Source organism: Canis lupus, chromosome 35, assembly GCF_011100685.1.
Source record: "Canis lupus familiaris isolate Mischka breed German Shepherd chromosome 35, alternate assembly UU_Cfam_GSD_1.0, whole genome shotgun sequence".
NCBI classification, from domain to species: domain Eukaryota; kingdom Metazoa; phylum Chordata; class Mammalia; order Carnivora; family Canidae; genus Canis; species Canis lupus.
In genome coordinates, this window is record NC_049256.1 from 8,748,774 (window position 1) to 8,892,952 (window position 144,179).

General features: G+C 43.1%; 2 protein-coding genes, 1 non-coding gene and 1 pseudogene across 4 annotated transcripts; all 4 read left to right on the forward strand.

Moving 5' to 3' along the window:
- Nucleotides 1–24,811: 24,811 nt before the first annotated feature.
- On the forward strand, nucleotides 24,812–70,239 carry DSP (desmoplakin). Of its 2 annotated transcripts, none has more exons than XM_038584125.1 (24): nucleotides 24,812–25,008; nucleotides 37,185–37,287; nucleotides 39,271–39,419; nucleotides 40,139–40,313; nucleotides 44,367–44,495; nucleotides 45,453–45,503; nucleotides 46,831–46,992; nucleotides 47,932–48,036; nucleotides 49,088–49,183; nucleotides 49,500–49,625; nucleotides 49,954–50,106; nucleotides 51,905–52,059; nucleotides 54,486–54,612; nucleotides 55,662–55,863; nucleotides 56,102–56,325; nucleotides 57,029–57,195; nucleotides 57,667–57,805; nucleotides 58,308–58,501; nucleotides 59,735–59,897; nucleotides 60,330–60,413; nucleotides 61,565–61,672; nucleotides 62,157–62,255; nucleotides 62,998–63,495; nucleotides 66,300–69,551. In XM_038584125.1, the coding sequence occupies exons 1-24, from the start codon at nucleotides 24,827–24,829 to the stop codon at nucleotides 69,549–69,551; spliced, it is 6,843 nt and encodes a 2,280-aa protein (XP_038440053.1). In that variant the 5' UTR covers nucleotides 24,812–24,826. The 2 variants fall into 2 exon arrangements, with proteins under 2 accessions (XP_038440053.1, XP_038440052.1); XM_038584124.1 differs by having other exon boundaries at nucleotides 24,827–25,008; nucleotides 62,998–65,292; nucleotides 66,300–70,239.
- On the forward strand, nucleotides 60,466–60,741 carry LOC119867761 (annotated as a pseudogene).
- A 4,377-nt stretch (nucleotides 70,240–74,616) lies between the features above and the next one.
- SNRNP48 (small nuclear ribonucleoprotein U11/U12 subunit 48) lies at nucleotides 74,617–92,468 on the forward strand. Its single transcript, XM_038584126.1, has 9 exons — nucleotides 74,617–74,821; nucleotides 77,073–77,186; nucleotides 77,627–77,687; nucleotides 78,502–78,576; nucleotides 83,870–84,058; nucleotides 84,499–84,620; nucleotides 87,898–87,986; nucleotides 88,371–88,535; nucleotides 91,122–92,468. The coding sequence occupies exons 1-9, from the start codon at nucleotides 74,663–74,665 to the stop codon at nucleotides 91,168–91,170; spliced, it is 1,023 nt and encodes a 340-aa protein (XP_038440054.1). The 5' UTR covers nucleotides 74,617–74,662; the 3' UTR covers nucleotides 91,171–92,468.
- A 753-nt stretch (nucleotides 92,469–93,221) lies between these two features.
- On the forward strand, nucleotides 93,222–93,329 carry LOC119867760. The gene has a single exon (XR_005384470.1). It is a non-coding gene; the product is annotated as a U6 spliceosomal RNA (small nuclear RNA).
- Nucleotides 93,330–144,179: the final 50,850 nt, after the last annotated feature.

Genomic DNA, 144,179 nt, shown 5'->3' on the forward strand with positions numbered 1-144,179 from the left:
CTTAAAACGGGTCTCAGGTCTTTTAAATTCTTAAAAAAGACAGGAGTCGGGCAGGTAGCTCCCACCAGTGATTCCAGCCTGTTCCTAGGATGGGAGCCAATGCCACAGAGCAGTGACTGATTTCTTTGTTCTTATGAAAAAGTAATACATGCACTTGATAAAAATTTAGAAAACACAGAACAGTGTAAAGGAGAAAATAAGTCACCATAGTCCCCCTTTCCAAAGAGAAGGTAAATATTTTCATAAATTTCTTCTTCTAGCCATGTTTCTTACAAATGTGGGGTTATGCAACATAGACAGCTTTGCTGTCCTAAATGTTCACTTAACATTCCTGCTAAATCACGTTCAAAGTGAAAATCATTTGTCTTTCTTAGAGTACTCAAATCCATTCAGGAAAAACGGATCTTCTTATTGGTATAAATTCACACTGATGGGTCTTATCTCCCATTAAAACAGGTCTGAGGAGGTGCCTAGGTGGCTCAGTTGGTTAAGCATCTGCTTTAGGCTCAGATCACGATCTCAGGATCCTGAGATCCAGCCCCACATCGGGCTCCCTGCTCAGCGGGGAGTCTGCTTCTCCCTCCCCCTCTGCCCCTCCACCCTTGCCTTGTGCTCTCTCTCGCTCTCCAAAAATAAAAAAAAAAAAATCTTAAAAAAAAAAATGGGTCTGGGTGCTCACCTAGGCACAGCATTTGATAACAGAATTAGCCTGCTCTCCTGAGGCTTGTGCCTAGATGGTTTTTAGACTTGGTGAAAAGTAGTTCTGTCTGTTGTAGGAACTAGTTAAGGTAGGTGGAATTTGCTTACTCCCATCTCCAAATATCCTTGGAAATAAGGATATCCCAAGCTTAGGATGGCAACCCCTTCTGTGCATTTGTAAGATATTAATATTTGCCTGACTGCATAGCCCATCCTACGGATATTTTCATACTACGTGCTCATTATTTCTTAAGCTTCCCCTTTCCTTCTTGCCTGTTCATTAACACCGATCCTCATTAGGCAATCCTATCATCAAGCATTTATTGAACATCGATAGTGCTGGAATTTTAAGAATGGCAATGATCAGGGCCCTAAAATCCTCTCTGGGAGATGAATGGCTGGGGAGCCCACCAGCAATGGTTCTTGTCTCTGGCTAGGTGTTAGATTCCCTGGGGAAGCTGTTGTGCTGAAGCTGCACCCCAGCCCAGGTGCATCAGCATCCCTGAAGGTGGGACGCAGGCAAATAGTTTTCAGAGCTCTGGCAAATGATTCCAGTGTGTACCTGGGGATGAGAACTGGTGCCACAGAGCAGTGATTTTCATCTAATTTGCTACACTTTGGAATCACCTGGGGAGAGTTTTTTAAAATTAAAATGCCCACCCCAGAGCAAATGAGTCGGAATGTCTGGAAAAGGCATCTGGCAGCTGTATTTTTTCAAAGCTTTTTCAGATAGCCTGGTACCCAACGAGTGCTAAGAATCATTACTATAAGCAATCTAGCGAGTGGGGAAAAAAATCTAGATTTGAACCCATTTCTGGCTGTTTGATTTTGCAAGCCATGCATGGCTATAGGACCATGAGTTACCCCCAGGAGGCCATGTGGGATTATGGAAACGGCACAGGGCTGTGAAGTCATGAAGGACGCTTAAGGCATGCTTCAAGTCTTGGTTTGCTATAGAACATTTGCTCTGTGATGTCAGACAAGTCACACAACCTCTCAGGGTCAGGAACCCCTCTTCACCTGCTTATGATGGCTACCAGCCTAGTTTTTTCAGACTTTCTTCCTTAATTGATGTTTTACTGGCTTTTATGTGGTGATCAGTACATAAACATGACGATCAACTTGTTTATAGTTCTTAGTGCAAGTGCTGATACTAAAAAAAAAAAAAACTAGGGGCACCTGGCAGGCTCAGTCAGTAGAACATGTGACTCTTGGTCTTGGGGTTGTGAGTTCAAGCCATGTTGGGTGTAGAGATGACTTAAAAAATAAAATCTTTTAAAATGTATACAAAAAGCTACATTATTGTAGTTTCTATCCAAACAGTTACTCTATTGACTTTCCAGCTTAGAATCTGGGGACAAATTGTTCTTAAAAAGAGGTTCTTAGGGACATCTGAGTGGCTCAGTGGTTGAACATCTGCCCTTAGCTCAGGTCGTGATCCTGGGGTCCTGGAATCTAGTCCCACCTTGAGCTCCCCACAGGGAGCCTGCTTCTCCCTCTGCCTCTCTCTCTCTGTGTCTCTGTGTCTCTGTGTCTCATCAATCAATCAATCAATCAATCAATCTTTGAAAAAAAAAAAAAAAGAGGCTCTTAAAGGACTTAGCATAAGTGAAATGAGTCCGAAAAAGACAAATACTGTGTGATCTCACCTACACGTGGAATCTAAAAAGCACACTCATAGAAACAGAGATAGGTTGGCAGTTGCCCAGGGGCTTTGGGTGCAGGAAATGGATATAAGTTAAAGGATATAAATTTCCAGTTATAAGATGAATACGTTCTGGGGCTCTGACATACAGCATGATGGCCACAGACCGTAATACTGGATTATAGATGGTTTGTTTGTTTGTTTGTTTGTTTGTTTGGAGGAGCTTATAGATGTGAAAGTTGCTAAGAGAGCAGAGCAGATCTCAGACATTCTCACCACTCACACACACATACACACACAAGGGTAATTACATGGGGTGATGGGGATGTTAACTAACCCTATCGTGGTAATCATTCCACAATATATATATGTGTGTATCAAATCACCATGCTGTGCGTCTTAAATTCACGCATTGTTGTACATCAATTATAGATCGGTAAATCTGGGGAAAAATAGAGGCGCTCAAATATTATTGTCTTAAAGCGTTGATAATCTGTTAGGTCTCACATGCCACAAGTTCGTGACTTCATATCACACACATCACGGGCTCAGACACTTCTGATCTTTCACAGCACGTTGACAAACTTATCAGGAAAAGCTGAGCTACCCAATAACAACGATGTCACAGAGAGCATCCAATTTTGTCAGGAGAAGCCAAGGTCAGGGAGCAGTTTTATAAATAACTCTACTAAAAGACAACAGGGGAGTAAAGTTAAGTCATATCAGATGTTTACAACAAGTTAAATGCATGATTATGACTTCAAATTACCATTTGATTCCAAGATCTATAAAGAACTTATTCAACTCAACAGCAAAGAAACAAACAATCCAACCATGAAATGGGCAAAAGACATGAAGAGAAATCTCACAGAGGAAGACACAGACGTGGCCAACAGCACAGGAGGAAATGCTCCACATCACTGGCCATCAGGGAAATACAAATCAAAACCACAATGAGATCCCACCTCACACCAGTGAGAATGGGGAAAATTAACAAGGCAGGAAACCACAAATGTTGGAGAGGATGTGGAGGAAGGGGAACCCTCCTGCACTGTTGGTGGGAATGTGAACTGGGGCAGCCACTCTGGAAAACTGTGTGGAGGTTCCTCAAAGAGACCTGCCCTACGACCCAGCAATTGCACTGCTGGGGATTTACCCCAAAGATACAGATGCAATGAAATGCCCGGACACCTGCACCCCGACGTTTCTAGCAGCAATGGCCACAATAGCCAAACTGTGGAAGGAGCCTTGGTGTCCATCGAAAGATGAATGGATAAAGAAGATGTGGTGTATGTATACACTGGAATATTCCTCAGCCATTAGAAACGACAAATACCCACCATTTGCTTCCACGTGGATGGACCTGGAGGGTATTAAGCTGAGTGAAGTAAGTCAATCGGAGAAGGACAAACATTATATGGTCTCATGCATTTGGGGAATATAAAAAATAGTGAAAGGGAATAAAGGGGAAAGGAGAGAAAATAAGTGGGAAATATCAGAAAGGGAGACAGAATGTGAAAGACTCCTAACTCTGGGAAACGATCTAGGGGTGGTGGAAGGGCAGGAGGGCGGGGGGTGGGGGTGAATGGGTGACGGGCACTGAGGGGGGCACTTGACGGGTTGAGCACTGGGTGTTATTCTGTATGTTGACAAATTGAACACCAATAAAAAATAAATTTATTAAAAAAATTACCATTTGATTAGGTTTCTTCTTACGGGATTAAAACCAGCCAACACACTCCTCCTCCCTAGCCTATGATCAAAGCCTCCTTTAATTTGGTATTTTATTAATTTCTGGTTGTCCTCAAAAAGCAACAACAGGCCTGTGACCTCACTTCTTTTTTTTTTTTTTTAAAAAGCATTTATACTTATAAAAATTGTTTTTAAGGCATAGAGTTTCCTACTCCTTAAATGTGCATTTCTAGTACTATTAAGATCTTTCATTTATGAAGTGGTTTCATTTATAGACTACAATGCCTCCGGATTGTACGAGAAGCATGGTATGATGCAATTGATACCAACAAGTTAGGGATGTTCATCAGATTTGGCTTCTTTCTCTCCTGCTTCATCACAGGCTGACTTGTCCTAATGTTAGCTTTATTTGTTTTTGCCTGATGATTTTTTTTTTAATTTTTTTTTTTTACAACAATCAGTGTTTGCCTGAGAAGGTTCGGATGATGTCTGGCCTCTGGGTCCTGGAACTCCCCCTTTACTGCCTCTTGAGCTGCACTGCCTTTTTCTCCAGGCATCTGGAGGGTACCTTGGGGAGCACCTGTGTGTTTGCCAGGAGGGCACAGCCTTTGAGGGGCTGGGCCGGCTGCACATCGCCACCCTTGTCACCTCCGAGCTGCTAGAGCCCCTGTTTCCAAACTTTGTAAAAAAACATCACAACTCCTTTGTATTTGTGAAAACTTGTGCAGAGTTGTCATGTCATAGGGACAGAGAGGGGATGGGCCGTGTTGAAGCAGGTGTGTGTTTTCATGGAACGCTGGTAGACTTCCCTTGAGAGTCCCACCATCCTGTACTGCTGCAAGGGTTTTACCTTTCAGTATGAAAATAATAAAAATCCTCTAGAGTTTCTTTCTTTCTTTCTTTCTTTCTTTCTTTCTTTCTTTCTTTCTTTCTTTCTTTCTTTCTTTCTTTCTTTCTTTCTTTCTTTCTTTCTTTCTTAGATTTTACTTATTTTCTCATGAGGGACACACAGAGAGAGACAGAGACCCAGGCAGAGGGAGAAGCAGGCTCCCTGTGGGGAGCCAGATGCGGGGCTTGATTCCAGGACCCCAGGATCAAACCCTAAGCCAAGGCAGACGCTCAACCACTGAGCCACCCAGGCATCCTTAGAGTTTCTTTTTTTCCCCTAAAGAGGAATTACTTGTCTCTTCTGCCAATTAAAAAACATTTTTTTTAATTTACTTCTGCCAATTCTGGAGATTAGAGAAAGTGAGGTAAGGCATGCACTGACAGGGAAGGCTTTAGGAGCTAACAGCTATCCTAGGGCTGCAGCCCCCTGCCGTGGAGGAAGGCCCTGGATGGAACAGCTCCAGTAAAAGGGCCCCAGTCAGTCTGAAGGTCTATTCGGTCCAAGTGTGGTACCTGGAAGTCCCTGTGTTGGGTCTGCCTTATTCATCCATGAAGTGTGGGGAGGAGAGCAAGAGGAGTGTTTCCCTTAGAGTGAGAATGTGGCTGCCATGCAGCTGTAGTCACGCCTCGTCATCCCTGATGATCAATCAACTATGAGACCAACAGAAACTATCCGCTGAGCCAACCCCATTAGGTGATCCAAGTCCCTGATTAATGACCACTAATCTGTATTCATTGTTTACCAGCAGCTTGAAAAGGCCTTTAATAATACCAGGGAAGGAAACAATTAGCAAAGTACTGGGCCAGCTGACCCTATGACCTCCAGAGGCCTAGACTTTTCTCCTACCCTGTGGATTTGGGCCCTAGAGCCAGGGTGGCTCCATAATTCCTTCAATGACATGGGACCAGCATCTCATCTCCTTGGGAAGCTCAAAACACTTGATTTGGGAGCAAGCACTTTTTCCTCTTAATTATTAGTATCTATCCTTCAGGCACCTTCTTTAAAGAAAAATATAGGTAGCTATGAAATTGTTTAGTCTTTTATGTAGACTTGATTACCAATGAAATGTCTTGAAATTGGAGTTTTAAGTGGCTTTTCTGTTGAAGTGTAGTATACATACATAAGTATATATAGATCATAAAAGTTGCATTTGGGTGAATTTTCACCCCTACATACACACCAAGTCTCCCAATTGGGAAATAGAAGCCTCCTAACACCCGACAAAACCCCTTCTTTGGCACCCCCTCCCCCCAAGTCACTCCCCAAGGTAACCACTGCCCTAATTCTAACACCATACACTGGTATTTCTGCCTTTGAACTTTTCCATTTTAACTGTTTAAATCTGCTCCCATGGAAACAAACAAGAGGTGGTAGAAAGGGAGGTGGGCGGGGGGTGGGGGTGACTGGGTGACGGGCACTGAGGGGGGCACTTTATGGGATGAGCACTGGGTGTTGTTCTGTATGTTGGCAAATTGAACACCAATAAAAAATAAATTAATTAAAAAAATAATTCTGTCCCATGGACAGAGGCCTTCCCTGGTAATATTCTTACCTCAGCAATCTCGATTCTAAAGAATGCTAGCTATTTCGCCTTTTCCTTTGTGTCTTATACATTGGACCAGCTTGATATAAAGCCATAGAACTCAAAGGCTTAAAAGTCTTTCCCATAGACAGAGGAAGTCCTTTTTGTTTAATCATTTAGCCACTGAGGAGGAAAGATGCATATGTGTACACCTTCCTATTTTTTTCCTGCCTCAATTTCTTCTTTTCTCTTTTTATGTTCTCCGTAGACAGCCTTCTCTACCTGTGCTATCCTTGCATACAAACCTTCCTCAACACACCCTGCTCTCCGGAATTAATCACCACTGTGCACACTGCCTTGAATTGATTCTACTGTTTATCACACAATAGTCACATCAAACCTCAGAGAATTCCCTTTTTAATTCTGTTTTTTTTTTTTTTAAGATTTTATTTTTAAGTAATCTCTATGCCCAAAGTGGAACTCGAACCCACAAACCCTGAGATGGAGCGTGGTGTGCTCCACCGAGTGAGCCAGCCAAGCGTCCCTTCTGCTTTTGATGTAAAAGCAGGCAAAGGCAACACAAGCTAAAATAAAAAATGGGATTACACCAAATGCAAATGCTTCTGTACAATAAGGGAAACCAACAAGACAACCGACTACATGGGAGAAGGTATTTGCATATCTTACATCCAAGAGGAGTTAACATCCAAAATATATAAAGAACTTATGCAACATAACAGCAAAAAACCCCAGAAATTCAGTTTTTAAAAATGAGCAGAGGACTTGAATGCACATTTTTCCAAATAAGACATACAGATGGATAACAAGCATGAAAAGATGTTCACCATCACTAATAATCAGGGAAGTGCAAATCAACACCATACTGAGATATCACTTCATACCTGTCAGATTGGCTATAATCAAAAAGACAAAAAAAAAAAAAAGAATGTTAGTGAGGATATGGAGAAAGGGGAACCCTCGTATGCTGTTGGTAGAAATGCAAACTGTACAGCCATTGTGGAACAGTATGGAGATTTTTTTTTTTAATCCAGCAATTCCACTTCTGGGTATTTATGCAAAGAAAACACCAATTTGAAGAGATATATGCACCCCTATATTCACTGCAGCATTATTTACAATAGCCAACATATGGAAGCAATCCAAGGGTCCATTGATCGATAAATGAATGAGGACGATATATACACAATGGAGTATTACTCAGCCATAAAAAGGATGAAATCTTGCCATTTGCAATGACATGGATGGAAGTAGAGGCAACTATGCTAAGTGAAATAAATCATACAGAAGGACAAATACTGTATGATGTCACTTACAGATGAAATCTAAAAAAAAAAAAAAAAAAAAGAACCAAATGAACAACAGAAACAGATTCATAGATACAGGAAGCTGTTGGCTACCAGAGAGGGGAGGGGGGGGCGGTGAGAAGTTGGGCAAAATAGGTGAAGGGCATTAAGAGGTACAAACTTCCAAAAAATTAAAAAAAAAAAAAAAAAAATTTAGGGATCCCTGGGTGGCGCAGCGGTTTGGCGCCTGCCTTTGGCCCAGGGCGCGATCCTGGAGACCCGGGATCGAATCCCACGTCAGGCTCCCGGTGCATGGAGCCTGCTTCTCCCTCTGCCTGTGTCTCTGCCTCTCTCTCTCTCACTGTGTGCCTATCATAAATAAATAAAAAATTAAAAAAAAAAAAAAAAAAAAAAAAGAGGTACAAACTTCCAGTTATAAAATAAGTCATGGAGAGGAAAAGTACAGCATAGGAAATAGAGTCAATAATATTTCCATAACTTTGTATGGTGACAGATGGTGACTAAACTTATCATGGAGAACATGTCATATGTGTACAAATATCAAACACTATGATGTACACCTGAACTAATAGGATATTGTATGTCAATTATACTTCAATAAAAAAAAACTATCTTCCATGTTTTACAAAAACCCATTATGTCATCATCAATTAAGTTTTCCAATTAAAAGGACAACCTATGATTAGTCTAAATCCCTATTATTAAAACTAGTCAATGAATTTAATATTCCATGGTGTCATTTTAATATTAATTAGTCATATTTTCATACAAGAGAAAGAAACATACGTTAAAAATTATTTAAAGATTTCATTTTTATTATTTTATTTTTTTGAGGTTTTATTTATTTATTCATGAGAGACACAGAGAGAGAGGCAGAGACATAAGCAGAGGGAGAAGCAGGCTCTCTGTGGGGAGCCAGATGTATGACTCAATCCCAGGACCCTGGATCATGCCCTGAGCCGAAGGCAGACGCTCAACCACTGAGTCACCCAGGTGCCCCCAAAGATTTTATTTATAAGTAATCTCTACCCCCAAAGGTGGAACTTTAACTCATAACCCCAAAATCAGGAGTTGCATGCTCCACCAACCACGCCAGCCAGGTGCCCCTAAAGATTAAAAAAAACAAAAACAAAAACCTGTAAGAAATCTATACCTGGAAGGGGAAAATGAGTAGAAAACCAACTTCTAGAATGTACAGCTTTTCAGCTTATCAACCTGAGTGGGAGGCTTTGCTTTCCTTGAATGAGGGTGTGATGTCTGTGTTTATACATCTGTTTGCTGAAACCATGGACATCCCAATCATTAGCTCATTCATTAATTCATTTCCTGAGCCCTGTTATGTGCCAGGCATTGTGTGAAGGCTGGACTTTCCAAGGAGAAGTTCTACTCTTCCTATGAGTAGACTTGGAAGCCCAAATAGGATATTTATAGGTCTGACCTTTAGAGTACAAGAAACAAGTGGTGTCCTAAAATAGAGTATTATTGCTTTCAATTATGGCATGCACATAATGAGAACTCTAAATGCATTTTGGGATGAAGATAATAGTTGAGTGCGTATTTCTTTATAAAAAATAAGGATAAGGGGATCCCTGGGTGGCGCAGCGGTTTAGCGCCTGCCTATGGCCCAGGGCACGATCCTGGAGACCCAAGATCGAATCCCACGCCGGGCTCCCGGTGCATGAAGCCTGCTTCTCCCTCTGCCTGTGTCTCTGCCTCTCTCTCTCTCTCTCTCTGTGTGACTATCATAAATAAATAAAAATAAAATAAAAAAATAAAAAATAAGGATAAGCTCTGGGTTGGTTAGGTTTAAATAAATCTAGATCATTATTACTTTTAAAATTAAAACTGATCTCTTTACCAATCAAGTTAACAAGAATGTGGTCACCTGGGTGGTTCAGTCAGTTAAGCCTCTGCCTTCAGCTTAGGTTATGATCCCAGGGTCCTGGGATAGAGTCCTATGTTGGGCTCCCATCTCAGTGGGGAGTCTGCTTCTCCTTCTGCCCCTGTTCGTGCCCCCTCTCTCTTTCTCTCTCACGTTCTCTTTCTCTCTCTCAAATAAATAAATAAAATGTTTTTAAAAAAAGTAACAACAATGTATTGCAGCCCTGTTTGAATTGGTCAGTTTCTTTATGGGAGTAATTGCTTACTGGATTTTAGACCACCTCCTCTCCTTTCAGCATTTCTACGATGTAAGAGTCATAGCCAACACTTGCGTGTTGCTTATGTTTTAAAGTCTCATGTCAGGAGGATCTTTAGGCCTCTTTAAGGAAGCATTAAGTAGCTGGATGAAAATAAGTATTTAATATCCTTTTCCTGTTATACAGTAAGTCCTATATTTGATGCTTCCAATGATTTCTTACAGATACATCCAGAATCACTCTCTAACCAGATAATATAGCCTTGCCTTTAAATAAAATCCAAAGATTTAAGATAAAAGTTTCAACAGAAGACATGAGGTGGGAGGGTGATTCTCTTTTCTTCTTCCCATGGCAAGTATTCTGTTATCAGTTCACATCTGGCACATTTTCAGCTTTAACTGAACCCATATCTGTTAGCCCAGATTTTTCTGAGCTCTGCACTATGGAGAGGTAAGAGCCGGTTAAAATGAATTTGCTGAATTGTATATAAATTCAACCCATTGAATCCACTACTGTTAATCCCATTAACACCTCTACTAATCGTATTGCATAATCAGCCAGCTGAGACCCAACCCCCTTTTTGTATTCTTGTTGAATACAGAAGACAGATAAATGTCAGAGTTCTGCCCTAAGTTAAGATTTCTCCCCATAAAAGAATTCTGGACTCTGAAGGGAAGAATGCTCCTTTACAAGGTGACATCATCCTGTCCACTCTTGGCCCAGGGTCAGCAAACTCATGGATCAGTGGTTTCTAGTCTATGGGATGTAGATGCCTGAAAGGATGAGAAGTGTTTGTCAAACACATGTATTATTTTTCAAAAGTATGGAGGTGTGAAATTGCTATGAATGAAGTATGCATAAGTATAAAAGCATTGGTAAATTCATAGAAGTTTTTTTGTCATTATTTACTCCATCAGTTGCTGTCAGAAGCATAATTTTGCTTATGTGCAGGTTTGCAATTTTTAAAAAAAGATTTTACTTATTTATTCATTGAGAGATACAGAGAGAGGCAGGGACATAGACAGAGAGAGAAGCAGGCTCCCTGCACAGAGTCTGATGTGGAACTCGATCCCTGGACCCTGGGATAATGCCTTGAGCCAAAGGCAGAGACACTCAACCACTGAGCCACCCAGGTGCCCCAGGTTTGCAATTTTTAACAATAAAATGGTCCTCATAATTTATAAGTTTGGGGGTCATTGTTTGGAAGTGTTAGTGATTTACCCTTAATTCCTGGATGAGCTCCTTTCAGCTCCATAAAATATTGAAACGTTAACATTACAAAACTATTGCAAATGGAACAAATATATTCCTACTCTGTAGAAGTCACAATATTTTTTTACCGCATCCTTTCCTAATTCCGTCTCTTGACATTTGTAGTTCTAATTGGAGAAAGATAGTATAAGTATGCAAAAAATTAAATAACAAGCTAAGAAAATGCAAAAAAAAAAACCTCATGTAGTATGTGATCAATTGTCAAGTGCTTTGAGCTCAGAGGAAAGGGTGAGAGGAAGGAATGGGGAAAGAGAGAGAGTGTGGGTAGTGTGGTGAGAGAGAGTGTGTCAGTTGGGAGACTGGACATTAGGACAGGTTTTTATAGACTCACATTCCTGGCTCTGCTAATTACTTGTGAATGACCACGGATAGACAACCTGACCCCGTTGAGCCTCCATTTTATCATCAATAAAATCAGAATTTAATACCTCACTCACAGTATTATTGTAAAGATGACTATTACAAAGTGCTTTCCATGTTTTGTGCTATACCTGGTCTACAGTATGTGCAAAATGAATGGTAGTTATTATTTGTTTTATTAGATTGTCAATCCTGCCACCATTGGAAGGATGACTTACTTATTTTTGTTTCCCCACCTAACACAAGCACAATGCCTGACTCATAATAAGTAACCCCTCCAAAAAAAAAAAAAAAATCCCCAGTGTTGCTAAATGAAGGGATGAAAGGAGAGGTAGATGGTGAGGAGAATTTTTAAAATGAAGTATAAGCTTTGGTGACCTGGCAGGGTCTCATGATGAAGTAAGACATGAAGTGAATTTAGAAGAATGTGTGGAAAAGGTAGGAGGGCATTACAATTGGTGATGGGTATGAACAAAGGTACAGAGGTGAGAAAACACAATATATGTAGAGGGGAGATTGGGATACAGTTGTAGAGGGCTTGGAATGCCAGGCTGGAGACTGTGTATCTTATCTGCTGAGAGTGGGGAGTCAGTGAAGACTTTGAGGAGGAGAATGACATGATGAGAACTTTCCAGAAGGTTAGTTTGGTGATGGCTTGTGGTATGGAGTAGGAGAAAGGAATAGGGCAATCCACTCTAAATGGGACATGGTCAAGTCCCTGACCATTGAGAGACAAAGGACAGATTAATGAAAGGGCAGTAGTTGCTGTGTCTTCTCTATTTTTATGAATTCTTAATGTGGCCATTTAAACCATTTACCAACATGTATACTGACCCTTGAAATATACAAGATGACATTTTTGAAAATCATTGCAGGTGAAAGTTTAGCTGGAGAGGAGACAAGCTTAAATTGGAGGGTTAGATTGATGAGAGGTATGGAGCATGTAGCATTAATTGAGTCAAGAAGTAGAGGTGATTTAAGGACCAGGCTGGGTTTTATTTTCTTAGAGTCTTTAGAAGATAAACAGTAGTTAGGGTTAGGAAATGGATTGATCTATGGAATGTGTAACTGATCTGAGAAGGCTAAATTGCCAACTGGTGAGACTCTCTTGCATGGAGAAAGGTGAATTAGATTAGATAGAGTGGGAGCCAGGTGGGAATTGGAGGGACAGGGCTGACCTGCTAAGAGGAGGTGGAGAGCAGGAGCTGGATGGCTCCCCTGGTGATGGAGAGTGCAGGTGAAGCCAGGTGAGGTGAGAGCCAGGCTGGGCTACGCCTCCTTCTCCTGTCAGTAGGGTAGCCTCATCGACCTCTCTTTGCCACTCCATTTTCACTTGACCAGGAGCAGGCAGGTGGAGCCTGGGAAGCAGAGTCAGAGCAGGCTGGTTGGTCTTGTTACATTTTCAGGAAAGAGGTATGTCTCTGTGGAGGAAATTATTTTCCCCAGATAAAGAAACCATCTTTGGAAAGAAATACAGAGAAAGAAAGAAGAAAAAGAAGGAAGGAAGAAAGGGAGGGAGGGAGGGAGAAAGAAAGAAAGAAGGAAAGAAGAAAGGAAAGAAAGAAAGAAAGAAAGAAAGAAAGAAAGAAAGAAAGAAAGAAAGAAAGAAAGAAAGAAAGAAAGAAAGAAAGAAAGAAAGAAGAAAGAAAAAATAATGAAAGGAAAAAAGTAAAGGGCCCTCTTCTTTCCTACTCTTAGGGAGAATTCACTCATTTATTTATCATATCTATTAAATTTTTAAAAATTCACTTTCCTCTTTTTCCAATATCTGCCATGTTTACTGACCACTGACTTTGTTCTCTAAGTCTCTCTCATTACTGACCATAATGTACTCTTTATCTCCTGCCCTGGGGACCAAACAAGAAGGGTGTTGAACTCCCTAAATTTTATTATCTAAAAATTATAGAATGTCCTGATTAGTGGAAGTTTCATAAAATTCATAAAGAATCAGAGTGGCTTTGGACCTCTCAAAAGCAATTCTGCAAACAGAAGCGAGCAATGCTTCCAACAACCTGAAGGAAAATGATTTCCAATCTAGAGTTCTATACCTAGCCAAATTATCAGACAGGTATGTGGTGGGCTAAGGACACTTTCAGTCACATAAGTTCTCCAAAGATGAATCTCCCATGCACTTTTTTTCAGTAAAGTTGGTGAAAGTGAGTGCTATCAAAATGAGGGAATTAAAAAAAAAAAAAGAGGGAATAAATCAGGAGAGTGAAAGACATGCGATCCAGAAAACAGAAGGTACACCCAACACACAGGAGGCAAAGGCAGCCTTAGGATGACAGGGAAGGGAGCTTCCAGGTCAACTGTGCAGAAGCAGATCTGAAGAACTGTCAGCTCAGATTGAAGCAAGTCAGAAGGCTCCAGGAAGGATTTTTTTTTTTTTAATAACAAGGCTAGTTAACATCCAACACCATACATAGTTAAAATTTTTTTTTTCTTGTGATGGGAACTTTTAAGATCGACTCTCTTAGCAACTTCTTTTTAAAAAAGATTTTATTTATTTATTCATGAGAGACACAGAGAGAGGCAAAGACACAGGCAGAGGGAGAAGCAGGCTCCCTGCAGGGAGCCAGATGCGGGACTGGATCCTAGGACCCTGGGACAGCAGACGCACAACCACCCAGCCACCCAGGTGCCCCTCTCTTAGTAACTTTTATAATTACAACACAGTATTGTTAACTACACTCACTATGCTCTACCTTGACTCCCCATGACTTATTTATTTTGCAACTGGAAGTTTGTGTCTGTTGACCTCTGTCTTCCATTTCACCCACTTCCCATCCTCCAACCAGGAAGGATGTTTTTAAGCAGAGGAAATTAATAGAATACCTGTTGTGAATGTTTGTGTTGAGAAAATATTTACTCAACTAGAAGAGAGTTTGGGAATAAATTAATGATAGCAGATAACTAAGCAAAAGCAAAAAAAAAAGAAGAAGAAGAAGGACAGTTATTAATTCTGGAAGGAGGGAGAAGTTGCAAAGGAAAGAAAAAGTTTATAATAATTTTGGTACTTAAAAAAGCAACATAGTAGCATTATTTGTAATAGCCAAAAGATGGAAGCAACCTAAATGTCCACCAACAGATGAATGGGTAAACAAAATGTGTTCTATATATACAGTGTAATATTATCCAGCCTTTAAAAAACAGGGAATTGGGCAGCCCGGGTGGCTCAGCGGTTTAGCACCGCCTTCAGGGCGTGACCCTGGGGACCTGGGATCAAGTCCCACATCGGGCTCCCTGCATGGAGCCTGCTTCTCCCTCTGCCTGTGTCTCTGCCTCTCTCTCTCTCTCTCTCTGTGTCTCTCATGAATAAATAAATACAATCTTTTAAAAAATGTTAAAAAAATAAAAATAAAAATAAAATAAAAATAAAAAACAGGGAATTCGGACACAGGCTACAACATGGATGAACCTTGAAGACAGTATGGTAAGTGAAATAAGCCAGACACAAAATAACAAAAATTGTGTAATTCAGTTACAGAAGGAACCTAGATTGGTCAAATTAATAGAGACAGAAAATGGAACAGGAGTTCCCAGGGGCTGGATTAGGCAAGGGGAGGAAGGCATTAGTGTCCAATGGGGACAGGGTTTCTATTTGAGATGACAAAAAAGTTCTGCAGATGGATGGTGGTGACAGTTGCACACATTGTGAATGTACTTAATCCCACTGAATTGTACATAATGATTAAAAGGGTAAATTTTATGCCATATATATATATGCCATATATATATATATATAACAACTTTTAAAAATAAAGAAAACCCCTGAGGCACAAATAAATAGAATGAGAATTATTATTCTCATATTGATGAATACCAAATTTTTAAGACTCAGGTATTGGGAAATTTAACTTCCCTTGTAAACCCAGATATGAAAGCTACCTTTTTTTCTATGAAATTGCATACCTTTATTTTATGGATCTATTATTAGAAATGTATATGCTAACAAGTCTTCTATGTACCCATCTTTCATTAATAACCTTTACCCCTTAAGATCCCATTATATGCCTTTTCTAACACATTGTTTTTTAAGAATAAATTAAATTAATTCATTTATTTGAGAGAGGGGGGAGGGGCTGAGGGAGAGGGAGAAGGATAGAATCTCAGGCAGACTTCTCACTAAGCATGGAGACCTGCGCGGGGCTGAGATCATGACCTGAGTAGAAATCAAGAGTCAGATGCTTAATGGACTGAGCCACCCAAGCACCCCTCTAATACATACTTTTTAATATAAACAATCTGACCACACTATATATATGGCTTAAAAGTTGCCTTTTTTTTTAAGTGAGTCACTTTTTAAAATTTTATGTATGTATGTATTTATGAGCCAGCAAAGGGCCCCCATTTTTTTAACTTTACAATACATTTGTCTTCTTTCTACATCCATGATTATATAAATGGACTACACCTATTTTCTTAACATTTTTTTTAAAGATTTTACTTATTTATTCATGAGAGACACACAGAGAGAGGCAGAGACATAGGCAGAAGCAGAAGCAGGCTCCATGCAGGGAACCCGATGCGGGACTTGATCCCCAGACTCCAGGATCATACCCCGGGCCGAAGGCAGGCGTCCAACTGCTGAGCCACCCAGATGTCCCCTTAACATTTATTTTTAATGATAACAATGGGATCGAGATGTATTCCATGATACTATAGTTCCCTCTTACAAAGACAAATCCTGCTGTAGTTCAAAGGAGGTTCAAAAAACCTTCCTTTTGGAAAAATAAAATAAAATAATTAAAACCCCTCCTTTTGTATATTACATTTTTTTCCTCAGGGCTATAATACCAATAGGAATATTGATGTTTGTTTTCAGAATGCAGTAATTATCATTTTAAATCATGAGGTTATGTTTTCCTTATTCACTAAAGCAAAATAAAAGGTCATTTAGAGATGACAGGTGACATTTCTCCTCAGTAGCATGGTGGGAAAGGACTCCAGATGCTTTGCTTGATTCCACCTGAAGCCAAATTGCTAAGCAGTTAAAAACTTCAGGGAGCCGCCAGACAGGTTTAACGAGAATGATGTGTACCTCTCCACACCCACCTTTGCAAGACAGAACTGCTCCACAGGTTTGTTGAAACTGCTGTGGAACCGTGCTACAACTCTTGCCTAAATTTGAAACGTTTTTGTCCAATGTCAGCATGGTTTAAATGTTTCAGGTTAAAATCCTGCAAATCATTAAAAATGCACAAATCAAATCCAGTTAGGTTTGTTGCAATGGGCATTAATTTATGGCCGAAGAAACCGTCCTGTAGGCTATCCTCCTGATTTGTGTGATTTTTTTTTTCTTTTAATCCAAATCTCGTTGAAGGGAAGTTTTCTCATTTGGAGTTGTATGTTCAGTTCACTAAATCCTGGGATGCTGATTAAAGAAACCAGAAGGAGCCCAGTCTCTTAGGGCTTCCCAAAAAGGAATGTCCACGGATTACTAAAGATTTCAGGAGAAAACCCTCTGGTGTCTGATGTCTGCAACCCTTACACTGAGGGCTACAGAAGGATTGCTAGAAGACCCTGCAAGGGCTTGCTGGTCCTCGACAGGGCAGGATTATTTTCCTAAACGTGTTTGGTAGTTGTGACTGCCTTCCATGCGATGATGGCTCACTCCTTCAGTTCGGCCTCTCCCTATCTGCAGTGGATGCTATTTGCTATTGATTGGAAAATTCTAGAACGGGATGGATCACTCCTATAGAAAGCTCTAGGATCTGTACCTTGACACTTTAAAAGAGCCTTTGAAAAACAAACAACAAAATGGTATGCACCTTTTAAAGCCATGCTGACAAGACATCTTAAATGAGGCTGGGAAACGCTCTTGGTATAATGCTAAATTAAGAAGCTGATACAAATGTGTATATAGAGTTTGACATCGGGTAAAAAAAATTCATTGAAAAAAACACTGGAAGGAAATCTACCCAAAATGCATAGTGTGATTGTCTCACCTGGATGGTGTAGTTATAGATGAAATTTTCTTAGCTTCTCTGCATCATCCCACCTTTTCTGAGTTTTTTTTTTTTTTAACAGCCAACAAACCTACTTTTACAAGTTTAGATTCATCCTTTTAAGCAAACCCTTTTCTTCGTTTGCTAGCAAACTCTCATGTCGTTCTTAAATTAAAAAAATTTTTTTTATCGAAGTTCGATTTGCCAACATATAACACCCAGTGCTCATCCCATCAAGTGCCCTCCTCAGGTCTAATCTAGGTTTTGCTCCCCCACAGGCTGGGACCCTGATAAGGAATGCAATGTCTCGCTGCCTCTGTTGTTTCTGAGGCAATGGAGGAGTTTGAATGGTTTCTTTCCTGGGATCTGCAATTTTACCAAGACTCCACAAAATGAAACCATTGCAATCCTAAATTAGGAGAGTCTGTTGAAGCTGAGAATTTTCCCCTCCAGGCCCTGCTCTATTTGGATGCTCAGTTTTTGTGTTTTTGTTAATACTAGCAGTTGGTTTATGTTTCGTGTTCTGTCTCCTGTGTTAGATGCTTCAGATGTCAAGATAATGAAAGACAGGAACTTATTCTTTAGACTCCCCTGTGTGGACATTTCTCTCTGCAGCAGGGAAACAATGTAAGTGCAATAAATCCTTCAGATGATAAAACGATAATGGTTTCAGGAACTTGCAATTTTACCTATGAATATCAGTAATTTTGAAAGATGGTCACTTCAGAGACTAGGTGACATGTCCTCTGCATTACACTCTACCCAAAGGTAGATGTCTTACTTTATGGAAGTAAGGTATGGCTTCACTTCTGTCCTGATTTTATGTTGTTTGTATATGAATTTCTAATTTCACTTTTTCTAAATGATGGAAGCTGTATTAAAAAAAATAGCCAAAATAAAACAAAAATGTGCACTGTGATTTGATGACACCAGGAAAAACATTTGCCTCACCTGTAAAGATAGGATTAAAAATAATGCTTTTTTGTGGGGCTATTGCAGTGCAGGCTAATGATTTAATAGTTAACTACATTTCCAGACATCCTATGTGTCTGGTGTAGAACAATAACAATTAATAGCATAGTTCCTTGTTTGTTTGTTTTTTCCAGTTCCTTGGTTTTAAATTGATACCAAATCACTGCTCAGAAATGTATTCATTCATGTCTGATTGTACAGGAATTTTGACATCGTGGAAAGGGCATGAGGCCAAAAACAGAGTTCTAATATTTTAGATAATGAGTGACTCAGGAAAGTTTCTTAACCCCTCTGCGACTCACTGTTTTTTTTTTTTAAATTAAATATGAGTTTGGGGGGCACCTGAGTGGCTCAGTCAGTTGAGTGTCTGACTTTGGCTGAGGTCATGATCTCAGGGTCCTGGATCCAGCCTTCTGTCAGGTTCCATGCTCCATGGGGAGTCTGCTTCTCTCTTTCCTGCTTTCTTTCCTTTCCAGCTAGCACTCGGGAGCTCTCTCTCTCTCTCTCTCTCTCTCTCTCTCAAATAAATGAATGGAAAATCTTTAAAAAAAAATAAAATTTGGGGTTTGGTTTATATGGCACTTTAGTTGGTGAAATCTTTCTGGGGCTGCAGCATCTCTGATGCAGATGCTGTGGGTAGACACTGGGCTCCCACCAAGCTACAACCAGCCTGGCACTATCATGATCTGTTCTGGCTGTTGACTGTTCTCAGAGTTTCATTTACAAAAAAGAGTTCCAAGGCTCTAAAAGTTTTGAAAACAACTCGTATAAAAATCCTTTAAGGCAGCTTTTGTTTCTGAAATTCTCTGTAGAACATAAAATTCAAATTTTATGTTTGAATTCCTTCAGAAAAGGCTAAGTACCTATTCATAATTCTCAATCTCTCTCTTTTTAAATATTTTATTTATTTATTCATGGGAGACACACAGAGAGAGGCAGAGACACAGGCAGAGGGAGAAGCAGGCTCCATGCAGGGAACCTGATGCGGGACTCAATCCCGGGACCCCAGGATCACGACCTGAGTGGAAGGCAGACTCGCAACCACTGAGCCACCCAGGTTCCCCATAATTTCCTCACGTTATAATTAGCACATTATATATCCATGTGGCATTTGGTGATAATTGGGTTTACTGGCAATAATCTGCATCTTGACTTTATATTTATGGAAATTTGAGTAAGTGTTCCAGTCCCAACATGACAGATCGACAGTTCCTCACAATCATGATAAGCTTAAAAATTACTTTGAGACTATATTAAAAAGGCTAACTTAACTGGCACCTGCATTATATTCATTGACTCTGTGGCCTACCCACTAAAAATTAATGTGAGTTACTGTTTAGCTTGGCGGGTTAGAAGTCATTTGGTTAAGGGTGTGGGTGGCCCCTATGTGGTCCAAAGCTCCGCTCACCATCATCCATACCCTTAACTTCCAGCCCCTCAGCCTCACAGCTTGAGGTTTTTTTTTTTTTAATAATAAATTTATTTTTTATTGGTGTTCAATTTGCCAACATACAGAATAACACCCAGTGCTCATCCCGTCAAATGCCCACCTCAGTGCCCATCACCCACCCATTCACCCCCACCCCCCGCCCTCCTCCCCTACCACCGCCTCTAATTCATTTCCCAGAGTTAGGAGTCTTTATGTTCTGTCTCCCTTTCTGATATTTCCTACCCATTTCTTCTCCCTTCCCTTCTATTCCCTTTCACTATTATTTATATTCCCCAAATGAATGAGACCATATAATGTTTGTCCTTCTCCTGAGTGAAACAGCTTGAGCTCTTAATGAAAAACAGGATCAGGCAAGAGCATGGGTTAATCCCCAATAGATATGCTATTCAATTAGAGGCAGTCAAGGAAACATACTCTTTTAAAAAAAATTTTAAAGATTTTATTTAGTTATTCATGGGAGACACAGGCAGAGGGAGAAGCAGGCGGGGATCCTGATGTGGGACTGGATCCCAGGACCCCGAGATCAGGCCCGGAGCCTAAGGCAGACACCCTCCACCACTGAGCCACCCAGGTGCCCCAAAGAAACATACTCTTAAAACATAAGGGATAGCACCATTTATTAGATATTACCTGTGCAGAAAACCAAAACAAGGAGCAACAACAACAACAAAATCCTCTCACTACAGTGATAGAAAACCTATTTGAGAAGTTTCTCTCAGCTTTTTAATTTTTTAAAAGGTAGTCTTCTTCCCCTGGTAAAAACAAAAAACCACTACAAACAGAAGAATTCTCCTGTTCCTGAAGGACCTTTGAACCAAGGATAATAAAGATAGTTCTGAGCTAATGTATGTGTTTTGCCAACATTTTCCTATTTCTGGAATGAAATTTATGTGGTGTATCAAATTGCTTTTTTTTCAATGGGCAGTTTCAACTCTAAGAATGAGAGATCAGTCTTATTTGGGGGATACTGAGGACCTAGATTTAATTATTTCTGGTGGTTTCTAATTTATTCATAAGAAAGAAAGGACAAAGATATGTATAATTACCCCCCAATTAAGTCATCTGCTATTTCAATAGGCATTTTCTCTACCTCACATCATAGTTCCAATCTTAGCTTTGGTACTTTGGATTTGTTCAAATACTGCTCCCCTGGCAGGCAGGAAGGCTATTTTAACTCACCAGCTGTAAATCTTTTCTGTGGCCAAGGGATATCATTTCACCAACAAAGAGAGATGAGGGAGTTCCCATGGGATTTTGAGCAAGAAAATGATCCCTCCTAATCTCATTGAAATCAAGGTGCTCTGTTTAGTTTTAAAAATAATACTCAGGATATGACGGATGCCTCTTACTAACCACAAGGTTATCTCCAAGGTCAGCCAGAGAGAAAGTTACATGTCAGTGATCTGTCTCTAACAGTACAAGGGGACGTATCTACAAGTGGCAGGAAGAAAAACAGCTGACCTTGGTCAGGTGAGCTGGTGAGGACTTTGCCAGATTTTGGATTGGGCACTTTCTCAACTTGGTTGTAAGAAATAAGCTGAACCCTTCTGCTGTACCCCACTATTCTATAAAGATACCTTTGTAATAATGTATCGAATGTGCAGGAATTATTTGTTTTCCTATCACAGGCTTGACATCTTACAGAAAGGGAGCCCTGCCTTATTCATCTTCATATGATCAGTGCTGGGCCTATTGTGAAGCGCATAGTAGATGTTTAATAACAACTGCTTTTTAAGTGAATGAATGTTAAATGTCTGCAAGAAGGAGTTTTATTGATTCATGGGAGATTAAAGACAAAAACGCTAAAGGCTAATGTTTCCATCTAGCAAAGAGCTTTTGGTTTACTGGGTGACACCTCAGCTTTATGTAATGTTTCCGTTTTCAAGAATATTCACATATTATAATGTTGGCAGGGTAAGTAGTAGTATTTCCCTTCTGTACATGAAGAAATTGAGCTCTTGCCCAAGTAAACTGTAGCATAAGATCAGAACTCTGGTCCTTTGATTCTCAACCTTCACTGTGGGGCCTTCCATGAGAGGAGCCAGTTTAGACAACTAATGTGTATATGTCTGGATTCCATCTATCATGTCAATCTTTTATGTCATCCTTTTATCTCCCTTTATCCTTAAAGAAAGATAAATGGAAGCCATTGTCTTCCCAAACCTGGCATATTTCATTAGCTGGGAGCCATTTGCCTTCCTGGGAATACCTAAAGGAGTTCAGGAAGCTCTAGGACAGGCTACCAAGTAATGGTAGCCAGAGGTGTATAGTTGGTAGGTTGTACTTTCCACCTCTTTACTTGTTTTGTAAACAGATTGAACAGCTCTGTGAGTCTGGGTGGTGGCTGGGTCTATGTGTAGCCAGGCTCCGGACTACCCAATGTGAATTAGGTAGATATGTCTTGTTCTTTTTTTTTTTTTTTTTTTTAACTTATTTGAGAGAGAGAGCACAAGCAGGCGGAGTGGTAGGCAGGGCAAGAGGGAGAAGCAGGCTTCCCAATGAGCAGGGACCCCAATGTAGGGCTTGATCCCGGGACTCTGGGATCATGACCCGAGCCGAAGGCAGATGCTTAACCGACTGGGCCATCCAGGTGCCCCAATATGTCTTTTTTTTTTTTTTCTTTTAAAAGGAAGATTTAATCACAGAAGTAGAATTACTTAAGTCTTTTTTTTTTTTTTAAGATTTTATTTACTTATTCATGAGAGACACAGAGAAGCAGAGACACAGGCAGAGGCAGAAGCAGGCTCCACGTAGGGAGCCTGACATGGGACTCGATCTCGGGTCTCCAGGATCACGCCCTGGGCTGCAGGCGGCGCTAAACCACTGAGCCACCCAGGCTGCCCTATGTCTTGTTTTTAAGGAGAATTCTCTTGTGCAATTGCATGACCTTCTTGTTACACGTTACACATTATAGAATGAGGGAGTCCCTGAATTTTTTTAATTGAAGGTTTACTATATTTTTCAGGGCAGTGACTATGCCTCACTCATCTTTGTATTTTCCAAAGTCTAACATCGGTCCTCCCATATAGTAGGTTATAATTATTTGCTGGACAAATGAGATGCATAGAGGCAACAAAACACCCTAAATTAAATTATGTGCATTATGCACTGACACCTCAAATGGTTATTTGGACCATTTGTGCTGATACTGACTATCAGCCATTGATTCAATTTTCAGAAGAAACACCATTCTTGTCTGTACATCAGAGTTTGCATGATCATTTGAATTTCATCACTTTCGCATTTATTGAAAAGGAGTGGAAATTGAGACAGTCATGGGAATTACTGAGTGTGCTAACAGCAGCAAACTTTTATCTCATTGTATTTAATCTGGTCAACTCTGTGGGCAATAGGGAAGAAAAAGAAGAGCACGTTTTTGTGGAAGATTTACACCTAAAAAGTGAGGTGTGATTAAGGGTGCTAAAACACGCTAACCTTTAGAAAACTCCCCCACTCCCTTTAGGACATGCAAATGTAGTTCCATTTTTATTCTTTTTCAGTTTACAAACATTTCAGAATATGTTGTAAAGAAGGTAGGTTCACGGGCATTGTTTGGGAAGGTGACAAATATTTATTATGGAGATTTTTAAGTGGTGTTTACTAAAGTGTAATTGAACAGTTTTCCAAATTTTATTTTATTTATTTTATTTTATTTTTTATTTTTATTTTTTAGTTTTCCAAATTTTAAAAGCAGTTTTTGTGTGTGTGTGTGTGTGTGTATGGATAGGTCTGACTGGGACTGGGTCTGTACCTCAACCCTGGTCACAAAGACTACAGTGTGGTTCACACCTAACTGGGAGGGGCCCCAGAGCAAGTCGCTGGAATGTTCTGGCTCAGAGTTACTCATCTGTACCAAGCAGACGATCTCTGTCCAGGGTTCTCGCTGCTGCTCTCAGACTGAAGTCCCAGGAAGGCCACTGACTTGTGGGAAAAGCTGACTTTTCAAAGGGATGGGTCTAGGGAGAAGGCGCTCAGGCGCCTGAGACAAACATTCCTAAGGCTCTTTTACAAAACCTGAAAACCGGGTCCGGAGGTGGATGTTTTCGCAATTTCTTGTTCAAAATGACCATCAGCAGTCAAAATAAAATAAATCACCATGTATATTCCCCCTTTTTACTGCATGGGAAAAAAAAATGGGTCATGTTTTCCTCTTCACCTTCACTCCAAAGAAATTAATCATTCACGGTGAAGACCTTCTCCAGCAAGTGGTGGTTCGTTTCACACGTCGGAAATCGAATTTCGGAGACAATTTTTCTGCATCACGGGAATAAAGGAAAATTCAAAAAAAAAAAAAAAAAGTTTCCCAAACAAACAAAAACAAACACACCTCACCAGCTAAGCACGCTCTTGTCAGTTCTGTTTCTGTGCAAAGCTGGGGCTGGCACTGTTTTCCAGGGATTGGCAAAAAGTAAATGTTTCATAAGTAACCGTCCCGTCGAAGGGGCCTGGGTGCGCGGCTGCTTTCCGCCCCGGGGCCCGCGGGAATCCTGAAAAGCCGGGGCCGCGCGTCCCGCCCCCGCCCCCGCCCCCCCCACCCCGAGCTCCCGCCCCCGCCCGGCCCCCGGCCTCGGGGCGCAGGGCGGAGCCGCGCGCGGGCGCAGGTGGGGAGGGGCGGCCCGGGCGCGTCGGCGACACCCGCGCGGGGCGGGGAGGCCGCACCCCGCCCCGGGAAGAAACCCGCCAGGTGTGGCCGGGCGCCGGGTGCCAGCGGGGAGCAGACGCGCGCCGCCACCGACCCGCACCGCCGCCGGCTCCCGCGCGCCCTCGCCGCCCTCGGAGCCCCAGCTCCGCTCCTGCTGCGCCCCGCGCGCCCCGTCCCGGCGGGGCCTCTCCCTGCGCGCCCGGCGCCGTCTCCGAGCCCGCCCCGCCTCGCCTATGCCGCGGCGCTGAGCCGCCCTCCGAGCGCGCGCCGACATGAGCTGCAACGGCGGCTCCCACCCGCGGATCAACACGCTGGGCCGCATGACCCGCGCCGAGTCCGGCCCCGACCTGCGCTACGAGGCGACCTGCGGCGGCGGCGGCGGCGGCGGCGGCACCAGCAGGATGTACTACTCCCGGCGCTGCACCGTCACCGACCAGACCTCGGACGGCTACTGGTGGGTACCGGCCGCGGCCGGGGGCGCCCGAGCCCGCCACGTCGGAGGGAGCGCTCCGTGCCTGCAGCCGGGAGGGGCCGGCTGCCCGGGTCGCCGCCTCCCGCTGGGCACCCCGCCCCCGCGCGCCCGGCCCGCCTGGCACCCCTTTGTCCCCGCCGCAGGTGCGAGGGCGAGGGCGGGGGCGGGGCCCTGCCTGCAGCCGGGTAGGGGTCGGCCGGCGAGGGGCGCACGGGGCCGGCTGCCCGCGGGGTCGCCGCCTCCGGCTCTGCACCCCCCGCGCGCCCGGGCCCCCGGGCATCCCGGCCGCAGGTGCGAGGTCGGGGGAACTGCACGCAGAGGCGCGACAGCCAAGGAGCGCGGGCTCCGGCCTGTCCTGCAGCCCGGCTCGGCCTCGGGGCGCCTCCGCCGCTGGGGGCTTAGCCCGAGACCTCCCGGCCCCAGAGGGCCCCGCCTCGGCCTCCCCGCGACCCCCGGGGCTGCTCGCGCTCCGCCGGGACGCGCGGGTCCCCAAGGTCTCGCTGCACCGCGGCTCCCGGGCGCCCCGGGGCCCAGCGCCTGCGCCCTTTGTTCCCTCCTTTAGAAACAGCCCAGAAGGAAGGACCTCGGTGTCTTGGTGGCCGAGGGCGGGCGCGGGACGCGGGGGCCTGTCCGGGTCCAGGTGCCCCGTGGGGGGGGAGGGGGCCGGGATGCGCGCAGGGTCTGCGCCTCCGGGGCCTCCTGGCGCCCGATCGCGGGGGTCCCTTGGGAGGATGGGGGGCAACCGTGAGGCTGCAGGTCCTCGGGGCGCGGGGCTGCACTCGGGGAGCCCACGGGAGCCGGGGCAGCCCGCGGGCCGCGCCCCCCCAGGCCCCCGCCAGCCCCCTGCGCCCTGCCCGCCCCCTGCCCCCCTGCGCCCCGCCTTCCAGAAAGTCACTCACCCTGCCTTGTGGCCTGAGGCTGGGGAGGAGCCACCTGAACACGCTCCAGGAGTTTTTTTGTTTTCCCAGCACTTTTTGAAGGCAGCGGCGACTCAAGTTAAGACCTGTTTCCGGCCTCGATGTATTGATGTACTTTTCCCCCAGCATCTTGACAATTGGTTTCTCTCTCTCTCTCTGTTTTTTAAAACTTGGCCAACCAATTAAATCTAGTTTTAATCTCCCCTCCTAGACTTTTTGTACTTGGGAAGCACCTTCCTTTAGCCCACACGTTTATACCTAGGTCAGGATTCTGCAAGGAATCTTCAGCAGCAATTTTTTTCTGGCATTTTGTGAACCAAGTGTTTTATTTATTTATTTATTTATTTATTTATTTATTTATTTATCTTTTGTATTTTTCTTTTAAACTATGATTCTGTTTATCTAGAGTCCTGATTTTTTTAGGTTGACAATAAATATTACTGTTAATGGAATATTTCACTCCCTCGGCCTCCTGTGGAGGTAAATTTGTAATGAAATTACTATATCAGCTAACGAATTGAGTACAGATACATGGTTTTTGACGATTCTTCACTGAAACACTAAATTTTGAGGAGGCGCAGTGTTGTCCCAGAGCATTATTTCTTGCATTCTGTATTTCCGATCGAAAGCCTGTTGATAAATGATGTCAAGTTTTACATCTCGCTAGGAAGGGAAAACAGACTGACGTTTTGAATTATGTAATTTGGGGGGACTGGTGTTTCTTTGCTTTGATGTTGACCTAGGCCGCAGGAAGTCTTGCTTGGGGGCTGGAGTCAGCGTGGGGCCGTTCTTTCTTGATCCAGGAATGGGGATTCTCCTAGCACTCCTGGCCGGCCACTGGTGCTGTCTGAATCTTCTGGAATTAGAAAATTAGCACACACAAAAAATTGCCTGCAACTGCTGACTTCTGCATTTTAGAAACGATGACTGACTGGAGAGAGACGGGGCTTGTGCCCACACTTTTCTTTCTGGTCTTTTTGCATGGTTTTGTGCAGAGGGATTTGTTGTTTCAGGGCAGGTTACTTTGAAGAAGTGGGATGCCATCTCTGACCCCACTGCCCTCTGAATGAGGATTAAGAACCTAATAAGTGCTTTTCTGGCCAAAAGTTCTTCTAAATAAAGGGTTTTTTGTTTGTTTCTAAAGCACAAAAACCGGTTGAATTTAAGCTTGTTTATTTAAAAAACTGCCACTTTGTTGTCTGATTTTTTTTAAATAATCGGGATTTGAAATAATTAGTGTTTGTATTTAACCTTTCCCTAAATATAATTTGAGTGTGTAAAGAGCTCAAATTTTAATTTGCTTTTTAAGAGGATTTTAAAACATTTGAAATAATTAGTGTTTGTATTTAACCTTTCCCTAAATATAATTTGAGTGTGTAAAGAGCTCAAATTTTAATTTGCTTTTTAAGAGGATTTTAAAACATCTTCCTGCATCTGCGTTTTACGTGAATAACACTTGCCAGTTCTGAAGACTTTATTTCGTTGATGGTTCTCCCTCCTTCCCTGCCTACCTGTCTTTCATGTTTTCTTTATTTTAGGCTGCATGCAATCACAGCTGCTTTCATTTCTTTTGCTTTATTTAATACTTTAAAGTTTGGTAAATGTTACATGCTTGATGATGTAAGAGAGAACACTGTTGAAAATTTAAACTGTGGATATTGCTTGTATAGGATGTTCTATGAATATGGGCTTTCAATTAAGGCAGAACTACCATAGCCTTGTTCCTGTGGTTAAAAGAAATGATAAATCTGTAGTGAAATTCGGTGGCCAAGTGACAGTGCTACAATTGGATCTTTCACTGATCAAAGTGTGGATATTGTAGGAGGATTAGAAGCCAAATATAGTCATTAACCTTCAGAAATATGTGGTTATAAAATTCTTACTTTTCTCCAGAACTCATGATTTCAAAACCAAAATACATGTGATCTCTACTTGATATAAAGTTTGTTTTAAACCATCTTTTACAAAGAAGCCTTTTTTTTTTTTTTTTTGTAAACTACCTTTTAAAAAGAAGCTTCTTAGCAAGAGCTACTCACATCTATTTGCATTGAATTTCAGAGCTGGAGAGAGTGCAAAGGTGTACAGAAAGAAACCTCATTCTTCTACTTTGGAGATAAGTCGAGTAAGACTTGCCCTAAATCTCATAGTCTAGCCATGGCTACATTGACGGGATTATCCAGGGCTACTCACCTCTGCCCTCTTGTCAGCCTGTGCCTCTAGACCATGTATCTTTTTGCAGCAGATTGGACAGTCCTGTACTTAAACAATGCAAGTATCTCAAGTCCACTCATTCATTCATTCATTCAGCAAATACTAGACATCTGCTGTGTGTTAGGCGAGTCAAAGGTGAAAATACAGACTTCTTGAAAGGAACCTAGGTCTTTAAAGGAAAACAAACAGTATAATACAAAAGGATAATAGACAGGAGGGTACCAATGACTCAAAGGCTTCCAAAAAAAATAACATCTGTATAGCCAAGGCACTAGTGACATTTTATAAAGAAAGTGGTGCTGAATTAGAGTTGTGAGTGTTTCAGCTGGTAAAGATGGGTGAGCAGAGGAGCATTCCAGGGGGAGGGAAGTATGAGAAAAGTCTGGGAGGTGACAAACCCGGGAACAGGTTCAAGTCTCCTTTCTGAGCCTTTGCTGTAAGTGGGAAGCAGTAAGACATACGGACGAAGGGCCAGAGCCTGGGACACCTTAACTCCGTGCTGGGGAGTGTGCATAGGCAGAGGGGAGCCAGTGCAGGTTTTCACCCTAGCCAGGGAGAGTCTCCTGCCTTGAAGGAGCAGGGAAATAAGACTGTCCTAGTGAGCTGTGGGCCTGTTTCTGTGGCAGCAGTGTGCAGGGTGGCATGAAGGGGAGGGAGTTGACTTCAGGAAGCAATCGCGCAGTGAAGGAGAGAGGTGATGAAAGTCTGAGGGTGGTGGCCTAGCCTTGGGACAGGAAAGTAGATGGGGCCAGGTAGACTGGCAGCTGCAGCTGAGAGCTGGACGGGCAGGGCCAAGGGAGAGTCTGAGAAAGCAGGCTTGGAGTCGAGTGACTCACAGCATGGATCTTCTAAATATTTTTCTGGGAAGCGATTGCAAAGTGAGATTCAGTTTAGCTTAATCTATGGCAGATAACACTTAACATGGTTATTAACTTTGAGTAAGTTACCTATTTTATAAAAATGCCAGATTGGTGGCTAATAAGAGTTACCATTACCTGGCAAACACCTGTGATGCGCCTGGTATCTTACGCACGTTGTTACCTGAAGCCTCGACAAACTTCCCATTTTACAAATAGAAAACTGAGGTTAAAGTGGTCACTTAATGACTTGGCTTAGGTCACACAGATAGTTAGTTGGTTGAGCTACCTTTGAATCCAGTATACTACAGTGGATCGAGACCAGATCACACCTTGGTTATTAGAATTCATCTCTTGTGCTTATAAACTCTTCCAGTCGGTTGCATTCCTGTGAAATATTTATTGCATAACCGTCATATTCTTTTGTTAATGCTCCAGTAGGGTTTCCATCTGCTTAGGAAAAAACACAGTATGATGCCACATTGAGCCAACTCATGTCGGTCAGATCTACACAACAGCTTTCAACAGCAGTGAGTTTTTTCCTCTAAATATGGGCAGAGTTTCATCGCTGTTCAGGTGACTGAAAATATCTTGGGAAAGAGGAAAAACGCTGCTGATGCCCCTTGGTGCCTCAGAGCTGACTGCTTAGGGTGGAGCACAGGCGAGCTTGGGTGTGACTTTGGGAGTCTCACTCCTTAGCCAACCAGTCTTTCCGGACGAGGAGGTTCTAGAAGGAGTGCTTCAGTCTGGAGGCCAGGTGCTCAGGGCACTGCCCTACCCTTCACTTTTCTCTTTCGCTTCATGGGAGGTGATAGGTGTGGTTCTGATATTGAAGGCACCGCCCTGAAGACCCTGAGACTCTTCTCCTTAGAGGCAGCATCCTGCAAAATGTTAGTGCAGCCCGACGATTTACATCTTATCACCAGCACCTGGGACTGGACCTGTTGAGGACCTGCAAGGACCTCACGAATGTGAGGTGAAATCTACATTTCGTGAAAATGATGATGCTTTAGCAATTAGGCCCAAGTTCCTGCTTGGAATTACATTTTAAAAAAATCCATTTTATATATTTGTGTTTTTTTCAAGTTTATTTATTTATTTATTTAGTAATAGCTATACCCAACATGGGGCTCAGACTCACTACCCCAAGGTCAAGAATCCCCAGTACTTCCAGCTGAGCCAGCCAGGTGCCCCTGGAATTAAACTTTTTGACATTCGAACTTAACATCCCTTGCTTCTGGCACCTGAAAAAGTTAAAAAGGAGCTGGCTTCTTCATAAATAACCAGATAACCTGTAAATGACTTTGTTTTTTTTAGGCCTTAGAATGAATGGAGGTTTTCCATAGGGGAACAGTTCAAAATGGAAATCCTTATTGTGGCATTGAGTTTATAAGGAGCACGTATACATGTGTCATCCCCAGTTAATGAAGGAAAAGAGCGCATCCTTTCCTGAATTTTCTTATCCCTTAAGTTTCTTTCGTGCTCTTAAAATGTGTCACTCTTTGAATCGCCTCAGACTGTTATTTCCAGGTCTTGTAATAATTTTTGGAAAATTATTCTGAAATGCCTCATATTTAACACCTAATCCATTTCTTCTTTTTCATCTTTTTTTTTTTTCCTTCTCACCCCATCCTAATTTGATGCAAAACATCCTTGGGTTAAGTTCAGAATGATTCACTGAGACTAAAAACACAAAATGAAAAATATAACTGAAATCTGAGAATCCTATCTTAGCAGCAGCAGCAACAGCAGCAGCAGCGGTGGGAATTGGGAATTCTGCGGGCCTTTGCAGATCTTCTTGGCTCCTCCTAAGCTTTCTGTCAACCCCAGGAGGTGGGTGTGTTCCTACCTGTTACAGATGGAGAAACTCCAGGCACCGTGTATCTAAGTCATTTGCTCAGAGTCCCAGGCTATACAAGCAGAAGTGGCTGAGCAGGGAATGGACTCTTAGTCTACTTGACCTCAAAGTGTTTATGAAGTCCATGGTATGGGATCCATTTGCCCCACAATGTGCTTCAATCCACCGAAAGCAGTGTGAAAATAATAAACATGGGAAGGAAGTGGAGCTTTTATTAGAGGCTGCTTCCAAAACCCCGGGGTAAGGAGAAAAACAAAGCTCAGAGGAGGCTCCCTTTCTAAAACTTAATAGAAAAGAAACCCTATTTGCACCTTGTCGGGGTGGGAATGGGGGGTGGGTAAGGGGACACGACAAGTACACTACCTGACTTGGCTTTGGAAATCCGGGTAATGAGATGGGGATGGGGGTCGTATAGCCTTGGACCAGTCTTTTATTTACCTTTGTTTTTCTTCACCTTTACTAAACCAAACCATTATGCATTAAGTACCTTCTTCTGTATGCGAAACTGGGTTGGTACGTGCTTGTAGGGGTCATGGGTGACTTAGATGTAGGACTTTGCTCTCCAGGAGTGGGATAGACAGGTGTGTGAGTAATAGTACAGAATGAGGGCAGAGGTGTGAATGAACACAGTGAGCTCCAGAGGAGGCAGCATTTGGTCTGTGACTTCCGAAGGATGGATATTTGACGTTTCCACGAATGCGTAGTGTTTGGTGTTTCTTGGAGGTATGAGATTGCCCTTAAATGAAAAAGTAAAAACAATTACTTTTCCCCCTTTTTGCTTAAGATTCTTTAAAGAAACTCAAAATAGTATATGTTAAAATGCTTTGAAAATTATTAAGAGCTAAGCAACTAGGCCTTAAGATCAATATTAATGCATCATGTCATTTTAATTTCCAACAAATATTTATCGAGCTTTTCTAAGGCCATTATTCTATGAACCTGAATACACAAAGAGACATTGCTGGTACCCTTTCAGGATCCTGTGTTGGTGGAATGAACAAAAGAAAGGCAAAAGATAAAGATGGTGGGGGGAGATGGGGGGGGGGGGAGTAGAGAAGGAATCCAATAGGAGAGAAACTATATTCACAAAAAGAAATGCAGAATTTGTTGGCATGGGCCACCTGTGTAATGAGCAGTACAGATTATTATAAAATGACTTTTTAAAAAGATTTTATTTATTCATGAGAGACACAGAGAGAGAGAGAGAGAGAGAGAGGCCTCTGAGGGAAAAGCAGGCTCCATGCAGTGAGATATGGGACTCGATCCTGGGTCCCCAGGATCACGCCCTGGGCTGAAGGCAGTGCTAAACCGCTGAGCCACGCAGGCTGCCCTAAAATGACTTTTAAAAACAAAAAGTGTAAGCATTAGAAAAAAAATGTTTTACCTTGTAATGCTGCATGCCTCTGTTCAAAATACTGATTTTGTATTTTTTCCCAATAATATTTTTGGCAATAGGTGTTAAACTAATATCTTAAAACAATAATTTTGAAGTCTTATTTTTTTTTTAAAAAGACTTATTTGGCAGTACTAAAATACAACAGAAAGCTCTCTAACATTGTTGATATATTCGTGTGCTCTGTTCTTAAAATTTGAATTAAAATCCAGAACGTGTTTTCCTTTCAGCCATTGTTGAAAGGATCTTTATGTAAACTGTTAGAGCCATTACTTGTTTAAACAAGTCTTAGAATGAATTAAAAAAAAAAATGTTTGTGCAGGCAGGTTCTTTGTAGTATGAATCATTTGCCTTCATAAGTTTGAAGATAACACCCAGAATTTCAGAAAGGTGAAAAACTATTGAGGAAAAATGTTATTTTTTTTCAAGGACAGCTATTCATTTTAGTTTAGAAGTCAAGATTTTTTTGATAAGACTTGACCCAAGAGAGTTTTGTTTCCTTGTGGGCTTTTTTTTTTTTTTTTTTTTTTGTTCCCATGACATTTTTCATCTTCCATGCCACTGAAATGGGATTTAAAAATTGAACTTTGAGCTTGTTAGTTCAATTCCCACCACGGTTTAAAATCTCTGCACTCGCACACCTATAGGTATGACTATTGAAAAGTTATTTGAGGCCAAGGGTTTCAAAAATCTTTCTATGCTTCCTAAATGTGTACATTTATTTGAAAATTCTTTCTTCATCTCTGATAGAATCTTGCATTTCCCAGTCACCCGATGAACTGAAGAGGAAATTTCGTTGCCATTAGACAGAACAGATGTTTGTAGTATTCTCCATAGGATTGAATTTGGTAGTTTCACAAGACAGAGTTACAGAAGAGTGAGCTAAAGAAATCTTAGGTATCACCTAACCTAACAGATGAGAAAAACCAAGGTCTAGAAATTCCTGATACAAACAAAAGTTCTAGAATTATTATGTGGTCGATAAAAAATGTCATTTGACTTAAAAAGTTTTGAATGGCACACAGCATTCAAACACACACACACATTCCCTGAAGCCAGCTCTCCTGGCTGTCATGAGCTGCAAAAGGCTGAGTGTGTGACGCTGGACAGACTCCATGAGTCACACTCTTTTTGCCTGCACTTCCTCCTTGACTTACGTACAACTATTTCTATGTTGGATCTTCCTTTGGGCCAAAGAGAAGCAAACTGAATGTGAAAGTGGGTTCTCTTTCCCCCCAGTCACCAAATGTCAGTGGGCCTGAGTCTCCCTTCCTCTGTCTTGTTTTACAGGTGCACCGACCTATTAGAAAAAGCCTACACCTGGTTCCCTTTCTTACCTAGCCCTATTTCCCAAGGTCATTCTTACTTAGCCAGACCTCAGACTGAAGTGAGGCTCTTACAGATGAAAGCTGGGATGCGCAGATCTTGCTTTAAGAACCAGGTGAAGTCTTGAGAAGTTGTGTGTAGGATGGAATCTGGTTCATCAGAGCCTGTGTTCCTATAAACAAATAGCAAGACCAAAGATTCTTCATTACATTGTTTTCTCACACTTAGCTTTCTCCTTTTTTTTCCTTTTGACCCTTAAAAAGCCTCGATTTTTGTGCATTTCTCTTTCCTGTTCCGTTGTTGATCTGTTCACCTAATTGCCAAGCAACACATATAGGGTTTTAGTGGATATCTAGGGCATGTGTGGTGATCATAGGCAAGTCCTTTAGTGAAGCATCAAGAATTCTTTTTAGAATTGTTAGCAACATATGCAATTACCTGGTTTTTGTTTTGTTTAAGTTCAGATGTACATATGGGAGAGGAAGCAGTTAAGGTGGCATCTAAATTTATAGAGAGGTCAGTTGTCTCTGGACAAATGTCTTCTAAAAGTAGGAGGGGGAAAATGTAGAAAGTCCACCAGTATTTTAAGCCACTATTTAACTTCCTCACCTCCTTTTTTGCTGGATACAGTTCATTTCTGTGTCATGTTACTACTCTAATAGCTGGTTTAAAAGAAGCTGGTGAGTTTTATATTTTGTTGTCCAATCAACTTAGAGTTTAGTGTCATAAACTCACTTTTAAAAAGATTTAGATGTACACTTTGGTCCATTCATTCATAGCTGAGTTGGCCTCCTTGCTTTTTTTTTTTTTTTAATATATTTTTAGTTTGGAATAATTTCACATTAACAGAAAAGTCGCAAAGCTACTGGAGAGTTTTCACATACCCTCCACCCAGTTTCCCCTCTCAGCTCTGTCTTCCGGCTCAGTTTGTGATACTTTTTACAACAGCCCGTTATTAAATCATTTAAGGGACTCTGACTTTCCATCACACTAAGAGGTAGCCCTTTCATTTAATTACTGGGGACTGGCTTTCTTTGTGGGACTCACTCTCTGAACCAGATTGCTGAAAACAATCACTGAAGGCTTCAGAACAAAGGTACTTTCATCCTCCTTCCAGAAAGAAAACAAATATAATTCCACGGGGCCTTCCTAACTCCTTACCCATGTCCTCATTTTTTTCCTTTGTCTCTTGAATTTATTTTCTGTGATTCTAAGTCTATTGGAATTTTGTACAAGTTTTGACAACTGAGGCAGCCCTGCTTACATCTCAGCGATCTAATGTGCCAGATTTCCTGTATAATTCTGCGTGGAAGGAAGAGAAGATTGCATTCAGGGGGGTGAGGGGTGGGGTGTGCTGGTTTTGGGAGGTGGGCAGTTCGGGCGGCACTTTGCCTAGGCCTGCCCCGGGAGCCGTGTCATCATCCGGGAGTGGTTCCCAGGGAAAGCTTGATTCCTCACCCACAAACATCAGCTAGTGCTGGCTTGTTGAGGAGCCTCGCTTCCAGGGAGCAACTGCAGAGAGGTGGCAGAGAAAGTTGGTGCTTCCCCAGTGTGAGGAGATGCAGAATCAGCCCCCGTGGGAGAAATTTCTTGCGATTTCACCCCATCTGTGCATCATATAGCCTGGGTTTTGCAACTTCCCTCCCTTTTTTTTTTAAACAGTAAAAATGTTTCTTTACAGCACACACAGGACCCCCCCCCCCCCCATCCCATCCCCACACGCAGGTACCTGCACGCATAAGAAAAAGTCCAGTATGTGAAAGAGGCATCAGTTTTTTTGTTTTTTTTTTTTTTTTTTTAAAGGTGGAGGGTAGAGCTTTATCACACAAGGGGCTTTATTTTATTTATTTTTTTTTAATTTTTTATTTATTTATGATCATCACAGAGAGAGAGAGAGAGAGAGGCAGAGACACAGGCAGAGGGAGAAGCAGGCTCCATGCACCGGGAGCCCGATGTGGGATTCGATCCTGGGTCTCCAGGATCGCGCCCTGGGCCAAAGGCAGGCGCCAAACCGCTGCGCCACCCAGGGATCCCGAGGCATCAGTTTTATGTGCAGGTGCACAGGCCGACCCTGGCTGAAGGGGCCTGGGTGGCCCTGGAGCCCTGTGATGAACTCAGGCTTCTTGGAGTGCATTCAGGGGCCTTTTCCTGAACATTAGACAAGAATTTAACATGTCTGAAGTCTCTCTTGAACTAAGCTATAGGAGGCCGTGCTGTGACATAATGTATCTTGGTAAATTAACAAGTAAGATTTTTTTTTATTATTAATTTATTATTGTTCTTTTTACTTCTATCTGGAGCATGTTAAATTCTTGCAGTCTGTTTCTTTAAAACATGAAACATCCATATCTACCACCTTTTTTTTTTTTTTTTTTTTTTACCACCTTTTTTTTTTAAGGTTTTTGCCATTCATCTATCAGGACCGTGTCTCGGGGCGCCTGAGTGGCTCGGTGGGTTCCCCCTCTGCCTTCGGCTCAGGTCATGATCCCAGGGTCCTGGGAAGGAGCCCCACATCAGGTTCCCTGCTCAGCGGGAGCCTCCTTCTCCCTCTTTCTCTGCTGCTCCCCCTGCTTGTGCGCGTGCTCTCTCTCTCTCTCTTTTTTAAGATTGTATTTATTCATAACAGACACATAAAGGCAGAGACACAGGCAGAGGGACAAGCAGGTCCCAGGACCCTGGGATCACGCCCTGAACCAAAGGCAGACACTTAACCACTGAGCCACCCAGGTGTCCCTCTCTCTCTCTCTCTCTTTCAAATAAATCTTTTCTAAAAAAAGTGTTTCATTTGAGATGTACATTTGGGTGATTATCGTTGTAGAGAAAAATATTCCTTAGGGTCATCCTGAAAGGAAAAGTGGCTTGCTTTTGCAATCAAGTTGTTTACATTTCCCATCAATTTCCTGACACCGTATTTCTCTATCATTCTTGTACTGTGATTGCAGAAGATATTTTTGTAGAATGAGCTCTTTTTGCACCTCCTACTGTTTTCTGCAGCCAGACTCGCCAGTGAAACTTTGATGTTCTGGGTCGGATTCCTTGAGGCTTTTCCTTTGGAGGAACTTGTGCAGATAGCCCACATTGTCGATTATTGTGAGATGAAGCAGAAAAGGTGATAGATAAGCTGCTCGAAACGTGTTTTTACAACTTAAGGGAATATTTGTGGGTTGGATCTTGGACCTGGAAAAAACAAATTTGCTGTAAAGGACATTATCAGGCTAATTTGTAAAATTGGAATATGGTCTATCGATTAGAAAACGGTATTCAATCAGTTTTAAATGTCCTGATTTTGATAATTGTACCAATTATACCATCGGATGTCTTCATTCTTAGGAAACAGATGCTGAAATATTTTGGTGTAAAAGTTTATGATTATTTTCAAATAGTCCAGCCAAGTCTACATATACATAAATACACATACAGAGAGGGGAAGGAGAGGGGGATAAAGCAAACATGTTAACAGGGAATCTGGCTGAAAGACCTACAGGACCTTTGTGCGCTTGTTGCATTTTTGCAACTTTTCTGAAAGTTTGAAATTATATCCAAATTGGCAGGGGAAAAAAAATCTCATGTCTGTTTTTTTGTGTTTGCTTCCTCAGTCAAACCGGTACGATGTCCAGGCACCAGAACCAGAACACTATCCAGGAACTTCTACAGAACTGCTCGGATTGTCTGATGCGGGCAGAGCTGATCGTGCAGCCGGTGAGCTGGAGGGTCATCCACATGTGACTTGTTCCCAGTTAGCGTAGACTTACTGTCCTGACCTGTGCTTCCTCATTCACTACCATCCTTCGTATTCTTAACGGTTTAGAAATGGACTAGAGAGGGGATATATATCTTCTTAACCTATTTGTAATGTTGGTTTAACAAGGAGGACCAGTTATCACATAGTTTTTCCCCAAGAAATGTTGACATGACAGATTGCCTCCCCCTTCTGGATTTGCAACAACCCCTCATTTATTGTTATTTGTGTAACTGTTGTAATGCTTTCCCTTCCTAGAGGTTAATGTCCCTGGATTGTGATGTACACCATGAATTTAAGAAGTTTGGGGTTTTTTTTTTTCTTCAGGAAAAATTAACATATTGTGAGAACAACGTTTGAGAAATACACACACACATACAAAAGAAAAGAAAGAAAGAAAGAAAAAATATGCAATTGAAAATTGAGGAAAAATGGTGGTAAAGCCCTGTGATGTTCCTGGATATTAGCTTAGGTTCTCATTGAAACAGGCTTAGAAATCATGGATGTTGGGTTGTTGCATGTGTCAAGTGTTTATTTTAAAATACGGTAGCTAGCATTCACCTTTGCTCTGGGGTTACTAAAAATAGACTAGAGAATGGTGGGGCCATAAGTGCCTTTTTTCTCTTTCCCCTGATTTATTGTATCTCCCATGAAAGCCTTGGGTGCCAGGCTCCTGGATGCTGACAGTGATGTAGGAGTTAAACCTGGAATCTGGCCCATCACAAAGTCCCCGTTAAATATAAAGGAGGGATTTTAGCCAAGTGAATTTTATGTGTTCTGTTTAGAGAATATCTTACAGTTCTAATTTCTCAATATTACAGATTGGGGTGGGTTCTGGTTTATTTTACCCAGTTAAAAAAATAACTTCACTTTAGTCTATATAAAAGGATATTTGGGGCTCAGCAAACTAGCTTGGTTCTAGTTCTGGTTATACCAAGTGTCTGATTAGAAACCTACTCATCACAGAGCTGTGATTCCTTTCCATAAAGCAAAGTGGGAGGCTCCAGCAAGTTAATATCGAACACATGCATACCCCAGACCTGGACACGATTTGTAGTGGCTATGGAAACGTTTTACATGTGGTTCTAAAAATGTACATGGCATCGTGTTCTCAGTGTAGTTTTACTTCCACGCATTGAAGTGTAATAATGTCAGGGAAATATAGCGTATTTGCGACCATTTCTGTTAAGAGAAAGTTCATTTGGCTGAAGCCCAATTAAAGCGGCAAATGTAAAATTCTAGAGCAAGCTCCTATATGGCCCCGAAGCAGCAGTCTTTTGCATCGACAATGCAATGGAAAGAAGGTTTCCATTTCTAAAACAATTTTTAATTTTGAAATAATTATAGACTCACAAGAAGTTGTAAAAATAATGCAGAGCCCTCCCGTGTGCCCATCATCACCTAGCTTTCCCCAAAAGTGACATCTCACATAAGGGTAATGCATCATCAGAAGCAGGAAATTGATTGCCCCAATGCAATGAATTAGATAGCTTCCTTTTTATGAACTAAAAAGCTGTGTTCCTATAAGACTCTGGAAAAGCTTAGTTTGTCTATAAAAGACCTTATCCAGTATAATAGTACAGTGTTCTTACTCCTGTGCAATTCCCATTGGTTGAAGGTTCTTTGTAAATATGAAAGATAGTGTTTAACACATTGAAGGACGGGAAAGGACAGTGTCCCGTAAATATACTTTTAAAAGCCTAGTGAAGATTTAAAATACAGTCCGCAAATTTTGCTTCATGAAGCCTCCTGTATTTACCTCCCTGTCTCGAATTCATAAGGTAATTTCCAGTTAGGAATTTTTTTCCAGTCACATGCAAAATGGAAACTTAGACTGTTTTAAGTTCACAGCAGAAGCTTTTGCTTCCATTAACAAAAGTGAAGCTTTTCTCTCCAGCATTAACACAAGTGAAGCATTCTCCCCACATGTTTCTTTCACGTAGGAGCTGAAATATGGAGATGGAATACAGCTGTCTCGGAGCAGAGAATTGGATGAATGTTTTGCCCAGGCCAATGATCAGATGGAAATTACCGATAGCTTGATCAGAGAGATGCGACAGATGGGCCAGCCCTGTGATGCTTATCAGAAAAGGTATCTCCTTTACCACTGAGCCAAATGCAGGCAGGCCTCATGGAGAGAAGGTCATAACACCCACTTATGCTCCATCCCACGGCCTGGTCTTCCCTTGAAGGAAGCACAGCTCTTCCAGAGCGAGGGCTTGCTTTACTTGGTATTTTGTAGCTACTGTGTACCGATGGACTAAACTCACTGCCTCCATTTTATGGGGAATCACAAAGCTGCCTTGAAAAGACTCGAAGGATTGAATTTATCATAAGATGTTAACTGGGCCTCCATTTGGGAGTAGCAACAGCCTCTGGTGCAGCATTTGACTTTCAAGAGTCCAATACCAAGCCGAGCTCAGTTTCACGCATATAAAAATGAGACTCGTAGAGTCAGAGAGCAGTTTAAAGTGGAGACAGGCAGTCTTGATTTTGCTGTCACCGTACCTGGGGCCCAGGTTACAAGGCAGATGCCCAGGGTGCAACTCAAGGGGAAGCAGAAGGTGCTATCAGGTTAGGCCAAGCCAGGTATGATTTCTGTGATGCTTCAGGCTCTGAGCATCATAATGCTGAGGTATGTGTATGTGATGGAGATTCAAGTCATGTGGTAAGGAAAAGAATTCTTCAAATAAAACATTTGTGACCTCTGTACTGACAGCAAAGGAGACTCAGAAAGGGGGACGTTTGTCCAGAATGTGTGGTCAGAGGCTGTTTTCCTGCCACGGTGTGATTGTTTTCCTTTCTTTTCAGACTGCTTCAGCTCCAGGAGCAAATGCGAGCTCTTTATAAAGCCATCAGCGTCCCTCGAGTCCGAAGGGCCAGCTCCAAGGGTGGCGGAGGGTACACCTGTCAGAGTGGCTCCGGGTGGGATGAATTCACCAAGCGCCTCACCAGTGAATGTCTGGGGTGGATGAGGCAGCAGAGGGTAAGTGCCTTCCAGATGAGGTTGGTTCTCGAATGTTCCAAGCCCAAGTGGCGCAGGTGTATAGAATGTGGCAGGGTCAGCCCCAGTGGTTTGGCCAAAGGGTGGTCTGGGGCCTCAGCTAGCAGCAGAAACTTGATGTTTTCCATATTTTCCTCCTATACAATTTATTTTTTATCTTTTATATTTTAGAGAGTGTGCGTGCTTGCAAGCAAGTTGGGGAGGGAAGGGAGAGAGAATCCTAAGCAGGCTCTCTGCCCAGTGTGGAGCCCGACGTGGGGCTTAATCTCATGACCCTGAGGTCGTGATCTAAGCCAGAGAGTCAGATGCCTAACCGACTGAGCCACCCAGGCGCCCTACCTCATATATGCTTTATTTTTTAAAAGATTTTAATTATTTATTTGAGAGAAAGAGCACAAGCAGGGGGAGTGGCAGAGGGAGAAGGAGAAGCAGATTCCCCATTGAGTGGGGAGTCTGACATGGGGCTCAATTCTAGGACCCTGGGATCATGACCTGAGCAGAAGGCAGACTCTTCGCCCACTGAGCCACCCAGGCACCCCACCTCATACACACTTTAAATTGTAGGCTTCATAAAAATATATATATTCATATAAAATATGAATATATTCACATAAAAATATTCATATAAAACTTCATACAGTTGTTTTTTTTTCCCCTTTTCCTTTTATGGCTTAGGGAATCAGCCTCATTGTTTACTAGTCACAACTTATGGCACAGGTAACATTTAGCCTGTATAATTTGATTAGTAGATTTTGAATATCTAACCCTTATCATTCACAACCTGAAAATGTGTTGGAGTCAATGGGCTAAAATATTTTATTTTTCTAGTAAGTGACCTCAGCTGTGTTACTGACAGGTACTTAAAAAACAAATGTTGTGGATGTTCATTTAAAATGTTAAATCAGAGCAGCTGGAAACACAGTAAAACTGGATATTCTGGTTTGGGCTCATTGGCTGCTTACCTTATATTTTTGAGGTATCAGTTCTTCTTGTGCAATCATTACGTCGCAGCTGTGGGAGGGGAGTGAAATAATGGTGACCAAAGTATATGCTGAGCCTTTCCCCACAACTGTGGTTTCTACAAAGTGTTTTCCAGTGCTAATGACTGTTTTGTTTTATGTGGTCATTATGCCCTCTAATGAACAGGTGGCATTAGAAATATGCCATAATCACATAGATGGGAAATGTATAATGAAAACCTGGTGTTCATGAGCCATCCTTCTCTTGAGAAGGTGGATATGTTAGATTGATAAGTTGTGCAGACATCATTTGTGATGCCGTGTGGTTGTGCTTGTGAGAAGTATTGGTTTTATTGCTTGTTGTTGGACCAGTTGAGCAATGGTTCTAAAGTTTCTCAACCACTTAAAATTGTTTGTATGTGTTCTTTCCTAAGTGGTGAAGGCTTATGGGTCTGGCCGTGTGTTCAGTCAGCTAAGTTTTTCTTCCACTTAATACAAAGACCGTACAATACTGTTAGAGACGGTGGGGCTTATAGAGGAGAAAGTTATAATCCCAGAAACCTAAAGTACAGTCCTGTTGGCGTGTTTTCAGGTTTTCTTTTGATCTTGGAACACATATTTCATGAGCTTTTTATATGTATTGGCACCCTAGCAGAAAATGTGTTCAGAAGTAATGTTTTGTAGTCCTGACAATGAGTATGATCGAGAACGAGACATGTACCCCCACATGCCACATTTCTGTCCAGAGCAGTGTGGGGTTAATGGCATTTGAGCTGCAATAAAATCCTGCTCAGCTAGGGCTGTGGGGGGGTGGGGCGGGGGGTGGTGCTCCAGTCTCTGGAAAGGAGCCCTGAAAAGCAGGCTCAGCAGAGCTGATAGGGCTTGAACTACATCTTAAGCGACGGTAGGTGAGACAACCTTTGAACCAAATTACTTACGAAACATCAAATCCTTTCATTTCTTCTTAGTATGACAGTTATAGAAAATGACAGCTCCTAATTGGTCATTTTCTGCATTCACGTTGAGTGTAGCATGGTGAGAACCCTAGGTCTCAGAGGCTCAGCATTTTTAAATTTTGGAGAGTGGCATTATCTCGTGGATCATCTCAGTTCTGTGTTTATGTTTTAATAGGTGCAATCGATGAGCAATGCACTTCAGATCAGCTGGCCTCCAGGGTTCCAGAGGAACTAAAAGTAGTTTTATCACTTAACCGCCTGTTTGCTCTGGGATTCTCTGGGGCCCTTTTCTTCTTATCCTTCTTCCCCCTAGCATAGCCTGCATTCTTTCTCACTCCCCAGAGACTGAGCTGCTGGCCCGGCCAGCTGATAAGGGAGCACCGTCCCCAGCCACTAATCAGTAGGCAGTCACACATCTCCTGTGCCAGGTTTTTTGTTTTGTTTCCCTGATTTGTGTTTCTGCTGATGCACAGGTCAGATACTATACACCTGGCTGGTAATGAGGGGCATGCATGGGAGCCTGGTCAGGCTCATCTCATTAACGTCCCAGTGCGCTCACCTGTTTTTGCTTTAAAGCCGAAGCCAGCCCAGGGAAAGGTCAAAGTCCTAGGTGATCTGACTGAAATGGCTCCCCTTTCTGAAGGCCCGCCAAGTGTATTAGAACATGGATGTGGCTTAGAACAATGTGTGTTATGTTCTTGCTGCAACACCAGACTGGAATGTTTGCCCTTGGCAGCTCTAAGAGATGACACAGGTGATTTGGAAATTTACATGAGCTCATGCAAAAGAAAGATGAGATAATAGGCTGGTGGACTAGAATGGGTGATTCTTATTGGGTGGCATTCTTAAATTGGAGGTAGGGAAGACTCAAATTAGAAAGTCCGATTTAATTTTTTTTAAAGAGCTGACATAAATCCACTCCCTTCATATTGCCAACATGAATTGCAATGAGCTTTGAGTATGTTGTGTAGTAACTCCTCTTTGAAATGGGCCATTGGGAGTTTGGCATCCTGAAAGGTCATGGCAAATGCTGAATTTAAAGAGTCAACAGTTATGGGAATCAAAACAATTTAAAGAAATAAACAATGAGAGATAGGTTTAGGTCAGCTGTTTAGCTTGGGACATAGTACATGACTGAGCTTAATGAGCTCTTTCTGATGCACAGTTTAAAATGACTGAATATGGTTTGTGGATTCAGTGCGAAAGGAGTTAGAGTGGTTGAGTCATGCCAGTGAGAATGACCATGAAGTTCTGCACTTCTCTGCGAGCTTATTCTTTATTCTTCTTGATACACATTTTTGCGATGTGTCCAGAACTGATCAGTGGGCTGTGTAGGGTTCCTGGGTATCTATTCTGAAGACTCTCAGCTTGCTCAGTTGGTATCCATCTGTTTTCTGAGCACATACTATAATATCTTGGGGGGAAGATCTCATTTTTGTGTATCACTTTGCCTTTCAAAATTAAATATAAAACCCATGGAATGTACAACAGCAAGAGTGAAACTACATGCATATATAGACTTTGAGTGATTGAGATATGTCAGTGTTGATTCATTGATTGTAATAAATATGCCACCCTGATATGAGATATTGGTAGAAGAGGCTGTGCGTGTGTAGGGCAAGGGGTATATGGGAACTCTGTATTTTCTGCTCAATTTTGTTGTGAACCTAAAATTGTTCTAAAAAATCTAAAATCTATTAAAATAGATTAAAATAATATAGAAACTTCTATTAGTAATTTCTAACATTGTGTCATGTAGATATACGCACATCTGTTCTAGACACACACATATCACTTGAATGTTCACAGGTAGATTTTATTTTTTCTTCAGTGGACATGATCTAGCTTTCAGGGATCTCATTCCTGTATCATCTCTCCTCGGCCATGCTGAGCTGGTGTCCAACAAGTTGTGGGACGGATTGGGCAAGCTCTGTTCGCAGTTTGAGAATCCCAAGCCTTTACAAAATTTTTTTTGGCTTTGAAAATATTGAATATCTACACCTTCAGTTTTATCTGAATGGAAGCTATGTATGTCCCTTGCTGCTCTGACCCCTGATGCTGGGGGTAAGGTGAATCAGTTGCAAAGGACCGGAAATGAAGGGCACACTTTCCCTTGGCAGGCGGAGATGGACATGGTGGCCTGGGGCGTGGACCTGGCCTCCGTGGAGCAGCACATCAACAGCCACAGGAGCATCCACAATGCCATCGGGGACTATCGCTGGCAGCTGGACAAAATCAAGGCTGACCTGGTACTTTGAAATGTTTTATTTTTAGAGTCTTGAAAAAGCATACTAAAGGATTATGTAGTTACTCAATCCTGGGTGTTTTTGTCTGAAATGTTAGCCTAAGATTTCTTCTCCAACAGACTGGAAATTTCTAAAAATCCCATTTCATAAATGAGGAAGTGGACTCAGATAAACCCAGAAGAGATTGTGTTCACCCCGGAGGTGAACAAAACGCAAAGGGTACATACAATATGGATTTGTGTGTAGTTTGTAGGTGAATATTTTTGGGGAATGGTAGGTTTTTTTATTTCTTTTTTTCTGAAAGCATAATATCTCTTCAAATAGAGAAAGCACAACAATCAGTTTTGTGTGCTTGGCGAATCCTTTCCTATGTGCTAATTAAATGTATTTCTAGTAAGGGAAATTGTGTCTCTTCCTGGCCCCCTTTTTTTTTTTTTTTTTTTTTGCTGAAAGGGCTGGCTTGAAGCTGAATTAAGAATTACAGCCTGAAATAATCACCTGATTTTAAGTGCCTGGTTGCCCCTAGATCTCCGTGCTTTTAAATCCCTTACGTTTCTTTCCTTAAACCAGAGATAGCCTCACTTCTTCTGCCTTTTTTGCTCCCTTTATTTTTGTCCACCTGAGTATCTGACCACATTTCTGCCTCTTTTCTCTAAGACCTAGGGAGTCCTAAATTGTATTGTCAAACTTAACATTTTTTAACAAGTGAGTCTTTAAGTGACAGTGATGAGCCCCTTTCTTTACTTTGTGGGGATGGCACCACCAGACCAGTGGGGGGTTTGCCTTTAAGTCCAACTGGGAAAAGGTTGCTGTGGGAAAAAGATTTTATAGAGCAAATACTACTTTCTATGGAGTGATCTGAAGTCATTATCTGATAAAAAGGAGATTTAGAAGGACTGCTGTTTGTACACAAACCCACAAGGAGAGTTAAATAATTACTTGCCGTTTGTCGTCTTCTAGCGTGAGAAATCTGCGATCTACCAGTTGGAAGAGGAGTATGAAAACCTGCTGGTGAGCTGATTTATTTCTATGTCTCTGTGTTCAGTTCAGTTCTGTTGTAAAAAAAATGGAGACTGCCTGGGCTTGAGGCACCTAATGACCGTGGGAGCACCTGGAAATATACTTAGGGCCTGTAGGTGCTACCTTCATTTCTACTGCTGGGTTTCCTGTAGAAGTGAGTTAAGTGTTAGATGATTTTTTTCCTGAAGGCAGTACCTGGTGCTGTTCTATTTGTAAGTTGAGTGTCATGTTGATGGCACTTATTAAATACTTGTAGTTAAATAAAGCTTTTCCACTTGTGAATTGTGATCTAGGGAGTATAAGCAGAAATAAGACTTGATTCCCTAGGTAGAGGTTTCTTAGACCATCATCACCATTTTATGACAAAGTAGGAATCAATCAATTCACTTGTCTGATAAGAAGAGCTATTGCCATTTTTTTGGCCTGTTTTTGTCACCCTATCTTCACCTTTTCAATATTTTCTCATTGGCAGTGATCCTTATTTGTTCGTTTATTTATTTAAAGATTTTATTTATTTATCTGACAGAGAGAGAGAGGGAGAGTACAGCAGGGGGAATGGCAGGCAGAGGAAGAGGTAGGAGAAGCAAGCTTCTCAGTGAGCAGGGACCCCTGATGTGGGACTAGATCCCAGCACCCTGGGGTCATGACCTGAGCATGATCATGACACTTAACCGACTTAGCCACCTAGGCGCCCCTATTTATTTATTTTAAAGAGGGACAGAGAGAGAGCCTGATTTGGGAAGCAGTAGAGGGGGAAAGAGAGAGAATCCTCAAGCAGACTCCCTACTGAGTGCAGAGCCCAACTCAGGGCTTGATCCCAGGACTCTGAGATCATGATCCCAGCCAAAACCAAGAGTTGGACGCTCGATTGACTCAGCCACCCAGGGACCCTGGCAGTGATCCTTTTTTAAATAATGTGGCTAGCAGTGACACAATTGTCCTCTTACATCTGGGATGTGACTAATGGTACCTTGAATTTTGGGGTTGTGGAAAAGGGCAGGAAAGCTTGATTTATCTTTTTAAGATTCCATTTTTCCCTTTGTAGTCTGAAACTAATTAATGAACCCAAACATCAGTGTCTAAATCAAGACCCTTTTGAACTAGGCTATTCCATTGAATCTAAAATTGTTCCCTTGTTCATTATAAGTTTGGATGGGTCTTTTACGTACTAGGTAGTCAGTGAACATTTTCTTGATTCGTGTGATTGATTGATTAATTTATGTAAAAGGGACCACACAGATTTATATATGGAATCTGCAGAGAACACCATTAACGTGCATTGCTTTATCCTAATGCTACTTTTGAACTTCCTGTGCAGAAAGCATCCTTTGAGAGGATGGATCACCTACGACAGCTGCAGAACATCATCCAGGCCACGTCCCGAGAGATCATGTGGATCAATGACTGTGAGGAAGAGGAGCTGCTCTATGATTGGAGTGACCGCAACACCAACATTGCCCAGAAGCAGGAGGCCTTCTCTGTAAGCTTGCCTCTCCTGATTGTGGATGTGGGGCTCTCGCATGGGAGGGCCCCAAGGTGGGGATGAATGGCCTTGCAATTACTTAGCTACTTGTAATTCAGCCTCTGTTGAAATGGTCACGAAAACCCATTTCTTTCTGAAGATTTTCAGTGACTGTATTTATTTATTATTATTATTTTTTAAAGATTTTATTCATTTATTTATGAGAGACAGAGATTGAGAGGCAGAGACATAGGCAGAGGGAGAAGCAGGCCCTCCACGGAGAGTCTGATGTGGGACTCGGTCCCAGGACCCCAGGGTCATGACCTGAGCCAAAGGCAGAAGTTCGACCACTGAGCCATCCAGGTGTCCCTTTTGGTGACTTCAGAGGGGCAATGCATTGCTTAACATCCTGGAACAGAGTAGATAGGGTCAGAATTATGCATTCAGATATCCCAGAGTGTGTGTAGTACAGTAGGATGGTGGATTAAAACCTAGAATTAGAAAATTGCAGCATTAGTTGTCGCTATCACTTTACCTGTGTGGATTTGGACAAGAAATGTCACCAGTGTGGCCTCTGCCATGTATGGGATGATCTCAGACATCCTTTTTGGTCTTTAAAAAAAAAATGTTTATTCATGAGACAGAGAGAGAGAGAGGCAGAGACACAGGCAGAGGGAGAAGCAGGTTCCATGCAGGGAGCCCGACGTGGGACTCGATCCCCGGTCTCCAGGATCATGCCCTGGGCCGAAGGCAGCGCTAAACCGCTGAGCCACCCGGGCTGCCCATCCTTTTTGGTCTTAAAAATGCTATGCCTCTTGAGGAAACCGTAACATGATTCTTTGACGTCGTTCATTGGCACAACGTAGCTTTGTGTTCCAGCTTCCCTTAAATGTGGCAGCAGTGCTGGAAGGCTAATGGTGACTTGCTCTGAAGGGTTTGCTTTCCTTTCATTTATAGATACGCATGAGCCAACTGGAAGTTAAGGAAAAAGAGCTCAATAAGCTTAAACAAGAAAGTGACCAACTTGTCCTCAATCAGCATCCGGCTTCAGACAAAATTGAGGTAGGCTTCATAAGATTTATACTTTTATTAGAGAAAAAAAGGGGAACTTCTTATAAAGTAAGACTATACAGATGAATGATTCTTTTTTTTTTTTTTTTTTTTTAATTTACTTATGATAGTCACAGAGAGAGAGAGAGAGAGGCAGAGACACAGGCAGAGGGAGAAGCAGGCTCCATGCACTGGGAGCCCGATGTGGGATTCGATCCCGGGTCTCCAGGATCGCGCCCTGGGCCAAAGGCAGGCGCTAAACCGCTGCGCCGCCCAGGGATCCCCCAGATGAATGATTCTTATCTATCATAAAGCCATGACAAGCTTATTTTATATATTTTGGGATCAACACCCAAGGCTGGCAGTTGGTGTTGGCAAGCTTTTCTGGAAGGGACCAAACAATAAATATTTTAGGCTTGCAGACCATTTGACTTCTGTTGAAATTACTTAACTCTGCCATTATAGTGTGGAAGTAACCCTAACAATATGTAAGTGAATGAGCATGGCTGTGTTCCAATAAAACTTTATTTATAAACTCAGGTAGTGGGCCAGATGTGGCCCTTGGGTTATGGCTTGCTGACCTTTGTCCTAGGCTGCCATCTGTGGGCTGTACTCAAGGCTGGCATCAGCTGGTATGACATCAACTGGTTTGGCCATACTGTTTGTTAAAATAACAAGTATTTTCATATCAGTTGGTGAGAGTCCCTGCCTTAAGACCCTCAAGCCCTCTGCAGGGGTTCCTCGGACTTTCCCATCATCTAGCAGCTATATAGGATCAGGGTGCAGTGGAGGGGTCCTGCTCCAGTGCTACCCCTAGTGTCTGTTCTAATCCTGATTGGTCAGTAGCTATGCCATTTGAGTGCATATTTTGACTAATACTCCTAATGGTATCTATTTGCTAAAACTGGTTTTAAAGTTTAATCTCTACCATTTTCCCACTGGGAAATCTATTTTCACTTTTTTAAAAATCTTTGCTTGATTTGGTATTCGAGAAAAAATGTTTCATAGCTTTCACTCTGGCTCACATATCTATCAACGAACAGCTAATGTTTTCTTGCTTCAGGCCTATATGGATACTCTTCAGACGCAGTGGAGCTGGATTCTTCAGATCACCAAATGCATTGATGTTCACCTCAAAGAAAATGCAGCCTATTTTCAGGTTTTTATGCTTTGTAGTAATTTAATTGTCGTTTAGGTCTTAATACCTTATTTTTTGAATGTATTTTTAAAAGCACTGGAAACAATCTTCAAAATATTTTATGAGTACTATTTATTGGCTTTTAGTTTAGAGGAGCATAGATTGTAGCCTGGTAACCAGTTACTCAGATTATCTCCTGCTGTCACATAAGTTAATACCGTTTCTTTAACCACCTACTAGATAGACTTCGAGAAGATAGTCCTTGACATGGAAATACTAGATGCTGCTGCTTACTGAGTTCCTTCTCATTAACATGTGATCATGCTCATCTTTATAGTTTTTTGAAGAGGCCCAGTCAACTGAAGCCTATCTGAAGGGCCTTCAGGACTCCATCAGAAAGAAGTACCCTTGTGATAAGAACATGCCCCTGCAGCGCCTGCTGGAACAGATCAAGGAGCTGGAGGTATCATCACAAAACAAAAACAGAAAGAATACTGATAATTTAACAAAAGTTCCTTTGGAAAAGCATACTTCAAATTCAATCGACATAGTCTTTTCAATGATATTCTTTCCTGTCCACTTAATTCATGGCTTTGTAGCTTCCTAAGTGGCTCATTATGGAAGGTCCCTAAAGATCCTGCAGATAGAGGAATTTGTAGCTTTTTGGAGCTCGTGCTACTGTAGCAATATCTAGTTTGTCATGTCATAGCAGCTATATTAATGTCACCTGCAGTTCTTATCTGAAATTCACAGAGTATGTGATGAAAGTATGATCTTATTTGCAATTGCAGAAAGAACGAGAGAAAATCCTCGAATATAAACGTCAGGTACAGAACTTGGTAAACAAGTCTAAGAAGATCGTGCAGCTGAAACCTCGGAACCCAGACTATAGAAGCAACAAACCCATCATTCTCAGGGCTCTCTGTGACTACAAACAAGACCAGGTGTGCACTCAGTTATTCAGAATGATACAAAAGTTTTCCCTTTCTTTACATAGAGATTTTTGCCAATAGAGGGAGTAGAGTTTAATTCAGTTTTCAGTAAGCAGCATGGTAAATGTCTTTCATTTTTTGTTTTAGATTTATTTATTTATTTATTCATGATAGACATAGAGAGAGAGAGAGAGAGAGAGAGAGAGAGGCAGAGACACAGGCAGAGGAATAAGCAGGCTCCACGCCGGGAGCCCAACGCGGGACCCAGGACTCCAGGACCGCGCCCTGGGCCAAAGGCAGGCGCCAAACCGCTGAGCCACCCAGGGATCCCCAATGTCTTTCTTTCATACATAAAGCAGCAAGCTATGAAAATATAGCAGTTTTGTTCTGAGTTCTATCAGAGTTTTCAATAATTAGGACAGCAGTTAATTTATAGACTATTCATTTTATTTTATTTTATTTTTTAATTTAATTTTATTTATTTTATATTTTATTTTATTTTATTTTATTTATTTTATTTTTTGGTAAAGATTTTATTTATTTATTTGAGAGAACAGGAGTGGAAGGAGGGGAAGAGGCAGAGGGAAAGAGTGAAGCTCCCCAGGGGAGTGGGCGTGGGGCTAGATCCCAGGACCCTAAGATCATGACCTGAGCTGAAGGCAGACACTCAACCAACTGAACCACCCAGGTGACCCTAAACTATTCATTTTAAGTCTTAATACTTCTTTTCTTCTAATATGCAAAATGTTAACCTTTAAATCTTAAGTTTTAAAATCTTTAAATTTCTTGAAAGATCTTTAAATTTTTGACATAAAAGAAATGAGAAATGTGACCATTATGCCACATGTGAAGTGAACATCATTGCAGATTTTCTCCAGTAACTGACCACATCAGTTCTGTGGGCTCTGGTAAATACAGGCATTCATATGGAAAGATGACTTGTTTTTACTGATTATTTATGTAATTCCCACGCTCTGATTTCTTGTAAAAATTATGGAGGATTTAAGAAATATGATTAGTTGCTTAGATAAATGTTATAAAACAATGGAATTTATTCTGGCAAAAGAAATGTTTTAAGAACTTGCATGGGGAGCAGAAATAAATTGAAGTAGAGATTGAAATATGTAAATATCAGGCTTGTTACATTTCATTAGTGAAGATAATTTTCATATTTGAAGTGTACCCATTTCAAGAAGCTATAGAATTATTATAGAAATTAAGGTGTTCAGATAGTGGAGTTAATTGAGAAAGTTATCTTTTTGGGGACCTGATGCCAGACTTTTTGTTTTTAGTTCTAAACGTTAAGAGCAAGTGAATGAGACAAGTGACTCCTGCCGTAGTAAATCTCATATGTAAAATATGAACTCACAAAGATAGGAAAGCCATGTGGTGGGTTTTTGCTTTACAAAAGGATTTCTCACTTTACTGATGGATTCCCCAGGCTGTCTTTGGAAAGTTATTCACTGGATACACACCTTTTAGGCTCTTGTGCATTATTTAAAGCAGCAGTATTGTTGGGGTGTGTAAAGATTATCTTCATTTAAAGAAAATAATAAGGGGTGCCTGGATGGCTCAGTTAGTTAAGCATCTGACTCTTCATCTCAGCCTGAGTCTCGATCTCACAGTTGTGAGTTCAAGCCCTACATTTGGCTCCACACTGGGCTTGGAGCCTACTTTAAAAGAATAAAATGAAGAAAATAAAAGTTCAAATGGTTTGCACATTTTAATCTCTTATTTCTCTCTTTGAGAAAAAAAGATAAAAATATATACTCATGAGTAAACCTAAAACACGGGGCCACTTGCCTTACAGAAAATCGTACACAAAGGAGATGAGTGCATCCTGAAAGACAATAATGAGCGCAGCAAGTGGTATGTGACTGGTCCCGGAGGTGTGGACATGCTTGTCCCTTCTGTTGGTCTGATTATCCCTCCTCCAAATCCTCTGGCCGTAGACCTCTCATGCAAGTAAGTTGTTGAAGTTCTTAGTAGCCACAACATAAATGCAAATATGGAGAAATAGAGCAAAATCTTATATGAGAAACACAGACACACTCTTTTTCACTAAAATTCCCTCCCTTGTAAAAAGGAGCCTCAAGAAGTTCCCTTTGCTTTGTGCAACTTTATGTTGAAGGTACTATAGTTTGTATTGGAAGATAAAACAGAATGACTGTTTAGGGGGTCGGAGGAAACGATTCTTTTTTTTCAATATTAAATATTTAATATGTAAATATTAAACAATGCACTACTGCACAAGCAATGGGCCAAATAAGAAATCAAATGGCAAATCAAAGTATGTCTCAAAACAAAAGAAAAAACCCCTGCAATATTCTAAAATCTATGAGATGTAGCAAAAGCAGATGTTAGAGTGAAATTTATCTGTAAATGTTTGTATTAAAAAAAAAGTTCAAATAAATAACATTATATAACAAGGAACTAGGAAAAGAAGAAACTTAGCTGAGATTTAGTAGAGGAAGGAAAGAATAAAGAAAAATCAGAAATAAATAAAATAGAGACCAGAATAAACAATAACATAACATTGAAAGTAATTACCAGTTTTTTCCAAAAAGCAGAACAGTTGGAATGCTGTAACTGTATTAACTAAGCAAAAAAAAAAAAAAGACTCAAAAATCAAAATGAGAAATGGAAAAGAAAACAGTATAACAGATAACCACAGAAATACATAGTATGATAACAGATTACTGTAAATATTTATATACTAACAAATCAGATAACTTAGGGGAAAAAAACCCAGATAGTTCCTAAAACTGTACAAGTTGTCAAGATTGAATCACGAATCTTGAATCCAAGTAATAGGAAATCTTCTTAGACCAATAACAAGAAGAAAATTGAATTAGGAATCAAAAATCTCTGAGCACAGAAAAGCCCAAGACTGTATGGCTTCATTGGTAAATTCTGCCAAACATTTAAAAATATATAATTCATGACAATCTTTATCAAAATCTTACAAATAATGGAATAGAGGAGGAAGCACAGTCCAAATCACTCCATGAGGCCATTAGTACCCTGACCAAAGCAGGATAAAAATACTATAAGAACAAAAGAGTCTAGTTTGTCCCATATAAATGTTGGTATTCCCACTTTCTTTTGACATCCATTTGCATTTTAAATGTTTCTCCACCCCCTCACTTTCAAACTGCAGGTGTCTTTCAGTCTAAAATGAGTCTTCTGTAGGCAGCATATAGATAGGTCTTTTTTATTTTTTTATTATTTTTTTTTTTTTTTTACCATGCTGATACCCTATGTCTTTTGATTGGAGCATTTAGTCCATTTATATTCAAAGTAATTATTGATAGATAAGTTTTATTGCCATTTTATTGCTTGTTACTGTTTCTGGAGATTTTCTCTAATCTTTTCTTGTCTTTGTCACTTTTTGTCTCTCCTTTGCACTCAAAGAGTCTCCTTTAATATTTCTCGTGGGACTGCTTTAGTAGTCATAAACTCCTTTAGTTTTTGTTTGTCTGAGAAACTCTTTATAGCTCCTTCTATTCTGAATCGCAGCCTTGTTGGGTAAAGTATTCTTGGCTGCAGATTTTTTCCATTCAGTACTTTGAATATATCATGCCACTCCCTTCTGGCTTGCCAAGTTTCTGTTGAGAAATCTCCAGCTAACATTATGGGTTTTCCTTTGTAAGTTAAGGACTTCTTTTGTCTTGCTGCTTTTAAGATTTTTTTTTTCTTTATCACTATATTTTGTGAATTTAATTGTAGTATGTCTTGGTGTTGGCCCGCTTTTGTTGATTTTTTTGGAAGTTCTCTATGCCTCCTGGATCCGGATGTCTGTGAGGAAACAAGTCCTATCATGTATCTTGAAGGCATTGCTTCAAATTTCTTCTTCCCTTCTTAGACTATCAGTAATTTTGCAGGTAGCCACAAATATAAAACACCCTTCATATTAATACCTGCTCATCAATAAGCAGGTAAAGCATTCATTGTACAGATCATCCACGGAAGATTCTTTTCCACCTTTTATTTTGGAAATCCTCAACCACACACAAAATAGGGAAAGTAGTGTGATGAGCCCACGTGCTTACTTCCAAGCTATTACAGCTATCAGCATTCCATGACTGGTGTCTCCCTACCATTCTGCATGGTGTTAGACCTCTGTCAATTAAAAAGTTACTGACAAACAACACAATGACAAATGTATGTTTGACCCAAAGTGAATTATCTATATTAATGGAGGTCATTGAGAATGAAAAATTAATCCAGATCCAATGAAATGTTGAGTGTTTGAAAAGTATATGTTTGCCTGTTACTCCGTTAGTTCTTGTTTTAGTTTTTTATGCAGTGTGTAAGCATGGCCAGGTTTCTTGTTTGGGTCAGAGTTTGGAAGCCAGGCTCCAGTGCGTTTTTCCCCTTGTGCCTTCTAGGATCGAGCAATACTACGAGGCCATCTTGGCTCTGTGGAACCAGCTGTACATCAACATGAAGAGCCTGGTGTCTTGGCACTACTGCATGATCGACATCGAGAAAATCAGAGCCATGACTATCGCCAAGGTACATCCTCAGGACTACTCTGGCTGCCTGGAGGAGGCGCTAAGCTGCTCCCTGTGGTGCTTGTTTCTGCCAGGCAGACCGTCTAGCAGTGCAGCTGATGCTTTGGTGTCTCATCAAGAGTTAGCTCAGCCTGCCTGAGAGGTTCAGGTCCATCCCATATAGAAGGGGAGGGATTCACACCTGGCTGGTCCGGTACAAACAGAAATACTAATTCAAGTTGTCTGACAAGCCAGAAGTACTCACAAAAAAGGCAGACAGTCCTGTAATACTCTGGATCTCATTCTCCTTTGATGTAATGGAAAGCTAGGTCACAAATTATTAACTGGATATCGCAGAAGTAAAAGGTGGGATAGAATTCGTGGAATAATACCCAAAGCATTAGTTCTCTAGATCCATGGTTTTCAAGTTGTGGTAAGAATCCCAGCTTTAGGGGGGTCCCCTAGGGATGACAGGACCAGCAGAGAGGAGAGAGGCACAGAATGTATAAATCTGGGGCTCCCCTTTACTCCCCATTTTCTGTTTTCAATCAGGGCAGCTTTGCTGTGATCTGCTTTAGATTTGCAACTTCTGAGCAATATTTCCTTTGACAAATTCTGTAGGAAGAAAATAGGCAACCCACTGCTGTGGCTCTTAGAAGCAATCTTGGAGTTCTCAAGTACATATATATATATATGTATATATATATATATATATAACATATATTTTAAAGATTTATTTATTTATTTTAGAAAGTGAGAGAGAGAGAAAGACCAAAGACGGGGAAGGAGCAGAGGGAGAAGGAGAGAGAATCTCAGGTGGACTCTGCACTAAGCTTGGAGCCTGACTCAGGACTCAGTCTCACAACCTTAAGATCATGACCTGAGCTGAAACCAAGAGTCAGATGCTTAACCGACTGTGCCACCCAGGAGCCCCAAAGACCTTTTATTTTATGTCTCAGTGGACCTTTGACAAGGATTGCCATAAGCCCCCTCTAGCCGAGGGTGTTTGGGGGCTCTCTTGTCGGTCATGCTATGGGAGTAATCAGACACTCCTGCCTGTTTCACTTCCAGCTGAAAACAATGCGTCAGGAAGATTACATGAAGACGATATCGGACCTTGAGCTGCATTACCAAGAGTTCATTAGAAACAGCCAGGGCTCCGAGATGTTTGGAGATGATGACAAACGGAAGATGCAGTCTCAGTTCACTGATGCCCAGAAGCACTACCAGACCCTGGTCATTCAGCTCCCTGGCCACCCCCAGCACCAGACAGGTTGGGAGCGTCTTTCTCCTTGTATCAGCCACACACACACAGCTTTAGCAGAAAGCAGTTTGCATACAACTATTTTCAGAATCATTTCTTTGAAAAATAACATAGCAAAAGTCATCTATACATTTTCAGAATCAAATCAAAGGAGGGAGCTATAGTTCATTGCAGTAGGGAGGTTGAGGCCAAGTACCCTTCCAGGTAGAAATTCTCTGATTTTTGCGGCCCTAACATATTTTTACAGTAACCACAACTGAAATCACTCATAGTTCCTGCCAAGATGTCAACCATAATAAAGTGATTGAAACCAACAGAGAAAGTGACAAGCAGGAAACGTGGATGCTGATGGAGCTTCAGAAGGTTCGCAGGCAGATGGAGCTCTGTGAGGGCAGAATGACCCTTAAAAACCTTCTTCTGGCAGACCAGGGGTCTACACACCACATTACAGTGAAAATAAATGAGCTAAAGGTAAGTGTCCAAGTGCTATTTTGCCCGATTCCAGCTCTATTTGTGTTTATCTGCAAATTAATGTAAAAAACCTCCTGGTTTAAATATAGACAAGAAGCACTAATTTCTAAGAAATGGAAGTTAGTCCTGCTTCTGGCAGGATTTCCTTTTTTCTTTCCCATGCTTCCAAATTTGTAGAAGGTTACTAGGCTGGGGACTAAGCCACTTTTGTGTTGGCTTGTGGGTTGCTGAATCAGGCTACCGTGTTTTCCCTTTGTGCGACATAGTACTGTGTTCATTTTTAAAATTTTCGTAAACATCAATCTGGTTGCTTCTTGAAGCCACCTATGATACAGGCTAAACAGGTAGAATTATTTTTATTTATACATAGGACACTGACACGGAGGGACTTGATAGGGGTGGGGGTAAAAACTCAAAGTCATTGACAGAGCTGGGACTACAGCCCTTTCAACTCCCCACTCCGTGATCTTTTCTGCTCAGTCACACCTGGGCACCACGGGCAGATACATGATCTATATCCTAAGTAAGAGGGCCACATTTACACAGTACGGGTAAGGCCTCCCTGAAGAAGGAGATGAAATACCCACTCTGTCTCTTTTCCATTCAGTGGGCTTGCTGGAGACCAAAAAAAAAAAAAAAAAAAAAAAAAATGATCATAAGAATCACACAGCTAACCCCAGCACTTTCCTTCTTTTTTGAACAGAGTGTGCAGAATGATTCCCAAGCAATCGCTGAAGTTCTCAACCAACTTAAAGATATGCTGGCTAACTTCAGAGGCTCAGAAAAATACTGCTATTTACAGAATGAGGTATTTGGACTGTTCCAGAAACTGGAAAACATCAACGGTGTTACAGATGGCTACTTAAATAGGTAAACACGACCGAATCTCAAGACATTTTGCTTTCCTCAAGCTTCATTTTGTCAGACTGTGTTGGCTTTCTCTGCTCGACTCACTGCAGCCTTGCCTTCTTCCAGTTTTCTGTGTTCTTACTTACATTCTTCTGAGCTCTTGAGAGAGGGGCTCTAGCCTAGGCGTTAACTCCACCGTGGTGAAATCTCACATATCTTACAGCTAAAGGCATATGCTTGTAAGAGCCTGGACTTCGAAATCTTTAGTTAATTCAGAATGGCTGTCTGAATCATGATGCAGGGGTCAGGGGGGTGGATTGGAGTTTGTGGGGTCAGGGATGGGGGGCGGAGTTTATTGCTCCTGCAGCTTGTAAAATAGGCAGAGTAAATTTTTATTGGCTTTAACATTCTTTTGTTAATTGTGGCCAGGGCCAGATGTTCAAAGTCTAATTGTGTCACTGGCGATGCTATTGGCCTCTTTGCTCTTTACAGCTTATGCACAGTGAGAGCTCTGCTCCAGGCTATCCTGCAGACAGAAGACATGTTGAAGGTGTATGAAGCCAGACTCACCGAAGAGGAAACCGTGTACCTGGATCTGGATAAAGTGGAAGCTTACCGCTGTGGACTGAAGGTAACCGGAAGTTGTATTCAGTCATCACAGTGCCCCGGCTTATGGGAAATAATGCAGGGCTGTTCAGTCCCCAATCCTGAGGCTTTAGTAAGTTTTTGTGAGTTTGAAGGATTACTGGATTTCATTGGTCGCACATGGTTGATGGCTGTCGTTATCTCTAGGACATTGTTTTCTAGAGGGTGCTAGCAGGAACTATATGCAAAGCTGATTTGTAATGAGATTAGTTTGAGGAATGCAGAGTTGAATATAATTAAACTGGATTCTTTACTACAGGACTTCTCTTCCTCTTCAGTACATTCTTATGCATTATAATTATTCAGGAATGGAATAGAGTATGGTATTTAGCATTTCTCAAACAAACTTACAAGTTGCATCTTTTATTAATGTGGTAGCCTAAGGAACTAGATTATGGACGTAAATATTGGAAATGCAATCAGTAGATATATTTTCCTGGATTGATTATTACAAGAGATTAATCTGTACTTTTTGTCTCTTGTGACAGAAAATAAAGAATGACTTGAACTTGAAGAAGTCACTGTTGGCCACCATGAAGACGGAACTGCAGAAAGCCCAGCAGATCCACTCCCAGACTTCACAGCAGTATCCTCTCTATGACCTGGATCTGGGCAAATTCAGTGACAAAGTCACACAGCTGACAGACCGCTGGCAAAAAATAGATAAACAGATAGACTACAGGTGTGCCAACCTTTTCCCTTACTTTCTTCCCATTTGGTTGTTCCAGGATAATGTTACTATAAAAGTAGTGGTTTGGTTTAGAGTGTAAGTTAGGCATAAGAGGTGCTTTGTTCACGGACTGCCTGGAGGTAGCTTTGTTGGAAATGGGAAGTGGGTACGTCACAATAGATGAGCTGCTTAAACTAACCTGTACCAGGTGCTCCCCAGGCTCTTAGGAAAAAGTGGAAGCCATTGATCAGGCTCTTTTGGGGCCCTCTAGAAAGACTTGTTAGTACTGTTGGAGAGAGTAGATGCTTTGAGTGAGTGTTCTTCTGAAATTTAAGAAAATTAAATACTATACAAAAGAAATAAGTGCCTTATTCCAAATGAGAGTTTAAAAGCATCCTGAATTTTTATGTAATTCCTTTTACTACTTTTATCAAACATCTTTATTGATTAAAAAAAAAATTCCAAACATCTTTATTGGTAATTAACTCATATGTCATATAATTTATCCATTGAAAGTGTATAGTCCAATGGATTTTATTTTAGTGTATCAGAAAGGTGTAACCATCACCAGAATCTATGTCTACAACATTTTCTTTATCCTAAAAAAGTGCCCCATCCTCACTAGCAGTCACTCCCCATTAACTCCCAACCCTTTGCCCCAAGCAACCACCAGTCTTCCCTCTGTCTCTGTAGGTTTGTCTATTTCAGACTTTTCGTATGAATGGAATCAAACAATATGGAATCCTTTGTCACTTTTTCCCACCCAGTACAATGTTTTCAAGGTTCCTCCATGGTGTAGCATGTGTCAGTAGTTAATTCCTTTTTATGACTGAATGATACTCTATCATATGGCTATACTACATTTCCTTTATTCCTTCATCTATTGATGATTCTTGGCCATCATGAAAGATGTCACTGGGAACATTCATATATAACTTTTTTTTTAAGATTTTATTTATTTATTCATGAGAGACACAGAGAGGGAGGCAGAGACATAGGCGGCGGTAGGAGAAGCAGTGGGACTTGATCCTGGGACTCTGGGATCATACCCTGTGCTGAAGGCAGACACTCAACCACTGAGCCACCCAGCCATCCCCAAATATAACTTTTCGTACGGATGTGTGTTTTCAGTTCTCCTGAGTGTGCAGCAAGTGGAATTACTGGGTGATACCATGTAATAACTGTTTCATACTTTCAGGAATGATAGCATTGCTTTAGTAATTTTATCATATCTGTTTTCTCCAGATTGTGGGACCTGGAGAAACAAATCAAGCAACTGAGGAATTACCGCGATAACTATCAGGCTTTCTGCAAGTGGCTCTACGATGCCAAACGCCGCCAGGATTCCTTAGAATCCATGAAGTTTGGTGACTCTAACACGGTCATGCGATTTTTAAATGAGCAGAAGGTACAACCCAATTTGTCATTCCCTTAGATAACACTGGGTGTAAGCTGTATTTTCCTCTGGTTTTCATAGCAGTGCCTAGGTTCAAAATGATATTTAATATTACTAGTTCATTTTGTGAATGCTTGCATAGAGCCCCAAGGGGAAAAAAAAAACAATTGTTATATTTACAAAAAAATCATTTAAGAATGTAGAAATAATGTAACATTGTGGTAAAGAGCATAGATTAGAAAGTTTCCTTTTAGAGAAAAATTGAAGAGCGTGCTTCTTTTTTGAATAGAAAACACGCTCATCTCCTAAGATTTAACTGTGAGAATGTGAGGTTACTGAATGTATTAATAGACTGAGGAAAAACAGTTATTCAACAATGAAATAACATTTATGTAAAATTATTTTTCCACTTTGGTGTTTATAAATATTTTATTTTCTGTGTAGAACTTGCACAATGAAATATGTGGCAAGCGAGATAAATCAGAAGAAGTACAAAAAATTGCTGAACTTTGTGCAAATTCGATTAAGGTATGTTGGTTTCACAAAGAATGTTGGGATTTCGTCAAGAATAATATTGACTGTGCTTGCTTCGGCAGCACATATACTGAAATTAGAATGATACAGAGAGGGATGCCTGGATGGCTCAGCAGTTGAGCATCTGCCTTCGGCTTGGGTATGATCCTGGGCTCCCTGCATGGAGCCTGCTTCTCCCTCTGCCTGTCTCTCTCTGTGTCTCTTATGAATAAATAAACAAAATCTTTAAAAAATAAAACAAAAACAAAGTATGATCCAGAGAATACTAGCACGGTTCTTGCATAAAGATGCCATGCAAATTAGTGAAATGTACCATTATATTAAAACATATAATATTAAGTGCATTATTTTTATGATTTACTTTAAAGAGCATAAACCTCTGTATTTTAGAGGGGTTTTTTGTTTGTTTTAGAGAGAGCACTGGTGTGCATGTGTATGAGCAGGGCGTAGGGCAGAGGGCAAGGAAAATATCTCAAGCTGACTCCACACTGAGCACGAAACCCAATGTGGGGCTCAGTCTCATGACCCCCAGATCATGACCTGAGCCAAAAATCAAGAGTTTGAGTGCTTAACTGACTGAGCCACCCAGGCTCCCCAATGACTATAAACTTCTTGAGGATAGCAGTTATGGCTTTTGTGTCTTCTCTCCTGAACAAACTGTAAAAAGTTTGTTATGCATTTACTTGAATTCATTGCACATTGGCAGTTATCTGTGGGAATGGGCTGGTCTTCATTCTTTACACTGATAGTATGTGCAAAAATCTTCATTTAGTGTATAAAGATGTACTACTTAGTGTACTAATGTGATATTAGCTACTTGGACACTATCAGTACATGATAGCCTTTGGGGTTGTCATTAGAAATACAGCTAGATGGGACGCCGGGGTGGCTCAGCAGTTTAGCACCTGCCTTAGGCCCAGGGCATAATTCTGGATTCCCAGGATCGAGTCCCACATCAGGCTCCCTACGTGGAGCCTGCTTCTCCCTCTGCCTGTGTCTCTGCCTCTCTCTCTCTGTGTCTCATGAATAAATCTTAAAAAAAGAAAAGAAATACAGCTAGATGATTTAAAGCCATGGAATCGTAGCTGTCAAAGACTCTTTCAAGTCTATTAAGTATGTTTATCTTAAGCTTTTTTATTGAGCAGGATTATGAACTCCAGCTGGCATCGTACACCTCAGGACTGGAAACTCTCCTGAACATACCTATCAAGAGAACCATGGTTCAGTCTCCCTCTGGGGTGATTCTGCAAGAGGTAGATATGTCATGACATATTTCTTAATGCCCCTCCTGCATCTTCTCTTTTCTCTGCCTGCTTCCCGTCTTCCCTGCAGACTCTGAATTCACCCCTTAGAGGGTATCCACTCAAAACAGGCTTAATAGCAGGTTATGCTCCCTTATGCATTTTAGGAAATGGTCAGTGGGAGTCTGAATCTATTGTATATATGCTAGAATCTTTGCAGAAACTGGACTGAAATTTGAGATTAATGAGAGAGGCTTTTCAAAAGTGGAAAATGTGTAGTAGGTCTTTAAAAGACAGCTTCTTTCTAAAGGTGTCAGCATTACTTATCTGGTAGCTTAGGAGAAACAACCTAGAGTCATTAGGTTGGAATACACTGTTATCAGCCCTTTGCTTTCTTATACTTCTAGATTTTGGGATTAGCACACATGAATGAAAGGAATTCACTCTTTATAGTTTCAAGTTTAAATTATAATTTTTTTCACTCCTTTTTTGCAAGGCTGCAGATTTGCACGCTCGGTACATAGAACTACTTACAAGGTCTGGAGACTATTATAGATTCTTAAGTGAGATGCTGAAGAGTTTGGAAGATCTGAAGGTAATTTACTTACTTTATTTCCTTGGCAAATCAGAAAAGAAATGCAATAGAACCTTATTATTACTGCCTCATTATAACCTGGATTTAGACATACTCACTGGTACACACTCACTGGTATATAGTTTGTTCACAAGTCATGTGGTAGTTCTGTGATCCGGGATACTGCTCTGATTGGAGTTAAGTAATATTTATAAAATTCTAGCTCCTTTACCTTATGAAAAAAACTAATTTCATTTACTGTTTGGTTAAGGAATGTGCTTTATTTGTTTGTATGTTAAATTAAGGAAGAAAACATCCTGGACTGGTTGGATTTGGATTTTAATTTTAGGTTGAGTAATTATTTATTCCTCATTTCTAATACATGCCTTGAGTTTAGATGGAAACTTTGTATCTTGATACAAAGGAAACATAATTTATGAAACCTCAAGCTTTTCATCTTGGAAGAAATTACCTCATTTACGGATGAGGCAGGGGAAAACGCAAAGGTTGTACCATGTGCTAAGATCATAACAGTTGATGGAAGAATTATGAAGAGAATACAGATTTTATGAATTTTTGTCTAGTAACTTGTGCCTCGTATCACTCTTTATATGTGTGCTTCTGTGCGTGTGGTGTGTGCATGTGCACGTGCAGGCATGTAGAGAGAACTGAGAGAGCACGTGGTGGTCTGGGAGGGGAGAAGTCCTTTCTTATGGCCTGAGATGTGTTCTTTTCAACACAATTTTTGCTTTCATTTCCGCAGCTGAAAAATACCAAGATTGAAGTTTTGGAAGAGGAGCTCAGACTGGCCCGAGATGCCAACTCTGAAAACTGCAACAAGAACAAATTTCTGGATCAGAACCTACAGAAATACCAGGCAGAATGTTCCCAGTTCAAAGCCAAGCTTGTGAGCCTGGAAGAGCTGAAGAGGCAGGCGGAGCTGGACGGAAAGTCAGCGAAGCAAAACCTGGACAAGTGCTACGGCCAAATAAAGGAACTCAACGAGAAGATCACGAGGCTGACTTACGAGATCGAAGATGAGAAGCGAAGAAGGAAGGCCGTGGAAGACAGGTTTGACCAGCAGAAGAATGACTATGACCAGCTGCAGAAGGCGAGGCAGTGTGAGAAGGAGAGCCTTGGCTGGCAGAAAATGGAGTCTGAGAAAGCCATCAAAGAGAAGGAATACGAGATAGAAAGGTTGAGGGTTCTTCTGCAGGAGGAGGGCACCCGGAAGAGAGAATATGAAAATGAGCTGGCAAAGGTAAGAAACCACTATAATGAGGAGATGAGTAATTTAAGGAACAAGTATGAAACAGAGATTAACATTACGAAGACCACCATCAAGGAGATATCCATGCAAAAAGAGGACGATTCCAAGAATCTCAGAAACCAGCTTGATCGACTGTCAAGGGAAAATCGAGATCTGAAGGATGAAATTGTCAGGCTCAATGACAGCATCCTGCAGACCACAGAGCAGCGGAGGCGGGCGGAGGAAGATGCCCTGCAGCAGAAAGCATGTGGCTCCGAGATGCTGCAAAAGAAGCAGCATCTGGAGATCGAGCTTAAGCAGGTCATCCAGCAGCGCTCTGAGGACAACGCGAGACACAAGCAGTCCCTGGAGGAGGCTGCAAAGACCATTCAGGACAAAAACAAGGAGATCGAGAGACTCAAAGCTGAGTTTCAGGAGGAGGCCAAGCGCCGCTGGGAATATGAGAATGAACTGGCTAAGGTAAGGAACAATTACGATGAGGAAATCATTAGCTTAAAAAACCAGTTCGAGACGGAGATCAACATCACCAAGACAACCATCCACCAGCTGACCAGGCAGAAGGAGGAGGACACCAGTGGCTACCGAGCCCAGATAGACCACCTCACCCGGGAAAACCGGAGCCTGTCAGAGGAAGTCAAACGGCTGAAGAATACTTTGGCCCAGACCACGGAGAATCTCAGGAGGGTGGAAGAAAACGCCCAGCAGCAAAAGGCCACCGGCACCGAAGTGTCTCAGAGGAAACAGCAGCTGGAGATCGAGCTGCGGCAGGTCACTCAGATGCGCACAGAGGAGAGCATGAGATACAAGCAGTCGCTTGACGACGCTGCCAAGACGATCCAGGACAAGAACAAGGAGATAGAGAGGCTGAAACAATTGATCGAGACGGAAACGAGTGCGCGCAAGTGCCTGGAAGAGGAGAACGCTAAGTTGCAGAGGACGCAGTATGAGCTGCAGAAAGCAAACAACAGCGCCACGGAGACTATAAGCAAACTGAAGGTTCAGGAGCAGGAGCTCACGCGCCTGCGGATCGACTACGAGAGGGTCTCCCAGGAGAGGACGGTGAAGGACCAGGACATTGTGCGATTCCAGAGCTCGCTGAAGGACCTGCAGCTGCAGAAGCAGAAGGTGGAAGAGGAGCTGAACCGGCTGAGGAGGACTGCGTCGGAAGACTCGTCGAAAAGGAAGAAGCTGGAGGACGAGCTGGAAGGCATGAGGAGGTCTCTGAAGGAGCAGGCGATAAAAATCACCAGTCTGACCCAGCAGCTGGAGCAGGCCTCCATCGTCAAGAAACGCAGCGAGGATGATCTCCGGCAGCAGAGGGACGTGCTGGACGGCCACCTGAGGGACAAGCAGAGGACCCAGGAGGAGCTGAGAAGGCTCTCCTCGGAGGTCGAGGCCCTGAGGCGGCAGCTGCTCCAGGAGCAGGAAAATGTCAAGCAGGCTCACCTGCGGAACGAGCATTTCCAGAAGGCGATAGAGGAAAAGAGTAGGAGCTTGAACGAAAGCAAAATCGAGATCGAGAGGCTGCAGTCTCTCACGGAGAACCTGACCAAGGAGCACTTGATGTTGGAGGAAGAGCTTCGGAACCTCAGGCTGGAATACGACGACCTCAGGAGGAGCCGGAGTGAGGCGGATAGCGATAAAAACACAACCATCTCTGAACTCAGGAGCCAGCTGCAGATCAGCAACAACCGGACCCTGGAACTGCAGGGGCTGATTAATGATTTACAGAGAGAGAGGGAAAATTTGAGACAGGAAATTGAGAAATTCCAAAAGCAGGCTTTGGAGGTATTCACAAATATTTGATCACAGCTTCACTGTCTTTCAAATAATTTGCTGCTCTTTCTTCTAGTCTCACCTGTGCTCCTGCTGCTGGGACTGGATGCTCACAGAAAATCTGAGTTTTTTTCTTACTGCTGTGCTAACATCTGTCATAACCCAGGCCGCTGCTTTAAAGTAATTTCAGTGCTGTTTGCCGTTCTGTTCTGTCCCTGCATCGACGTCGATCTGCGTGTAACTTCTGTTTGGCCATGCTTTTCGAACATTAGCACGAGTATGACACCTCGGAGCTTGTCCTCTTGTATGTTCCACTCTGTTTTCTAGAAGATAGCTCTTAGTGAGCTATGAACTGCATTTTTAATGAACATTTTTCTAAGTAAAAGCCATATGAAAGGGGCTTTTTCTGCAGTTTTAAAATCACCTTTTTCTTTCTTGCTTATGTGATTTTTCTGCATGCATTTTCCTGCATTAATTATTCTATTCCCTTTTGATCACAACCCTAATATGTTTCTTTTTGTTTGCCTTCTCTTTTTTTAACCCCTAATTTAAAAAAATACCTCTTTTAAGTTCTAATTTGATTTCTATAGACAATATTTGTGTGGGGCTGGGTGTGGGATCCATATACGTCTATGGATTTATTTTGCTTTATTGTACATACTAGTATAGATAGAACAGGTGAGATGTAGGTGTAGCAGGTGTGATAACCTAAAACAAAACTCCCTGTATTTTTTCAAACCATAATTATTGTTAGGAATAAGAGAGGTCTACGACTTCTCCTAGTTCCTTAAAAACATAGTATGAAGCCATTTATCAAAGTGGCAGCATATATCTATAGAATTTTTTTCCCATAAAGTAATTAGATAACAAACTAGCAGTGTATCCAGGGAACACAGATGAAGGGCAAATAAATGAATACGTTTTTTTTTTTTTAAATGTGGGGAAAGAAGTTGAATTATGATCGCCATATGATATAATCAAAACATTATTCTTCCCATTTCTTTCTTTTTAAATTCCAGGCATCTAATAGGATTCAGGAATCAAAGAACCAGTGCACTCAGGTGGTGCAGGAAAGAGAGAGCCTCCTGGTGAAAATCAAAGTTCTGGAGCAGGACAAGAGCAGGCTGCAGAGGCTGGAGGATGAGCTCACTCGCCTGAAGGCCACACTAGAGGCCGAAAGCAGGGTGAAACAACGCCTGGAGTGTGAGAAACAGCAAATCCAGAATGACCTCAATCAGTGGAAAACCCAGTATTCCCGCAAGGAAGAGACCATTAGGAAGATCGAGTCGGAAAGAGAGAAGAGTGAGAGAGAGAAGAACAGCTTTAGGAGTGAGATCGAAAGACTGCAGGCAGAGATCAAGAGGATCGAGGAGCGTTACAGGCGCAAGTTGGAGGATTCGACCAGGGAGACGCAGTCGCAGTTGGAAACCGAACGCTCCCGCCTTCAGAGGGAAATCGACAAGCTCAAGCAGCGCCCCTACGGGTCCCATCGGGAGACCCAGACGGAGTACGAGTGGACAGTTGACTCCTCCAAGCTGGTGTTCGATGGGCTGAGGAAGAAGGTGACGGCGATGCAGCTCTATGAGTGCCAGCTGATTGACAAGACAACCTTGGACAAACTGTTGAAAGGGAAAAAATCAGTGGAAGAAGTTGCTTCTGAAATCCAGCCTTTCCTTCGGGGTGCCGGAGCGATCGCCGGAGCCTCTGCCTCCCCTAAGGAAAAGTACTCTCTAGTAGAGGCCAAGAGAAAGAAGTTAATCACCCCGGAGTCCACAGTCATGCTCCTGGAGGCCCAGGCAGCTACAGGCGGTATCATCGACCCCCACAGGAACGAGAAGCTGACTGTTGACAATGCAATCGCTCGGGACCTCATTGACTTCGATGACCGTCAGCAGATATACACAGCAGAGAAAGCGGTCACAGGTTTCGATGATCCGTTTTCGGGCAAGACAGTATCTGTTTCGGAAGCCATCAAGAAAAATTTGATCGACAGAGAAACCGGCATGCGCCTGCTGGAAGCCCAGATTGCCTCAGGAGGTGTAGTGGACCCCGTGAATAGTGTCTTTTTGCCAAAAGATGTAGCACTGGCCCGCGGACTGATTGACAGAGATCTGTATCGGTCCCTGAATGATCCCCGAGATAGTCAGAAAAACTTTGTGGATCCAGTCACCAAAAAGAAAGTCAGTTACATGCAGCTGAGGGAACGGTGTAGAATCGAACCACACACCGGCCTGCTCTTGCTGTCGGTGCAGAAGAGAAGTATGTCCTTCCAAGGAATCAGACAACAGGTGACCGTCTCTGAGCTGGTCGATTCTGGCATATTGAGACCATCCACTGTAAACGAACTGGAATCAGGTCAGATTTCTTATGATGAGGTTGGTGAGAGAATTAAAGACTTCCTTCAGGGTTCAAGTTGCATAGCAGGCATATACAATGAAACCACGAAACAGAAGCTTGGCATTTATGAGGCCATGAAAATTGGCTTGGTCCGACCTGGTACTGCTCTGGAGTTGCTGGAAGCCCAAGCAGCCACTGGCTTTATAGTGGATCCTGTTAGCAACCTGAGGTTGCCGGTGGAGGAAGCCTACAAAAGAGGCCTGGTGGGTATTGAGTTCAAAGAGAAGCTCCTGTCTGCGGAACGAGCTGTCACGGGGTATAACGATCCTGAAACAGGAAACATCATCTCTTTGTTCCAAGCCATGAACAAGGAACTCATCGAAAAGGGCCACGGCATTCGTTTGTTGGAAGCACAGATCGCAACAGGTGGGATCATCGACCCGAAGGAGAGCCATCGGTTGCCAGTTGACATGGCATACAAGAGGGGCTACTTTAATGAGGAGCTCAGTGAAATTCTCTCAGACCCAAGTGATGATACAAAAGGGTTTTTTGACCCCAACACAGAAGAAAATCTGACCTATCTGCAACTAAAAGAAAGATGTATCAAGGATGATGAGACAGGGCTCTGTCTTCTGCCCTTGAAAGAAAAGAAGAAGGAGGTCCAGACATCACAAAAGAATACCCTCAGGAAGCGTAGAGTAGTCATTGTTGACCCAGAAACCAACAAGGAGATGTCTGTTCAGGAGGCCTATAAGAAGGGCCTCATTGATTACGAAACCTTCAAAGAACTGTGTGAGCAGGAGTGTGAGTGGGAAGAAATAACCATCACTGGATCTGACGGCTCCACCAGGGTGGTCCTGGTCGATAGGAAGACAGGCAGTCAGTATGATATTCAAGATGCCATTGACAAGGGCCTCATTGACAGGAAGTTCTTTGATCAGTACCGATCTGGCAGCCTCAGCCTCACTCAGTTTGCTGATATGATCTCCTTGAAAAATGGCATCGGCAACAGCGGTGGCATTGGTGCTAGTAGCATCAGCGATGATGTTTTTAGCAACTCCCGACACGAGTCCCTAAGTAAGATTTCTACCATATCCAGTGTCAGGAACATAACCATCAGGAGTAGCTCTCTGTCTGACCCCCTGGAAGAATTGAGCCCCATTGCCGCCATCTTTGACACAGAAAACTTAGAGAAGATCTCCATTACGGAAGGAATAGAGAGGGGCATTGTCGATAGCATCACCGGTCAGAGGCTCCTGGAGGCTCAGGCCTGCACAGGTGGCATCATCCACCCAACCAGCGGTCAGAAGCTGTCACTTCAGGATGCAGTCTCCCAGGGCCTGATTGACCAAGATATGGCCACCAGGCTGAAGCCCGCTCAGAAAGCCTTCATTGGCTTCGAAGGCGTGAAGGGAAAGAAGAAGATGTCAGCCGCAGAGGCAGTGAAAGAAAAATGGCTCCCCTATGAGGCAGGTCAGCGCTTCCTGGAGTTCCAGTACCTCACTGGGGGCCTTGTTGATCCGGAAGTACATGGGAGGATAAGCACGGAAGAAGCCATCAGGAAGGGGTTCATCGACGGCAGAGCAGCTCAAAGGCTGCAAGACACCAGCACCTATGCCAAAATCCTGACCTGCCCCAAAACCAAATTGAAAATCTCCTATAAGGATGCCATGAATCGCTCCATGGTGGAAGATATCACCGGCCTTCGCCTCCTGGAGGCCGCCTCTGTTTCGTCTAAGGGCTTGCCTAGCCCTTACAACATGTCTTCTGCCCCAGGCTCCCGCTCCGGATCCCGCTCTGGCTCCCGCTCTGGATCCCGCTCCGGCTCTCGCTCTGGTTCCCGCAGTGGGTCCCGGAGAGGAAGCTTTGATGCAACTGGGAATGCCTCCTACTCTTACTCCTACTCCTTTAGCAGTAGCTCTATTGGGCACTAGTGGTCAGTTGTTATTTCCTTGGCTTTGTTTATGTGAATTTTTCACTTTACTAAATACTAACAAAAGGCAAATACTATAGTGCTTGCAGTATAGTGATAGAGCTTTCTATGATTAAGAAGACATAACCCTGGCCGAAATCAAATAGTAAAGGCTCTTCTGGCTTTTTCTCTCCTTAGCTCACCCGGAGTATGTCACGCAGTGGCTGTAGTGTGTGTGAAGCGGTAATCAGTTGTAAGGATAGCACAAATTGAATCTGAGTTTGTTCCTTCTATGTTTCGATTTTTGATCGATTCTTGTACTTCTTTTGGCCTATAATCCAGATTTCTATTCTTGAAGATGAAATTAAGCTGATCATTGATGTTTTAGTCATCATTCTGTGTCTCATCTAAATATTTCCATTTTCTGTATTAGGAGCAAATTCTTCCTCCCATTCTCCCTAGAATACTCCACCCCAAACGTTTTGGAATGAGTCTCCTTTAGTCTTAGATTGTGGATTGTGTAACCCATATACTCTTAAATGCACTTGTTTGGTTTGGTCTTAATTTGACTATATGTGCATGATAGCAGCAATCTTTGCTTTTCTTTGGTCAAAGTTTTCTGTTTATTTTGCTTGTCATTTACTATGTACTTTAAAAAGGTGTCTTTATGAAGTTTGCTATTCTGGCAATAAACTTTTAGACTTTTGAAATTTTTGCGTTTTCATTTCATACTTTTATACACACAAGGTATTTATCAGCATAGTTCTGCTCATTGTAAAAGATGTCCAAAACTTCTGTTTACCAAGTACCTATTAAGAAAGACCATTAAAAAAAAAACTATTTTAGTTCTAAATTCTTGCTGGAAGTTGCTCTTTTGTAGTTTCTTTGACATTTCTCAAGTCCCCCTGGTGTGTCAGGTGGAGTTCTCGGAAAGAACCCTGTGTAAAGAGGCCAGGCCATACGTCAATACCCAGTTCTTGTTTATTCTGGTCAATAAGTTCTAAGTAACATGGGCAAAAGTCACCATAATACCACTAAAAAAATGAAGTGCCTTAGATAGATTCCATTTTGAATATTCTCCAGATACGTGGGATTTCATTTTGTCCCCTAAGAGGAAAGAATTGTCCTTGAATCTATAAAAATGAATCCTGGTGTGGTTTTGGCTCTTTGTTGAAAGACAATGAGATATAAGCCTGCTCTTTGTATGAAAGAGAAGCTTTTGAAATTCAGACATTTGTCATTAAATCAACATGACCTTTCTGAATACTTATTATGTCTAGTTGTTAGGCTGGGTACTATGAGGATTCGATAGACTTTACCAGCCCCCCCTAACTTCAAAACATTTATAGTCTAGGTGGGACAGGAAACACATAAAAAGCAATCAGAGGGGGCAGCCCTGGTGGCTCAGCGGTTTAGCACCGCCTTCGACCCTGGTTGTGATCCTGGAGACCCGGGATCGAGTCCCATGTCGGGCTCCCTGCATGGAGCCTGCCTCTGCCTCTCCCTCTGTGTCTCTGCCTCTCTCTCTCTCTGTGTCTCTCATGAATAAAAAAAAAAAAAAGCAATCAGAGGGACAACCTTCATATATCAGCAGTATGTATTAATCAAACATTTTATGGTACAGATCAGAAAGTAAGAAAACAAGTGAAATGCTAATGGTGAAGAACAAAAAAGATCATATGTAAGGTAATACTTAAATTATCGGGGGCTTTTTGGACTTCGGACGAAACCAGCATTCATTTCTTGTCTCCCCTCCTTCTCCTTTCTCCTCTCCCAATCTGGAGGACTTATAATTAACATCATTCACTAAGTATTGAGTTCTGTGTGCTACACATTGTGCCAGAAGCTATGGATCCCATGGTAGAGACACATGGTACAAAAATAGCCCCCCCCCCAAAAAAAAAATAAAAGGAAGAGAAAAATAAGTGGTAAGCGCTGTGCTGGGCAAAATGAAGAAAGATTTTCGTATTAGAGCTAGGAGACTGTCGGTTAGCTTGGGCTGCCATAAGAAGATGCACAGACCATGTGAGTTAAATTCATGTTTTCATAGTTGCAGAGGCCAAGACCAAGGTAGTCTTAGGTTGGTTGCTAGTGAAAGCACTCTTTTTGGATTGTAGGTAGTAAGAGGTAGGGAAGGAGCTCTGGTGTGTCTTAGAAGGACTTGAATATTATCACACTAGAGCTCCATCTTTATGACCTCATTTAACTTTACCTCCTTATAGTCCCTATCCCCAAATACAGTTACGTTAGGTGTTAGGGCTCCAACATGAATTGGGGTGGGGATGGGGACGACACACAATTCAGCCTATAATAGAATCCTAGAACAGGTCAGAAGTCCCTAGAAAAATGGTAATTAAACAGATTAATAAGCATCAATGTAAAGCAGTTCTTCAGGTTGAAAGAATATACCTCCAGGCTGTTGCCAAAGTTGTCATTAAGCTCTGAGGTGAGATGGTCTGTCCCAGAGGACATCCTTGGCTAATTTTGATTTGGTTCACCTACAGCGTGCCTCCACAGAAAAGTTCTATGTATATACATAATACATACATATATATATATATATTTAAGGTTATATATTTAAAGATATATATTTAAAGTGTTACATATAAACACATATATGTGCATACATATATGTATTATATATGTGTGTGTGTGTGTATATATATATATATATATATATATATATATATAGTTTTTCAATGACTGTCATTACACCTCTAAAAAGTCTCACATTTTCTAGAATGCTGCTGGGCTAGCCATGTAAATACAGTTAAAAAGTAGGGATATTGCAGGCAGAGTAAACTGGAACTCCTCCCTTACCCCACATCTGTTTGCAGCTATTGGCCTATTTCCGTATTTTTGGGTACTGCCTATCTGCCTATTTATACTCACATATATATATATATATATATATATATATATATATATATATATTTTTTTTTTTTTTTTTTTTTTTGGTGAGAGAATTGTACTAAAATTCCCTCCACAGTTTCTTCTTCTGATAGAGGCAGGCCCAAAGGGAAGCAAAGATTTGGCATGAGGCTTGAAAAAAAGTAAAAATACATAATATAAGAGGGATTAGATTCTGGGAGTTAAAGCCACTTGGGGAAATCAAAAGGGCTGATTCCAGGTCTTGGATAGGAAATGTACAAAGTAAGCTTGGGTTAATCAAAGCAGGGAAAAGGAGGTACTCCAGTACTATTGGGACACATCAAAGAGACACGAAGTGGTTAAAGTGGCTTCCACTGGTCAAATTTGGGACAATTTGAGCATCAGCAAGAATTATGATGGTAATGGAGTATGTGATAATGAATTTAAAACCTTATATTAATAATTTTTAAAATCCCTTGATTCCATAGTGAACAACAAAATCGAGTTATGGTAAGAATGCCAGTTAACAAATATAGAAGCCATGACAGTATGTATTAGAGAATCATTTATAACTCCTAACATAATGACAGATTCACTGAAGGACTGAGTCTGTTGGGGAATAAGACATACGGCCTCAAAGTATCATCCCACAGAGGGAAATGTCTACAATAGAGCGATAAAATCATCTACCTTTACCAAATGATCAAATGTAGCACCACTAATAGAAGGAGAATTTAAGATAGATGTTCTCTGTGAGATGTTATAAAGGGTCACACACATCTCCTTGCAAAAATGCTTGGGAAAAAAACTAATCATAATGGCAAAATAACCTGATAGATCCAGAAAGAGGAACATTTTACAAGACACCTGGCTGCAGCTCCAGACAAAAAAATTCAATGATTTAATTTGAAAAGGAGGATGGGGAGACGTTGTCGGGTTAAAGGCGACAAGAGCCAATTACAGCTCGTGGGGTCGAAAAACTAGTGGAAATGGCTCTGAAAGGAATTTGGGAGGACAACCAGGGACATTTGAATATAAACTGAACATCGGGTGATATTCCGAAATTATTCTCTTAGGTTTGGCCATGTATGGTCGCTATTTAGGACAATGTCCTTATTCTCAAGGCGATGCATACAGACATATTTGGGGGTTGAAGCTGCTGCAACTGACTTTCAAATAATTCTGCAAAAACAAGCACGTGGGGCTGTGTGTGTATGTGGAGAGAGAGAAAACAAATGTTAATGAGCTAGAGGATGGCTGTGCAAACGCTTGTACACTCTAAACTTCTCTGTGGATATAAACCTTTTTTTTTTTTTTTTAAGTTCAGGTTTTTATTGAACATGGTTAAGGAGGTTTAGTAAAAAAAAAAAAAAAAAAAAAGACCAAGTCCACGTCATCATCAGACTCCTCAGATTCTTCCTTCTTTGCTTCCACTTTGTTCCCAGCAGGGGCAGCAGGGGCGGACCGGGCAGGACCTTGGCTGGTGCAGCGCCAACCGCTGGGGCAGGTCCACCAGCCCCTCCATTGCTTCGAGGCTCCCGATGCCAACAGTGGCCAGCGCCTTCCCAAAGACGCCTGGCCAGGATCGTTCAACATTAAATGAGGGCACTGATCTTCTCCTGCGTGGCCGCCACCTCACAGTCGTGCAAGAGGAGGGCGGAGCAGACGCCGGCAGGCTCCGCGGGGGAGGCCATGGGGCGGGGGAGCGCCCCCGGGAGCTGTTTGTTGCAAGAAGACCTCACCCCAGCGTGGCCTGGCCTCATCGGAAGGACTGAGCATCTCAGCGGCAGCGGAGGGGAGGGCGAATAAACCAATTTTTTTTTTTTTTAAAGTTGGGGGCAGCCCGGGTGGCTCAGCGGTTAGCGCCACCTGCAGCCCGGGGCGTGACCCTGGAGACCCAGGACCAAGTCCCACATCGGGCTCCCTGGATGGAGCCTGCTTCTCCCTCTGCCTGGGTCTCTGCCTCTCTGCCTCTCTCTGTGTCTTTCATGAATAAATAAATAAAACTAAAAAATTTTTTTTAATAAAATAAAATAAATTTGGTGGGGAGAGGGAGGCTGGGCAATGCAGCATCCCGGAGCACTCGCACGAGCCTGCGAAGGACCCGGGAACGCCTCCCCCAGTGACAGCTCCCGCCCCCGCCCTCTCCCCATAGGCCCTCCCGAGCACGTGACGACGGCTGGCCCCGCCCCCGGCTCCCAGAAGCCTGCGCGCGCGCCGCCGGCAGTCCGAGGGCTTCCTGCTGGCGGGTCGGGCGCGGCCATGGCGGCGGGCGAGCCGCCCCCGGTGGAGGAGCGGCGGCGGCTGCAGCAGGAGCTCAGCGACTTCGTGGAGAGCTGCTGCCGGAAGCTGGAGGAGGTGACGGCGTCCCTGGGCTGGAGCCTGGATCGGCTGGACCCCGGGGCGGAGGGGGCGGCAGAGGTGAGGGGGACGGTCAGCCCGTCAGGCTGCGGTCCCGGGTGGCGGGGGGGCCGTGGGGGGAGCCGTGGGGGGAGCCGTGGGGGGGGACGCCCGGGACTGGGCCTGGGGGGGGAGGAGGGGGGAGGCCCGGGACTGGGCCTGGGGCGCCCGGGACGCCTGCGGGCCTGGGGGGAGGAGGGGGGAGGGGGGCCCGGGAGCGGGCCTCGGAGGGGGAGGGGCGGGGGGCCCGGAGCGCCGGAAGTGCGGTGCGCGGAGGAGGCGAACCGCGGTGGGCGGGGGGCTTGCCGGGAGGAGCGCGGACCGGGCCGCCGAGTGTTGCCGCGGGGCTGGAGGTGGGCCGTCCGCTTCGTCCCGTGTCACGTGGATGCCGACTTGCCCCGGATTCGGCCTCCGCAGAGCGCGGGAGTTCCCCTCACCTTTCTCTGCCTTAAAAAATTAGGTCCACTTCTGACAGCGGCAGCACCCGCTGTAGGATTACTAGAGGGTACCACCAAGTGCCACCAAGAAGGCTGCGACTCTTCCGAGCGTTAGAAGCGCTTTTAAAAACTGTAGGCAGGGGCAGCCCCGGTGGCGCAGCGGTTTAGCGCCGCCTGCAGCCCAGGGCGTGGTCCTGGAGACCCGGGATCGAGCCCCACGTCGGGCTCCCTGCGTGGAGCCTGCTTCTCCCTCTGCCTGTGCCTCTGCATCTCTCTCTCTCCCTGAATGAATAAATAAATAAATCTTAAAAACAAAACAAAACAAAAAACTGTAGGCAGGAAGCACCTGGGGGGCTCAGGGCGTGACCCCGGAGTCCCAGGATCGAGTCCTGCAGGGAGGCTGCTTCTCCTCTTCCTGTGTCTCTGCCTCTCTCTCTCTTTCTGTGAATAAATAAATAAAATCTTTAAGAAGAAGAAAAAAAAAAACTGTAGGCAGGAGTATTCAACAGTCCTGATTTTTTGGTTGGTTATTAATGGGGTGGGAGGAGGGAAGCGCTTCAGTGTGGGTAATGCACAATCTCTGGTGCTCCTTCTGGGTTTATCACACTGTCATTATTTCTCCCAGGTTTATTTTATTTTTATTTATTTTTAAAAAAGTATTTTTATTTAGTTATCCATGAGAGGCACAGGCAGAGGAGAAGCAGGCTCCATGCAGGGAGCCCGACGTGGGACTCGATCCCGGGTCTCCAGGATCAGGCCCTGAGCTGAAGGCGGCGCTAAACCGCTGAGCCACCTGGGCTGCCCTCTTTCTGGGTTTATTACACTGTCATTATTTCTCCCAGGTTTAAATTAACTTGATTGATTCCCCCAAAGACCCTTAAGGCATATGTGACTTGTGCACAAACAGTTCTTTTACTGTATTTTTTTTTTAAGATTTTATTTATTCATAAAGACACAGAGAGAGGCAGAGACACAGGCAGAGGGAGAAGCAGGCTCCACGCAGGCAGCCCAACGCAGGGCTCAATCCGGGTCTCCAGGATTAGGCCCTGGGCTGAAGGTGGAGCTAAACCGCTGAGCCACACGGGCTGCCCTTGTTTACTGTATTAAAGGCATCACAGAAATTCTAAAGTTTGTTTCAGTCGTATTAAAGAATCTGAATTTTGGGGGATCTCTGGGTGGCTCAGCGGTTTGGTGCCTGCCTTCAGCCCAGGGCGAGATCCTGGAGACCCAGGATCGAGTCCCCCATTGGGCTCGCTGCATGGAGCCTGCTTCTCCCTCTGCCTGTGTCTCTGTCTCTCTCTTTCTCTCTCTCTCTGTGTCTCCCATGAATAAATAAAATCTTTTTTTTTTTTAAGTAGTAAACATTTAATGGTATAATCATTTAAATGTGTTCCCTTGGGGATCCCTGGGTGGCTCAGTGGTTTAGTGCCTGCCTTCAGCCCAGGGCGTGATTCTGGAGACCGAGTCGCACATCGGGCTCCCTGCATGGAGCCTGCTTCTCCCTCTTCCTGTGTCTGCGCCTCTCGCTCTCTCTGTCTCTCATGAATAAATAAATAAAATCTTTGATAAACGAATGAATGAATGAATGTGTTCCCTTGTGGTGCCTCAGTGGCTCAGTTGGTTATGCTTCCGACTCTGTTTCTCCTCAGGTCGGGATCTCATGAGCCTCCCCTGGGTTCAGTGTGCAGTGGGGAGTCTGCTTGAGATTCTCTCCCTCTGCCCCACCCTGCCTGCGTATCCACCTGTGCGCGCGCACTCTCTCTCTCTCAAATAATCTTTTAAAAAAAATAAAAATTTTTGTTCCTTTTTTCTTTGCTTTTGTTTCCTTTTTATAGGATGAAGTTGTGATATGCCCTTATGATTCTAATCATCACATGCCTAAATCATCTTTAGCGAAGCACATGATGTCCTGTAGGTTGAGGAAACTGGGCTACACCAAAGAAGAAGAGGTACCATATATTTATTGCGTATATGTCATGCAATTCATGCATGAATAAATTCAGAATATTTCGAAGGTGTATAGTGTGAGGTTTTCTGATCCAAAATACTAGTCATTGGGATCCCTGGGTGGCGCAGCAGTTTGGTGCCTGCCTTTGGCCCAGGGTGTGATCCTGGAGACCCGGGAGCGAGTCCCATGTCGGGCTCCTGGTGCATGGAGCCTGCTTCTCCCTCTGCCTGTGTCTCTGCCTCTCTCTCTATCATAAATAAATAAAAATTTAAAATATATATAAAAATAAATAAAATACTAGTCATTTGTGGGGTAGAATGGTACTTGCCTAATTTTGCAAAATTTTTAAAGAAATATTTAAATGATACTAATCTTTTGTTCATGTAAAATCTTAAAATAGTTATCTGTTACATGAATACTAACTTTGTTTTTACTGTTTAGGATCAAATGTATAATTCTGATTTTTTCTATGAGAATGTGAAGATACCATCAATTACTTTGAGTAAGTAATAATTTAATAGAATATAACTTAAAAGTATCTTAGTGTAGACATTGACATTTCATTTTCGAATTAACAAAAGAATGGATTTTATAAGTATGTTTATGATTAAGAAGGATGTTTATACCTTAAGAGAATGTAGGATTAACTAATATACAGTCAAACTAGTTTGCTTAATCTGGAATTTAGAGACCAGTGTTATATTAATAGGCAGTGAAAAGCCGGCAAAACTTTGTACAGTAAGTAGATACCTTTTTTCTTGCATATAGCAAAATTCTGGCCATAAAACACGGTTTGCAGACTGAGGCTGGAAATGTATTCCAAGTGTTCACAGCCTGTGTGGAGGTTAAAACCCCAGGCTCTGGAATCAGAATGCTCTGATTCAGCTCCTAGATTTATCACTAATAGATTCATGGCTTTTAGCAAGTAATTACACCTTTTTTGTTGCCTAAATTTCTTTTAGCGCCTTTGTGAAGATTAAATGATATAGTATATGTAAAATGCTTAAAATAATGCCTGACCCTTAGCTGGATTTAAGAAATGGTAGCTCTTATTGGTTGCTCAAAGTTGTAGCAGCTACTGCAGCATGCCTTGTAATAATGTTTTCTAAACTGCCTGAAGTCCGGTTACTTACTGGGTTCTTTAGCTAAATCTGAAAGAATTCTGTATTCAGGTTACCTAGGTGGGGATGTGGGTTTTTTCACTCCTAAGATTCTGGAAGGATTGTCAATATGCCCAAAGAGCTTGGATTGGAAACAAGTTAATTAATCATGGGCACTGATGATTCATATTGTGTTTATGGGTGCTTTTTTGACAGATAAGGACTCACAATTCCAGATAATTAAACAAGCTAGAACAGCAGTTGGAAAAGATGGTGATTGTTATAATCAAAGTAAGTGGCATCATAGTTTGAGCTAATTAATGATTTGAACTATTTCTGTCCCGCAAGCAGAGGTTACTAATTTTTAAGAAAAGTCTTGTGGAAACAGTTACATAGGAAAAGTTCATTTTACACTTAACATTGGACCAATGTGTTTGGTATCAGCTTCATTAAGTGGATATTTTCTGCTCAAATACAGCAGTCTCATTAGACCACTCCGTGTCTTAGCTAGGGGTTCATGCTTTGCAATCACCTAATAGGTGAGATTCCCTTGTAGAAAATTTTTATTATGATTATTGGTATCTAAATCCCATTGAGACTGTCTTACCCTGAGATTTCCCCTCTCGCTCGCTCTCTCTCATCAGTCCATTGTTAAATATCAGAATATTGAAATGCAATGTAAAAGGAAAGGCCTATACTAAGAGTGGTCTTCACAGCTGCCCTTCAAATACAGTCGAAACACAAAGTTTTACATAGAGTGTCAGAAAATTTGTGGGTCCCTTTGTGCCCAACTTTGGAGCTGAGTTAAGAGTTTCTGCCTGGGACTTACTTCAGCAGAAAACTAGGTTAGCATTTTTAACTATGGGAATTTAGGAAATGAAAACAAAATGCATTGAAAACACAAAAGTAAATGAGTAAATAGTTACTAGATTTCTGAACTTAGATATAACATGTAGCCACAACATGACTGACTCTTCTTATAAGCATTTCTTGAGTTGTCTTTGAACCTTCTGAAGGTAGCTTTCTCTGATATCTTACCTTTTCCTCCCTCTCATTCTTTCTAGCCAAATTATATTCATTAGTCCATGGTTAGGATTTGTTTCTCCTTTGTTGAAGTTCAGAGTCTTCACCCATTGTTCTAAGCCAGTATTTGGATTTGACTTTTTTTTTCCTACGTTGCATTGTGGCTCCAGGAGGTACTCTCTTACCTTTCCTGTACATTACAGTGGTTCCATAGAGCAGCCAGAAGCACATTTTCTTGTATTTCCTGTTTTTAAGCTCCCATTTTTATGTACTTTTTGCCAAATTGCAGGGTTTTTTTTTTTTTTCTTTGAGGTTAGACGTTTGGCTCTTATTTGAAGAGATTACTGAGCTGTGATCAGACAAGTCTTTTTTTGGCTCCTGTTATTGACTCTACTCCCGTTTACTTAATGAACCATTAAAAAGTAAAAGATTTTTGCTATTGTGTTTTGGAGGGGTTAATAGTTAAAGGCCTTTTTTGACCTAACTAGTTAGATTCACTGAATTTGTTTTGCTAGAGTTGAAAGAGAACTGGAGGATCATCTAATCCAGCGCCTGTGTTTTAGAGGTGAGGAAACACACCCTGAGAGTAATGATAAGGTTCTGGTGTGTTTGTTCTGAAGTCTGTCAATACTTCAGTTTTTTATTTTGTTTTAAGATTTTATTTATTCATGAGAGACACAGAAAGAGAGGTAGAGACCCAGATGGAGGAGAAGCAGGCTCCATGCAGGGAACCCAGTGTGAGACTTGATCCCAGGAATCCGGGATCCCACCCTGAGCCAAAGGCAGATGCTCAACCGCTGAGCCACCCAGGCATTCCAATACTTAAGTTTTTTTTAAAAGAGATTCTTTCTTCATAGCTCTTTTATATATTCATTTCTTTTTCGTAACACACTTAACATAGACTGGATGAGGATTTTCTCCTCCTTATTGGGTAAAGAAATAGAGGCACAGAGAAATGAATTAATACTCCTTTGCTAGGTAATAATAATAGCAAGACTTGGTAATAGCTGGGCTGGACTGAGAACCAAGTTCTGGATTTGGGTACACATTCTGAATGGAGTTACTCTCTTTTCTGTTAGAAACTACATTTAGTGAAACTTACAGATTACGAACCTAGATACTGCTCCAATATATTCATTATTTAATATGTCAGAATTAAGTAGAAGAATACCACAAACTTTCAAATCTGTATCTACTCACTGCTTGCTATTATTAGTATTGTTCCTTGTTTATTCTGGTTTGTGTAAGCCCGTTTTAAAGAAAGAAACTAGTTGCTTGGCCTGGAAAAAATGACAGTCTTTCTGAGGTTTTGTTTCCTTGTCTGTAGTATAAAACTATCTTGTAGTGTTGTTTAGGGTAATGGAGATAATGAATGCTAAACTAGATGGAGCTCTAATAATTGGCTGCTAATGTCTAAGCAATTTAATTTCTAAGCACATTAATGTCTAGAAAGTGATATTAAGATAATGAAATGGGTGTGAATTTTATATATGTAATTTAGAGAATGTTCTCAAGTTTTCTTTTTTTATTTTCTGACTAAGTCATAAGGTAGATTTGGACCTTGAATTTAGTTCTTTACAAAAGCAAAGAATTATTTTGAATAATTCCTTCAGTAGAAAATTAAGAGGCACTTTTGTTGTGGCACTGTCTTTAAATTAAGATTTAACTTAAGAATTTTGTTATATTATTTGTCACCCTCTTTTTAAACCCTTTTTTCATTTTGTGTTGAGTTCTGCAGTTTCTCAATAGACATTATTTTTGAGGCCCATTTATGTCTTCAGACATTTTAAAATCTTCTAGCCCAGAACAAGAGTCTCTTTATATCTCACTGATTTGTTAACTTTGAAGGAAGAATGACTAACATGAGCAATTTAGTTTTCCATTTAATTAATATTTTGTTTGTCATGAATTTTTTGATGAGTTAATTTATGTTTCCATTTCATCACTCATACCAGGTCACCACTCAGTGTACAGAATTCTCAATTCATTAACCTTTGTGAAAGCTTGAAACAACCATTAGATCTACCTACTTATTTTCGGATGTGATTACCTTGGTTAGTTTTATAACCAAAATGCTAATTTTAATCATAAAGAGTCATTTTATATTTAGTGGTTTATCTTTTTCCTAATATATGTTTTCATGACATATATTAGAATCAGGGCCATGATTTGAAGATCAGTGTATTATACTAAAGAACCCTCAAGAGACCCAAGAGGAGTAGTTCTAGGCCTAATCTATTCCTACCACTTGTGAGGCTTCGGCAAGTCATTTCACCTCTATGGGCCTTAATTTCTTTTTCTATGATGTTTGGAAATTGACTCTGTGTGAATTCTCCCTAAAATTCTGAATTTGTAGCTTTAAGCCAGTACTCTCTACTAATATTTAGTATTATATGTCATATGTTTAAGATGCTCTGTGATGGCAAAAGTGACTGAAAAGGAAGAATTAGAGTTACTAAAAAGCTAGATTAGAATTTTACTTTGGGTGATGAAAAAATTCAGGAGATGGACAGAGGTGATGGTTGCAAAACAGTAATGTACTTAATGCCACTGAGCTGTACACTTAAAAATGGCTAAATGGTAAATTTTATGTTATGTATATTATACCACAATTTTAGGAAAGCTACTACAAAATAAAAGTAGAGGATCACAGAATTTAATATGAATACAGTGCATTCAGATGTACTTTTAAGTCATATAGAAGCTTGTGTTTGAAAACTTACTTTTTATGGAAATGTAAGCTTATTTGTGTGTATCCTTTTTTTTTGTCAGAAATATCTATGTTCTGAATGATTTGAATGCAGTTTGTTGTTTAACTTTTCCTGTACTTTTTCTTTTTCAGTAATTGGGGTGAGTATAAAGAGGAATTAGGAACCTGAATATACTCCTTATTTAAAGATATGCAGTATCCTTTTTGCAAATGATATCCTTTTAAAAGTATCACTCAAATTTCTAAACTTTATCTTAACCACTGTCACAATATTATAGTCTTTGGAATTTTAGTTGAATTTCAAGGAACTGAAGTATCAATCTTCACCATACAGAAATTTAAGATGAGTAAAGACAACTCCAAAATATTTAAAGGAGGAAATTATATTGCTTTGTCTAAAAGTAACAGGCAGAGGTTTATGTGGAGCTTGCTTATATCAGTGTTTTCTAATCTTTGTATTTTTCTCCCAGCTTTTTAGAGCCTATATTCAAAGGAATTAGGCTTATGAAAGTTAACCATTTTTATCGTACGAAGTTAAATGTTCTAACACTTGCCTGGATAAAAAGGCTTTTCCTAATGTCTGTCAGACTTAAGAGTGAAACTGATTGACTTGAAAGGAAACCCTTCTCCACTAATTCAGAACCCTTTGACTAATACAAGGGACCATGTATTGTTATCTATGGCTATTCACGAACTCATATTCAATGTAACACTCCTTTTAATTTGTAGACAAATGTAAAGTCGTTTCTCTTTTTATGTTGTAGTGCTTAGTTCATAGTTTGCTCTTATTTAAATTTTTCTTTTGCCTCTACCTAGGAAATCAATGAGGTTAGACTTTATCAAATAAAAGTATCTGGGAAGAGCTACTGATCTTAACCTTGTTCTATGAACCAGAGTTATTACTTCAGAGTAACCTAGGAAACATTAGTAGCTCATGTTCATTGTTTGCATCAAGTGAATAATGAAGGCTAGAAAGAATTGTTTTAAAACAATTGCTTTATTTACAGTTACAATAATTTTTTATTTCTTTGAGAAAATTTGAATCTCAAAGCAAAAATTTTCTTCAATGTTTAATACATCATATCAAGGTATTGTATTTATTTTCTTTCATTAATGAGCAGATTTTAGAAAGTTCTATGACTATTGGGGGGGCACTGCTGCTAAGTTATTAAAATTAAATTGATTATACCAATATGCTTCCTCTTCAGAAAATTAAAAATTTAGTCTCAGTTTATTCTTTCTCTGGTCTGAGGAGGTTTGGGATTTCTCCTACTTAAGTAATTGTGTTTTGGTCTTTAGCTCTAAGTCATTGCACAAGTGGGATATATTTTGAGTATGGAATACCTAAGTTGCTGTCTCATGTAAAGACATTTTTTTACACATTTTTCATATTTCCATAATTTATTTTCAGAGGGACTACAATATGTATTACCTATTGAAAGCATCCCCCCGCCCCCTGCTTTTATGGGGAAAGCCTATAAACAGAAAGAAAGTTAGTATCTACTTTTATAATACTGGTAGCCTTTTAAAAATTGTTACCCAGAAGGTTTTCTTATGAGCAAATTAAATTATCTCTGGTTATTACTGCCTGCCTTCATGGGATCTGACTTAATATTGTTGGAGAGGATAGCAAACATCCACAATACATCCCTTCTGTGGATATAACATTGAGGATAAAGTCACTGTTTACCATTTATCACATAGATGGACATTTTGTATGTTAAGGGATTATTACGAAAACATTTGTGTTAATATCGCATTATTACAGCACATGTTTAAAGATAAGGAGTAGATTTTAAATCCACAATGCTTCATGTATTGTTTATTCTTGTGATTTTATTTTTACTTTAGGGATTTATTCTTCATTACCTGTTGAAGTTCCTCTGAATCACAAACGGTGCGTTTGTGATCTAACCCAAGCTGATCGTCTTGCCCTCTATGATTTTGTAATGGAGGAGACGAAGAAAAAGCGCTCTGATTCACAAATTATTGAAAATGACAGTGATCTCTTTGTAGACTTGGCTGCCAAAGTCAATCAAGGTTTGAGATGGATTTTTATAGTTTTATATTTCTTAATTGTCATTTCATTCTGTGCGTGTTATTAAGCTTTAGTTGTCAGACTACTCTGAACTGGAATAGGATGGTTTTGCATTATCTAACATTCACACGCGTATAAAGATGTTTTCTCAGTGCATGAAATTGTGCTCCCTTTCACATTAAGCACACTCCTTCTCCTTCTGTAAGATCGTTACTTAAAGCTGTGCTGGTCTTTGTACCTTAACAACGTGAGGTTCAACTAATGGCTAGAGAAAAAGAATGATATAAGATTTAGCCTATTTCTATAATATAGAAGTTTTGGGTGTTTTTGGATGCGTGGAAACATGTTGAAATATGGGATGATTGTAGTCTTTCTTCCTGTTAATTCATAAGATTTAAAAGCTTCCAAGGATATAATAATTATATTTTATTTTTTTTATTAGATAATAGTAGAAAAAGTCCAAAATCTTACCTTGAAATCTTGGCAGAAGTGAGAGATTATAAAAGAAGACGCCAGTCCTATAGAGCTAAGAATGTTCACATAACCAAGAAATCCTATACCGAGGTAAGTTTTACATAATCTTTTAGTGGTTTGTTGAAAACAGAAATTTCCCTTAGGTAGTTCTCCAAGCCAGCTCTATGGATTTCCACAGTTCCTTGGAGGTTATCTGAAAGAAGGTGCCTTTAGGGCAGCACACCTGATTTGTATTTGCTCCATTACTGTCAGATCCACTGTGCCAAGCAAAGGCTTTTCAGGTACAAAAATCTTAGGTAGAGAGGCTGCACAATCGTAAAAAAAATGCTTACTTTTGAGAGAGTAGTATTACGTCGTGATAAGAGTGTAGATTTTGGCCTTAAACCTGGGTTAGAGTTTTGATCCTGCTGCTTATTTATCATTGGCTGTTTGACTTGAACAAGTTTTTTGACCATTTTATTTTTTTCACCATTTTAACTATAACTTTTTATCATTTTATACAACTTTGTAGGGTTATAAGAATTGATGGAGATAATGCATGGGGACACAGAAATTGGCCAAGAAATGACCTTTGTCTTTGCCTTACAGAAATTTTAGTGTGCTTTTATGTACTCTGCTAAATACTTGGGCTTAAGAAAAGTCTGGCATAAGTTATTTATACGTTAATCTCTTGATACATGTCTAGACTTATTTTCAGACATCCTTTAGTGGATACAGCTGATTAATTTTTTGATACGTGAGTTACCTTGTCCATACTTTACAAATAATTTCCTCATTGAATCTCTGAATTCTTACCACATTATTTCTTTCTTCTTGCTCTGATTTCTGTGACTGTCCATAATCTGGCCTCATTTTACCAAACATTTTCTTTTGCTTTAATCTAGCATGTCTCTTAAACTGTATCTGATTATTTATACACATTTACTCTTATCTCTGTGTCCAAATAACAGGTCGTTTTCTCACCTCAAATGCTCTTTATTGTTATGCTTTTAAATCTTGATCAGTTTAAGGCCCACTGTCTCCATGAGGTGCTGGTTGACCCAGTCATTCGCTGTTCTATTGCTTTTATGCTTTCTGGACCACATAGCTTAGTACTTAATTGTATGCTGTTCTTTTCACACTTAAAGTATATGTTTTATACTTACGTTTTCTAGTAGAGGTCTGGGACCATGTCATACTAGCTAAGTATTCTTTTTTTTTTTTTTTTTTTTTTTTTTAGCTAAGTATTCTTACAGTCCCTCACATACTTGGAGGTTCATCAGTTGTTTCTTCTCTAGTCTCAATACCTTGTAATCAAGTGTTAGTGTTCTTCACAATTTTATGGTTAATTTTTTATTGTGGAAATATTCAAACATATACTAAAGTGAATGGAATAGTCTTATGAACCCCATTGTCACTGTCACTCAGCCTCAACCATTATCAACATGTGGCTTTGTCATTTTATTTATATTCTCACTCACTACCTCTTACTTTCTCCTTCCTCCAAACCGATAATTTTGGAAGCGGATCCAAAACACCTTTCACCTGTAAAAGCTTCAGTGTTTACAAATCTTTCAGTGATTTATCATATTTCTGATCACAGCTCTTTCAACATTTTATCTATTTCTAGCTTCATTCATATCCTGTATAATTTTTTTTAAATTTGGACTAGAACCTAAACTTTGTCAAATTAAAAAAAATTTATTACTTACTGTACTTATTATGCATAGCACACTGCTGTCGGTAGGGATAAATGGCATACAGACCCCACCCACAAGAAGCTTAGTGTAGTTTAACAAGCGAAACAGATCTTTCAAAATACAGATTGCATTAAGTGCTAAAATAAAGTGAGATCAAAGTTTGTGGGAGAAAGGAGTGATTCTTTTTAAAAGTTAAGATTGCTATAGGCTTGATCGAGAAGATAGCATTTGAAGGAAAGGGAGAAGCAGGAAGGATAAAGAATGTCTGTTCATTAGCTCTTTCCTGTGTGGTAAATCTGGAAACTGTCCAGTAACATTCAGGCTTCAAGTAGCTCATGTAGGGCTACTCTGGAAGTGCTGGAGCTGGACTTGGAATTTAGGTATGCGTGACTCATGTCACATGTGTTAGATTTTCACAAGAGAATATGGTAGGGGAGGGGAAATGATGGATAAAGATATTCCAGGTGAAAGGGCTAGTGTTCCTTAAAAAAAGTACAAGAGTTTTCCAGAGATCCATCAGTAATCTAGAGTGGCTACTCTTAGCTACTTACCTCAATTATCCAGTAAGAGATAAGGCTGGTTTCAATTATGTGATGTAATAAAATCATGAAAGGCTTCAGAGGCCCTATTAAGGATTTTGGACATTGTTCCATTTTACTTTGGGAGCCCTTGAAAGTTTCTTTGACATGAGGAGAAACTCCATCTGTCCTGAACGTTACAGTGTGCGTCTTTGAGAGTGCCCCTTGTCCCCTGTACCTTCTTAAAATATCACCTAATTAGGCATGAGGGAAGTGTAAGCTTCTATTTTATTTTATTAAAGATTTTATTTATTCATGTGAGAGAGAGAGAGAGAGAGAGAGAGAGATAGGCAGAGGGAGAAGCAGGCTCCATACAGGGAGCCTGATGTGGGACTCGATCCTGGGACTCCAGGATCACACCCTGAGCTGAAGGCGCTAAACCGCTGAGCCACCAGGAGTCCCAAGCTTCTATTTTAGTTTCATCTGTGCCTCCCAGTTGACTAGTCCTGTGCTTGATGGCATGGAAAGAAAAAACTTTCAAGTGGTTCCTAGAGGTAAGGGATTTTATGTAGTCTCTTAGGAAAAGTATCTGTGAAGTGACTAGAATGTTTCATATTTGGGCTGTCAGCTTGACTTAATTATAAAGTTGTTAAAAATTTTTATTTGTAAATAATTTCAAACATACGAATAAGTTGCAAAACTAAAAACAGTACAAAGAAGTCCTGAATACCCTTTACTCAGATCACCTGTTGTTAGCATTTTGTCCCATTTGCTTGTCATTTGTGCTCTCTTTTTACCTGTACAGTTTTCTTTGTTTTGATCTCTATCTGTACATTATCTTTTTTTCTAAACTATTTAAGAGTAAGTTACATACCCCATGATTTTTTTTTGTTGCTTCTTGGTATATACTTCTTAAGAATAGGGACATTTTTCCTAACACAGTTATATAGTGATCAACTAGCAAGTTTATCATTAATTATTCATCTACCATTTATATTCCAATTTGACCATTGACTTTTTTGTGTTCTCTAAACTGCTCATGTCCCACAGTCCATTCTGTCATAATTCTTAGTAAATATTTGGATGATTGTTAACAGTGATTTTTCTAGCTTTATATAATTTTTTTAAAAAAACTTTCTTACCTGAAATTGGGTGCTTATCTCTTCTGAGGTGATTCGGGATGTCATAAATGTGCACATGGAAGAACTCAGCAGTCATTGGCAAGAAGAGCAGGAGAGAGCAGAGGATGGTGCTGAAAAGTATGTCATGGTGTTTACCAGTGAAAATCTCTTTTTAATCAGTTACATTATAATTATTTAATAAAATTTTAACATTTTTCAGAACATTAATATTAGCACACCATAATTCATAAAATACTTAAATTGTTTCATGTTGTCATTGTTCAGGATTATTATACCAGAGATTTTGTGTTAGCATTGCCCTTTGACAATTTTGGGGAAACTAATATACTAGTGAAATAGTGAGAACGTAAAACATATAAGAGCTATGTTTCTTTGTCCTCTCACAGAATATATTTCTCGGCTCTGTCATTGTTCTTATGCAGAATATTCAACTTAAGCTGCTGTGTCTGTGTGTGTTTGGTGGAGACGGGTGGTTGAAACTGATTGTTCTTTGTGTTTCAGGAATGAAGAAAGGCGATCAGCTTCGGTAGATTCACGGCAGTCTGGTGGAAGTTATTTGGATACTGAATATTCACGACATAGAAAGGATCGGAGTAGGAGCCCACATAAGCGAAAAAGAAATAAAGATAAGGATAAAAACTGGGACTCGAGAAGAAGGAAAGAGAGGTAAGTCTAACACGGCATCATCTGATGGTGAACTATTTACTCTTGAAAAGTTAATAGAGCCTTCTGTTGTAGACAACCTTAAGAAAATGGATTGTAAGAGTAAGTTACAGTGAAGAGAGTAATTGATGAGAATTCTTAGCATTTATCTGATTTCAGTTCAGGTACCCACAGCTCTGGTGGCATAGTTTTCTGTGTGCCTGATTGGATATGGCTTTCCCTCTTGTACTCCTTGTTTCCTAGCCAGGATGTATGGAGGCGATGTCTAGGTAGGAAGTTAACTCTTCTGCTCCTTCCACCATCCTTTTTCTTATCATTTCTTTCTCTTGCTAATTCCTGAATTCAGGGGTCAGAGAGAAGATCCAAACTTTACTGTCAAGTCACTTTTGCCCTTGTTAATATCTCTGATAGATTTTTGACAGCTGGAAAGATATAACTAATACTAAAAGAATAAATTTATATATATATATATATATTTTTTTAAGATTTTATTTATTTATTTGTGAGAGGACACAGAGGGAGAAGCAGGCTTCACACAGGGAGCCCAATGTGGGACTTGATCCTGGGATTCTGGGGTCACGCCCTGAGCCGAAGGCAGACGCCCAACCACTGAGCCACCCAGGGGTCCCTAAAAGAATAAAATTAAATCAGTTGTGGTCTGTTCTGGTGGTTTACCTGCTTAAAGGGCATCTACCTGGATCTCAGTGTTAGGTCCTTAACTGTCTTTTTTCATTCTGACCCTCTTTCCCCAGCATTCCCTGTTCTGGATAATGGGATGACCATCATTGGTTCACCCAAGCCAGAAATCATGGAGTTGTTTTAGTTGCTCCTTTTTTATTCCTACCTTCTTGTTAGTTCTAATTGCTTTTGGTTCTACCTGAGTATACCTTGCATGCACCTCCTTGTCTCTATCCTTACTGCTTTCCATCTGGGAAATGATAGTTTTCCTCATTGTTCTAACCACCTATAAGCTTACCCCAAATGGAGTCATCCCTTCTTTACTGCCTGAGTGAATTTTCACTCTTAAAACTCTTTGGGGGTAAAAATCCACATTGTATAGAATGGTTCCCAAGACCTCTACGATCAGGGCTCCTGCCGACGCATCCTTGTATATTGCCACTCCCACATGAAATGCCTAAATTATGCTCTAGTTAGCCTGAATTACTTACAGTTCCTCTTCTAAACTGTGTCACATTTATGCCTTTTTATGTTAGGTTCTGCTGCCTAATTTTAATTTTTTAAAGCCTGCTTGGTAAACTCTTTCTTGTCCTTTGAGACCCAGCTTAGTCCTTTCCAGGAAGCTTCTCACTCACTGAGGCAGAGCTGATCTTTCCATTTTGTCAGCACTCTGCCTACCATGTATTTTTTATTGAAGTTATTACTCTCCCTACTAGATTGAGCTCCTTGAGTCCATGTCTTCTTTAGTTGTATATGCACAGTATGTCTAAAATAGCCTCTCAAATGGTATCTTGTCCTTCTCTAGGGCCTCTGGTGATCAGGAATTAGTAATGCTTATTGGTTTAATAATTTTGCTCATCTTATTCATTTCGTAGGTTTAAAGCTAGGTGTGATTTAATCCCGTTATAAAAATGAAATATCTGCTTACTAATCCCCTTTGATTCATATATAAATGATATTTTGGGTTTTTTTTGTTTTTTTTTTTTTATAAATGATATTTTGTAATGATTATACACAAATAACTTAATTATCAGTTATTGTGCTTTTTACTTCTTTCTGGTTTATATTAACAAAACTGCTTTTTCCATTTAAGTAATTTTTGGCATCTCTGATCAGTTTTTATTGACTTAAATACATTAGCCTCAAATGTAAACATGAAATAATATGTCTTTAGAGGGGTTATATTTAGAGTTTAAATAGTATTAGTTGGAAATACTTCTCAAAAGAGTGCAGGGTTAATCTTTGATATCCATTCCTGAGGTGGAATGAATTGAATGGAGTTGATAGGAACCAGCATAAGGGTATCAGAAAATTTCTGAATTCTTTCCATGAATTTAACATTCTATTTGAAATGAACTTTCTGGCCCTCTTTATATTCAAAGTTAATTTTAAAGTGGAACTCTAAAGCTCAATTTTTTAAAAATTTCATTTTGTTTATCCCCATGTCAATTTTGTCCTTTAGTTTTTTGCATATTTACTCTTTAAAAAAAAGTACTGTTTAGGGGCATCTGGCTGTCTCCGTTGGTAGAGCATGTGACTCTTTATCTTGGGGGCAGGTTTTCAATCCCCACATTGAGCATAGAGCTTAATTAAAAAAAAAAAAAAAAAAATGCTGCGGCAGCCCGGGTGGCTCAGCGGTTTAGCACTGCCTTCAGCCCAGAGCCTAATCCCAGAGTCCTGGGATCGAGTTCCGCATCCGGCTCCCTGCATGGAAGCCTGCTTCTCCCTCTGCCTGGGTCTCTGCCTCTGTGTGTGTGTGTGTGTCTCTCATGAATAAATAAATAAAAACTTAAAAAAAAAATACTCTTTAGTTCTGAATGCATCTTTTAACTCTGGTGAGTTACTATTTCAAAGTTCTGTTATTAAAATGTCCACCATCTGTAATAGTTTTTTTCACTCCTGTCATTTCAGGGATGGGGACAGACATCATAGTCATAAAAGAAGAAAGCAAAAAATATAAATGAGGTATTTGTGCATGTATTAAATATGCTTATGCCATGATAACCAGTATGCCAATATTTTAATTACAGTTGCTTTGAGTAGGAGACTGTTTATATGACTCACTTAGTGGTCAGAACATTAATTTTCAGTAAGTACTTATGTCTCAAACCATGAGTACACTATTATGCCTTATAGCTTTGTTTGACTTACATTTTAATAGATGATTGCTTCCTATTACTAATTTTGTTTCATTCTTTGTGATAACTTATGTATCAGAAAAATTCTTAAAGTCAATACTTAAACTGTATACATAATACATGAATACATCCTCATGTTAAAAAATGAAACTTTATAGCTAAGATTATCATTCCCTTGGAAAACCACCTATAATTCCTGTGGCCACCTCAGTAACTGCTGTTTACTACTACACTGGTGAAATGTTATAGGGAAAAATGTAAATAACTGTCAGGAGGGGAATGGCCTGGTTAAATAAAATATAGTATAATTGTGATAGATTACTATGTTGGATTTAAAAGAAATGAACTTTATTTATATTAACATTAGATGGATCTCAGAAACAATACTAAGTGAAAATTGTAAAGTGCAGAAAGATATATACAAGTTATATTTATGTACAAAATAATATACATTTTCTGTGACCATATATGTATGTAAATATGTTTTTAAAGGGTCATGAAGGACCCATACCAAACTCATAACAGTAATTATTTGGGGGAGGAGTATAGATGGGAGAGGTGGGAAGTGGTGAAGGTCAAAGTGATGGTCAAAGAAAACTTTAGCTTTATCCTTAACATTTAATTTTTTAAAATAAGGTATTCATGTTTTCACTTGTTAATTAAAAATAGATTTTAATTAAAAATATTGTCATTTTCTTTTATGTAAATCATCTTTATTGAGGTACTGTTTATATTTAATAAAATGCACCCATTTTAAATGTATGTTTCATTGAGTTTTGACAAATTTACACCCCTGCCAGTGAAGTCATCACCTTGATCGAGATAGAGAACATTTCCAACACCACCCAAAATCCCCATGTATTCCTTTTACTCTTCAATTTCTCTACCGTCCCTCTAGGCAACCACAGATTTGGTTTTTGTTGCTGTTGATTAGATGTATCTTTTTTAGAATTCATATAAACAATACTATAATATGTACCTTCCTCCACTCCACATATTTTTGAGATTAATCATGTTGTATATGTCAGTCATCTCTTCCTTTGTGTTTGTACTATGTTCTGTTGTCTGATGGTCACTCAGGTGAAACTTTGGCATTAAATGTTAATCATCTCCTGTCTAATAGCAGTATCTTGAATCTTTAGAAACTGAGGATAGAGATGCCAAGGTATGTTCCAAATAGAAATGAAACTTTAATTATTTTAATAAGTAACTGACAGTGACAGAAAGGTTGACTGGATATAGATCAGATTGGCCATTAGACTTTAGGTATGAAAAACAGCCTTCAGATTTATAAGTTGGAAATCAACAGTTCACTTAACCAATATGAAATTTTATTACTGCTGTTATACTTAATTTCTAAATATATAAAGTTCAGACATAAAAATCTTAAGGACTGGGTACCTGGGTGGCTCAGGCTGTTAAGCATCTGCCTTCGGCCCAGGTCATGATCCCAGGACCCTGGTATTGAGTCCCACATTGGGCTCCCTGCTTGGCGGGGAGTCTGCTTCTCCTTTTGCTCCTTCCCCCTGCTTGTGCTCTCTCTCATGCTCTCAAATAAATAAATAAAATCTTTTTAAAAAATTAAAAAATAAAAATATTAAGGAGTTTGGCATTACCATAATCATGAGCCATATAGAATTGCTGCTTTTGTAGGTCAAAACCATTTGAATTAATCAGCAATTTTTATATATTGTAACTTAATTTATTATTCTGTTTTTTCAATGTGATTTTAGTGATTTTGCTGAAACTAAAGAGTAAGATTGAAAGGCATAGTTGGGTTTTTAGTAGAAGAGAGAAATAAGTGAAGGGGAAGTGTGAATACTTAGGGAAAAATAGGATGATGTGGGAAAAGCAGATCTAAAATGTAACCAGCGTGCTTGCTTCAACAGTACATATACTAGAATTGGAACATACAGAAATTAGCATGGCCCCTGTGAAAGGAGGAGGTGTAAAATGTAACGAGAGTTCTTTACAGATTTTTAAGTATAATATCAACTACAAACTGTCCAATAAAATGTAGATTTAGATCATAAGAGGCTTTGCTTGATCCTTGAATGTATTAATTTTCCATGCTTATCTATTTGTGTTTCAGACTCCTTCACTGGATTTTGAGCTTTTCCAGAGCAGGTTTTATATTTTTATCAATATAACCCTTATGCCTAGCACAGTAGTTGTCAATTTATTATTTTTAATTTCGACAAAAGCATTTGCAAGACCCTATCACTTAACATCTAATTTTTGATTCATTAAATACTGATATTATTAATTACTATAACTGCTATCCATCTTACCCATTTCTTAAATTCTAGCTCCGATGGTATCTTCTTGCCTGCATTTATTTATTTATTTATTTTTTTTTTTTTTATTTTTTTCTTTATTTATTTATGATAGTCACACAGAGAGAGAGAGAGAGAGAGAGAGGCAGAGGGAGAAGCAGGCTCCATGCACCGGGAGCCCGATGTGGGATTCGATCCCGGGTCTCCAGGATCGCGCCCTGGGCCAAAGGCAGGCGCCAAACCGCTGCGCCACCCAGGGATCCCTTGCCTGCATTTATAGTCTACTGGCTATAAACAGTTTTTTTTGCTGAACTCTTAAAAGCACTAAGGATAGTTAAAAAGTATACGTAACAAAATTTACCATTTTAGCCATTTCTAAACATGTAGTTCAGTGACATTAACATTCATCCTATTGTACAACCATCACCAATGTACCTTTCCAGAATGTTTTCATCATCCCAAACCGAATCTCTACCCATTAAACAGAGTTGTTCTCCATTTATCCCTTCCCCCAGCCCTTGATGACCACCACTCCACTCTCTGTCTCTATGAATTTAACTGTTCTAAGTGGAATCATACAATATTTTGTGTGTGTGTGGCTTATTTTACTTAGTCTTTTCAAGGTTCATCCATGTCATAGCATGTATCAGAACACATTTCTTTTAAGGCTGCAATAATATTCCATTGTTGGTATATTCCCTATCTGCTCGTCCATTCATCTGTTGGTGGACATTTGGGTTATTTCCAGCTTTTGCCTATTGTGAACAACGCTGCTCGAGCGTGGCTATACAGAGGTCTGTTTGAGTCAGTCTCTGTTTTCAGTTCTTGTGGATGTATACCTAAAATTGGAATCGCTGGGTCATAAGGTAATGCTATGTTTCTTTTTTTGAGAAACCACTGCAGTGTTTTCCACAGAGTCTGTACATTTTACATTCATTCCCGTGGGCAGTGCCCCAGGAATCCACTTTCTCCATGCCTTAGGCAGCCCTTGGTACTTCCTGGTGGTTTGTTTTGTTTAGTTTTGTTTGGTAACAGCCTTTCTAATGGCTGCGAAGTGGTATCTCTGTGATTTTGATGAGCTCTTTGTATTGAACATATCTAATTCTCAGGGAAACACTCTGAGATGTGAAGACTAGTGTTTTCACCATTTTAGAAACAAAGAAATTGAGGCTCCAGGAATTAAATAACTTGCTCTAGTTCTCAAAGAGTCTTGGAACTGGAGGCCCCAGGGTCCATGCTCTTTCTGTACATCCCTCTTATAATTACTCAACTGCTTCTGTCTCCAACTAAGTTTAAACATTTTTTGAAAGTAAAATATATGTGATTATCTTTGAATCCCCAAAGTGTTTTTAGTATGATTTCTTGAATGATGTAGGTAATAAATGTTATGGATGAGAAAATTTAGGCATAGAAAAGCTTAATTAATTTCCCAGCGTCATACAAATAATGCAACAAAGATTGGAACTAGAGCCCCTGCTCTTAACCACTATACAGACTTATTTTTTTTAAGATTTTATTTTATTTTTTTAGTAATCTCTACATCCATCATGGGGCTTGTGCTCAACCCTGAGATCAAGAGCCGCACATTCCACTGACTGAGCCAGCCAGGCACCCCATACAGACCTTTATTAACTGTGGACACTTTTGAATGAGTTTACATCATGGTAGCGTCTGCCATTTCATAACCATCTCTGCATATCCACCATGTTCTCTGAACTGCTTTATAAAATCCCCCCAAACATAGGGCTCCTGGATGGCTCAGCTCGGTCAGTTAAGCTTCTGCCTTCTGCTCAGGTCATGATCTTAGAGTTTGGGGGCTGAGCCCCACATCTGATACCCTGCCCAGCAGGGACTCAGCTTTTCCCTCTGCTGCTCCCCTAGTTGTGCTCCCTGACCCCCAATAAATAAAATCATAAAACAATTAAAATCCTACCATTTTATTTTTCCACCTACCATTTGGTTAAATTCAAACAGATCCATAAATGAACTTACTTTGTATCTTGATACTGTTTATACACCAGAGTTCATTGCATTGACCAACTTTACATTTCACATGAAGACATAAAAATCAATTTCATGGTACATCCTGAAATTATGTCTTAACAGTTAAATGCCAGATTCTTGGAGGAATCTTTTTTTTTTTTTTTTTTTAAGATTTTATTTATTTATGATAGTCACAGAGAGAGAGAGGGGCAGAGACACAGGCAGAGGGAGAAGCAGGCTCCATGCACCGGGAGCCTGACGTGGGATTCGATCCCGGGACTCCAGGATCGCGCCCTGGGCCAAAGGCAGGCGCCAAACCGCTGCGCCACCCAGGGATCCCTCTTGGAGGAATCTTAACCAACATGAGGAAGTTGAAGCAGCTGAGGAAAAATTAAGACCTGTTCTATCCTCATCTACTGCCTCCCATCCCTTGCTCCTCTTGAAGAGTTTGTGGGTATAGTTTTTTTCATCTGCCATAGGAGAACAGTGCTTATGCTGAAGTTTAAGAGAGGAGGTATTTGTGAGCAAAAAAGAAATTAAGGAAGCTTCTCAAATATTTAGACTGGTCTTGGTCACTTTAATTTACATGTTGTCAAGGTGGCTGCTGTGCAGAGCCCAGAGTACTGATTATGTTCAATTGGAAAATAAACTCATCACTCAGGTTTAATGAGATCAGTGCTCTCCAAGTATTTGCCACTTTAGAGTAAGGCTGATTGGATCATCTCAAGCCTTTTAGTGAAAATTAGTTGTCAAATGGTAAATTTTACATAAAATGTTTTAAATTGGTTTTGGGGGATCCCTGGGTGGCTCAGCGGTTTGGCGCCTGCCTTTGGCCCAGGACATGATCCTGGGGTCCTGGGATCGAGTCCTGCATCGGGCTCCCTGCACGGAGCCTGCTTCTCCCTCTGCCTGTGTCTCTGCCTCTCTCTCTCTCTCTCTCTCTCTCTCTCATGAATAAATAAATAAAATCTTTAAAAAATAAAAAAAAAATAAAAAAATAAAAATAAAAAATAATAAATTGGTTTTGAAAAATATTTTTGAATCACCTATATATCAGGCCACACAAAAGTATTAATACTGTAAAAGTATGTGAAGGGTCTTTACCCCTGTCTTTAAGGATACTTTTTTATGTTTAGTGAGTTCATAAAGGTCCCAAGAGTTCTTGTGTGAAGCTTTGTTGCGTTGAGGATGAAAACATCAAAATCTGCTTAGGGTTTTTGGGTATGTTTATGAGGCTAATTTCCTTTTATGTAGCTTGCTTTTGAGTTGTTATAATTGAGCCAGTAGGTGTGTCGATTATTAAACTAAACCTCGCTTATTACATTAGTGGTTGTACTTGCTATGCTGGCCACAGACTTGGGAGTTTGCTGTTATGGAAAATCCTCAAAGCTTTTGAGTTGGGACCAGTAGTTCCTGTTGCTCCTTTTCAGGAAAGAAAGATTTGTCTGGCTCAAGGGGCTGCAAGCTGTGATCTTTACTGAGCAAGTTGAGTCAGTTTCCCATCCAAAAGACCACACTCACTAAAAGATGCAGCCATAAAATAGAATATAAAATTCTAAGCTTATTTTTAGTCGTTTGTTTTAGTATCAAAAGGCAGGAGGCACTTCCAGTTTAAAGAGTTGCTGCACACACCATCTGGACAGTGTCAAATTAAGGAAGACTGCAGGCTCCGGAGAGGCCTGCCTTCTGAGGATCATACCTTGTGGCACCAATTAAGGGATTTGGGGTTGGGTTGCTTGCATACTATGTTTATGAGGCTCATTTCCCACAATCATGGAGCTTGGGTAACCCATATTGTTCCTCCAGCTCCAAGCCATGATTCGTCTTTTAGAATGAGAAAGCTAGTTAAAGGGAGCTTTCAGGAATTGAGAGAGAGAAAGCATGAGCCTGGGCTTTATTTGCTGTTGCTGACACTATTTAATACAAATGAAACCCGTGTAAGTAACAAATTCTTCACATAATGGAAGGAATAGCCTTGATCAGAGGGAGCACTGCAATGAGTGGGATGAATAGGATACACGTCTGCCTCTTCACTGTGACCTGGCGCAAATCTTTCCATGCTTCCAATTCCTCATCTGTAGACTGTGAATAACAATATGCTCTCAAGGGTAGCAGTGAGGTTTAGAGATAGTGACTGTGACTTGCACCACACAGTACCTGTAGATGGCAAGTACTAAATACCTGCCGTTACAATTTGTAACACACTTCCGAATGTTTTCTTTCTGCTGTGCCTCCTATGTCTGGCTTTCCGTAGGGACCAACCTAGATACCCCTCTCATGCCCTCGGAGAACTCTATCCCACTGTAATATTAGCACATATGCCATATATCATTGAAGACTCCATAGAGAAGTGTATATAGGAGAGTGTTTCACATTATCTACCTCTAGGGCATATGCACAGCTGGCACGCACGTGAATGGATGTCCAGTGTAAAAATACTGAAATGCCTCCAAACTGCTTGGTAAATAACTGCTGTTCCAAGCCTCACCTTCCAGCAGCCCCCTCTGTCTCCCCAGCCTTTGCCATGGAAATTCCTGACTCTCTCCTAGGCACCACCATGCTCCAGCAAATAAAGGGCTGATGTCTAGCACAGCTGGAGGCCTTGGAAAAAAACAATCTACTTGGGGTTTTTGGGTATGTTTATGAGGCTAATTTCCTCTTATGTAGCTTGCTTTTGAGTTGTTATAATTGAGCCAGCGGGTGTGTTGATTAATTGCTCTGCTCCAGAGCTATGGCTGGTTGGTAGCTGTTCTTATTAATTGGTGACTGTGCAGTCGGCCTCTCCTCCAAACAAGTGATGTCATTGTTAACATGGGATGTATCATCCATTTCTCTCTTCACCCTATAGAGTGGGTTCTGTGTGCAGGCTGCTGTATTGTGGGAATACTGATCATGGACATGGTTATACATACTTGAATCAGCCACAGCTCCCTGTAGACAACAGTAGCACAAGTGTAGAAGGAGAAATTGGAAGTGTATTGTTGTAAGGGCCTCACTCTATATGCATAATATTTGAATACAGACTATGGTAAGTGAATGTATATAATAAACCCCAAGAAGCCACTAAATAAATAAAACAGGAATAGCTAATCAGCCATAGTAGAGAGGAAACAGAATCATTAAAAAGCAATCCAAAAGAAGAAGATAGAGAAAAAACAGATAAGATAAATAGAAAACAAATAGCAAGAAGGTAGATTTAAAACCACCCATATCGACCTTACTAAACCTTAAATGTAAATGTTCTTAAGCATTCAAAAGACAGATTCTCAAATTGGATAAAAAGGCAAGACCTAGCCATATGTTGTCTATAAGAAACCCGTTTTAAATAAGAGTACAGGGATCCCTGGGTGGCGCAGCGGTTTGGTGCCTGCCTTTGGCCCAGGGCGCGATCCTGGAGACCCGGGATCGAATCCCACATCGGGCTCCCTGCATGGAGCCTGCTTCTCCCTCTGCCTATGTCTCTGCCTCTCTCTCTCTCTCTCTCTCTTTCTGTGTGACCATCATAAATAAATAAAAATTAAAAAAAAAAGAAAAATAAATAATAAGAGAGTACAAATAAAAATAAAAAGGGGAAATGTATCATGCTAACACCAAAAAGCTGTATTACAGTCAAAGTAGACTTCAGAACAATAAACAAATGTTCCCAGAGATAAAGAGGAACATTTCAAAATGTCATAGAATTCAGTTCATTAAGAAGACATAACAATCCTAAATATACGTGTCATAAGAGAGGTTCAAAATACCTGCGGTAAAGATTGACGAGACTGAAGGAAGAACAAGGCAAATTCACAGTTCACGGTGGAGATTCCAACATTTGTCCCTTAGTATTCATAGTACAAGCTGACAGCACGTCAGGAAAGAGAAGAGTCGCACAGTACTGTCAACCAACCTGACATTTGTAGAACGTTGCCCGGACAACTAGCAGAATGTTCTTTTCATACACACTTGTGATCGTGACCAAGATCATTCTGGACCATAAAACAACACTCAATGCATTGGAGAGGATTGAAATCACATAAAGTGACCACAACAGAATTAAACTAGAAATCCGGAACATATCTGAAGAATCCTCAAGTATTTAGGAGTTAAACAGCCTACTTCTAAATGATTCAGGTCCAAATAATAAGGCAAGTTAGTATTTTAAACTGAATCAACATAAATAGCATATTAAAATCTGTGGGATGTAGCTAATGCAGTGCTTAGGACATTTATGATATTAAATGCTTGACTAAGAAAAGATGGAGGTGTCACATTAATGATCTAAGCTCCCACCCTGAAACAGTAGAGAAAGATCAAACTAAACAGAACGAAGGAAACAGTAACAGAAACCAATGAAATAGAAAACTGAAAAGCCTGAGAAAGTAAATGAAACCAAAAGCAGATTTTTAAAAAATGAGGGGCGCCTTCATGCACAGTCGGTTAGGCATCCAACTCTTGGTTTTGGCTCAGATCATGATCTCAGGGTCCTGGGATGGAGCCCTGCATCAGGTTCCACGCTTAGTGCTAAAGTTTCTCTCTCCTCTCTCTGCCCCTTCCACCCATGCTTGCTCTCTCTCTCTCTCTCAAATAAATCTTTAAAAAAAAATTTTTTAATGATGGATAAAATTGACAAGCTTCTATCTAGACAGATGGATCGAATCTCATCTATAGAACTTAGGTTCAAAATCTTACCTGACTTGGTTCTGAGGCCCATGTCTTTTCCTTTACATCATCATGCTTCCAGTACATTTTTAAAATGGACTTGAGTTAATATATATTTTTAAAAGGGTAGCAGGAGGAATATCATAAAATCAGTTTGCCAACAGTTGAAAAAGAGGAGGCTACCAAATAACCTGAGACCCGATCATCTGTTCGAAGAGGAAGTCCTAGAAACTAATGACATCCATCCTAAAACCCAAAAGAAATTATTTTTACCAATGGGGAAGGGGGAAAAAAGTTGCCCAAATTGCTTACAGAAGACATCATCACATTAAGCTGTAAATTTAAATAAGATATTCTTGATACTGCAAATAAATAAATAAAATTCTCCCTCTGCCCCTCCCCCCCTGCTTGTGTGCTCTTTCTTCCACTCAAATAAATAAAACCTAAAAAAAAAAAAAAAAGTCCACTGACATAGCATTGGCCAAAGTTAATCATATGGATGAGCTTAGGGTGGGAGGGGAGTGTTATAATACTATGCAACACAATAAATTAAATACAACTTCAAGAAAATGAATAAATTCCTTGAAATACATAAATTACCTAGACCTACTTCCATTCTTTCATTGGCAAATTGATTTAAAAAATTATATAGAGGGGCACCTGGGTGGCTCAGTGGTTGAGCGTCTGCCTTTGACTCAGGGCATGATCCTGGAGTTCTGGGATCGAGTCCTGTATCAGGTTCCCTGCATGGAGCCTGCTTCTCCCTCTGCCTGTGTCTCTGCCTCTTCTTTGTGTTTCTCATGAATAAACGAATCAAATCTTTAAAAAAAAAAAAAAGACACATCACAGAGAAAGCAGGAAACCACTAGGTTGGATTTCATCACATTGAACTTTTGCTCTTTACAAGACACTGTTAAGGGAGACCACAGAATGGGAGTAAGTATTTACAAGTATATAGCAGACCAAGGACGTATCTAGAATCTATAAAGAACTCTTAACCGCCCCAAAATGGACAAAAGATCTGACACTTGACAAAGGAAGATAATATGAATGGTAAATAAGCACAAGAAAGAGACACTCCACGTCATCATGAAGGGAAATGAAACCACAATGAAGTAACTCCACACATCCCAGAATGGCTGAAATTAAAAGACTGATAGTACCAAGTGTTGACGAGGATGCCAAACAACTAGAATTCTCGTTTATTGCTAGGCGGGACTGTGTAATTGTGCGATCATTTTAGAAAACTTTCAGAATGCGATTTTTACAATCCAGCAATCTCCTAGACCACTCCTAAGATTGCCTCTGTGTTACCAAAGATAAAAGGAAACATGTCCACACTCAGGCCAGTCCACAGATAATTCAAGGGGCTTTATTCATGGTAGCTCCAACACAGAGAACAACTGAAGTGTCCGTCAACTGGTGAATGGAGAGACAAATTATCCATTCAGTGGAAAACCACCCGGCCATAAAAAGGAGCGAACTACTGGTATACGATGGACGAATCTCAAGCATGTTAAGTGAAAGAAGCCAAAGGTAAAAGCGTGTATACTGTGTGATTCCACTTCTATACAATTCTAGAAGAGGTAACACATAGTGACAAATCAGTGGTTGGAGTGAGGAGAGGGGACTGTAAAGTAGCACAAAGAAACTTCTTAGGACGATGAAAATGTTCTATATCACTATTGTAGTGTTGGCTGCAAGACTGAAAACATTTGTTAAAACTTACCAAATCATACACCCCAAATTGGTGAGTTTTATTATATTGAAGTTGTATCTCAGCAATGGGGGGAGGGAAAGGAAAGAAAGAATATGATGACTTCTCCCTCCCAGGAACTCCCAGTCTACATAGGGAGTCAAGACAGAAAAAAAACTCAAGGCAATGAACGACTAGGAGTCAGGAGTAATTCAATTTGAACATGTTACATCACACCCAGCGTTGGTAGTTGTAACCACGCGGCCTGGGATGGTGATCAGTAAAGAGGGAAGCAAGTCCACGTTCCTTCAAGGAAGGAATTTAAAACTGAAGCTCTCTTCTTACCAAGTCAGCTTGGGCTTTCCCATCTTTTAGCAATCTGGAAGGACTCCAGATTCTTCCCTGTGGAAGGCAGCGTGGAGCAACTACTGCCCTTTACCTGGATTACACACAATGTCCAGCCGGGTCCTGGGAATTCGAAAGAAAACAGACTTTAGGGCGATCATTGGGAGAAAAAAAACCAACACTTGAGAAGTACCAGAAGGTTGACAGCAAAGGTGAATACGTAGACTGCATAGAGAAAAGTTTGTTCTTCTACACGAAGATGATGTGTGGGCACATCCCTGGGGTTCATGGATTTTAAGTCGCAGGCTATTGGAGAAGACGTACCAAACCTAGTGGTTCTGATAGCAACCCCAAAGAAGCAGAGAAAAGAAAAAAAGGACTCAGGCCCCAAAGGGAAAGGGATCAAATTTGAGATGGGTGCTGAGTCCTGAAGAGGTGAAAGAATTTTCTCCCTGTTACAGAAGATCTATGTGGACAACTCCTTGAAACACAACAGCAACCCCAGCTCCCCCAAAAAAATGTTGCTACAGGTTTAATGAGTTTGATTTCTTTGGAGAAAGAGTAGAATTTGGAGCCACAGAGGCAAAATTGGTAGTTTTGTTGAATTATGGTTTTATCAAGCATAGAGACATTTCCCATAATTTTTTTTGCCAGGTTCGAGTGTGACTATACACACAAGGCAAGTTACCCCATGAGATTCAGGAAAAAAAATGGTTCGGCCCCTTTAGATCGTTCTGTGAGAGGTGATTATTAGAGATGATGATCAGGGAGGGTGTCGACAGTGCGGGAGGCTGTGCACTTGGGGGTGGGGTTGTAATGGGACTTCTGTACCTTCTCTTAATTTTGCTGTGAACCAAAAGTGCTCTAAAAAAAATAAAGTCTATATTTAAAAAACATTATTTGTAAATGCAGCTTTGTTTGACAAGGTAAGAATCAAGATTTATGGTTTGTTTTGTTTTTAATTCATGAGAGACACAGAGAGAAGCAGACTCCGTGCGGGGAGCCTGATGCGGGACTCGATCCCAGGACCCTGGGGTCACGCCCTGAGCCGAAGGCAAGCGCTCCACCACCGAGCCACCCAAGTGCCCCGAGATTTGGAATTCTCAAAAAATTCCAGGAGGTCAGAGTGTGGGTAATACGTAGACACAAGGGGGGTGGGTCGCATTTCTCTGGCTCCAGACTGGCTTCTTTTGTTTATTTATTAGATTTTATTTATTTATTCATGAGAGAGAGACACAAGCAGAGGGAGAAGCAGGCTCCACGCAGGGAGCCCGATGTGGGACTGGATCCCGATGTGGGACTGGATCCCTGGTCTCCAAGATCACACCCTGGGCCAAAGGCAGGCGCTAAACTGCTGAGCCACCCAGGGCCCCCCCGACTGGCTTCTTTTAATGGAAGCCCACAAACGGCAAAGTGAAGAAGCGAGTCTGGATTTCAGAGCCTCAGGCATAACGAGGAAAAGCTGGTGAGTTGGATTCTTTGACGAATGGACCAGCTGCTCCCAGCACCCCCCCAGCCCTACTGCCATCTCACCCTTCCTTCCCGGTCTCCTTGTCAGCGTAGGGCCTGTGGCCCAGCGTCCTACTGGTGTGTGCAAGGAAAGGGGGTTGAACAGCACCAGGGTCCCTGGAGGGACAGGGGCGCTGTGAGCTGACCACAGTGGACACCCTCTCTGCAAGCAGGCGGGACAAGCCAGCCTCCAGGTGTGGCACCCATAGAGGGCCATGCAGGTGTTCACCATCGTGCCTTCACCAGGGAGCCGCAATGAACTCTTCAATTCCCTGAAAATTCTCTAGCTGTGGGAACATTCCAGAAACGCTGCCTGGGCCATCAGTGAGGCCTACTTCTAGACCGGAGGTGGGGGCTGGTAACAGCAGCAGCAACAGTAAGGAGGACGGAACTGACAGCAGCTGTCCTTTACTGGGCACGTGTACCGTGTTCCACGCACCTGACCCGCGTCATGTCAAGCCCACAGCACCGTGTGAGGCAGGAGCCACGGCCGTTGCCACTTTAGGGACCAGGAACCGGAGGGAGGGCCCCAGGAGCGTGTCCAGGACCACACAGCTGCTACATCTCAGGCACGCAAGCATTCTTTTGCTTTATCCAGGAATTTCCCTTCCTCGGCTGCTTTGCAAACCAGCCACTTAAAAAAAAAACAAAAAACAAAAAAACAAGCCCATCTGTGGCTGCTATGCAGGTAACAGTGGGAGGCCTTCCAGCTCGGGGACAAAAGTCACCCAGAAGAAAAGAAACAGGCCAGCCTTCCCCTCCTACCTGGCTCTGCCCTGAGCTAAGTTCTAGCGGGAGATGCACTGGGCGCTCGCTCCTCGGAGCTCCCCGGGCCCCCCTGCTCGCTCAGGCTCCTGCACTGTCCAGGCTGAGGGCCATGCCTGGGGGGGGGGGCGGTGACAGCAAGGACAGCCGAGCACAGGAGCCTGCAGGCCGCCTGACAGGGGAGGGACTGCGCGTGAGTGGGCACCCCAGGCGGGAAGCAGGGCGTGTGTCCTGCACGTGCGGCTCATGGGAGATTCCCTGGTGTTTTCTGAGCCGTCGGGATTTCTGCAGCCACAATGGCAAGTGGCTTTCCTATCATCGAGTCTCTGCTCCACCGTGTGACCCCGGATCTCTGTCGCTCAGGAGCTTTCTGAGTCCCAGCCCCTGATGGTGGCGAGGGGCAGCTCTCTTGGCAGGCCAGTTCTCCGTGGTGTTCTGGGATTTGTTTCCGAGAACCCAGCCTAGGTCCTATCCCTCCAGCCCTCTAAGTGGTTTCATCAGCACCTAATGTGTTAATTAATAACATACTTTAGGGGCACCCAGGAGGCTCAGTCGGTTGAGCGCCTGCTTTCAGCTCAGGTCATGATCCTGGGGTCCTGGGATCGAATCCCACGTCGGGCTCCCTGCTCAGTGGGGAGCCTGTTTCTCCCTCCCCCTCTGCTCCTCCCCCTGCTTGTGTGCTCGTGAGTGTTTGCTCTCTCTCTCTCAAATAACTAAAACTTTTTTTTTTTTTTTTAAGATTTTATTTATTGGGACGCCTGGGTGGCTCAGCGGTTGAGTGTCTGCCTTTGGCTCAGGACGTGATCCTGGATTCCTGGGATCGAGTCCCACATTGGGCTCCTTGCATGGAGCTTGCTTCTCCTCCCTCTGCCTGTGTCTCTGCCTCTTTTTCTGTGTCTCTCTTGAATAAATAAATAAAATCTTTAAAAAAGTTTTTTTTTTTTTTATTTATGACACAGGCAGAGAGAGAAGCAGGCTCGAGGCAGGGAGCCTGATGTGAGAATCCATCCCGATCCCGGGACTCCAGGATCATGCCCTAGGCCAAAGGCAGGTGCTAAACCCCTCAGCCACCCAGGGATCCCTAACTAAAACCTTTTAAAAAAAAATAACATACTTTGCCTTAGGCCATTCAAGCTGTTGTAACAATATCCAGACTGGCTGGCTTAAGTAACAAACACTTATTTCTGCAGTTCTGGAGGCGGGGAAGCCCAGGATCATAGCGCGAGCACATTCAGTGTCCGGTGAAAGCTTGCTCCCTGGCTCACAGGCCGCTGTCGTCCCACACGGCGGAAAGGGTGAGGACTCTCTCTGGGGCCTCTTTCACGAGGGCACTGACCCCATTCCCAAGGGCTCCACTCTCACCACCCAGTCACCTCCCAAAGGCCCCACCTCCTAATACCGTCACACTGGGGATGAGGTTTAAACATATGAATTTTGTGGGGGACACAGATGTTCAGTCTACAGCATGCGTGGTGTGACCGAGGCCTCCTGGACTTGAAATAGGGTAGCTTCCCTTTCTTGAGTGCCTTCTACCAACGAGGCCCTTGGCATAGATGTCTTGGGGTGAGTTCCCCGGGAGCTGTTCTACCCAAGAGAGCGAGCGAGCGAGCGAGCGAGCGAGCAGGGTTTCCTGCGTGGAAGCCGAACGGCAGCCACTGCACTGCTGCGTTTGACCTTTGCAAGTACCCGACGAGGCAGGCACCGCTGGTCCCAGGTTCACAGCTCACACGACTCAAGCGACTTGCCCAAGGTCACCAGCTTGTCAGTGGGGAGGCGGAGTGCAAGCCCAGGTGCATCACCCCCACCCTGTCACTTCATGCCACCCTGCCTGGACTACATTGGTCACCAGGATGTTTGCTTCTCCTGTTTGTTTCTGGTACAACATGTTTGCAAGGGGGAAAAATGCCAGCAAACCGGTCTTGCAAATGACTTCACTTTATGTTGTCATTTGAAAAGTGTCTCTTAAATGTGATCTCTTCTTAGTTTCCCGCTATAAGCCTTTCCACAAATGCATGATACCTGTTTCCTCCTGACTTCAGCTAAATTTCTCATCTTTTATTTATTTATTTATGTATTTATTTATTTATTTATTTATTTATTTTTAAGATTTTATTTATTCATGAGAGACACACACACACATAGAGAGAGAAGCAGGCTCCCTATGGAGCTCCCTCCCGAGGTCCCCGCCCCCTGGTCGATGTGGGATTGGATCCCAGGACCCTGGGCTCACGACCTGGGCCGAAGGGAGGTGCTCCACCACTGAGCCCACCCAGGTGTCCCTCGTCTTTCCTTTTAACAGGATCGTGCTCACTTCCCCAGGTCCCACCTAGAAGGCTTCCTGTTTAGGGCAGCTCCCACTCTTCAACATTAAAGCACCTCTGTCATCCCATTGATCCCTTAGTGGATATGTTCAGGGTATTTTGTTTTTGTTTTTTTCCTAGATTGTAAGTGCTTAGAGAAAAGGAACCATGGTATGAATACCCACCACAGTACGAATATGAGCATCGCTCTAGGGCACCGGTTGGTGCCAAGCACTTTGTGTGCACGATTTCTCCGCCTCATAACAGGGCTGCGCAGAACATGCTACCCTGCGACGTTGTCACCTGGGATGATTAGTCTTGTCGGGAGGGGTGATGGGGTTTTGTCCTGTGTCACCCCTGCGAGCGCCTCCCTGCCCGGGCCCCGCACCTGCCGACACCCCAACTGCTGGCCCCGGGGCTCCAGGCACGTGCGCCCCGCGAGCACCGCCGTCGGGATGGCGCCGGCTCCTCCTGCCACCTGCTCCGCGGCTCCGCGTGTCCCCCGAAAAAATCAATGCCCAGAAAAACACGTGCCCCCCTCGCCCCCGGGGCCCCGGGCGGCTCCTCGGAGCAGAGGCCCTGGCGTCGCTGCGCCTGCGGGGTGCACTGGCGGCTCCGATGCCCCCGCCCCGGGGTCACCCCGAGGTCCCCGGCCCCTGATCCCGAGGTCCCCGCCCCCCGGTCCCGAGGTCCCCGCCCCCTGGTCCTGGGTCCCGCCCCCTGGTCCTGGGTCCCCGCCCCCCAGTCCCGAGGTCCCTCCCCCCTGGCCCCGAGGTCCCCGCCCCCCGGTCCCGAGGTCCCTGCCCCCTGGTCCTGGGTCCCGCCCCCTGGTCCTGGGTCCCCGCCCCCCAGTCCCGAGGTCCCTCCCCCCTGGCCCCGAGGTCCCCGTCCCCTGGTCCCGAGGTCCCCGCCCCCCGGTCCAGAGGTCCCCGCCCCTTGGTCCTGTGTCCCCGCCCCCAGGTCCCCGCCCCTGGCCCCCATGTCAGCCCCTCACCCTCTGCCCCTGTGCGCCCCCAGGCCCGAGACGGTCGCGAGCCCTCGAGTCCCTGGCGGCCGTGAGCGCCCTGCCCGGGCTGCCCTGACCTTCCCCGCGGAGGAGCCGCGCTGCTGGCGGGTCCGGCAGGGCCTGGATGGTGGCGTCAGCGCCCCTCCCCCCTCGAGGCTGGAATGTCCGGACTCCGGGGGGGCTGGGGGGGTGCCCTGGGCTTCCCCGGTGTCGTGGGGTGGTGTGTGCCCCCCGCCCTGTGCGCCCCCCATCCAGGGGTCTCCTCCCCCGCTTCCCTCTGGGCCTGGGCTCCCGGCCGAGCCTCCCCGCCTCTGGCCTTCTCCGTCCGCCTCCATCCACCTGCGGCGTCTGTGCCCCCGGGGAGGGCCTGCTGCGCCCCGACCGCCGCGGGGGACCCCGGGGCCCTGAGGCACGGCTCCCACGGCAGGGATGCCTCTGCCCTCCCGGGCCAGGGGGCGGTGACTGTCCTTGCGGCCCTTGGAACACCCCCCCCCCCCCCGGGCCTGCAGAGGTGGGGGCTCCTGCAGTGGCTCCCATGCCCCCGGGCCACAGCTGCGCCCCCGTGACTGCGGGCGGGGGCTGGCGGCGTCCGGAGCGGAGTCTGGGGGGCTGTGGGTTCCCCTCCCCGCGCCCGCCCAGGGGGGCCTCGCACCTCGGAGAGCACGTGAGACCCAACCTCACGCTCGCCGTCTCCAAGGAGCCGGGAGGACACGAGAGGGGAAGGAGGACCAGGCCAGAGCATCTCACCGGACACAATGGAAGACCCCTCGAGGTTGTCCAGCCCGTCGGGGGGGTCTCCCCTCTGCAGGCGCCCCCCAGGCCCCCCCGGGTCTGCCTGGACAGCAGGACAGCCCCCCCCCCAGCTCCCTGTGAAGTTCCGTGGGGCGCACGGAGCCGGCGACCGGAGGACAGATGTCCCCAGTGGGACGGGCGGCTGCGGGGTGGGCTGGGCGCGCTCACACACCTGCGCTGATGCGGCAGTCCTGGGGCGACCGGTGAAGGACGCCCCTGGCCGGGTCGGGGCGGGAGCGGCGAAGAAGGGGGTGCACGGGCGGGCTTGGTGGCGCGGGGGGCTGGGGTGCAAGGCTCAGCTCTGGGGCCCGCTCTGCAGAAGTCCCGGGGCGCCCGCCCAGGGGTGACCCTCCACCCTGGGCCCCGTCGGGCAGGATCCGTTTTTCTGGTGAGCCCGGGCGGAGGCCAGAGGGGACTTGGCCGGGGAGCTGGCCGCTGCTTTCCCCTGCACCCCGGGCCCACCCTCCCGCGCCTGCAGACTTGCTGCCGAGCCCCCCACCTCTGCCCCAGCACCAGCCCGCTCACCCTCCTCGGCTGGCCTGGCCTGGCTCTGCGCCCCCCTGGGGGTCTCAGGTGGCCCCGGACCTTTCCAACAGACAGCAAGGGCTTCCCTGGAGCCTGAGGGGGGCCTCTGCAGGTGCGGGCCAACCGGGCCCAGCTCCAGGCGTAGCTGCTGTTCCCTATGTCTACGAGGGGCGATCTCGAGAAGCAGCAAGAAAGGAGCCTGGTTAGTGCCGAGGTCTTTTCGGAGCCCGTCCCCTGGTGGCCCAGCGTGTCCTCTCCCCGGCTGGGCCGGCAGCATGATGTTGGGGCGCAGGCCAGGTTGCTCAGGCTGTGCCCCCTGCCACCACCACTGTGCACACGTCAGTCCCTTCTCTTCCGTTGGGCTGAACCAAGTCAAACACTGATGCCCGTGTCGGTCTCCCCTCCGTGGCTGCCTCTGCAGGTCCCCGGGCAGGGTCTGAGCATCCTCACTGCACAGTCAGGGGGGCTGTGTGATGCAGTGACATCCAGCCACACCCATCAGGGCTCTCTGTCCTGCGCCTGGCTTTCATCTCCCTTGCAGGGGCTGTGGGAGCTCGTTGTCTCCCTCTGGGACCGCGACCCCGCTGCCTGGCTGTGCTCCGCCGCCACCGCCCTCTGTGACCTGTCCCGCCACACAGCTCTTCTCCTTGGGCCCCCCCAGCAGCTGCCGCCTCAGGCAGGGTTGTCACCTGCAAGGAAGGGGGCAGGTGGATGCATGCAGGAGTGGGGTGCACATCTTCATCCTGCCTCTACTTAATTGTTGGGAAGATCAAGGTGAAGAACCACAATCCTCCTGCTTATGTCTCATCATGTCCTAGGTCTCTGGTAGAACCAGAATCCCCAGTAAGGGGCGGGAGGTGGGCTGGCTGTCCTAGTTCTGATTCTACAGTGGGTCACTGAGAGATCGCGGAAGAAGGACCTGTGGTCACTATGTTTTTGTGACCCAGGATGTTAACGTACAGGAAAGTACAGTGACCCCCGAGCACTGGCCCTGTGTGGTTTGATGCCGCTTGTTGGCGCAGGAACCTGAACTGGGGCCGCCTCTATCGAGATCACGCTGGCAGCTGATAACAAATACAGATTTGGGGGCTCTCTTTGCAAAGATCTCAATTTCCAGGCCTGAGATAGGACCCAGGAGCCTGTATTCTAAGCACATGTCCCAGCTAATTCTGATGTGAGTTAAACGTATAAACTCACTGGATTGAGAAAGCACAGAGAACGAAAGTGGCTAATTCAAGAGGGTGGCTGGGGGAATGAAGATCATGATCATTTTCCTGGACTCTCTGTTAGAGATTTGCTGACAGAAGGGAAAAGGGGAAACAGGATTCCGCTGGAATTATCAGCCACGCACCTTGTGCATTTTCTGTTGGTGTTAAGTTCAATGACTCTAAAGACAACGCAAATTTTTAGATAAACTCCGTGTTTCAAAAGCACTGTGCCTCCTAAAACTGCAGTTCCCACACCCCCCACACCCCCTTCACACGCAATGCGTACTAATCATAGAAATGAATACAATTTAAGGAGGGAAAACTTTGTGATGACCAAGGAAAGCTCTCGGGTTTATTTTTAGCACATGGGAACATATGACCTTGCCCCCTGCTTTAACCCTCAGGGATTTTCCTTGGAAAGGATGAAGGAAAGGAGGGCTTTATTTTTTTGTTTATTTATTTATTTTTTTAGATTTTATTTATTTATTCATGAGAGACACACACACACACAGAGGCAGAGACACAGGTAGAGGGAGAAGCAGGCGGGTCCCTGCAGGGAGCCTGAAGTGGGACTTGATCCCAGGACCCTGGGATCACACCCTGAGCCAAAGGCAGACGCTCATCCACCCGGCCACCCAGGAGCCCCAGAAAGGAGTGTTTTTTTGTTTTTTTGTTTTTTTTAATATTTCTTTAAAGCTTTTGTTAAATACTTTCGTACATCTCCAAATATTTAGGGTCAGAAAAGCCATTGGGAGTTTATCTGATCATTTCTTTCCCGTCACATCATAGGTGGACACTAAGGTCGCCTAGCGTATTAGTCTCTCCCGATGCCAATACACAGACTTGAGCAACAGAAATTGACTTTCTCACAGTTGAGGAGGCCAGGGAGTCCAAGGTGAGGATGCCGGCCTCTGGTCCCTGGCAGGAGCTCTCTCCCTGGCTTGTAGACAGCTGCCCTCTCCGTGTCCTCACGAGGCAGAGAGAATGAGCTCTGGTGTCTCTTCTCACAAGGCCACGAATCCTATCAGATCAGGGCCCCACTCTTATGGCTTCACGTAATCACCTCCTTCCAGGCCCTACCTCCAAATACGGCCACACTGGGGGTTAAGGCTTCAACATTTGGATTTGGGGGGACATGGCGTCCAGCTGGCATGGGACAGAACCAGGTCTACAATCCAAGATTTCTAATTTGAATTCCCATTCTCTGCTGAATACTTGTAAATATTGCTTCTCTTGATCATGCTATCGAAATGACATGCTTATAAAATTTTTTTTAAAGATTTATTTGTTTGAGAGAGAGCTCATGCAAAGGGAGAAGCAGAGGGAGAGAGAGAGAGAGAATCTCAAGCAGATTCCCTGCTGAGCGTGGAGTCTGATGAGGGGCTCATTCTCACAACCCTGAGATCATGACCTGAGCTAAAATCAAGAGTCAGACGCTTAACCAGCTGAACCAACCAGACACCCCCATTATGGGCTCTTTAATCATCCATGTCAAATCTACTATTGCTCTAAAGCAGGGGTTGGCAAGTTATTCCCCACAAGCCAAATCCAACAGGCCACCTGTTTTTGTTGAGTCTGTGAACTAAGAATGGTTTTTGCATTTTTAAACCGTTGGGAGAAAAATCAAAAGAAGAATAGTGTTTCATGGCACATGAAAATCATATAAAATTCAAATTTCAGTGTCCAGAATGACTCTTTCTTGGAACACGATTGCACCTAATTGTTTACATATTGTCTACGGTGGTGTGGGTGCTGCAAGAGCAGAATTGAGGAGTTGCAACTGAGATGGTATGACCTAAAACATTCATTAGCTGCCCCCCCCTTTTTAAAGATGTTATTTATTTATTCATGAGAGACAGAGAGAGAGAGAGGCAGGGACACAGGCAGAGGGAGAAGCAGGCTCCAGGCAGGGAGCCCGACGTGGGACTCGATCCCGGGTCTTCAGGATCAGGCCCTGGGCTGAAGGCAGTGCTAAACCGCTGAGCCACCCAGGCTGCCCCATCTGCCCCCCCCCCCCTTTTTTGCCCCCTTTTTCAAGAAAGTTTGCCCACCCCTCATCAAAAAAGCTGGGTTTTGTTCTCTTTTCTGAAAGAATGACTAATCGTGTGTGTTATTTTTTTTATTTTTTAGTTTTTTGAATTTTATTTATTCATGAGACACACAGAGAGAGAGGCAGAGACACAGGCAGAGGGAGAAGCAGATCCATGCAGGAAGCCCAACGTGAGACTCGATCCCGGGTCCCCAGCGTCAGGCCCTGGGCCAAAGGCAGATGCTCAACCGCTGAGCCACCCGGGCTGTCCATGTGTGTGTTTTAAAGAACGTAACAGTGTCTTCCAACTTTTATTCTGACAAGTTTCTGGATGTCCATGGAGCATATTCCTATAACCCCAACACTCTTATGGGGCCAGCCTCATGGATGTCACACTGAGTCCCATGCTCAGAAGGGGAATCTGTGCTTGGCATTCAATACTCTGTCACTGAATACACTGTCGTTGCAAACGAATTCTGAAATTCTTTTTTTTTTTTTTTTTTTTAATTTAGCCTGTTCATGAGAGAGAGAGAGAGCACACAAGCAGGGGGAATGGCTGAGGGAGAGGGAGAAGTATGTGTCCCACTGAGCAGGAAGCTCAATGTGGGACTCAATCCCAGGACCCTGGGATGATGACCTGAGATGAAGGCAGACGCTTAACCAACTGAGCCACCCAGGTGGCCTTCCATTCTGGAATTCTTAACAGCTTTTATCTTTAAATTTGTGTCTTGTTAGAGTAGTCCTATGGGACACTGGAGCATATGATGGGGTTTGGGACCTTGGTCCACATGTGGTCTCTCTCACCTCCTGCCTCCCTAGGACAGCCCCTTACAGCGGTCCTGGCTCCTTGGGAGCTTGGGTGCACTCGCCCCGGTGTTCCTACGGGGCTCAGATCTTGACTTGTGACCATCCTCATGTCTGTGAGAGCATGACATTGAAAACAAAAACAAAAACGACCATGACGGGTCAAGAAAGAGATCATGAAAGAGGAAAAGAATCTTTTCTGTTTTCCTGCTTTTTGAACAAGAGGCTCTGCATTTTAATTTTTCCCAGGGCCCAGCAAATTATGTAGCTGCTCTGCTCTTATGACTCATAGCCTTGTGGTTTTATCGAATATAAGGAACTATTTGTCCAAATTAGAGAATGTTTTAGCACATAAAAAGGGAGATAAATTACTCGTCTTTGCTTTTTTATTTCTACTTACTCCTACTAGTAACATTTTAAAATAATCACTCTTTTGATTTACTAACATTCTCTAATATTTATTTGGTAATGAATCAAGGCATTTGTTTGGGAATTAAAGACTAACATCATCAAAAGTTATGAATTTTCCTTTTGGTAGAGGTTTAGTAATATTACAGATACTTAATAAATATTTCTTTTTATGGTCTTTCCACTTAATAATGATCAAGTGTTATATGACTTTACTATTTTGAGAAAAAAAAATGCAGAGAGGTTTAAAAATATTTAGTTTTGGGATGCCTGGGTGGTTCAGTGGTTGAGCATCTGCCTTCGGCTCAGGTCGTGATCCTGGGGTCCTGGGATTGAGTCTTGCATTGGCCTCCCTGCAGGGAGCCTGCTTCTCCCTCTGCCTCTCTCTGTGTGTCTCTCATGAATGAATAACAAAAACTTAAAAAAAAAAAGTTTTCATTAAATAACTATGCATAACTCAAAGGGCAATTTTTAAAATTAAAAAAAAAGGGATCCCTGGGTGGCGCAGTGGTTTAGCACCTGCCTTTGGCCCAGGGCGCAATCCTGGAGACCTGGGATCGAATCCCATGTCGGGCTCCCGGTGCATGGAGCCTGCTTCTCCCTCTGCCTGTGTCTCTGCCTCTCTCTCTCTCTCTCTGTGTGTGTGTGACTATCACAAATAAATAAAAATTAAAAAAAAATAAATTAAAAAAAAATTATTAGTGCCCAGCATGGAGCCCAACTTGGGGCTTGAACTCACAGCCCTGAGATCAGGACCTGAGCTGAGATCAAGAGTTGGACAATTGAAGGCGCCTGGGTGGCTTAGTCAGTTAAGCATCTGCCCTCGGCTCAGGTCATGATCCCGGGGTTCCAGGATCGAGCCCCATGTCCCGCTCCCTGCTCAGTGAGGAGTCTGCTTCTCCCTCTGCCTCTTCCCTATGGCTTCTGTTCTCTCTCTCACTCATTTTCTCTCTCAAATAAATAAAATCTTTAAAAGAAAAAATAAAAGGAGTTGGACACTTAACCCACTGAGCCACCCAGGCGCCCTGCAAACTGTTTTTTAATAACCACTTTGATATATTACAGATCAAATAAGTGCCCCAAACAGGAGCATAGCACATTTACACATTCATAGAATCAGCCCTCAGAATCTCATTGTCACAGAGTCCCCAGGTAATTCTGATGAAAAGGCCTGGTCATTGTTCACTGGCCAGCCTTGGAGAACTAGTGCTCTATCCACTGATCAATCTATTGGCTTAAAACCATCAGGTTTTGATACAGTTCATTCTTCTTTTAGGGTCCTAAAAATCGTGATCTTTGAGGGATGCCTGGGTGGCTCAGTTGGTGGAGCCCGTAACTCTTGATCTCCGGGTCATGAGTCCGAGCCCTACATAGAGTGTGGAAATTACTTTAAAAAATAAAATCTTTAAAAAGAAAATTGTGGTCTTTGAAGCAACTGTTTGATTACAGGTTGAGGAAGAAGGGGAAAGAATTATCAAGAAAATCCAACTAATTTCTTTTATTCCATAGAGGGGAAGGGATGTAAACAGGTAGAGATTTCTCTTGATTAAAGACCTAGATGAATAAACATGGCATGTTTGTGTTTTTAGCAAACACATGTTTAGATGAGTTAATTTTTAAAGAATTTTGAGTTTTACTTTCATATTAGAAACTCCTATCTTTCTTTATTCATGGGTCTTGCGGGGAAGAAGGCAATGATTCATGAGGATTCTTGGTTGTTCTTGATTAATAGGCAACCGGGCAATGATTCTTGATTATTAAACCGTTCAAGATTTTACTAGTCAATTTACAGTTGATATACGTCTCCTGCCCCTCCTCCCATTGCCTACTTCACCCTCATCAACATGTCCATTGTAAACAAGGGCAAGGGGTTGGAAATAAATCTCAAGTATATTCAATGTTGCTGTGATCAGCTCAGAGTATAATTGCAGAATGCACTTAATATACTCAGTACCTTTGTGACTGTTAATGCTCTCCACTAAAATGAAACGCAAAGCAAAACCTATAATTGGATAGCAGTCAATCACACTCTAGTGAGAGTTTGCATAAATGTATTATTCCCTCTGCAGGGTTTTGAAATTTTGGAACATATCCCTCATCATAAAATGAAAGGGACCATTACCTTAAAGGGAATGATCAGCAAAATGCAGATGATAGCATAGGGATTTTTTTTTTTTAAGGGAGTTGGGTTCTGATAACATAGTAGGCATGCTTAGGCTGGCTTTAAGTCTGCTCTAGTCATTCTGTAGTCCCTAGGGACGGTGGGGGGACAGAACCAGTTTCTTCTCTCAGTCATCTCTGCTTCTGTGAAAGGACCAGGATAGAAGTTGGGGACAGCGGTGGCTGTTGGGGCATCAGGAAGTAGAAGCCACCTGGGGCTGGTACTATGACCAAGAGCAGCTTAGCCCGGGGCTATGAGGTAGGTTTGTGGGGAACTCTGGATTGAAGGAGCTGTGGCATTAAGAGATATTGTGGCTTTCTGTGAAGTATACAGACCAAGCAGAAGATTAGGATTTTTCTTTTTTTAAAGATTTTATTTATTTATTCATGGGAACACAGGGAGAGGCAGGGACACAGGCAGAGGGAGAAGCAGGCTCCATGCAGGGAGCCCGACACAAGACTCAATCCCGGGTCTCCAGGATCAGGCCCTGGGCTGAAGGCGGCGCTAAACTGCTGAGCCACCCGGGCTGCCTGAAGATTAGGATTTAATTCCAATTCTTTCACCAGCTAGCATGGCTTTAGGTAAGTAAAGCCACTTCTATGAATCCTACTTTCTTGATCTGTAGAAAAGGGGGACCTCTAAGATCCTTCCTGATGATATTAGTTTAGGTCTGTGTTCGTATTAGAAAAACGGTCATTGTCATCACTAATCAGAAATACTGTGGGATTAACAGAGTACGAAGAGAAAGACTGAACATGTGGTTTGTCTATATGGTATAATAAAGAAGACATCTGGTTTTTGCCCCCGGTTCCTGGCACAGAGCTTCAGAAAAACCCTTGGAATTTCCTGAGTGGCCAGGGTGTCTTTGTTATGCTAACGAAGTGACTTGTGGTGGGTCCTAAGATAGCTGCAGGGTAAGATCTGGTCACCAGAAAGACCAAACGCAGAAGGGTTGGAACTTTGGGCCAGCCCATCCTCCGCAGAGGAGAAGGGAACTAAAGGCTGAGTTCAAGCATGGGGTCGTGTGTAATCCTGAAGCCCCAATAAACTCTCCAGACATTGAGATTCAGTAGAGCTTCCCAGTGGGTGAACCTGTCCGTGTGCTGGGAGGGTGGCGTGGCTAGATTCCTTTAGGAGAAGGCGTTCCCTAGGGCAGTTCTGAGCTCCCTCCGGGCTGCCCCCTCCTCCTGCCCCCAGACCTCGCCCTACGTGTCTCTTCATTTGGCTGTTTCTGAGTTGCATCCTATATACTAAACTGTAATCACAAGTAAAGCTTTAAGTGACCTCTGTGAGTCATTCCAGCAGATTATTGAACCTGCAGGGGTTATGGGAATCCTCAAATGTATAGCTGGCTGGTCAGAAGGGCATGTGGCCTGGGAACCCCACTTGAGGCTGGCGTCTGGAGTGAGGGCCGTCTTGTGGAGGATACAACCTTTAAGCCTATGTTAGTGTGATACTAACTTCAGGTATCACAACTGTGATAGTGTCAAAATTGTGTCGCAAGACACCCATTTGGTGTTGGAGAGTTGATATCGGTTTGCCTAGGATTAATATGATTTTTTGGATTAATATGATTTTTAATATTTTATAGGACTTCTCACCTTCATGCATTATTTCAATAGAACAAACTAATGATTGTACTTGTAACTGAATATGTGAACTTATATATTTAATATAAAATTATTTGATTACAGTCCTAGACTCTGGGTCATGGATACCCAACCTTTAGGTTCACTTATTTTGATCACCTGCTTACCTAGTATGTTCATAATCTTAAAAAGAATAAGGAAATAAAACTAAGAGAGTACTTTAAAAATTGTTTTGCTTTGGGGCACCTGGGAGCCTCAGTCAGTTGAGTATCTTGACTCTTGATTTCAGCTCCGGTCATGATGTCAGGGTCGTGAGATTAAGCCCTGTGTCAAGCTCCGTGCTGGGTATGGAGCTTGCTTGGGATTCTCTCTTTCTCAGTCCCTCCCTCCCCCCCGTACAAAAATGGTTTTGCTTTTAAAAAATAATGTGTTAAGTCATCATGTATAAATGCAAGAGCCTTAACTGATAATTCAGTTGGTACATGTCAAAGTAGAACTGGAAGGTGGAAATGTTCAGGGAGAGTCCAGGTTCTGATGATTTGAGAAAGAAAGTGTCCGTGGAGAGACTAGATGTGCTCATTGCGTTCAGTTTCTCTCTACTTCCTGGGCACATGAGAAGACTTCCCAGACCTTTAGCAGTTATGTTTGTTAGGGCCACATGACCAGTTTTGGCCAATGGGTTGTGGGCAGGAGCAAGTGTCACTTCCAATCACAAGGCCCTTATGAGGATACCCAACCTTTAGGGTATCCTAAATGGATGCTCTGTGTCCCATCAGACTCTGAAGCTGTGTTAATATGGGGGCATCACGAGCTGATGGGCCACCTCTCACCCCGGATGGCTGAGTGACCGCAGAGCCTTCTGCTGACCCACGTGGGCTGTGGGACACCAGGAAGAAATAAATCTTTGTTAGATGAAGCTACTAATAGTCCAGGATTAATTTGTTACCGTGGCACATCCTAGGCTGTCCTAACTGTAGAGACTTTGGGTTCCTTTTTCGCGTGCCTCTGAATACCTGTCCTCGATTGGGCTCTTGAATGAATCCTGTGCATGTTAGAGATAAGGAGCCCTAGTCAGCCAGCATTACATGTTGGTTTTTCACATGGCGACCAGATACTTGAGGACCCTTCGGGATCATTCAGCTCACTAGCAGACACCACTGGTGGCATGCCTAAATCCATTCTTGCCTGCAGAGTCCACGTGCTCAGGAAAGGGCTTCTCTGGGCTTCGTGGTCTAAGCTAGTCATGTGACCTCCCCCCACCCTACCCCCGCTTTGGTAGTAATCAGCTTTTTGAGTCATGTGACACCGATGTGGTCAATGTTACCTAAGAGGCGGTCTCCTGGGGGCCTCCTGGGAAAGGCTTTCCTTGCTCTTAAAAAGAGGGATCTCAGAAAAAAGCATTCACTTCTTGTACCTCGGCACGTGGGTCTGTGAAGCACGATGCTTGGAACATCAGAGAACTTTGGTTCTTGGTGGCACTCCTGGGACTCTGAATAAACCAACCCTGGAAGAGCCCCTCATCTGGACTTGCCAGTGTGTAGGATAGAACATTCTTGTTGCAAAGGCACCTGCAGCCCCCAAGGCTCCCTTCTGATGTGCTCACCCCCATCGTTTTGCAGGTGGAATCTGCCATATGTTGACCTGAACTCTGTTTCACCACGTATAATTGTAGAAGAAACCTGCGTACAAAATGTTTTCACTGCTTTAAAAAAAAAAAAAAAGAAAAGAAAAAAGCTTTAAATGCTGCAATTCATGTACTCTACGATTCACCCACTTAGGGCACAATGCTGTGGCTTTTGCTATATTCGTGGAGTTGGGCGCCCCTCACCATAATCGGTGTAGAACATTCGTACCACCCTAGAAAGAAACCTGTGCCCCCTTGGCAGTCACTCGCTACATGAGTCCGCTTGGGCTGCCCTAACAAAATACCCCAGACTGGCTTGGGTGGCTTAAAAAGTAGAAATTTATTTCTCACAATCTGGAGGCTGAGAGGTCCAAGGTCGAGGTAGATTTCATTCTGAGGCTTCCTCTCTGGGCCCTAGGTGCTCCTTCTCCCCGCGTGCTCATGTGACCTTTCTGTGCACGATCAGGGACAGAGGGCAAACTCCCTGGTGTCTCTTGGTATAAGAGCCCTACCCCTATGTAGCAGGGCCCCACTCTTCTCATCCCATTTAATCTTAATTTCCTCCATACAGGTCCTATATGCAAATATAGTCACACTGGGGCTTAGCTTCCATCTATGAATTTGGGGGGAACACTATTCAGTCCATAGTACTCCCCATTCCTTCCTCACTGCCCCCAACCCCTGCAATCACCAACCTGCTTCCTGTTTCCATAGAAACACCGGACATCCACTATCTCCTAATTGGTATGATTTATGATACCCTTGCTCCCTACCCAAATTCAGAACAGGATGGACAGAGGGGCCAGATGGAGAGGTGATGTCAGCTTTCCTAATGCTACTGCTCTAAGGAAACAGAGCAGATGTATGGGGGACCCCCATGTTCATCCTGAGACCTGGCGAGGCATCCCCCCTCCAGGTTGGCACAGCTGGGCACATGCAGACCCTCCCTCAGGCCCTGCTCCTGCACCACACACCTCACCCCCGGGGCCTCCTCCCGAGCTCACCCAGCAGCTGGGCCTGTCCCCCGATGCGGGGAGGGGGCAGGCGGGGACAGGAGGCCTTCCTGTGGAGCCCTCCCGGAGCCCCACCCTGGCGTCAGGTGCCATGTCCCTTCCTGTTGTGAGTGAAATGACAACTTTGTTGTGGGAACTCCCCAGTTGTCTTGGTTTGCAGGCATTTTACAAATTCTCCGGCCACGTTGCAGTAACATTTTTCCTCCCTCGTGCTTGAAATCCACATTTGAGAGACTAAACAACAGGTCAGCGTGTGGCCAGGAACCCTTCCTTTGTTGCCCTGGGCTCCGAGATCCAAGGGTCTCCTTCGCCTGAGGCCGCCTGAGGCCAATGGTCGGACTTCCACGGGGGCCATGGGTTCGCTTCTCAGGTCTCTGGTCTCAGAGAGGACGTTGCAGCGCCAGGGGCAGGTGTCCCCCACCCTCCGTCCTTGGCAGGCGACTGGGTGCTTAATCCCCACCCCCCCTTTAGCTAGTTCCTGGGGTAGTATTTGACCTTCTAGGAAGGAACAGTCCCCTGCTGGTCGCAGATGGCTGGACGAAAGTCCAGAGCCGGAGGTGGACGTTGTCGCGCGTCATGCAGCCCATCGGGGTGGATTTTGTGGACGTGTATTTGCCTATTTGCACCTAGTTAGTCTTTCCCCAGGTGCCAGGTCTTTCCTGCCCTGGGGGTGAGGTTTCTCCCGAAGGACTACTTTGGTAAGGAAGAGTCAGGGAGATTAAGAAGGGAGCGATCTTCTCTCTTGAGGCAATAAGCCCGAAGATGCTCTGTTCTTGGGCGTTGGAATCGTGGTAGTGGCTGGCGATAGAGAGGACGACTGGCTTGTCCGTCACACCCCTCAGTGCCTCCACACTTACTGTTTCCACACTCACCACCTGCCTCTATGCTCCCCCCATCATCTCCACACCCACCCCAACATCTCCACACTCCCCCATCATCTCCACACCCACCCCCAACATCTCCATACTCTCCCCATCTTCTCCACACCCACCCCCATCATCTCCACAACCACCCCAACATCTCCACACCCACCCCCATCATCTCCACACCCACCCCCATCATCTCCTCACCCACCCCAACATCTCCATACTCTCCCCATCATTTCCACATCCACCCCCATCATCTCCACACCCACCCCCATCATCTCCTCACCCACCCCAACATCTCCACACCCACCCCAACATCTCTATACTCTCCCCATCTTCTCCACACCCACCCCCATCATCTCCACACCCACCCCAACATCTCCATACTCTCCCCATCATCTCCACCCCCACCCCTATCATCTCTACACTCCCCCCATCATCTCCATACTCTCCCCATCATCTCCACACCCAGCCCCATCATCTCCATACTCTCCCCATCATCTCCACATCCACCCCCATCATCTCCACACTCCCCCCATCATCTCCACACCCACCCCCATCATCTCCACACCCACCCCAACATCTCCACACCCACCCCAACATCTCTATACTCTCCCCATCTTCTCCACACCCACCCCCATCATCTCCACACCCACCCCAACATCTCCATACTCTCCCCATCATCTCCACCCCCACCCCTATCATCTCTACACTCCCCCCATCATCTCCACACCCAGCCCCATCATCTCTATACTCTCCCCATCATCTCCACACCCACCCCCATCATCTCCACACCCACCCCCATCATCTCCACACCCACCCCAACATCTCCATACTCTCCCCATCATCTCCACCCCCACCCCTATCATCTCTACACTCCCCCCATCATCTCCACACCCAGCCCCATCATCTCTATACTCTCCCCATCATCTCCACACCCACCCCCATCATCTCCACACCCACCCCCATCATCTCCTCACCCACCCCAACATCTCCATACTCTCCCCATCATTTCCACATCCACCCCCATCATCTCCACACCCACCCCCATCATCTCCTCACCCACCCCAACATCTCCACACCCACCCCAACATCTCTATACTCTCCCCATCTTCTCCACACCCACCCCCATCATCTCCACACCCACCCCAACATCTCCATACTCTCCCCATCATCTCCACCCCCACCCCTATCATCTCTACACTCCCCCCATCATCTCCATACTCTCCCCATCATCTCCACACCCAGCCCCATCATCTCCATACTCTCCCCATCATCTCCACATCCACCCCCATCATCTCCACACTCCCCCCATCATCTCCACACCCACCCCCATCATCTCCACACCCACCCCAACATCTCCACACCCACCCCAACATCTCTATACTCTCCCCATCTTCTCCACACCCACCCCCATCATCTCCACACCCACCCCAACATCTCCATACTCTCCCCATCATCTCCACCCCCACCCCTATCATCTCTACACTCCCCCCATCATCTCCACACCCAGCCCCATCATCTCTATACTCTCCCCATCATCTCCACACCCACCCCCATCATCTCCACACCCACCCCCATCATCTCCACACCCACCCCAACATCTCCATACTCTCCCCATCATCTCCACCCCCACCCCTATCATCTCTACACTCCCCCCATCATCTCCATACTCTCCCCATCATCTCCACACCTACCCCAACATCTCCATTCTCTCCCCATCATCTCCACACCCACCCCCATCTTCTCCATACTCTCCCCATCATCTCCACCCCCACCCCTATCATCTCTACACTCCCCCCATCATCTCCATACTCTCCCCATCATCTCCACATCCACCCCCATCATCTCCATCCTCCCCCCCATCATCTCCACATCCACCCCATCATCTTCACACCCACCCCCATCATCTCCACACCTACCCCAACATCTCCATTCTCTCCCCATCATCTCCACACCCACCCCCATCATCTCCACTCTCCCCCCATCATCTCTACTCTCTCCATCATCTCCACACTCCCCCCATCATCTCCACACTCACCTCCATCATCTCCATACTCTCCCATCATCTCCATACTCACCCACATCACCTCCACACTCCCCCTCATTATCTCCACGCTCCTCCATCTCCTAACACCTCCACACTGATGCTCCTTATTTCCATTCACCCACTGTCTCCTGACCATGAGTTCTGGAATTGCCAATCCTATGGCCAATCCATTTGGAATTGCCAATCCTATGGAGCCAAAGTGATATCTTTCAGAATATGACTCTTCACACAAATTTAAAAGTGCAAAAGGTTGTGATAACTTTGATCACTTTAACTTCTATTTACAAGCCATCTTTTTCCTGGTTTCCTGGAGTTATAGAGCAGTTCTTGAGGCAGCTTCAAATACAGTGCATGGTGCTTCCGGAGGGCGGGGGGGTTGTTGTAGTTTGTACTCTGCCTTTATGCCTTCCAGTTACTGAGACTATTCCTATAAATCAGAATAGGTTCAACCTTTGTAATTGCTTGGTTTCATTTTAATATTTAATATACACATTACTCAGGATTAATGTACATATTAAATATTAAATGTTTCACCTCTTACTTTCAGGGTTCATCTTTCCACTCTGGCCACAAGGGCATCATCATAGTGTGTGTGTGTGTGTGTGTGTGTGTGTGTGTGTGTGTGTGAATGTGCTCACATACACTACTTGGCACATTTATCGAAATCTTAGGAGTTCAGATTGGATTCATGATAAGGTGCCAGGCACATCGTGATAAGGAAACAGGTGCTTCTATTCTTCCTCTGACTACTGAGTGTGTCACTTCCCTCTTTCTGCCTCTACTCCCTTCCCTAAAACATTTTCATATCCACCATTCTCCGTATCCAGAATGCGTTGAATGTGACCAGAGGAAACTGATCCTTCAGTCTCCATCTGAATCTGACTGAATACAAATGACTATAATTAAACATCTCCAGGATTGAAATCTAACTCTCCTGGAAAGGTCTTCTCAAGTGATGCTCTCTCATTTTCGGTAGAGCCAATTCCTGGCAGTGTCACTTCATGTTTGTAGTGTACTCATCACAAATCAGAATGATGTCTGGGCAAGTCTGCATCCCCATGCTCAACACCTATTTGGTGAATGACATCAGGGGTGCTGTCACCACTGTACGGATTCCGTGACTGGCTCTGCACCTCACACCTTGATGGAGCTCAGTTCAGATTTCTGCAAGAATGAGAGACTGTTGACAGGTACTATGTCCCTGCACATGTCCCAAGCCCTGAATAAGGGAGACGTTTCTGTTTGTGCCCCAAGGAGGTTGAGGAAGTGAGAGGTGATACAGATACCAAGCGAGGGAACCAAAACTGTGGATGAGCCCTCTTTGCATGGTTTCTCTAAATTTCATTCATTTTTTTTCTTCAAGATTTTATTCCTCTGCTGGTTTTATTACACCACAGAAGCAATTATTTATGCAAACTACTTTCTTTCGATTGCCTAATACAAAGAGCTTTACGTTTCATAAGCACGTTTTCTACATATTGTAGGAAATGTGAGAAATAGAGACATGCCAGAAAAAATAATAATCTGTAGTCTAATTCTAGCATTCAGAAATTCTACCGCAGTTTACAATGTGGCCTTTGTCATTCACTCACTTCCTCATTCAGCACCCATGTTGAGCACCCACCGTGTCTGTGAGTTGTTCCCGGCATCGTTCCGGGGACATAGCAAGGCACAGGACGAGATCCCTGCTCTCATGGAACTCACAGTCCAGAGGGGAGCAAGGAGCAGATGCACAAAGAAAGCTGTCGGTGATGCCACAGTTCTGTGCAGACAATGGACGTGCTGTGATAGTGAGGGTTGGGTGATGGCTGTGGTCAGGAGGTGGGGAAGGCCTCCCCAGTGAAGGGACATCTGAGCTGGGACCTAACTGATAAGAGGCTGCTGGTTATGTGCAGAGAATGAGTGGCTGGAGAAGGCATCCCGGGCAGAGAGGCCCCAAGGCAGGGACAAGGCTGATGTGGCAGGAGCTTGCCCGGTGAGAGGGCAAGGAGCTGGTCAGGAGGCGGAGCAGTTGTGAGGCGCTAGCAGATGGTGACCTCACAGGCTATGGCCCTGAGCTGGGATTGGATCTAGATATTTCAAACATTCTGGAATCTGAATGGAGAATGAATGGAGGCCAGAGAGGGAGCAGAGAAAACAAGGAGGGGATTGCATTAGCCAGCTGAGAAACCAAGGATCACTTTCCTCCAGTGTTGGATCGATTTATTTATTTATTTATTTATTTATTTATTTATTTATTTTTGTTTTTTTAAGATTTTATTTATGTGTTCATGAGAGACACACAGAGGGAGGCATAGACCTAGGCAGAGGGAGAAGCAGGGTCCCCACAGGAAGCCCGATGTAGGACTCGATCCCAGGGCCCCAGGTTCAGGACCTAAGCCAAAGGCAGACACTCACCCACTGAGCCACCCAGGTGCTCTCTTCCAGTGTTTTAAAGAAAAAGAAAATGGACATGTCTTTACAAAATGTATTTGTTATAGATCTAGTATAGATTTGAATGAGATTATGCTGTACATATAGCTTTCAACCCACTAAGCTTACAGGTCATATTATGAACATGTTTCTTTGTCAGTTGATATTCTTCAAATCACCATTATAAATGGTCGGTCACTCTATTGCTTGTGTAACCCTGAAACACACTAGCTTCAGGAACTGATTTGTGATGACAAAGAGAAGCTGTGTGCTAGACTCTCAAGGTCCCATGAGACTAGTAGACCAAGAAAAGAACAAGCAGATTTATTTATTTATTTATTTATTTTTATTTTTATTTGATTTTTAATTTTATTTTATTTATGATAAGCACACAGTGAGAGAGAGAGAGAGGGGCAGAGACACAGGCAGAGGGAGAAGCAGGCTCCATGCACCGGGAGCCCGACGTGGGATTCGATCCCGGGTCTCCAGGATTGCGCCCTGGGCCAAAGGCAGGCGCCAAACCGCTGCGCCACCCAGGGATCCCTATTTATTTATTTTTTGAACAAGCAGATTTAAATAGGTTCTCAATAATAGTCATCATGATGATGCTAACAAGAATAGTTACCATCCAGTAAGTGACTACTGTATGTCGGCCTCAGCCTCTCTTCCGTGTCCTTCGCATGTATTAACTCAGCCAGTCGTCATCTCTCCTATTCTCTGGGAGGAAGGCACTATTATTCTCAGTCTTATTTTATTGATGAGAAAAAGGAAGCAGAGAGTTAAGTAAATCTGTGTGAGGTCTTTATCTTATTAGTCTCTTTATTAAAGAAGCACAGTATGGGCAGCCTGGGTGGCTCAGCGGTCTAGCACCGCCTTCAGCCCAGGGCGTGATCCTGGAGACCCGGGGTCGAGTCCCACATCGGGCTCCCTGCATGGAGCCTGCTTCTCCCTCTGCCTGTGTCTCTGCCTCTCAATCTGTGTCTCTCATGAATAAATAAATAAAATCTTAAAAAAAAAAAAAAAGAAGAAGCACAGTAGCCAAAACATGAAAGCAGCCCAAAGTCTGTTGACAGATGAATGGATACAGAAAATGTGGTCTATGCATACAATGGAATATGGTTCAGCTTTAAAGAGGAAGGAGCTGTGGACACACGTTCCAACAGGCGTGAAACTTGAGGACATTATGTTCAGTGAAATAAGCCATTCACAGAAGGACAAACACCGTCCACTTACATGATGAGGCTCCTAGAGTAGTCAAATCACAGAGATGGAAAGTAGAAGGGTGGTTGCCAGGGGCTGGGGTGGAACGGGGGTGGGGAGTCTGTCTAGCAAATACTTCAGAGCTTCAGTTCGGGAAGATGAAGTCCTGGTGGTCGTGATGCTTGCATAACAATGTGAATGTACTTACTGCCATTGAACTACACTTAAAAATTGTCAAAATGCTTCATTTTATGTTATGTATGTTTTGCACTCCCCCAATGATGCACACAGTTTCTTCTCCAAGCAAGTTCCCAGCATTTTCAGTGTGAAGCCTTCAAATTTAAACATAACCAAACCTAATATTAAACTTACATTTGTTTGGCTTAAAGGAGTATTCTTCGGTCCTTCCAAAATTAGTTGGAATACCCTCAGGCTGAATATTCTAAGCATGGAAATGTTTATCTTTAAAAGGAAATGTTTTCAAAGGGTGCAGTTTGAAATTAGGGAGTGAAAGGGAAACATTTTCCGCACGTAACTAGGTTGTTTGTTATTGTGAATGAAGCAACAAGTAAAGGCACTTTTAAAGAACCTACCCACTACGCATAGAAAGCTTTGATGACCAGGAAAATTGTGTGGGGCTGGAGATTCTCTTCCCCCAACCAAAATATTATGCTGCCCTTGTGTGATGAAACAACAGACCTGCTTTAATGGAACATGAATTTTGAGCTCTTGGATGCTGTGTGCCTGTAGCAGACATGGTTGGTGCCTGTCCTATATCTCCTTGGCCTATCCCTGAGGCTGCCTGTCGACAGCCCTTGTACACATCCCTGACCCCTGCACCTGTCTGTGCCAGAGCATTCGCTGGCCTCTGGTGCGTGCCTTTGGCTGGTGCAGGCAGGCTGGAAGGGTCAGAGAGTTAAATGCTCCTGGAGCTAGCATGGGACTGCAGGTGGTGGATAAATACCCCAGCTCCCTCACTCTCAGGGGGACCATTCTTTTTTTTTTTCTAAAGATTTTATTTATTTATTCATGAGACAGAGAGAGAGAGAGAGAGAGAGAGGCAGAGACACAGGCAGAGGGAGAAGCAGGCTCCATGCAGGGAACCCTACGTGAGAACTGATCCTGGGTCTCCAGGATCACGCCCTGGGCTGAAGGCAGGCGCTAAACCGCTGAGCCACCCAGGCATCCCTCAGGGGGACCATTCTGAGGTGTGCTTTGCTCAGAGAAATTGAGCCCAGTTCCCTGTCCCAGTGGGAACCCTACATGGAAAGGTTTTCTTCCCTTACGGCACTTCCTGGGGTTTCTTCCTTAGGGAACTACTTGGATCCATATTCTTTTTATTTTTAATAAATGATTTTATTTTTATCATATTATTTATGTGTATGAAATATACATAACATGAAGTTAAACATTTTTACCATTTTTAAGTGTTCAGTTTTATGGTATTAAGCTTATTCATATTGTTGTACCGCCACCATCACCATCCATCTTCAGAACTTTTACATCTTCCCAAACTGAAACTCCATCCCCATTAAACACTAACTTCCCCATGTCTCCCAAACCCCAGCCCTTGGCAGCCATCACTCTACCTTCTGTGTCCATGAATTTGACTACTCTGGGTACCACATATAAGTGGAATCATATAGTATTTGTCCTTTTGTGACTGGCTTATTTCACTAAGCATAATATCCTCAGGTTTCATCCAGGTTGCAATATATGACAAGATTTCCTTCCTTTTTAAGGCTCGATAAGATTCTGTGTCAGTGCACACCACATTTTGTTTATCCATCCATCATCTAGGGACACTTGGGTTGCTTGGGTTGCTCTTATCTCAAGATTGGCTTTGGAGAGAAACTAAAATATTTTGAATACTCTCCAGGAGGGAATTCATGTGATGGTTACTGGAAGTTGGAATCAACTAGTTAAATGGAAGGATCCTAGAACTCCTTGTGATGCAGACCCCTCATCTCAGCCTGAAAAGGCATCTACACCATCAATATGTGAACCGTGGAAGCAGAAGGTAAGGAACATGGATGATGTGCAAAGAAAAACGAATTCAGTTTTGAATATTGCAAATGACCTTGCAGTGGGCCCAATATTTAAGCAAGATCATGGGTTAGGCTCTGTTAAATGTCAGAGGACAAATGAATATTTGACTTAGGTCGTGAGCTACCAAAGAAGCATATATGCCAATGTCACTGACTAAAAGAATATAGTATCAAGCGGGTTTATCTGGCGAGTGCTATTTTCTTTTACAATATCTATAATACACTGCTGCAAGTGGTTCTCCGGGATTTGTAAACATTTGCGACCCAGTTGCTAGTTCATTGGCATGCCCTTCCTCATGGTGTCACTAGCTTTCAGCATGAGGGGACCACACTTAAAATTCATATGTAGGAAATACATGACGTGGGGTGTCCTGAAGATGGTGCCTGTGTGCATGAAGCAGGACTCACATTCACCTAATTACCTAGTGCAAATAGAAATTATCTTTCTGCAAAGCCGTGTTTATTTCCTACAAACATGTGCATATACCAGAAGGGATCATTTGTAGGGAATATGGACACCTTGTGTACTTGGATTCTCTCTCTCTTTTGTATCTTACAAAGAACTTGTGTGGAGTCAGCAGTATTTGTGTTTCTCTGCTGGAACCTGAAATAAAGCATCTCTTTGTAAAAAAAAAAAAAAAATTTCCAGATAGCATATTTGTTATATATGAACAGTTGAGTTCATATGCATTATTTTATTGCTTTTTTTATATGCCTTATTTTATTTTATTTTATTTTTAAAGATTTTATTTATTTATTCATGAGCGACACAGAGAGAGAGAGAGAGAGAGAGAGGCAGAGACACAGGCAGAGGGAGAAGCAGGCTCCATGCAGGGAGCCGGATGCGGGACTCGATCCCAGGACCCCGGGATCATGACCTGAGCCAAAGGCAGACACTTAACTGCTGAGCCACCCAGGCGCCCCTATATACCTTATTTTAAACTATTATATCTCTACTGTCTCCCAAATCAGACATTTACAACCTTAAAAAAAGAAGTGGTTTAAAACTTTTGGCTCTGCCCTGGAAATGCCAGTTCCTGTGTACAAGCAGGTGGGAAGGAGGTTATTTGCTCTGCTAAAAACTAGGAAATGGAGGAAGAACTACAGTAGTAGAAAGAGGATTCCCTCTGTGGGTCCTCATACTGGGGGATTCTATACGGTGTTGGATAAGACCTGAAGTAAAGCAAACTCTAGGGGGACTAAAACTTTCTACCTTCAAGGCTGAACTATTTTTTATTTTTTTAAACCAAATTAAAAAATTATTTCTTTTCTAGCTTAATTGAGATATAATTGATATATAACATTGTATAAGTTGATGCATTTAATTGCAAAGTGACTACCACCCTAGCATCAGTTCCATCCTGTCACATAATTACCATTTCTTTTTATGGTAAGAACATTTGAGATTTACTCTTAGCAGCTTTCAGGTATATAATACAGTATTATAAGCTATAATCACCACACTGTCCATTAGGTCCCTCAGGACTTGTTAATTTTTTTTTTAAGATTTTATGTATTTATTCATGAGAGACACAGAGAGAGAGGCAGAGACACAGGCAGAAGGAGAAGCAGGCTCCCTGCAGGGAGCCCAATGTGGGACTCGATCCCGGGTCTCCAGGATCACGCCCTGGGCTGAAGGCAGATGCTCAACCATCGAGCCACCACGTGTCTCAAAAATTGTTAATCTTATAACTGGATATTTGTACCCTTTGGCCAATATCTCTCCATCTCCCCTCCCCGCAGCCCCTGCTAAGCACCACTCTACTCTATGTAAAGGTGAAATATTTCTCTACTAAATGAACTATTTCACCATTATATTTCCTTTTGTTTGCCTTATTTTATATGAATATATACTATATAATTATATGCTATATTCTATATTAATATATATTATGGCATTATAATCTTTTAAGGTCTTCTTACCAGCAAGCCTCAGCTAAGCTAAGCAAGGAACTGGGTGGTCCAGGAGTAGTAGGAGCCCAGGTCGTGCAGGCAGGGATACTTGGCGGCTGCAGTTTACAAGGTTGGAGCTGCTGTGTCACCAGAACCCCTGATGCTCTCTTTTCTGGAGTTTCTGGGTTATTAGAGCGGTGGGATCAATGTGCCATATGATCTGATAAAAAGCATTTGTTAAAAACAGTGGGCTTCAGCTAAATTAATTGCAATTGCTTCTTCCAAGTCCCCAGACATCCTGCCAGGTGAGAGAGCCACAGAACACAACAGCCTTGGGGGATACTTGGATCATGGGAACAGGTGGGGGCACCTATTGGCTGTGAGGTAACCAATGGTGGGCCTTTAATCCTTAATCCACTGGTCGAACATTGAATGAAATGAGGATCACCTACTTTAAAAACATATTTTCATTAAATCTCCATCAAGGTCTGCTCTCCTACCTAGAGTGCTGTACCTAGCTGGCTGATGAAACAATCATTAAATTAACCAAGGGGTGCCTGGGTGGCTCAGTCCAGCGTCTGACTCTTGATCTTAGCTCAGATCTTGATCTCAGGGTTGCAAGTTCAAGCCCCATGTAGGGCTCCGCGTTGGAGGTGGAGTTTACTTAAAATACGTACATGAATAACTAAGCTAAGACCAGTAGTGGTTGGCCGTTCTTCCCTATGGGGATCAGTTTGTGGCAAGAGTCATCAGTCTTTGGGACCCGGGTTATTTAAGAGCAGGCAAACGTGCAGCAAAGTCTTGGGAGGCTTGGCCCTTCTCTCGCCTGTTGACTTCTTACCTTTCTTATCCCAGTGCTTCCACGATTGCTGTACCATAAACAGCAAATGAAAAGTGTGCCCCAAATGGCAAATAAAAGTCAGCAGAGTTTTACCCAGAGGGGGACAAATCTTAAAAGATGTTTCAGTTGATAAATAGTTTTTCCCACCTGAAAGGTGGTCTTGAGTACGTAGCAAATGTGCAGATTTTACCCCAGAGATCATAAAAACAAAGTAGTGGAAAAATGAAAATTCCATTTTAGCAAAGATGATCATGTTAGAGTACCTGGGTGGCTCAGTCACTGAAGCGTCTGACTCTTGATTTGGGCTCAAGTCCTGTCTAGGGGCGATGAGATTGAGCCCCGTACCAGGCTCTGCACTGTGTGTGGAGCCTGCTTGGGATTCTCTCCCTCCCCTTCCTCTGGCCTTGCTCCCCTCCCCTCCAACCACACCTCACTTGCACTCTCTCTTTCTCTCTCTCTATCTCTCTCAAAAAAAAAAAAAAAAAAAAAGATAATCACATTGATGGTTAAATAAGTCGAATAATCAGGTTGTAAATCTGTGGAGTTTTTTGTGTTCTTTAAAAAGACGGGGTGCCTTCGAAGAGAATTCCTACTAACTTTTATGAGCATTTAATACTAAAAGGAACTAAAATGGAACACCACTGCTGGAACACTACGTAACCAGATGGAACTAGTCGGTTCTAATGGATCTATGCTCTCATGAGAAGCATCCCGAACGGCTGTGCTGTGCTGGTGGTCCCTACTGGTGGAAGAGCTCCTTTACTCCAGGCTCTCCCACTCCTGTGGCTGCATAAACACACACAGCCACCTTGGTGGGAATAAGCAATGCACATGCCAGGGTCAAAGTGGGGAGGAGAGAGTCAACCACAAAAAGGGGCAGGAGGTAAGAGCGGTATTTATTATTTGTCGGGCTCCAGGGAAATCATTGGAAATAAAACTCCCTACCCCAGCAAGGCTCTCATAGGGAAGGGATCTCTAAGGCCTGCCCCGACCTCCTGAAAGCATCCCTTACTTGGCGCTTTCCATTTGCCTCAGAGCCACGTACATATGTGCAGGGGGAATGTTTTCCATCCTCTTGGAACATTGGTGATAGCTGAGGTCATTGTGTGGTTAAGTACTGATCGGAGCTGGCAGTCCTAGGATGCTAGCTTTTTAAAAATGGAACAGAAAACTCCATTATTTGGAAGCAGTAAATATACTTGAGCAACACTGTTCTCCCTGGTGAGTTTCTCCGGAAGTGAACAGGCCTGGGACCCGTGTTCCAGTGGAAATGGTGGCCCACAGTCAGGGCGATTCAAGATCAGGATCAGATCACTGCTGTTTGGAAACTGTGCCCCACACCTGCTCTGGAAGGGCTTCCAGATATCCTGGCACATGAAAAACACTTTAACAAATGCATTTTACTTCTCATCCATGTTACTCAATCTTTCATTAACTTCATAAACACTGCCCTCCCCCCATATGATCTTAATACTCTCTACTAGGGATGAAAAAATACATCATCATAGCAGTTGGTATCAGAATCCTTTTAGGAGACACAGGACGTTCCTCTGAGCCCCCACAGCACTTAGCCTATACTTTATAAGATTGGTTGTTTTTTTTTTTAATGCGGTAAAATGTACAATTATAACTGTTTTTAAACGTGCAGTTTAGTGGCATTAAGTACATTGTTATGTAGCCATCATCCAACTCCAGAACTTTTTTCAAACTCTATACTTATTAAAAATAACTCCCCAGTCCCTGCTCCCCCCCAGGTCACTGGCAACCACTATTCTGCTTTCTATCTTTGTGAATTTGACTTCTCTAGGTGCCGCAGATAAGTGGAATCATACAGTATTTATTTTAAAATATTTATTTATTTTTGAGAGAGGTAGGGGGAGGGACAGAGGGAGAAGGAGAGAGAGAGTCCTCAAGCAGACTCCCTGCTGAGCACAGAGCCTGATGTGAGGCTTGATCCCATGACCCTGAGATCACGACCTGAGCCAAAATCAAGAGTTGGATGCTTAACTGACTGGGTCACCAGGCGTCCCAGAATCATACAGTATTTAATCTTTTGTGTCTGGCTTATGTTATTTGCCACAGCATCCTCAAGGTTCATCCATATGGTAGACTGTGTTAGAATTTCCTTCTTTTCCAAGACTGATAATTCTCCACTGGATCTAAATACCACGATTTTGGCCTATGGTTTTAAAAAGTGGGATCTGGGAGAAGAAATGTGTGGGAAATATCAGAAAGGGAGACAGAACGTAAAGACTGCTAACTCTGGGAAACGAACTAGGGGTGGTAGAAGGGGAGGAGGGCGGGGGGTGGGAGTGAATGGGTGATGGGCACTGGGTGTTATTCTGTATGTTAGTAAATTGAACACCAATAAAAAAAAATAAAATAAAATAAAAAGTGGGATCTAATTGACATCTAATATATTAGTTTCAGATGTACAACATAATGATTACAAAATGATCACCACAGTAAGTCTGTGCATTACCACATATGGTTACAATTCTTATAACGAGAGAGTTTAAGATTTACTCTCTTAGCACCTTTCAAAAATACAATACAGTATTATCAACCTACAGTCACCATGCTGTACATTACATGCCAGGACTTCCTTGTTTTATAACTGGAAGTTTGTGCCTTTGGACCAACTTCAGTCATTCATCTCTCCCCCTACTCCTGACCTCTGGAGACCACCAATCTGTTTGTTCTCTGTATCTGTTCTTTCTTTCTTTCTTTCTTTTCTTTCTTTCTTTCTTTCTTTCTTTCTTTCTTTCTTTCTTTCTTTCTTTCTTTCTTCTTTCTTCTTCTTTTTTAAAGATTTCACATGTAAGTGAGATAATATGGTATTTGCCTTTCTCTGTCTGACTTATTTCACTTAGCATAATACCCTGTAGGTCCATCCATCTTGTCACAAATGGCAGGGCTTCCTCCTTTTTCATGGCCAAGTAATATTCCATCCATACCATACTTTCTTTATCCATTCATCTCTTGATGGACACTTAGGTTGTTTCCATGTCTTGGCTCTTATAAATAATGATGCAATGAATATAGAGGTGCAGATAATCTTTCGAGTGAGTGATTTCATTTCCTTTGGATAAATACATGGAAGTGGAACTGCTGAATCATACGGTAGTCCTGTTTTTAATTTTTTGAGAAACTTCCATACTGTTTTCCATAGTGGCTGCACCAATATACATTCCCACCAACAGCATACAGGGTCCCCTTTTCTCCACATCCTTATCAGCACTCATTATTTCTTGTCTTTTTGATGTCAGGTGCTCTCTTATTGTAGTTTTGAATTTTTTTTATTTTAAAGATTTTTATTTACTTATTCATGAGAGACAGAGAGAGAGAGGCAGAGACACAGGCAGAAGGAGAAGCAGGCTCCCTCTGGGGAGCCCGATGCAGGACTCGATCCTAGGATCCTGCGATCATGACCTGAGCCAACTACAGATGCTCAACCACTGAGCCGCCCAGGCATCCCTCATTGTGGTTTTGATCTGTATTTCCTTGGCCCCTACTTTTGACACACTACTTACCAGCTGCTGTTTCTTTTAGCTTATAAGCTGCATGGGGATAAAAAGACACTAAGGATTCATGCTTTGAGTTCATTCACCTTGCCATGTGGCAGGGTGGCTAGCTCAACGTAAGGACATATTACTCAAATAGGTCTGTGAATGGTAACATTACACACACACACACACACACACACACTTCTCAGAATAATGTGTGGGAGCCTGATTAATTGTTACTATGACACTATGAGTGAGAGAGGGTAACCTGGTCCTATTAATAGATTAATTGCTTGACTGATTCTTTGATTAATTCATTCATCTAACATATTTCATACACTGTATACGTGTGTCAGCATCTTGCTAATGACTGAGACCACAACACAGATACAATCCTTGCCCTCATGGAATTTCCAGCTGCTGTGGGAGACGTTAAAAAATAACTTCTCAAATAAATACATAATTATAAGTTATGATAAGAGCTGGGAAAGAAAATAGTAGATAGGCTGGTGTATGAGACACAACAGAAACATATCTATCCTCTAATGATGTTTTTAAATAAAAAGAAAGCATATTCCTTGAGTGTCTGACCTCTGATTGACATTGACAGAGGGAGCTCTGATCTTGGAAACTTCTTTCCTCCAAAACCAAACAGTGTGAACAACCAAAGAGCGAGAGTCAGGAAAGAGTGATTGTCAATTACAAAGTAAGTAGTGAGTGTCCAGAAATCGGCTCTGCAGCTCCATCCCATTCCCCTCAGTGCCTAACTCCACCCTCCATAGAAACTGGGAGAAATGCGTATATGAAACCCTGACAAATGGCACAAATGACCTCCACACTGTAGCGAGACAGAAAAGACGCTGCTGAGGGGTGGCAGGGGAGCTGGTGCCTCCAACAGGTGACCTAGGAGACTGTCAAGCAGGATGGTGCAGGGAGGGCTGAACTGGGCAGAGGCCACTATTTAGATGTCAAGTGGAGAATTAAGGACCAGCAAAGAGGAAGGGTGGTCAGAGATGAAGGGGGAAAACCAGGATGTGAGAGGCTAAGAGAAGAGGGTGTGTGGGGAGGAAGGATGAGTCTGCTGTGCTAAGTGCTCTGGACAGATGCCCTGGGGTGAGCATTAAGTACTGTCATTGGATCTGGCAAATGGAGGTGCCAAGTTTCCTCACCAGGAAGGCTTTGCATGGTTAGATCCTCTGATCCTCCAGCTAATGACTCTCGGCCACCTTGAAAGTCACTTTGACCAGTGGGGTCCCACTGCCATCAATCTACAGTGGTTGGTGGAGATAGATGCCTGGCGACTGTCCAGGGAGGCAGCGTCACAAGCACGATTCTCGGTCACCACCATGATGGTGGAATTGGATGATCGGCCTTACGCAGTACGCCGAGCATCCCCATCACGCGTATCATGCGTGCACCACACCTTTCTCTTCCAAAATTCTCTCAGTGTCTCCAGGAAGTCTAGCTTCTACCCTCTGTTGCATGAAAAAGCCGAAAATCTGAGATGAAAAAGACATGTGTCTGGTGGGGAGAGAAGCCCCAAAGCCCAGTGCAGTCTGCTGTCCCTGCCAGAGATGACCCACTCCCACCGCCGCTCCTAGGAGTGGCTTCCTTTGGTCTTCAGGTCCTCCTCTCAGCTTCAACCAGGTCTGTGAGCCTGAGAGCTTTGTCTCCCTTGAGTCAAGGACGCTTGCTGGTTCTGGGTGAAGGTCACTCATGGAGCTAGAGGGTCTCCTGAAAGATCTTCATCTCTGCCAGGCAAAATGTGAGCCGACGAGTAATCCTTTTCCCCCTTCGCCGGTGCCAATATTTCTAGTAATTTTGTGTTCATTTCATCATGTTTTAAACACAAGAATTATTATTAATGTGTCACAAACATTACTCTGTTGGCAGGATAATTTTGTAGCATTGATTTATGTTTTCCTTCCTGTGTATTTTTCTTTCTCTTTTCCCATTCAAGTAGCTAACAAGTTCCTTGGGTGGAAAGTAGGAGCTATTTCCAAGACTTTTTTCCCCCTGATTTTTATTTATAAGCCTTTTTTGGACACTGTGTCCTGCCCCTTGAGGTGGCAACCCTTCAAGGAGAAATGGGTTGTGGATCCCTAGCCTTGTCAAATATTCCTGTGCCCTGGGGTGCCTGAGTGGTTCAATCAGCTGAGCATCTGATTTTGGTTCAGGTCATGATCTCAGGGTGGTGGGATCAAGTGCTCAGTGGGGAGGCAGCCTGTCCCTCTCCCTCTGTTCCTCCCCCCTCAGGTGCACACACATTCTCTCTCTCTAATAAATATATAAATCTTCAAGAAATATTCCTGTGTCCCAAGAATCTCACGGGCATATCTGCGGTGCTTGACATTTAGAGCTACTTAGACCAACAGAGGCCTCCTGTCATCAATCCTCCAAGATAGACAGAAATATCTTAATGTCTCTCTAGCATGGCCAAGTGACCTGAGGACTGGTCAGTCGGTGTCCCAGAGCTGATGACTGACACTGCAGGTCCCATCCCTTGGCCTTGGTCTAGGTAAGTCCTTGGTACCTTTTCCCTGGATATAGGGAAAGAGTCCTAAGAGTGATTGAGGTTGAGTTTTCCACCAGCCCGGGGAATGTGGGCACCACCTCAAAACTAATTTGATCTAGAAAAAAAAATTAATGCATTTTTCCTGGCGTACTTGAACCTGAGGTCCGAGAATGGTCATACCGGTCTCACGTTACGCTAACTTGAAGTCAAAGTACAACCAGCTCTTGATTTTGTGGCCCATGGAAAAGAGGTGCACATAGAAATGGAACCCACTGCTAATTCCAAACTGCTTTTCCTCATTTAAAGCCTTATGTTGGGGATCCCTGGGTGGCAAAGCGGTTTGGCGCCTGCCTTTGGCCCAGGGCGCGATCCCGGAGACCCGGGATCGAATCCCACGTCGGGTTCCCGGTGCATGGAGCCTGCTTCTCCCTCTGCCTGTGTCTCTGCCTCTCTCTCTCTCTCTCTCTCTGTGACTATCATAAATAAATAAAAATTAAAAAAAAAATAAATAAAGCCTTATGTTGTTGATTTTTCACCAAACGACAGCAAGATTATTTTTCCTCCGTTCTCCCTTTCCTCTCGTTGTCAATTAAAAATCACACACAGCCACTTTGAAAAAGGGTTTGGCAGTTTCTTATAAAATTAAACATACACTTACCACATGATCTGGCAATCCCACTCCTAGGTATTTATCCCAAAGAAATGAAAACATATGTCCACACAAAGGGCTGTACATGAATGTTCACAGCAACTTTATTCATGATACACAAAAACTGGAAAGGATCCGAATGTCCAGCTGGTAAGTGGAACCCAAATTTGGTGTCTCCATATAATGAAACACTACTCAGCAAATTGAATGAATGAATTATTGACACATGCAACCATATGGAGGAAGCTCAAAAGCGAAAGCAGCTAAACATGGAAGAGTGCATGCCATATGATTCCACCTGTACGGAATTCTCTACAAAACAAAACTACGGGGAAAGAAGCAGAGTGGTTGTTTGGGTGGGGTGGTGGTGGGGGGGGGGTTGTTGAGGAGAGGGGATTGACCGCAAAGGGGCACGAGGGAGCTTTGGGGAGTGCTGGAAATGTTCCAGACCCTGACTGTGGTGACTGGTACCATGATTATGCACATTTGTCACGACCTATCAAATTGTAACTTTAAAAATTGGTGAATTTCATTGTATGTCAGAAAAAGGCCCAAAAAGCTGACAAAGGGGGCTTCCTTCTAAGGAAGGAGTAAAGATGAAAGTAATGAATGAAGGTGGTGAATAACTAGTTGCTGGATACCTGAGAGACCTGTGTAAAGGACCCCCAGCTTGCTCATGCCGGTTTTTTTTTTTAATGCTTTGGCATTGCTCACTGTCTCCACCCACCCAGACTCCAACGCTCCAGGTCAGAAGAGGAACCTCTACCTTCTCCAACACCCCTTCTTTCACTTGAGAAGCCATGCTGCCTTGGTTCAACGCTACTAACTGGTATCTGGCTCCCAGTATAACAGGAGCCAACCTGAGCCCTTCCCCTCATATCTTCCTCTGCAGTAGGCAGAGGGGGGCAAGCTCAGCCTTCCCCTCTTTCCTAGCTTTTGCTCCGCCATTTTATTGCTGACTGCGGGCAATATTTATCCCATGTGTATTTGGGTTCTCCAGAGAAACAGACCAACAAGGATCTCTGTATTGTCTCTCTGTCTATCCATCCATCCATCTATCTATCCATCTATCATCTGTCCGTGTATCTAACTACCTCTCTAGAGAGAAACAGAAAGAGAATGAGAGACTCTTATTTGATGGAGTTGGCTCCTGTAATTGTTGGGACTAGCAAGTCTGGAATTTACAGGGCAGGCCAGCAGGCTGGAATTTAGGTGAAGAGCTGATACAATCTTGAGTCCAAAGGCTGGAAACTCAGGCGGAATTTCTATGTGGTGATCTAGAAGTAGAGTCTCTTCTTCTCTGAGGGTTCAGAGTCTTTGCTGTTAAGGCCTTCAACTGATTGGATGAGGCCCACCCGCATTATGGAAGGCGATCTACTTTACCCAAAGTCTAATTTAAATATTAATTACATTGGGCCACCTGGGTGGCTCAATTGGTTAAGTATCTGACTCTTGGTTTTGGCTCAGGTCATGATCTCAGGGTCATGAGATCAAGCCCTGGGTAGGTTGTGTGCTGGGCATGGGGACTGCTGGGAATTCTCTCTCTCTCTCTCTCTCTCTCTCTCTCTCTCTTTCTGTCTGTCCATCAACCCCTCTACTCTCCCTCTCTCTTAAAAAAATCTTTTTTTAATTCTTAAAAAAAAGTAAATGTTAATCGCATCTAAAAAATACTTTTTTTAAAATTTTTATTTATTTATGATAGTCACACACAGAGAGAGAGAGAGAGGCAGAGACACAGGCAGAGGGAGAAGCAGGCTCCATGCACCAGGAGCCCGACGTGGGATTCGATCCCGGGTCTCCAGGATTGCACCCTGGGCCAAAGGCAGGCGCCAAACTGCTGCGCCACCCAGGGATCCCTAAAAAATACTTTTATAGTAACATCTCAACTGGTGTTTGATCAAATAATTGGTTACCTTAGCTTAGCCAAATTGACACATAAAATTAACCATTACACATTTTCGTTAGCCTCTTGCCTCCCATTTATAGCCATTTAAAGTCTGGGTTTGCACTTCTGCTCTGCCATTGGCTAGCTGTGTTACCTTGGGATAGTGACTTGTCTTTCTGGGCCTCCATTTCTCCAGTAGAAATCCAGGGCAATAATAGGATTGTTATACAGGAATTAAATGAATGAATATGAGAGTCAATACATTCAAAGAGCCTATAGAAGAGTACCCAGCACTGTAAACTACTTACTACATGCCAGACACTAGTCTATATTTTACATATATTAACTAATTTTTGAAAAAAAATTCTATTCATCTTAAAATTACATTCATGAGTCGAGAAACTTCCTAGTCGTGGCCAATGAATGACTTGAATCAAAGATCAGGGAGGGGAACCATATGTTTGAAGTAAATTGGACAGAATAAAGAAACATTTCAAACACAAGTGTTAAAAAATAAAAAGCCCCAGAACCTTCCCCTACTCACTTCCTTAGTGACATTTTTTTTTTTTTTTTATGATAGTCACACACAGAGAGAGAGAGAGAGAGAGAGAGAGGTAGAGACACAGGCAGAGGGAGAAGCAGGCTCCATGCACTGGGAGCCCGATGTGGGATTCGATCCTGGGCTCTCCAGGATCGCGCCCTGGGCCAAAGGCAGGCGCCAAACCGCTGCGCCACCCAGGGATCCCCCTTAGTGACATTTAATCAAGGCCTAGCATTTAAGATAACTCTCAAAAGCTTTTTGCTTGATGATATTCTTGTTTTGCTGGGTTTTTTTAAACATTTTTTTAAAGATTTTATTTATTTATTCATATCACACACACACACACACACACACACACACGCAGAGGCAGAGGGAGAAGCAGGCTCCATGCAGGGAGCCCGATGCAGGACTCGATCCCAGGTCCCTAGGATCACGCCCTGGGCTGAAGGCAGCGCTAAACTGCTGGGGAACCAGGCTGCCCTTGTTTTGCTGTTTTATTTAATCACTAGTATGGCAAAAGCCTTAGATTTTTCAATTTTTGGTAGTATATAAAAAGCATTTCTCATACATTGTGTTTGAAACAATCCACTTGTGGGCTCGTGGGGGCCCCCATCACCAAAGATCGCATTTCTATGGGAAAATGTATTCTGAGATCCAAGCAAATGACTTACAAATGAACTTTTAGTAAATATCCCATCTCTAATTTGCTGTCTACTTTAAAAACAGACAGCATAACGAAGTGGGTAAGGACGAGAGCTTTGAAGCTTTCTGACAGCTGTGAGGGTGACTCCCAGCCTGGCCACCTGCAGCCGTGTCACCCCGGGGAAAATTGCTTAAACCCCAGAAGATTCAGTTCCTCAACTTGTTGTGAAGATTAATGAATTTTTCTAGCACACAAGAGTGCTCAGTAAGGGAAATTATTCTGTTTTGGATAATCTCATGATATTCACAACATTTCAATTATTTGGTACCAAGTATCCTAATACCTTGCTTTTCAAATGAGAAAAGTGAACAGAGACATTTTAGCTCCTCTTGTAAACACTCCATGCATATGCATCTATCCGCATTTCTCCAAAGAGTATTTCTTCCCACTCAGGAACCTCCTGTAATGAATGCCCTGCTGTCTTGTGTCAGCAAGCACCAACTGAGATTGATGATTTCTGCATTGCCAAATCCAAAGGGCAGTTTGCATTTTTAATTTTTTTTTTTAAAGAGAGAGCATGTGAGCCAGGGTGGGTGGGAAGGGGGAGAGGCAGAGGGAGAGGGAGAGAATCTCAAGCAGACTCAATGCCCAGCATGGAGCCGGACAGGGGACTTGATCCCACAACCCTGAGATCATGACCTGAGCCGAAATCAAGAGTTGGATGCTTAAGCAACTGAGCCACCCAGGCGCCCATGCATCTTAAAATTACTGGGCCTTTGTGCTATGTTTAACTATCAAACCACTGTTATGGGCTAAATTTGCTCCCCACCCCAATTCTCATGTTGACATACTAACCCCTAGCACATCAGAATGTGACTCTTTATCTGGAGGAAGGACTTTGAGAAGGTGATTAAGTTAAAATGAGACCATTAGGGTGCTCCCTAATCCAACACGATGGGTGTCTTCTTTCTAAGAAAGGACATGAGGACACGACACGTACGGAAGAAAGACAGTGTGAGGACGTAGGGAAAGGACTGCCATCCACAAGTCCGGGAGACGGGTCTTATAGGAAACCAACCCTGACAACACCTTGATCTTGAACTTCCAGCCTCCAGAACTTCGAGAAAACAAATTTCTATTGTTTGAGGGCCCTGTCTGTGGCACTTGGCTATGGCAGGCCCCGCCGACTTACAGAGCCTCATTTTGGAAACTTGCTACAACTCCTGCCTGGGTTCCTACAGCTCCAACTGTTTTTCCAACTGTTCTTTCTGGATAAACTTCTTGTCCTTTGCCCATTCTTAAATATTGGTGATTCTCAGGGTAAACAACCTTTCTCCTTTTATATGCTCTGCCCAGCAGATGTCACCCACTCTTGTGTTTCAACTACTGACGGTAACCGATCCGATGATTTCAGCCTAGTTGCTCTCTTGCTAGCACCATGTTTAGGTGTAAAACTGCACACCTTCCCCAAATGCTGTCCACATCCTTCAGACTCCACAGTGTGGAACCAAGGTCATCACCTTCCCCACAAACTGGCTGTGCCTCCTGTGTCTTCCCTCGTGTTTGGCTCGTGTCACCATCTACGTGCTCACACTGTCTTTCTTCCGCATGTGTCGTGTCCTCATGTCCTTTCTTAGAAAGAGAATCGGGGTGGGGGGCAAATTTAGCCCATAACAGTGGTTTGATAGTTAAACAGCTCAGTAATTTTAAGATGCAGGGACGCCTGGGTGGCCCAGTTGCTTAAGCATCCAACTCTTGATTTCGGCTCAGGTCATGATCTCAGGATTGCGGGATCAAGTCCCCTGTCGGGCTCCATGCTGGGCATTGAGTCTGCTTGAGATTCTCTCCCTGTTCACCCAGTGGCTAGAGAGCGGAGAAGCAGTCTGGATTCCTCCCTCTTCTTGACGGCTGTGGAGGATCCTAAATACATGTTTGCACCACCCTGCTCGAGTCCAGGCTGTGGGCCTCTGCGGCTCAGACTGCTGCAAGCTCCTTCTGGTTGCTCTTTGCGCTGTGGCATCATTCTCAAATCAGTCCCGGCTGTGGCTACCTGGGAAATGGCCTGGACACCCCTTCACCCCCCACCCCCATGCTCTGCCTGGAGTTGGACCACACATCCTTCAGCAGTTCAATCGGGTTATCACCTCCTCCAGGAAGACTTACAGATCTACCTAGGAAGGTTGGACAGGGAGGGACCCACTGAAGATACTATTTAAGACGAGGCTGGAAGGACCAGGAGGCACCAGTGTAGTCCTGAACAACCACTGTTAAAAAAAAAAAAAAAAAAAAAATCAAAATCGACTTAAGCTCTTGCCATTTTCCCAAAGGCGGTCTTTAAAGATTGTTGGCTTTATGTGAAGCCATCTACTGCCACCTTATGGTAAAAAGTTGAAAAGAAAGCCCCATGCAAAAAGTTCTGCTAACTTCTAGAAGCTTGATCCTCCCCCTTATGACATGGATGAATTATTCGGTGCTCCATCTAAGAACACCACCTGTTCTCGTGCGCTGGACCCCGTCCTCTCTCCTCCAGAGACGGTGTTCCTAGTATCTCCCTCTGTCGTGCATCGTCAATTTTCCTCTTTCTGTTGACATCTCCCCTCGGGACTCAAAGCTCCAGCTACTCATCATCTTAAACCAACACAAATACCTGCCCTTCACCCCCCTCTCCTCTCCAGTGACCACCCCATTTCTCTGCTCTCCTTTAGGGCAGATCTCTTCAAGACTTTCCTAAATGTGCTGCCTCACTTTATCTTTCCTCTTCCTCCTCTTGTCTTGTCCTCTCTTCAGTCTACTCCTGGCGGTTTCTGCCTCGATCCCTCTACCTACCGGCTGAATCAAGGCCAAACATGACTTCCACGTTGCCATATCCAGTGATGGAGTCTCGCTCCTCATCTTGACCTAACTGTAGGTGATGTCATTGCTGAGTCCCTTCTTGAAACCCTTTCCTCACCCCCCCAGACTCCACTCTCCCCTGGCTCTCCCTCCCAGGTCCCAGGCCGTTCCTTCTCAGCACCCATGGCTGGTTTCCCCTTTTATCGCTAAGACTTAAATACTGGAATGCCCACCGCTCAACCTTCTGGCCTCTTCCCTGCGTACATCGGTGCTCCC

What these genes read in the sequence shown, in the direction of transcription:
- DSP (XM_038584124.1), top strand. Translation starts at nt 24,827, where the DNA reads ATGAGCTGCAACGGCGGCTCCCACCCGCGGATCAACACGCTGGGCCGC. An exon ending in TGAAAATAAATGAGCTAAAG is followed by an intron (nt 56,326 to 57,028) that starts GTAAGTGTCCAA and finishes TTTTTTGAACAG; the next exon opens with AGTGTGCAGAATGATTCCCA. An exon ending in GATTTTTAAATGAGCAGAAG is followed by an intron (nt 59,898 to 60,329) that starts GTACAACCCAAT and finishes TTTTCTGTGTAG; the next exon opens with AACTTGCACAATGAAATATG.
- SNRNP48 (XM_038584126.1), top strand. Translation starts at nt 74,663, where the DNA reads ATGGCGGCGGGCGAGCCGCCCCCGGTGGAGGAGCGGCGGCGGCTGCAG. An exon ending in GATACCATCAATTACTTTGA is followed by an intron (nt 77,688 to 78,501) that starts GTAAGTAATAAT and finishes CTTTTTTGACAG; the next exon opens with ATAAGGACTCACAATTCCAG. An exon ending in GCAGAGGATGGTGCTGAAAA is followed by an intron (nt 87,987 to 88,370) that starts GTATGTCATGGT and finishes TTTGTGTTTCAG; the next exon opens with GAATGAAGAAAGGCGATCAG.